General features: G+C 42.4%; 1 protein-coding gene across 7 annotated transcripts; it reads left to right on the top strand.

Moving 5' to 3' along the window:
- The first annotated feature begins 70605 nt into the window (after positions 1–70605).
- On the top strand, positions 70606–143608 carry MARCHF11 (membrane associated ring-CH-type finger 11). 7 transcript variants are annotated; one of them, XM_072152778.1, is made up of 5 exons: positions 70606–70742; positions 71186–71426; positions 126917–127072; positions 134788–134980; positions 142489–143602. In XM_072152778.1, the coding sequence occupies exons 2-5, from the start codon at positions 71268–71270 to the stop codon at positions 142812–142814; spliced, it is 834 nt and encodes a 277-aa protein (XP_072008879.1). In that variant the 5' UTR covers positions 70606–70742; positions 71186–71267; the 3' UTR covers positions 142815–143602. The 7 variants fall into 7 exon arrangements, with proteins under 7 accessions (XP_072008879.1, XP_072008881.1, XP_072008880.1 ...); XM_072152780.1 differs by having other exon boundaries at positions 70642–70742; positions 71189–71426; XM_072152779.1 differs by lacking the exon at positions 70606–70742 and adding an exon at positions 70893–70929 and having other exon boundaries at positions 71189–71426.
- Positions 143609–144179: the final 571 nt, after the last annotated feature.

The following is a 144179-nucleotide window of genomic DNA, read 5'->3' as shown; positions in this document are numbered from 1 at the left end:
CTTTCTGTACTTCCAATTTATGCTAAAAACCTATAACCCTGCCCTTCACCTCGCTAAACAGGTCTATTTTACTAATCTAAAATCCTCTCTTTCTAACAATCCCATAAGGCTCTTTGATATTCTTTACTCCTTACTAAAGGTGCAGCCACCTGTCACAGACCTTGGTGCTGAAGATCTGGCCATCTACTTTAAAGATAAAATTGATTGCATTTGCCATGAAATCATTTCTCATTCCACTCACCCCACTAATCCCTTTCCCTCTGGTACCTTATTCGCTCTCTTCCTTTGAGCCAACCTTTGAAGAAGTGTCCAGGCTCCTTTCCTCTGCGCAACCCACTACCTGTATCAGTGACCCCATCCCCTCACATTTCGTACAGTCCCTCTCCCCAGAAGTCACTTCTCACCTCACTAAAATCTTCAACCTCTCTCTCTTCTGGTGTTGTCCCCTCTTCTTTCAAGCATGCTGTTGTTACCCCATTTCTAAAGAATCCCTCCCTGGACCCACCCAGTGCTACTGACTACAGAGCAGTTTCTCTTTCATCTCCAAACTCCTGGAACGACTGGTCTATTCTTGACTAACCCGCTATCTCTCAGCTAACCCCCTCATTGATCCCCTACAATCTGGTTTTCATACTATGCACTCCACTGAAACTGCTCTTGCTAAAGTTTCCAATGATCTCCTCACTGCAAAATCCAAAGGTTACTTTTTGCTCCTTATTCTTCTGGATCTATCGACATCATTGGATACTGTGGACAGCCAGCTTTCCCTGTTCAGCATGTGGATAACAGGGAATGGCTGAAGCTCTCACATGAAGCAAAGGTAAAGGTACAGTATATATACATGCAGATACATGTCTAATGGAACAGATTTATTGAAAGGTGGCCAATCTCTTTAAGATCTGCCAAAAAAGTCACACAACTAATTTCCTAAGCCAAGAAGGGACTTGAGTGGTTCTGCACAAAAAGTATATCAAATTTGGTAGATGGGGCAATTTAGCAACATGAAAAAGTGTGAAAACTGGAGCAACTAGAAAGATACATTCTCCCAAATATCCTTGGAGAGGCGCAAAGCAAATGGCAAATAAGTAGAAGATATGTAGAAAAATAGATTTCTTTTTAAAGCCAAATAAAATTGCATCAAAAATGCTACTGTTTGGAGAGGATGGCTTGTTTTTAGCTGCTTTCCTTTTTTCCTTTATACTAAGTCAACCTTACTTCAATTTAAGAGGCAAATACATTCCATGGGCATATTTTTATGTTGTCATATGTTTGGTGGAATAAATGTTATAGATATAGTATGATGGGATTTAAAAAATGTTTTTCATGAACTAAAAAAAAACACTTATACACACACCATGTTTTGAAGGGTGTGTGGAGGGGGAATGATGGCAGAACATAACTTGAACCTCTCTTAGTTTGTGTTGGCAAGGAACAATCTAATACCATTTTATATGCTAATTTTAAGATGCTGGCGATATGAGCAATACAAGTAAAACAGCTCTTCACATTACATACCAAATTATTCTGTCAAGATTATGACTAAATCAGCTAAAACCTGACATAATACAAATAAGAACAGAATACCGTGGTCCAGTGTACAGTATATGAAACATATTACAGAAATCAGGATGAATGTCAAGTATTCATCTTAAGAAAGTCTCCTGTTCTGCATGGGGATATACTCGGAGTTACATTATCTTCACATTTCACTATTCAATTTACAGTAGGTAAATTCAAGCCAAGATACACACATGTGGACCTCTGCTTAGCTTAAAGACATCACTAGTATCTGGAATATATGAAACTCTAAAATGTTCCTGGGTGGCCGTGTAATGTCATGACCTACATGGGTCAGGAAAAACTTGACAAGATCTTGTCTGGCCCACAAAGTATTTTAATGGAGAGTGATATTTCCACCAGACACTATTACCGTATTCTCAACTCTGTGTGGCAGCAGGGGAACAAAATAAAGCCCTGATGAAGTTATGGAAATAGAAACATTTAATGTATACAACTAACAATAATGTGATTACAGCAAAAAAATATACATGATATCATTTCTAACACCAATGACTAATGCAGGAAGGCAGCTGTTGCTTCATCTGTATACACTTATTAAAACATAGCACTGACAGATTCAATCGCTGCAGCTTCCAATTAAAAATGCAAAGCTATTCCTGACAAATTTTGTGGATATTGAAAAGCATTGAAAGTTTGACAGGATAGTTTTTAAAAAAAAGTCCTTACGCGCAAAGAGCAGAGGAAAAAATAAATACATTTTTGTATTGAAGAACCAGATGCTTCCAGGATATACAGAGAGGAGACTAAGAGAGACATTTTTTTCTTTCTTGCCAGAGCAATTGAGAAATAATCAGCAGCTCTGCTTATGTTACGAGTTCTACCCAAAGCCCTGCTTTGCCGCATATCCATCACTCTGATACAAAGCGTCAGACTACAAAGCCATTGGTTTCAGTCATGGAGCAAAAGTGGCTTAGTAACATTCTATTTATAACCAAAACATGCTAGTATTATTTTGAAGCACTGATCTGAAATACTCCAGTGCATTGATTTACTTCTGATGCTATCAGTAACACTGCCAAGTAGAGATATACCAGATCCACAGTGGTAATGAAAGTTGCCAGAGGTCTCAGAATAGGGAGGACCTAGTCTTCTGAATGCCTTCAAATGAGAATCATGCCAAGACATCTGTTAAAGTTTAGCTGTGAAACAAAAGAAAGGATGGGGCCTTTTAAGAGTTACAAAACAATTGTTTTAGTGGAATTCACTTTGGAGATATAATAATAATAATTCTTTATTTATATAGCACAGACAGATACACAGCACTACACAAAGCATGCCAAATTGGTCCCTGTCCCCATGGGGCTCACAATCTAAACAACCTACCAGTATGTTTTGGAGTGTGGGAGGAAACTGGAGGAAACCCACGTAAACACGGAGAGAGCATACAAACTCTTTGCACATGTTGACCTGGGTGCTACCCACTCAGCCACCATGCTGCCCTACATATGAGGTGATGTAGACTTCTAACAACTTTACAGAATTAATAGTAGAGGGTTGCTCTTTTGTAATATAATACTAAAAGAAACATTTTTTAAAAAGATGTCACATAGCCTTAGGCTAACATAGAGCCAAAGTTTTAGGCTGGAGGAGCTGAGCAGACTGATACATAGTAGCCAGGGGTGAACCTAGCCTTTCTGCTGCCTGAGGCGAGCAATAAAAAGACGCCCCCCCCACTCCATATATGTAATATATCATGGAGTGTCAGGACCAGACCCAAATCATATTGGTTTAATTTGAAAATAAAGCAATGCAAAATACATAAGAGTGTGCCACCATGTACTATATAATGCACACAGCGAGCTACCATAAAGAACAAAATACATACAACAATCTCCCATATAATATAAAATCAATACATCTATGCATACATAGAACCTTAGCACAACAAAACTCTCTCAAATTTAGCCTGAAGAATGTCTCTCACCAGGCCCAGAAGACACACCCGAGGGATGCAGATATCAGGAAGACTCAGACACTCGTTAATGTAGGAATGAATGTCCATACAATAATCCTGAATGGATGGGCATTCCCAAATCATGTGAAAGAAAGTACCCATACCCTCCCTGCACCTAGAACACAAGTCTGCAGGGATTCTACGCATCCTACTCCGTTAACGGGTTAGAAAACCCTTCATTATTAATCCAGTAAGGGTCATTCTCTTTCTGGCAGCTCACTTTCTCTGGTATGACATCTAGCCAATAAAGGTTTAGTCTCCATGTCCACTCGTAGCTGCTAAGGGGCTGGGAAATTGACACTAGATAACCCTGGGAAGGTATCTCACTTCAGCAATTTGGGTCAGGAGATCCCAGCTTGCAAAAGCCAGGTCAATCCTGGATAGTGACAAGTCGCGGGGGAGTAACAAGAGAATTGGGAAACCTCCGTGTGTCGCCACCTCCAAACCTCAGTCAGATTAAGTGCCGGGGCCCAAAGCACTAGGGATCCCATGTCTGGGAGTATGGCGGAGGTGGTCCTGTAGCGGGTCTAGAGTAGCGTTAAAATCCCCTAGAACAGCGGTGGCGAACCTATGGCACGCGTGCCAGAGAGGGCACGCAGAGCCCTCAGTGCTGGCACGCGGGTCCTTTGAATTTAACTCCGGTTTAAGCAGTATCGGAGCCGCGCTCCGAGACTGTTAAAATCCATGACAGAGCAGGGCACTGACGCTGCCTGCTCTGTCACACTGATGACTGCAGCACACAGGACGGTAAGCATCCCAGCGCTGGCAGCGTAATGATGTCATTATGCTGCCAGCGCTGGGCACCTTACTGTGTGCAGAACAGAAGAAGCCGGAGGAACGCAGGTTTCCTGCCTGCTCCCGCCCCTCCCCTAAAACTTTGCCCGCAAGCCGCGGAAACTCCCAGAACACCCTGCCCACTACTGCAAATCCCACCGCCCGGCGGAATTCTGCCCGCTACCACAAACCCCACCTCGGCCCAAACCTCGCCCGCTACCTCAACGCTACCGACCGCTCCGAACGCTACCCCCGCCCGTACTTCGCCCGCTAGACCCTCTGCCCAGACTCTGTCTGCTCTCCGCCCACTACTGCAATTGAACTCCGGCCGCTCTCACTCCCCCCCCCCTCCCCAACTCCGGTCACTGCACCCCCCCATCACCCCCTCCCCTGGAACTCATGCCTCATAAACCCACTGCCCAGATCTCCAGATGCTGCATTACCCCCTCCCCCCCCCCGCAGCTCTAACTCTGGCCGCCCACCCTCTGCCCATCTACCCTACCAAAATCCCCCCCCCCCTCCCTGGAACACCAGACACCTGAACTTTTGCCCACCTTGGACAACCAACCAAAGAGCAAGTAATATATGTATTTTTATTTAAATATATTTTATTTATATACATATATATATTTATATGTGCATTTATATATATACCTGTGTGAGGGCTTATTTTTTGCGTAACTTTATTTATTATTCCATGTCGTGTACTGGGACGCTGTAGATTTTAATACTATCGCTGTGCGCTCTAAATCATTTGTCTCCTTTATTCTTTGGTTTGATGCAATCACAGTGATACCAGATTTGTAGGTTTTATTGTGTTTTAATACTTTTTCAATAATTAAAACAGTATACGAAAAAGAAAATAGTTTCGCCATCTTGTGACGCTAATAACTTTAGTGCACGGAGCTGGGGAGGTGTGATTTTTTTCTTAATGAGCCGTTGTTTTCATTGCTACTATTTTGAGGACTGTGTGACCTTTTGATAACTTTTATTATTTTATTACTCTTTTATATGATGTAAAATGGTGTAAAAGTGGCGTTTCAGTGTGTACAGGACTGCTGCCTCTTCCTCAATGTCACACGTATGAAACAAGTGTAGGAGTTTTGAAATGCGAATAAAACGCAATGGGAGGGAAGCTGCCTCTGATCGGGAATGTATCATTTTATTGATTCTAAACTAAACCGTCAATTTTCAGGTTAAATTGCCGTACTGGCACTTTGCGATAAGTAATTAGGTTTTGGGTTGCAGTTTGGGCACTCGGTCTCTAAAAGGTTCGCCATCACTGCCCTAGAATAATGTATGGAGTCTGGGGATATAATGCAATTTTGACCATCAGTTTCCTTAACACTGAAATTTCAAAGGGAGAGGGGGACATAAATTCCAGCCACCACATAAGGGATACCCCGTATTGAGGCATGGATAACCACTAAGTGCATGGAGAGTAGCTGAAAGGGAAGAGATTTACTCACTAGGACGATACCCCCCTTGCATAAGTCGAGTACACATAATGATACGCGTGACCGATCCACGGTCTCTTCGTGGCTAATATCTTCTGGCCCCTCAGGTATGTCTCCTGAAAAATAAGTACACTTCATCTATCTGAACACACATATCAGACACCAACCTCACACATACCTTATATACAACCTGAATCCATATTTTTTTAAAATAAGTTTTGTCACATGAACCTAACAGGAGGTGTACATATCTACAGACTTCAAAATCTTGCAAAGAGAATAGCCTCTAACTAGTAGCCCTGTCGCTAGATGTGTGTCTCTAGTGGCTATTACTCCCTACTAACAGGTTTGGGAGAAAAGGCTCCAACTGGGCATATCTATATTCCTGCTGTGGAAAAGGAACTGCTGTGGGAGAGGGTTCCTACGAACCCTCAAGTCATTTCATTGACAGATGGCGATGAAAATCAAAATGGGCTAAAAAGTGTTAAAAAAAATATAGGGATATCTCAACAAATACATCGGATCAAAAAACAACTCTGGAGGGAGAAGTGAGAGGGGGATCACATTTTTATGTAGAAGCTACATTCAGTGTAATCCAGAAAAATTGGATAGCTTTCCAAAAAATATTGCATATGTTTATTTCCAGATTTTGGATCTGATGTGTATTTATCGAAATATCCCCTTCGCAACGTTTTTTCACATATTTAGATTTTTAGTGATTACAGCACCGTCACCAAAATTTAAGAGGGTCAAATCGAAGTAATTTTCCTGGGGAATCCAAATCTGCAATAAATAATGAGGGTTCCCATTTTAGAATTTTAAGTTGCCCTTCCACGTAGTCTCAAAAAGGTGAAAGCTGGCCCAGACAGGTTAGGGAATGCCAGTGCAGAGGACATGTCAAGGTAAAAATAGGAATGATTCAAAAAAGTTTGTTGTGGCACATTCAGAGAAATTCACGATGCTTTATATTTCATCCATTAAAATACATGGCATTGTACAAAGTTGGTGTAGGTAGAAAAACCTACGCGTTTCAGCTATATTCTAAGCCTTAGTCATGGTATGCTAAAGTAAAACATACTGATATACCTACAAACAGCTGACTGTAATCATTCTAATAATTAATACTTGTAATTAAAAAAAGGTGATTCCAATGCTTCTGGGACAACTAAGCATTTTTATAGAAATTCATAATAAAGATCTTTCTCTATTACACGTCTTCGGTATTGAATGGGTTAACTGCCCGATTCATGTAGGCAATTGGGAAAATTGCTATTAAAAAGAAAAGATTTTTGGATTCTGGCTATAAATTCTAGATATCCCAATAGTATGAACTCTAAAAATGATCTATGGTATATTTATTTATTTGTACGCTGTCATATCATCATGTGTGATTTCTCTATCTCCTCCTAGTCTATTTCCTAGCATGGATGTGTTTTCCCATGTTTCACCCAACCGAATAGATGTGTTCAATCAGTCAGGTGTCTGTTGGTATATCAGTATGTTTTCTTCGAGTTTAGTATAACCCGAGTAAAGAATATAGCCGAAATGTGTAGGTTTTTCTACCTACACCAACTATGTACACTGCCGTGCATTTTAATGGATGCAAAATAAAGCATTGTGATTTTATCTGGATGTGCCACGACAAACTTTTATGAATCGTTCCTATGTGAAGCCAGCAATTGGCGCGCACTCCCCTCTACACTGCCTCCACCTCTTCGGGAAAGCCAGGGTATGTGAGACGTTTTCTTCTATATGTTTCTGTTTACAAGTGAAAATAGTCAGGATTCGGGGATGGCATAACTCAAGCAAAATCTAAGATAAAAGCTGTAGGTTTGGACAGGCAGCAAACAGACAGAATCTAAGGTACAGGACAGAAGTAGGGAAGATACAGAACAGCGTCAAGACAAAACAAGGTTGTCACCAGGACTTAGAAATAAATAAGAATTATATAAGTAGAAGGAATGATAACACATTCCTCCTACTGAGGGAAGGAGACTTTTGACTCCGGAGCCACTGTTGTGATATTAGCACAGACCTCCATGGATTGCTGTCTTGTATAACTGACTGTATACAGGCCAATTTCTAAGGAAATGTCATTGCAAAGTGTAGACCATTTTCCAGTGGCTTCTAAATTGTGTTAGAATCCAAAGCATTCAGCCAACTAATACACTTTGGAGAGGTGTTTGGAGAGAGATACAAGTGTTTTGTTGATTTTTGCTGATTCTCCTCTTAAAAAAGCGCTGAAGTTGTTTTATTCATAGTGGTCTGCTCCTTACAGGCTAAAGATACCATTACACATATTGCCATGTAAGAGTCATAAATAACTGTCAAAGTTTAGCTTTGACATGTTGGCTGATCTTTGACAATACTGAAATTTGTGTTCATACATTTATATTTAATTTGCATTCACAATCTTCTGTGGTTAGGATTAGTTGGTGGTAATTATGCTTAACATTGTTTTTTTATCATTTATTTTTATTTTGAACAGTATGAGGGTTAGATAAAGGTAGAGGGAGTAGGTAAACCTAAAACTTTGTCTCTTAAGGATAAAATGCCTATATAACCAAAGGATCAGAGGCAAATGTTTATTGAAACATGTTAAAAAAACATATGTTTTAAAAAGCGATCCATCTAGATTCCAAAATGCGCATGAAAAGGTGATGCATTTAGAGCAGTATCGCTCTGAACCGTGAATGCTAAACAATATGTTTCCAGTGCTCGGGCGCAGCATGTAGGATTATATAGACAGATTGCTGGGTGGGGCTTTAGAAGATGGGTCCTTCTAAGGCACATGGGTCCTTCTTTGTGCCTTAAGCTTAGGCTTGCTTTTGTTAGTAGGAGTGGTGGACTCCACAAATGTTTCTGTGGAGACATTTTATTAAGAATAAGCATCTGATTAATATTTCAGTTCATAACAATTGAGCAACTGGTTGCTCTATACCAAAAAGAAATACTAGTCACTTTACAGTTTTACTGATGGTAGAGTAGTCCTGTTAAGAAGTTCCTGAGGAATTATTTTTCTTGGGAGTTATTTTATTATAACTCTATACGCCTTAATTACTGCAATAAAGGGTTCTAAAAATTATGATAATCAATTATGCTAATCGCCTCAAAGTGTCTCATCTTATAATTTATTAACTCCTCATTTACAATACAAGTCCCACCTGGTCCATGACGTCAGCTGCTCTATGACTGTGGAAAGGCGGGACCACGTGGGACTTGTATTATAATGGGGGAGTGCATAAATTGTAACATAAATGGGTTGGTTTAAGGGCTTGTTTTTTTGTGGAACATGTTATACTTTCATTTGGTGTTTTTCATTTCATTTTTTATGAGGCTAGATGGACAGAAATCAAATTTAAAGGATTTTAAAAACTTCCACTGATTCTTCAAGTTGTGTACTATCAGCACTCAAGGGATATTCCAGACTCACAGCAATTAACTTAGTGTCCAGTTTTATTGATAAAATTGTGCCACGTTTTGGTCCAGTACCTGGACCTTCCTCAGGCTATACACATACATCTCATCATTCCATACATAATAAATACACATGAGTACCAGATAGTAGTTCTCGATAGTAGTTCCCAAGTGTTTTTATCATGTATTGTGAACCTCAATAAAATTTATACTTATTTCTGCAAATTACATCTGTCTTTTCTTCTTAAATTGCAGTTCCAGGTATCCATAATCATTTCCATTCACGTGATTACCGTGACTAAGTAGTATTTTAAATACATTAAAATTAGTACAAAAACATAGAAAAGGGTCTCTCTCAGGGTGAGCAAGTGCATATACATCTCTTCTTGCAATCCATGGACTATATAAATCAATAACGGTTATCTCTAATTCCCAGAGGCTGTGATCGCTTCCAGTCATGTGATAACTGAGATTAGTTGAAATATCTAAACAAAATGTTACACCAACTGAGTTGGGACCGATTATTAAACACTTCACAGATAAAGTAACGGAATCAGAGTAACCTTAGTAAGATATGAGGCACACTCATAACAGTTGGATAATCAGATTTATGCAAGAAAACAGGATGTGGGGGAAACTCAGGATGGGGGAAGATAGGGAAGGGAAATCAGATAGAATAAGGAAAAAATAAGGAAGGGGGAGGGGGGGTGTCCCAAACCCTGTATCTCCCCAGACAAGCAACCCTTTTAAGATCATATCTTCTCTATCTCCTTCGGGGCATCACGGATCACGGATAGGCCGATGATGATTTAAAGATAAACCAGTGTTGCCAAGTCTTCTGGAAACGTGCTGTACTCCTAGGATCTGAACTCAGCAGACTCTCCACTGGACTAGCCTCCTCCACTCTCCTCAACCATTGAAAACTGTGGGTGGTTCAGTAGAGAACCACCCACTGGTATACATGATTTAGTCACGTTCAATAAGTGGTGAACCAAAGATTGCCTGTATGTGGCAAGGGAAACATCGTTATGGTGTAAAAGGACCCAGGCAGGGTTGCTTTGTAGCGCTTTACTTGTCACCTCGTGAACTACCTTAAGAATGGGATCCCAAAAAGGGGTGAGCTTAGAACATTCCCAAAATTCCCTCGCCAACAACATGAGAGAGCCTCTGGAAACATTTTGTGTAATACATGTGGAACACTGTACTACCTAGTAAGAATCTTATAGTTAGTTTCTTGGTAGATCGTACTTATAGTTGTTTTGTGGCCATAAGGAAAATCTTTTCATGCTGCTTTTTCAGTGATGCTAATGTCCAAATCCCTCTCCCAGTTTAACATGTAGGGCGGGATATGATCCGGCGGAGGGGCCGTCAACATTTTATAAGAAGATGACAGTGCGTGGCACTTTCTCGTCCAGAGACCCTCAAACCCAGTCCGTTGTGTTGTGGACAAAGAGGGGGCTGGTAGGGAGGTCAGGTAATGAGTCAGTTGAATGCCCTGCCACAGGGATATCCGTGGCAGGTTGAGGGGAGAATCTCCTGGAGAGATATCCCGGTTTTGTCAGCATCTTTCAAACACCATTAGGGTAGCGTAGATTGTGGGGTGTCGAGTAAGTTCACTCCACCACTACCTCCATATCGACGGGAGGCACGACAGAGGAACTTGAGTAGCATATTGCTCCAGTGAAACTCATGCTTTTGAGTGTTGATGCTTCTGTCAGTGATTCTGCACAGGTGTGATGCTTAGTAATATAGTGTGATGTCTGGCAGGGTTAGTCCACCATCCTCCTTTGCTGTGTGTAATATAGACCTCTTTAACCTAGCTGGTTTATTGGCCCAAACAAAAGATGCAAACAGCCGTTGGGTCTCCATGAGGAAATTTGTCGGTATCTGAATAGGTAGAGCTTGGAAGAGGTAGAGTAGACAAGGAAGAGCATTCATCTTGCTTGCTCCAATCCTGCCAAAACCACAACAGGTAGCCTGCAGACCATCTTTTCAGATCTGACTTTATGGTCTGTAGCAATGGGGGAAAGTTAAGGCGAAATGTGTGTTCTATATCTGCGGGAAGGTGAATGCTCAGATATTTGATTGAGGACAATTCCCATCTAAAGGTAAACTGTTCCCTAAGATGGTCTCTCATGTCCCGGGAGGTGTTTAACACCATGGCCTCGGATTTTTGCATGTTTATCTTAAAAATGGAAAGCCTACTGAATTTCTCAAGTTCTTTAAGTAAATTTGGGATGGTAATAAGGGGCATAGTGAGAAAAAAATAGTAAGTCGTCAGCGTATGCCGCACCTTTGACCTCTTGTGAGCCTACTTTAAGACCAGAAATGTCGGGGTTGCTTCTGTTTCTATGAAGGGGGGGTTCCATTGTCAGATCAAAGATAAGTGGGGACACCGGACATTCTTTATGTCTAGCGAGTCTGAGTAGACTCCGTTGAGCCTCACCACAGCAGATAGTTTTGAATATAACACTTATATCCAGGCCATCATGTTAGAGCCCAAGCCCATATGTTTCAGTGTGCCAAAAAGAAAGGGCCATCCCACCCTATCAAACGCCTTTTTGGCATCCGCTGATAGGATAGCTGTCGGGGTAGAGTTTGTGTTTGCCAGGTGGATCATATTAAGAGCTTTCGTAGTGTTATCCCTCGCTTCTCTAGTAGGAATGAAACCTGTCTGGTCATAGTAAGTTAGGGCCAGGCGATTGGCTAGGATTTTAGAGAAGAGTTTGAGGTCTATGTTAAGAAGCGAGATTGGCTTATAGCTTGCACAGGAGGCCAGGTTCTTGCCCTCTTTGGGAATTACTGCTATATGAGCTCGAAGGGTGTCGTGTGGAATAGTGTGCCCATTGGAGAGAGCATTGAAGGCGTCTAGGAAGTTTTGTGTGAGGAAAGTTTTAAAGGTTTTAAAGTATTGAACAGAAAGGCCATCTGGGCCTGGGGATTTTACCACTTGAGTAATGTCAAGCGCTGACTTTACTTCTTCTGGAGTGATTGAGGCTTCTAAACTCGGTCTCTCCTCTGTGGTTAAAATCGGAAATTCTGCCAAGGCCAGGTAATCTCTTATGTCATTTGCAGTGTAGTTGCAGCTGGTAAAGGGAGGAATAGAAGTCCTTGAAAGCCTCCGCAATGCCCGCTGGGGAGGTAATCTTTGAGCCTGTGCAGTTATTGATGTGAGGGACACTCTTGCTAGTATTCACCGGGCTTATTGCCATGCTAGTAGAAGACCTTACGGTATTTTACTAGTGAGTCCTTGGCCTTCACTAGGTATAGGGCACTTGGGTGGTCTCTCAGGGATTGGGACTCTGAGCTCGTTTATGTCTATCCTTTGTCTCCTTTATCCAAGTCAGTAAGTCCGTTGCCCAAGCAAATTGCTCCCGTTTTATTCTCCCCCTATTCTCATTCTACGTCCCTGATATAACATTTGTGAGCTTCCCAGCATTCTAGGGGCTTGGTAACTGAGTCAGAGTTTGTGGAGAAGTAGTGTTCTAGTTCTCTATTTACTTCCTGGACATGGGCTGAATCTGTTAGTAGTGAGTTATTAAGAACACATCTGCCCATCGAGTGGCATGATCTGACAAAGGAGTAGTGGGAATGGTAGTTTCAGTTACCCTGTCTAGGTGGAAATGGTCTATGAGGAAGTAGCCTATTCTCGAGTATGTGTCATGTGTGGAGGAATAGTATGTGTAATCCTGGGAGCTTGGATACATAGTCCTCCAGATGTCCACCACCCTATGCAAGTGTAAGTGGTCTCTTACTCGGGTTAATAGTGATCGTGGTATAGCCCTCTTGAGGTGTCTAGATCAGGGGACATGGTGAAGTTTAAGTCACCCCCTATAATAAGGATCCCTTCCTGGAACAAGGAAAGCTGAGTTTGGTAGATATAGGTTTGCAAAGGTGACAGTCTGGATGTAGATGTTTCCTTTGACACAGGGAACACATAGCACCCCTCCGGATCCGAGCTTGACCGAGAGGACCCAGGGGGCTGTTTGTGAAATAATAATACTCAAACCCTTAGATCGTGTTTCTTCTGAGCATCCGTGAAGTAGATGTTTAGGGGTAGAGATTTTTGAGGTCAGAGCCGAAAGGGGTTAGGGCACAAGGGGTCGGCTCTCTAAACTCATTTTCTAGTGAACGTAGTCAAGTTACTACTCCAGGGTGTATCCGTCTATCAGAGACACACCTGGGATGGAGCCCTAGGCCGGTTGTGGTTGGGCAGTCAAGGGATCAGAGCTCTCCTTCCGTATACATAGGGGGTCTAAGGCAGCTGCCAGGTCAGATGTTAGGGAGCAAGGCTATGATCTCGCATTGATCTAGCTAAATATGCATGGGCTTTACAATCAACATACCAAAAATATATGGATAGTAATGAAACTATGGCTTACAGAGATGTGTATTGAATCCATGTCATGGACATAGCCGTGATCCCCTCCCCAGGGTTGGAGTGAGCAAGAGTAAGGGTGGGGTGCCCACATAGACCTCCAACAACATACTGAAGACAGGGGAGAGTAGCTGAGGACAGGAGAGAGAGAAAGAGAGGAAAGAAAAAAAAAAGGGTGAACAGTTAAATTGCATCTCTTCCCTTCTCCCTATGCCCTATGTATGCGGCCCAGTTCAATTGGAGATTCAGGAGGGTCACCTAGGGAGTTGGGGGTGACAATAGAGTTCAAGTCCTCTCCCCCTGACTGTTCTGGCAGGCCTGTCATCTGAACATTATTCCAGCGCCCTCTATTCACACGATCGTCATGTTCCAGGGCCAGATAGATACACATATGTTGTTGTGAGGATACTTGTTGTTCTAGTAGCTCAAGTCTGTTGTCATAAGAAGAGGATTGTATCTCTAGGACCCCCACTCTAGACCCAAATCGCTCCACCATTCGGTGGACTTCGTCCAGGCATTGACATTGCATTTTCTCCATCATGGAGATCATGGAGTCAAAGAGGCTTGACTGGTAGAGAGACACCTTAGGGCGTCAAAGAGGTCTGTTCTTGTTAGGGGGGGTTCTTCTGCCATAGCAGGCACTGATAGCACTGGAGACCATTCTAGACTGTGGGGTCCATCTTTCCAGGAAAGGATAGTGGCTGGTGAGGGTGGTCTAAACTCTCTAAAGACCATGCGAGTGTCGACCCCCACTGTGACCCTTCAGCCATTGGGAATAGGTGGGCCTCCCCATTTGAGCAAAATGAATGCGTGCCAGAGGGGGGCCAGGACTGGGTGTGCTGAGCGCAGGTGTCCTTCTGGGATGCCGATGACTCTTTATGTTGCCCATTATGGAGGAGCTTGTGCACCACAACCCCGGCCCCCAAATTTTTATCATGTTCCAGAAGTAGGTGTTTGGAGAGACTTTGTTTCAAGAATCCAATTTTTTCCTTGTGTCTGTGGCCTTTCATACTTATCCGGAGCGTTTGAATTGTATGCCCTAAGTATTGCAAGCCACAGGCACAATTCACCAAATAGATCACATAATCAGATGCACAGGACAAATTTTGTTTGATATTAAATATCTCTACTGTGGTATTTGACTTTTCTTATGCTGACATTTTTGAATACCAGGTGTACCTATGTTTTTGTTACGTAATTTGCTTGGAGCAATTATATTTTTTACAGTCGTAGCCTTCCTAAAGGTGATATTTGCTTGTTTAGGCACTATCTCTATCAAATAAGGATCTTTTAGCAATATACCCCAGTGTTAATTTAGGATTTTTATTATTTTATTATTACCTTTATCGAAGGTTAGTATATATATTTTTTGGATTGGCGCACTAGGTTAGAAACTTTGAATGAGTGAAGTTAATGTCGCTGGTATCTTTAGCAAGGTGGCCTGCACCCAAACTATCAAGTGGTTTTCACATCAGGAGAAAGCCACAAAAACATAAAAACAAAAGGATTTCAGATACCTGCGCCAAATATGGACATATATGCAAAATATCTATGAAGTGCTGGAGAAACGCAAAATAGATGTATACACTCTATCAATAGTGTAGTTGTTTTACCATATTTTGCTATTACATGAGATAACATAAATATGTTGCTCTACAGTAAGACTTAATATTGGTATGGTGGTTACCTGGTTCCTGCGGTTATTTATCAGTTTTGCGATGTTTCTTCAATAGAACAGTGTTCCGATGTTCTGAATATCCTTGCTAGGTTTCCAATCGTTCACTGGTGTCCGCGTTGTTTGGGACCTGTGGAGGAAAGCCCCGGCCGGTGGCTATACCTCTACACTAGGTTCCGGCAGTTCTTCGTGTGGTAACGTCACCAGAAGCTACGGCAAGTCCGGAAGGACACAATCTCCTACGCGTTTCGGAGGATACTTCCTCCTTCGTCAGGGAATCTTGTTGCTCCGGATTGGACGTAGTTTTATAGCTCGGAACCAGGTTCGTGAACTTTGTATGATTGAATGCCATAGTAATGATATGTAATACAATGGTGATGATATGTGATACAATGGTGATATTATACTATCGTAAAATGGTAACTAATTACTTAAAACTTGATTAAACTTTATTTTATGCCTTAAAATTAAATTTCATAGAAAAACGTAAAAAATTGAATAAAATCACTCAAAATTAAAATTAGGTGCATCCAAGTTATCGTTAGCTAATGTATTGTAAATATATTTATTTATACTTACATGAACCCAAAGAGTTCTATTTCCTGATTTAACCCCTTTGGGGCCAGTGTGTCCAGTAAAAATATCCATTTGCTCTCTGCACGCGACATTTGAGCAATGTAATTTCCACCTCTCCAATTTCGGTGGATTTTTTCTATTGCAAAAAACTGCGATCCGGAGAAACATTCATGGTGGAACATTTTATAGTGTTTGGACAACGGATGATCTTCTAGTCCTTTCTTAATGTTCCGTCTATGTTCACTAATTCGGTCTTTTAAGGCTCTTTTAGTGCGACCAACATAGAGTTTATTGCATGGACATGTTCTATTGAAGAAACATCGCAAAACTGATAAATAACCGCAGGAACCAGGTAACCACCATATCAATATTAAGTCTTACTGTAGAGCAACATATTTATGTTATCTCATGTAATAGCAAAATATGGTAAAACAACTACAGTATTGATAGAGTGTATACATCTATTTTGCGTTTCTCCAGCACTTCATAGATATTTTGCATATATGTCCATATTTGGCACAGGTATCTGAAATCCTTTTGTCTTTATCGAAGGTTGTCAGAAAATTTAAAGAAAAAGACTGTGTTGTTTTTTCTTATATTTTTGCTTTTAAGTTGTCTTTTTGTGAACGATTCTGAATCAGGGCATGGATTCAGGGTAATTTATCTCCCAGAATTTTTTCTTAAGCCCCTCTGCTTGTTCTTCATAATCAGAAATATTAGTACAATTTTGATGTATTCTGTGGAATTGGCTTAATGGGATAGTGACCACTCATGTAATCTAAAACGCTGTTGCTATCCACTTTCTTGAAATGGGTTCTAGTAATAATACGTCCTTTCTTATGGGTAACTTAGAGGTCTAAGAGGACTGTTAGGCTCGAAAGACTGTAGAAATTCTCAGTGAATTCTATACTCCAAGAATACATATTTAGTTGGCTGACCGATAAGTTGGCTTCTTCTTTTGTCCTGTTCCATATAAAGAACAGGTCATCTATATATAGTTTGTAATAGATGATATTCTAAACTCATTGAGGTGCCAGATAGATATATCAGTCCTTGAACCGCCCATGATCAAATCGTTGTAACTTGGGGAGGCCCGAGTGCCCATCGCAGTCCCACGTGCCCATCACCATCCCACATTTCTGTAGATATAACTGATCCTCAATTTGAAAAATGTTATGTTCAAAAAGGAAAAGAAGACCTTCTGTCAGAAAATTGATCGTGTTCTGTTGAAATTGTGCTGTGATTCTCAGGATACCAACGGGAAGCTTCAATTCCCAAGTTGTGTTGAATATTGTAATGTAAAGAGGATATATCCAATGTGAGAAAGCCGTAGCCGTCCCTCCATTGCAAGTCCTCTAAATCTATAATCAAACTAGTTGAATCTCTCAGATAGGAAGGAAGGTTCTTCACTAGTGGTTGTAAGTACAAATCAATATAGTGCAATAAATTACAGGTCAAAAAGTCAATCCCTGATGTAATTGGGCGTCCTGGGTTTTTTTTTCAAATTTTTATGCATCTTAAGCAGGCAAGGTTGATAGGACTGGATGACTAACATTCTTCAAGATATTTCTTTGTTGGATCTTCCGCTAGTGGGGTATAATATATTGGATCTTCCAAGATCCTGAGTGCTTCCTCAATGTATGTACCTCGATCCTGAATCACAACCCTTGTCAGCTGATCTAATGACTATGTCAGTATTATGTTTCAGATTTTTAAGTGATAGTTTGTGCCCTTTTCCTGGAGGCTTCGAATTTCTTTGAAGTCTTCTGATACAAGTGTGTAAAATGTTTCGTATAAAATGTCCCCGATGTTGAATGGGGTTAAAATTCGATTTTCTTTTTACATCTTCAGATTGATCAGCTTCTATTTCCATGTTTTTTTCTTTTCTTTGATTTTAAAGAACTTCTGTTGTGTTTATTTTACATAGAGGTTCAAATCTACAAAGTCATCTGTATTTTTATTTGGGCAAAAAATTAAGCCTTTCATCAGAAGTGGGTCTTCGTCTTTATTTAGAATATTTGATGATAGGTTGATTATTTTTATAGTGCCCGCTGTATCTTGTATTTCTGTTCAGTTTAGTTTCCTATCTGTTCTTGTCTCATTCTTTTTTCTTTTTGTTCCATTTTTTCCTTCCCTACTCTCTCCATGTGTTTTTTTTTTCTTTTCTCTGATCTTGGGGTGTTTTTGTTGTTTTGTCTCTGTCTATCTATTCGTTGGAGAGTATAGCAATACATGCACACCTAGTGTATCTACTCACAACTACAGATGGCTGTCTAGGGAAGCCAAGCAATTGTGTAGATGATGAACAAGCCTCCCAAAGGTAGTATTGGGGGCCAAGTGTGATGGCAAATTTTGCGTTTCTGTTTTTTACATCCAAATACCCATGTTTTTTTTTATTATTATGTTGACAGAGATGTATGAGGGTTGTTATCTGTAGCACAGTTTGTATTCATTTAGTGGCCCCATTTAATATTCCCTGCAATCTACTGGAAAGGTGGAATAAATTCACCTCCCCAGCGGCATAGGGGGCAGGTGGAGCAGTGCCATGGACTTTTAGGGGTCCGCTGAGGATCTGTTAACTCTGTCTGTGTCTCTAGGACACTGAGTTGTATGCAGTGATTAGCACAGCCCTGCTCTGCTCTCTATTATAATACATGTATCTTGGCTCCCGATACATGAGTGAGGTAAGTGGTAATGTATTTATTTTACCTGTCTGCGTGTGTCTGTCTATATCTGTGTAACTCATTCACTCTTTGGGCACAGATCGGCATACTACCACTATCCAGCATATATAGGCACTGTGAGCCCTCTCCATGCACCTGGACCTGGCATGTAGGGAAGGGGTTAACTTGGTTCATATGGTTGATATATTTAGCATCTATTTATGAAAAAAGTTGAATTTGGTACACATTTTTAAAAAATTATCTATTTTCAAAATTCTAAATGTTATGTTTTTCCAAAATTAGTCACTAACAATTACCATATCTCAGCTTTGTGTTTGCATCATTTTATAAGTGTCCTTTTGTTTTAGTACAATGCTGGAAAGATTACATATCAAACAACATTTTTTCAATTTTTTTTTTTGAACATTGATTTTTATTGGTTTTTCCAAGAATGTATATGCAGATATGAATAAAGAAATTTACAGAAAAACTAAAAAATGTTGTCCACTGTATCTGCACATATTGTTCACAGGGTATATATATCAATAGAAAAGGGAACAAACAGAAAAACAAATTAAAGGGAACCTGTTACCAGAAGGCAGAATTTCACTGGTGACAGGTCCCAATAGGTGCCAAGTCCCGGGTGATGCCTCTTTTCAAATTGTAACGCTTCCTTGCTCATTTACATAAGTCTAAGCTTTGCCCCATTGGTAATTATTCAATTATTTCCCCTCCCACATCCTCAATGTTCTCATCCCCTCCTACCTGACGTAGGCTCACCACACAGGAAACCTTGCGCCTGCACAGTGAGCCATACATCCTGGCATCAGCACACCTTCTCTGCGCTTTTCAACGAGGCACATTGAGCCTCCAAGCAGCAAACTGCACAGATGTCAGGGTATATGGCTCACCTCGCAGGCCCTAAGTTTCCTGTGCTGTGAGCCAACATCAAGGAGGATGGGATGAGAACATGGAGGATGTGGATAGGATAGTCCTGTCAGGTGCTCTATTCTTTGTCCAGTGGGGTTGCTTTTTTCTTAACTGGAGATGAGAGCTCGCCTTCTTCTTGATGGAGGATATTCCATTTTTGAAGGAGGGTGATGGCTTCTTTGGGGGAGTTAAGGACGTAGTTGATCCCATTTCTGAAAATTAATAGCTTCACTGGATACCCCCATTTGTAAGCGATGTTGTGTTCTCTCAGTGCTTTGGCGGCTGTGGTAAATTCTCTTCTTCTGCTTAGCGTTTAACCCTTTCAGGACCTGGCCCTTTTTTGTTTTTTCATTTTCATTTTTTACTCCCCATGATCAAAAATCCATAACTTTTTTATTTTTCCATGCACAGAGCTGTGTGATGGCTTATTTTCTGCGTAACAAATTGCACTTCATAGAGATGGTATTGAATATTCCATGCTGTGTACTAGGAAGCGGGAAAAAAATTCCAAATGCAGTGAAATTGTTAAAAAAACGCAATTGTGCCGCCTTCTTGTGGGCTTGGATCTTACGGATTTCACTGTGCGCCCCAAATGACATGTCTACTTTATTCTTTGGGTCGGTACGATTACGGGAATACCAAATTTGTATAGGTTTTATAATGTTTTCATACATTTAAAAAAATTAAAACCTCCTGTACAAAAATTTTTTTGGGGGATTTTGCCATCTTCTGGCGCTTATAACTTTTTTATACTTTGCTGTACTGAGCTGTGGGTGGTGTAGTTTTTTGTGGATTTTGATGTCGTTAACAATGTTATCAATTTTAGGACTGTTCGACCTTGTGATCACTTTTATAGAATTTTTTAATTTTTTTAAATGACAAAAAAGTGCCATTTTCGACTTTGGGCGCGATTTTCCGTTACGAGATTAAACGCAGTGAAAAACCGTTATCATATTTTGATAGATCGGGCATTTTCGGACGCGGCGATACCTAATGTGTTTATGATTTTTACTGTTTATTTATATTTATATCAGTTCTAGGGAAAGGGGGGTGATTTGAGTTTTTAGGGTTTTAGGGTGCTAGCACCGATCGCGGGTGTTACCGGTAAGCCTTTGCTGCAATATGCAGCAAAGACTTACCGGCTATGGAGAGGGCTCAGCGCGTGAGCCCTCTCCATGCACCCGCGGCCGACCCGTGACGTGCTATTACGTCACGGGTCGTGCAAAGGTTAAGCAGGGAGGTCAGATTAAACTGTGATGTTTTTAAGTGTTCTGGCAGGTCTTTCTAGTTGCTTGTGGCTTTGGCTATCGCCTCTTGAAAATAGAAAAACATTTATTCTAGTGACATCTCTTTTTTTTAGGCTTTGGGATTATATGAACCCTGTCTATCTCCAGGTTTTTTTTGTTTGTTCTGGGATGAGGGCGACAAAGTAATCAATAAGGTAGTCGTGAAGGTGGTCCGCATCTACGGTTTCAAGGATGCCTATAAATTTTAAGTTGTTTTTTCTAGACCTACCGTATTTTTTGGACTAGAAGACAAAAATCTTGCTAAAAAGTGCCTGCATCTTATAGACTGAAGGTCAGGAGGATCCAGCACTGCCAGACCCTCCTGACCGCTGTAATGGAGATCGGGTGATGCCCTGATATAGAGCTGCACCCTATCTCCCAGAGAGGAGTCTCTGTACTGCTCTCCCCTCTCCCCGATGTACTACAGGTACAGGGCCTGTGGTGATGTCAGCATCATGTGACTGATCACATGCTTCTTACATCACCCCAGGTCTGATACTGCCATGCTGCGCTGGGACAGGTTAAGAAGAAGGGGAATGGGGGAAGTGTGTGTGTGTAGCTGAGTTGTGTGTGCGGTTCTGTGTGTGTAGCTGAGCTGTGTGTGTGGTTCTGTGTGTGTGTAGCTGAGCTGTGTGTGGTTCTGTGTGTGTAGCTGAGCTGTGTGTGTGGTTCTATGTGTGTAGCTGAGCTGTGTGTGGTTCTGTGTGTGTAGCTCAGCTGTGTGTGTGGTTCTGTGTGTGTAGCTGAGCTGTGTGTGTGGTTCTGTGTGTGTAGCTCAGCTGTGTGTGTGGTTCTGTGTGTGTAGCTCAGCTGTGTGTGTGGTTCTGTGTATAGCTGAGCTGTGTGTGTGGTTCTGTGTGTGTAGTTGAGCTGTGTGTGGTTCTGTGTGTGTAGCTGAGCTGTGTGTGTGTGGTTCTGTGTGTGTAGCTGAGCTGTGTGTGTATCTGAAAGGATGATGCAGAGCTGAGTGAGTGTAACTATGGATGATGCAGAGTTGAGTGCGTGTAACTATGGATGATGTAGAGCTGTGTGTGTAAATGTATGTCTGTGTGTGCTGTGCTTTAATGCGACCAACAGGGATATTTTAATTGGTGTAAAATATATTTTTCCTTTCTTTGGAAGCCTAAATCTAGAAGCGAAAAATACGGTATCTTAAAGATCGGCTAGCTTTAGTTTTATTGTTGTTATTTCATCATTTGACTCATTATAAGCGTCCACTAGGGAATTATGGGCTTCAGTGAATTGTTCCATTTTATCCAGTTTCTGTATCCAATGTGTGTTATTTTATTTTTCAGAACATTTAATGGGTTGGAAATATCTTTTTGCAGTGACTGCCCCGGGGCCCTCAACATGTCTGCCAGCACATGTCTTATAGTGTGCTCTGACACTGGGATGGAGGAAGCTGGAGTAGCTGTGTTATGGCTGTGGCTGTGCTTTGCTGCATACTGCAGTGCTTTGTGGAGGAGTGCTTGTGAGCTCTTGTTGGGGGGTTTGTGCATTTTCTGAGGTCCATAGATATGGCATTGTGGGGCTGAACTGAAAGGCAGTGATACTGCCAGTGTCTTTCTCTTTTTATGGTCCGTAAAATTGGGGGAGAGTTGGCACCATCTTGGTCATGCGCCGGGAATAGTGAGCTAAATCTTTTCGGCGCTGCTCCTTTCTTTCTGGTTTCTTTCATGTTTTCTGGTTCCTCCAGGGTGTCCCAATAACTTGGGAAGTGGCCCCCTGTTATTTTACCGGTGTGTACTGACTGCTTGTAGCCACTTATGGTAGTGAGTCTGCGGAGCTCTTTTGCATTACGCCCGCTCAGTAGTGCATCCGGCCATGCCCCCCATTTTTTTTTTAATTTTGAAGAAAATTTTACAATCAATTATTTGAGGGACCATTTTATTTCTATAGGGGTTTTGGAAGTCCTGTTAATAGAAACCCTGCACACATTATCCCATTCTATTAACTTCACCCCTCAAACTATTCAAACCAGTACTAAGGAAGTTTGTTAACCCTTTAAGTATTTTACAGAACTTCAAACAAAATGAAGTACAGGCGGTCCCCTACTTAAGAACACTCGACTTACATACTACCCCTAGTTACAAACGGACCTCTGGATATTGTTAATTTATTGTACTTTAGACCTAGACTACAATAAACAGCTGTAACAGTTATCACATGTGTCTGTAATGAAGCTCTAGTGTTAATCCTGGTTCTTATGACAACCCAATAGTTTTAAAATCCAATTGTCACAGAGACCAAAAAAGTTCTGTCTGAGATTACAATGATAAAATATACAGTTCCGACTTACATACAAATTCAACTTAAGAACACACCTACAGACCCTATCTTGTATGTAACCCGGGGACTGCCTGTACAAAAATGTAAGAAAAGGAGTCTCACATACCCTGGCTTGTCTGCGAGGTGGAGCCTTCCACGTGAGTGCTTCCACGGCGTCTGGCATGTAGAGGAGTTCCAAGAAATAGTGAAAAATGGCCAGAGCACATCCAAGTACAATCCTACGATTCTTTATTACACATCCATTAAAAGAGACACACAATTTGTGTGCGTGGTCGGTGTTAGTACAGCACACCTATGCGTTTCAGCTTACTAAGTTGAAATGCGTAAGTGTGCTGTACCTACACCGACCATGCACACAGATTTGGATCTCTTTTAATGGATATGTAACAAAGAAACAAAATAAAGGTTTGATTTCAAATTTACCATATATACTATAGATATAAAAATGTGCTGAAAAACCTCACCATGGCTTATACACGAGTCTATAAAAAAATAAACTGACATACCTTCTGCGCTCCCAATGCTTGCTGTGAGCTCCCTTACCCGCGGCTCCTCTTTTGTCTTCTTTCTGCTGTAACAAGTGGCAGAGACACAGCCATGCGCTCTGCCGGCCGGTGAACACTATGATGCAGCGGTGTCGCCCTTGATGATGTCATAGTGTGCGCGGGCCAGCAGAGCGCATGGACGCATCTCTGCCAGCTGATACAGCAGAGAGAAGACAGAAGCGTAGCCGTGGAGACTGGAGCAACAGTTAGGCGTGACAAGCATCAGGAGCATGAGAGGTGAGTTTGTCAGTTCATTTTTTTATGTGCTGGGAAAACTGGGGGCTGGAAGGCTAGATACTAAAGGGGACTGGCTATGTACTAGAGGGGGCTGGCTAGCTGTATACTAAAGGGCACTGGCTGGCTATATACTAAAGGGGGATGGCTGTATACTAAAGGGGGCTGGCTGTATAGTAAAGTGGGCTGGCTGTATGCTAAAGCCAGTGTCATGCACGGAGGTGTGGGAGAGTCTCTTGAGGCTAAAGACAGTGGACTCCCTGGACCGCCGTGGGAGATGATGATACTAGCCGCAACCTGGGAGCGGAGTCTAAGGGGACCCCTGGTCTTCGCCAGAGCCCGCCGCAATGCAGGGTGGTCTTCCTGTGGCAGGGAGCCACTAGCTTGTTCCACAGATTGCAGGACCACGGGACAGCAGGACCACGGGACGGCAGGGCCACGGGAAGGCTGGACCTATGGAAGGCAAGACCTCAGGATGGCAGGACCTCAGGATGGCCACCGGGATACAGGACCACCACAGGAATACAGGACCGCCACAAAAGTACAGGACCACCACAGGAACACAGGACCTCCACAGAAGTAGAGGACCGCCACAGTAACACAGGACCACCACAGAAGTACAGGACCACCACAGTAACACAGGTCCGCCACAGGAACACAGGACCGCCACAGGAACACAGGACCACCACAGGAACACAGGACCACCACAGGACCACCACAGGAACACAGGACCGCCACAGGAACGCCACAGGAACACAGGAATACCACAGGAACACTGGAAACACGGAGGCATCTGGAAATGCACAGGAAACACGGAGGGCTTTCTCTTCAATGTTAGGACTTGAAGATCCAGCAGGGGATGCTGAGAGCCACCGGATTATGTAGCAGAGCTGAAAATGCCAGTAGCAATTAGGAGGATGCTGGCCCTTTAAGTGCAGGAGAGTCGTCGCATGCGTGCCCTAACAGCGGGACAGCGCGGGCCAGATGAGACATGCGTGCGGCCTGGCCAGAGACCACAGCGTGGAACCCGGAGAGGTGAGTACAGGCCGGGGGAGTGGGAACAGCGGCAGCAGGCCGGGTCCACAGGCGATAGTGCTTGGAAGGTCAGCCAGTAGCAGGAGCTGATCCTTAGCACAGTCCATGGCATTAGCAGGATACATGACCTTGTGGAGTCCATATCCGGATCTTACTGTCATGCACGGAGGTGTAAGGACTTGAAGATCTGACAGGGGATGCTGGGAGCCGCCGGATTATATAGCAGAGCCGAGAATGCCAGCGCTAATTAGGAGGACGCTGGTCCTTTAAGTGCAGGAGAGTCATTGTGTGCGCGCCCTAACAGCGGGAGCACGTGGCCCAGACAAGACGGGCGTACGGCCTGGCCGAAGACCACAGCCTGGAACCCGGAGAGGTGAGTACAGGACCGGGGGAGTGGGGGCATTGGCAGCAGGCATGGGTGCACCCGCGATCCATACCGACGATCGCTGTTGTAACCGTGACAGCCAGCTGGCTGTATACTAAAGGGGCTGGCTGGCTGTATACTAAAGGGGGCTGGCAGGCAATATACTACAGGGGGCTGGCTATATACTAAAGGGGGCTGGCTATATACTACAGGGGGCTGGCTGTATACTAAAGGGTGCTGGCTATATACTACAGGGCGCTGGCTGTATACTAAAGGGGGCGGGCTATATACTACATGGGGCTGGCTAGCTATATACTACTGGGAGCTGGCTATTTACTACTGAGGGCTTGCTGACTATATACTGGGAGGCTGTGATCAATGCATTTCCCACCCTCGGCTTATAATTGAGTCAATAGGTTTTCCCAGTTTTTGGTGGTAAAATTAGGGGCCCTAAATGAGCGTATATCCCATGATATGTAATGGAGAGAAAATGGGGTAAAATTGACAAGAAACCTTATTTATGCCATTTTATTTCACTGTGCTCTCCAAACAACATCTCTAATTTATTCAAATTTTTTAAAAATGAAAAGCTTTTATACAAGAAAAAATTATTTAAAAACTTTTTCATACTTAGGTAAGAAGGCTGTGTAAGATGTCATTCTTTCAATATGAGGTGATGTTTTGATTGCTACCATTTGAGGGTCTGTGTGACCTTTTGTTCATTTGCAGTTGCAAACTGGCAAAGAAGTGGTGATTTGGCCATTTGGGTGCATTTTTCTGTTAATTTTTAATTAGAATTAATTAATTAAATGAATAATTTTTCCCTCACCAGGTACCTAGATGCTGCGGTGACAGCAATGACTGTGGGATCTAAGGGGTTAAACAGTCCGAATTGGAACTCATTCTTAAACGGATTGTCAGAGCAGGGGCACGTCCATTCTTTCCTGTATGAGGGACCCATGCAGAACTTAGGCAAGGCCAACTGAGAAACCCGTCAGCCTAGCCTAGCCTAGTAGTAACTCGTCTTGGTGGAACTAAGGGGTTAAGAATTCAAATTGGATTAACAACGGATTACAAGTGTCACACATATATATTTAACAAACTTTTTTCTTTATGCTGAAATGGTAATTAAATCTCCGGTTTTCCTTTTCCTCCCTCAGTGGCCATCTTTCATCAGTTGCAGATGCAAAGTTTCAGAGTGTCCCTGTCTGACAGAAGGAGACAGTCCATGAGATGTACAAAACCGATGTGTTTGCAATGATGATGCACATCTTTCCATGATTTTTTATGCTAAATGTTTCTTTTGTCTGCCTCTTTTTTTTTGTTTGGAGCTATTTCAGTCCAAGAAAATCATGCCAAGTTTAAGTATACTTCAGGTTCTGGCAATGCGATTTACTTGGATCTGATTACAGGCACAAAAGAATATGAATAATGAGAAGTTTAATTACAGGCTCTGGAACCCACTTTAAATAGAAGCACCAAAACAATATTATTTTCACTCAAATAAATCTCTGCGCTTCAACATTCTTGTGCCAGTGTGACCCTTACTGACCGCACCATGCAATCACTCCCAATGTAAACAGCTTCCTGAGGCTAATTAGAGCTTTCTGATGACATTTATTCTGATGTTATTCTAAACTACCTCCAATTAAGATTAAATTGCTGTGCTTGGCTATAAATTAATGTAATAAGTTGGTGACAAACCCCCAATCTCGGGCCATGTCATGGGACACACTTACACCAGGGAGCCTCACAAAAAAAATCACATATTTTTCCATGTAAATTGTTGCATGAGCGCTTGTTTTCTGCATAACAAATTGCACTTCATAGTGATGGTATTTAATATTTAATGCCATGTACTGGGAAGCAGGAAAAAATCCAAATGCAGTGAAAATGGTGAAAAAAGCATTTGTGTAGTATTCTTGCGGCCTTGGATTTTACCTCTTTCTCTGTGCGCCCCATATGACATGTCTACGTCATTCTTTGGGTAGTTGCGATAGTGTGGATACCAAATTTGTATAGGTTTTTTAATGTTTTCATACATTTACAAAAATTAAAACCTATAAAAAAAAAAATCTTCATTTTGCCATCTTATGACGCTAATATCTTCATATATCGGTGTACGGAGTTGTGGGTGGTGTCATTTTTTGTGACTTTTGATGACATTTTCAATGCTACCATTTTAGCACTTTTTATTGAATTTGTTATATTTTTCAAAATAGCAAAAAAACGCTATTTAAACACAGCAAAAAAACGTTATATTTTGGGACGCCATTTTGGGACGCGGTGATACCTAACATGTTTATGATTTTTACAGTTTATTTATATTTCTATGACTTCTAGGGAAAGGGGGGTGATTTGAATATATATATACAGGCAGTCCCCGGGTTACATACAAGATAGGGTCCGGAGGTTTGTTCTTAAGTTGAATTTGTATTTGTCGAAACTTTATATATTATATATGAAATTCTAGACACATTTTTTTCTTTTGCCCCAGTGACAATTGGAGTTTCAAAATTTTTGGTGTAATTGGACCAAAAATCATCAATAAAGCTTCATTACAGACACATTACAGCTTATCATTGCAGTCTGGGACTATAGTAAAGCATCCAGAGAGCTTCACCAGAGGTCACAGTGAGCAGAGGGGTCCGTCTGTAACTATGGGTTGTCTGTAAGTCGGGTGTCCTTAAGTAGGGACCGCCTGTATATATATATATTCATTGACCCGATATTCGTGACCTGATGACGTCACGTTTTGGAGGCAATCTAATCCAAGATGGCGGCCACCACGCACCACCAGGATTTAAATGCCTCGGGGACCCTCAGAGGACCCCTGGGCTACCTGTGACATCAACAGCACCCAAGGCCAGAGATACCACAGGGCAAAATAGGCAATTGCCCAGGGCCCCCTAAATCTGGCCCATGGTCTGACTGACCGCCAGAACGCCCCTAATTTGTGTTGCATAATGCCTGGTGCAGCTGAGCCACAAAATGGTCGCATGTGACACAATTGTGGTGCAGACACTTATTAAATACCTATGCAAGAATGTACAAAGTCAGATAGAAAACTGGCACAAAGGCCTTAGTAAACGTGGGCCAATGTGTACAAAAAAAATTCATTTCGCTTCTGGCTCTACTTTTTCATACTTCGGTGTACAGAGCTTTGTAAGACGTCATTTTTTGTGCCAACTTTTCATCACATTTTATTCAATTTTTATGTGATGATGTAAAAGTGCCGTTTCAGTCATTTTCCATTATGGGGTTCACCACCTGGAATAACCATTTCTATTATGAAACAGCGGGCATTTTGGGACTTTACTGTTAGTTTTATATCAGTTCTAGAGAAAGAGGGTGATTATACCTTTTAGGTTTATATATATATATTTTTAAATTTTTACATTTTGTATCTATTTTTTTTAGACCCTCTAGAACACTTTAACCCTAGATGGTTTGATTGTTCCCACCATATGCTTCAATACTACTTTATTGCAGTGTATGGCGTTTTTACACAACTGCACCCTCAAACTATTTAAACAGCCTTTGGTAAGCTTGTTAACCCTTTAAGCATCTCACAAGAATTAAAATAATAAATAAATCATTTGATTAAAATTAATACACTGCCATATACAGCCTATGCAGATGCATAGGCTGAAAGTTGACGATATTAGATTAAATCCAGGGACAACCTTTCAAATTTTATGCTTTCTAAATGTTATGCTCATCACACAGTTAGTCTAACCACCCAAATTGGTTGCAAAGTGACCATATGTTTGCTTTATGTTGACATCATTTTTATATGTTATTTCAGATTCAATTATTTTAGAGGACAATTCATCTTTAAAGGTGTTTTCAAGGTGTTATTAGAAAACCACCACAAATCACCCCATTTTTAAAACGGTACCCCTCAAACTATTCAAAACAGCCTTTGGTAAGCTTGCATCTCACAAGAATTTAAGCAACATTAAGGTACTATTTTGAATGTTTATATTTTGACAATAAAATTATTATTTAGCCCTAAAATGTACACATTCATGCAGAACAAAATTAGGAAACACGTCACATTTTGTTGTGTAGTCAGGGTTAACCACTTTGGGGTCTCACAGCAGGGCACAGAACAGAAGGAGGGCCATTGAGCTTTTGAAGGACAGATTTTGATGACGTTGCTTTTAGGTGACATTACGCATTTGAAAAGTTCCTGCGGTCATATTGAAATGTTTACCACCACAGATGATTTATAGAAAGTATAAACACTTGGTTTTCCAAAAAAAACTTGCTTTGAGCCCTAAATTTTAATTTTTAGAAGTTGTTAAACAAGGCTCCCCATAGTGGATCACAAACTACTGTAGGAAAGCACAGTGGTGCTTGGAAATGGAGCTGCGTCTAATGGCTTTTGAGGGCAAATTTCACTGGAACAGATTTACGGTAATCTGTCACTTTTGCACAGTGTGTAATGTTATACTGTATCTTTTTGAGACTGAAAGATGCCTAGTTTTACAGTAAAAAACAAAATGGGATAAGTCTCTGAATGTAACCAAGTAGTGGTATTTGTGGACAACCACTTTCTGTAAGCTGTTTCTGTAACTCTTATATGCTTATATGGCTCACCTGTCATACGTAATGTAATTTGCAATGGTCCTAGCAAATGAAGCTGATATGCTGTCCCTGCAAGTCAACTAGCTATCCCCTAGCACACACATTCACCATGCTCAAATTTTATAGACAACATCTTTGTCTCGGACAACACCTACAACAGAGGAGATTTGCCTAATTTAATTGCAATCACTCACAATTATTTTCCTCTTTCCGCCACCTCTAAGCCAGGGGGGCATGAAGCATTATAGGGGCCACGGCAGCACAGGCAGAAAGGGAGTGGGCCACCGTAAGGTGTTTCTGTTCCTATGCCGGTGTAATCGCTGCAGCCAGTGACTTTTAATACGCGTGAAGTCGCTGGCTGCACTTATTTCTACACCAGTTTGGCATTGCCATAGAAATAAACGCTACACTGCAACACACTGGATGCATCAAGAGCACAGAGCCCGAGCGTCACCATAAGGCACAAGCACCAGCATATGAAAAATATCTCCCAATAAATCTATATTTTTAGCCTTAAAGAACTTAATCTCCTGAAGGGATAATGCAATTGGTATTAAAGTTAAGTAATTTTATAGCTAATTGGGTTATCTGTATTTTTGGCTTATAAATTGTTGAGAAAAGGTGCCTATTTACCTCATTAATAAAAGTTACCGTATATTCCGGCGTATAAGACGACCTGGTGTATAAGACGACCCCCCTACTTTCCTGTTTAAAATATAGAGTTTAAGATATATATTCGCCGTATAAGACTTCCCCTTTTCCAACGCATACAAAACACCGGTAAAAATTAAAAAAAAAACAGATTTGAATTTAACATGGTCCTTTTTTTTAATTTAAATTCTTATGACATGCAGGTACATAGCAGGAAAACTGTCGCTCATAAACATAAGGCATACAACAACATTACCATTACAGCACAGCCCCCAGTAGTATACAGCACAGCCCCCAGTAGTATACAGCACAGCCCCCAGTAGTATACAGCACAGCCCCCAGTAGTATACAGCACTGCCCCCAGTAGTATACAGCACTGCCCCCAGTAGTATACAGCACTGCCCCCAGTAGTATACAGCACTGCCCCCAGTAGTATACAGCCTGCCCCCAGTAGTATACAGCACTGCCCCCAGTAGTATACAGCACTGCCCCCAGTAGTATACAGCACTGCCCCCAGTAGTACACAGCACAGCCCCCAGTAGTATACAGCAAAGCCCCCAGTAGTATACAGCACTGCCCCCAGTAGTATACAGCACAGCCCCCAGTAGTATACAGCACAGCCCCCAGTAGTATACAGCACTGCCCCCAGTAGTATACAGCACAGCCCCCAGTAGTATACAGCACAGCCCCCAGTAGTATAAAGCACAGCCCCCAGTAGTATACAGCACTGCCCCCAGTAGTATACAGCCCAGCATTAAAAAAAAAATAAACATATACTCACCCCGATGCTCCCCCGATGTCCGCGCCGTCTTCTTTCTTCTGCCGGGCGCCGCCATTGATCTTCCCCGGCAGGCGCCTAGTATTACGCGCCGCTGCTGACGTCATACTAGGCGCCGACCCGGGGAAAGACATGGCGGCGCCCAGCAGAAGAAAGAAGACGGCGCGGAAGACTGAGGACAGCACAGCGCGGACATCGGGGCCAACGGAGGGTGAGTATTTTCCCCCCGATGTCTTTTTGAGGCTGCCGGCAGCCATCGCTGTGCAAACACCCGCGATCGGTGCTAGCACCGATCGCGGGTGTTACCGGTAAGCCTTTGCTGCAATATGCAGCAAAGACTTACCGGCTATGGAGAGGGCTCAGCCCGTGAGCCCTCTCCATGCCGCCGTATAAGACGATTACCGGCGTATAAGACGACCCCAGAGAAGACAGAAGATTTTTCTGTCTTCAAAAGTCGTCTTATACGCCGGTATATACGGTAATAATTAAAGTATAGGTGATGGCAGCAAAGGTTTAAGTGGGTGCTAGGAGAGTAGACTTTGTGTACTAAATTGTGTGGCTCTTTAGTGCAAGTGCACCCTGAGTGTAGGAGTATGTCACAATTGCGTTAACAAAAGGGTTTGCCCATGAAAGAAAGTTCTCAAATGTAGTCATGTTTAACCCCTTAAGGACCAGGCCCTTTTTCGTTTTTGCGTTTTTATTTTTCACTCCCCACCTTCAAAAATCTATAACTTTTTTATTTTTCCGTGTACAGAGCTATGTGATGGCTTATTTTCTGCGTAACAAATTGCACTTCGTAGTGATGGTATTAAATATTCCATGCCGTGTACTGGGAAGCGGGAAAAAAATTCTAAATGCAGTGAAAATGATGAAAAAACAAATTTGCGCCATTTCTTGTGGGCTTGGTTTTTACAGCTTTCACTGTGCGCCCCAAATGACAGGTCTATTTCATTCATTGGGTCAATACGATCACGAGGATACCAAATTTGGATAGGTTTTATAATGTTTTCATACATTTACAAAAATTAAAACCTCCTGTACAGAAAAAAAATTCTTCATTTTGCCGTGTTCTTGCGCTAATAACTTTTTCATACTTTGGTGTATGGAGCTGTGAGTGGTGTCATTTTTTGCGACTTCTGATGAAGTTTTCAATGCTTCTATTTTTAGGACTGTGCGACCTTTTGATCACTTTTTATAGAATTTTTTCTATTTTTCAAAATGGCAAAAAAATGCCATTTGCGACTTCGGGCGCTATTTTCCGCTACGGGGTTAAACGCAGTGAAAAACGGTTATTATATTTTGATAGATCGGGCATTTTCGGACGCGGCGATACCTAATTTGTTTATGATTTTTACGGTTTATTTATATTTATATCAGTTCTAGGGAAAGGGGGGTGATTTGAATTTTTATGTTTTTTTAATATAATTTTTTTTTTTTTTTACTTTTAAAAATTTTTTTTTTTACTATTTTTCAGACTCCCTAGCGTACTTTAACCCTAGGTTGTCTGATTGATCCTACCATATACTGCCATACTACAGTATGGCAGTATATGGGGATTTTGCATACCATCTATTACAATGTGCAGATCGCACATTGTAATAGATTGTCTCGATCATGACAGCCTTGGATCTTTGTGTGATCCCAGGCTGTCATGGCAACGGATCGCCGCTCCCCGGTGACGTCACGGGGAGTGACGATCGGAGCCAAGATGGCGGCGCCCACGCGCCGCCGGCTCTTTCATGCCGCCGGCAGCTTTGTCGGCGGCGATCAAAGGGTTAACACCCGCGATCGGTGCTTGCGACGGGCGTTTGCTTCATTATGAAGCAAATGCCCGGTGAGTATGAAGAGGGCTCAGCCCGTGAGCCCTCTTCATACTCCCCCATGCGCAGTAAGACGTAAGGGTACGTCTTATTGCGCTATGGGGTTAAACAATAAAGATAATTTTTAACCTCTTACTTTACAATTTTAGTCAGTTTTATTGATCTTTTTAGTCCAATCACAAAGTGATGGTCAGTGTAAAATTCTGCAGTGTGGGTATGCACTAGCTGAGCAAACACTTCATGTTTCCTCTGTGCTATGACATGTGACATATGACATGCTATGTGCTGAGAATGTGCTTAGATTATCAGGGTACAGGGTTTATCTAAATTTTCATTTAGCTTCTGAACACTGTAGTATTTGACACATAGAAAAAGGGATGAGACACCTAAGTCACCACTGCTATGCCCCCTCCCTGTGGATCCAGAGCTTATCTTGTTTGTAGTTTCTGGTGTCAGTGTAAAATTATGTTGCTTATTAAACTTGACATGCCTCTGTAGTGCTCTCTGTCTCATGCCCCTCCACCCTTCTCCTGCAATACAAGAGACGCTAAAGGAATCTGCCAACCATAGTCAGATTATTTACCGCTGGATTCAGGGACAACCAAATTGTAAACACCAGGACTGATGGAGACAGGTTGGAATTGCGTCTGTGAAACTTTGTATTTTTGTTGATACCATTGATTTAGAGAATGGGTTACTTTGTTATCCTGTTAAAAATCTTGGCATTGTGGGAATACCCCTTTAATGCATATGTTAAGCAAATCTCCTCTCCTCAGCTGTGGTATGTAAATGCCACTTCTGAACGCAGCCTGAGGCTACTGTGACCTGCAGTGTAATTGAGTTTGACAAGCTTGATCTATGAGAGTAGGACAGCCACAATTTCCTGTTTCTGTGTTTTTGAAGGGCCTCTTATTCTTATCTCTTACTTGTTTGGGTGAGTTGTGAATACCCTTTATAGCTCATTAACATTGGAATTATCTAAACTCAGATACCTAGAGAAATTATTTGTTGCACCTGTCATATCCATATGATTATATGTCTAACATAACCATATGATTGGGCTGTCCATTGTTCCAATATGTATAAATTATCATAACTAACTATTTGCTATGGAAAAACCTCAACAAACAGAAATAGACAGGGTTATTATTATTATTCTATTTTTATTATACAGAAGGCTGCTTCTGTCAGTGATTATTTTACCAACCCACGTGTCCTGCACTGATGTCAGCAGCTTTCCGTGCACAACGGAGAATAATGACGGCTTTAGCACTAAACATATTAGTCACTGCAACTTTACAGAATGCAACGTACATGTAATTGCATTAGTGGATAGAGATAGCACGTTACAGCTACAAGACACTGGCCATTTTCCGAAAAGAAAAAATAAAAAGATTATTTCTATTAATGGAAATCTACCATCAAAATCAAGCATGATAAACGAGGGATACTTAAATCCAGGCACCGAGATTACAGCAGGCAGAGGGAGGGGGTTGTGCCCTCCCTGGGGGTGTGGGTGAGACCTTCTCCTACACAGTTTAACAGCCTGTGAAGCTACAGCATGGAAGGGTTCTTGTAACGTCCCCAAATCCCTTCTGGCTTACAAACAGGGGGTGTAACAATCGTGACTGCAAGGAGTGCAACCATGACTTGGGGGGTCAGAGTGAGAGAGAGCACCAACAGAGATACTTCTGCTTGCGGCCTCCCCATGACCCTGGTGTGCATGATGACACAGTGATGTGCACAGTGTACCGTGTGGTTTGCATAGTGCAGCAATACACAATACAAGCGCAAACAGTACATAAATAAATGTGCCACCAGTTTGTATATGTAGTAATGTGCAGTCTACGCCAGAATTCTGGTGTAAACTTCATGGTAAATCTGGGCAGGTTTCTTATATTAATTTTGGCTCTTAAAGAGACACTAGGTATTATTTTCAGGGGCTGTCTTATTTTTCCATGAACAAGAATTCACAGTTATTGTTGAGCAAAAAATCTCCGCTTATTAATATACTGTAGTCATTACTTCACATACATCAAAATAATCGTCTTATCCATAACCATCATGAACAAAAAGCTAAATTTCTTAATTCAACCCCTTGGCGTTTCGCACCGTACTTTTTATTGTGGAGTCCTGCTAATAGCAATCCATGGCATAATAGTAAATTGTGATGCCGGTACATTGTGATGTCGGTTCAGCTCTGCATTACAGCTGAACCGGTGTCGGGAAACATGGAGGTGTCATTGGTAATTTACCACTTGGCAGAGGGCACTATACTGTGAGTAACTGTAATATTTTTAGGGGCACCTTGCCGACATGAGTGGCAAGAAGCTGAAGACACCAGGCTGTAAAATTTTGTGGTGAAATTGGCAAAAAAGCGCATTTGCGTCACTTTCTTGTTTTTACGGCTTTCACTGTATGCTCCAAATAACACCTCTGCTTTATTCTTAGGTTAGGAATGAAAAAATTTTCGCCATCTTCTGACACTTATAACTTTTTCTTACTTTGATGTAAAATGATGTAAAAGTAGCGTTCCAGACATTTGGGTGCTATTTTCTGTTATGGGGTTCACCACTGCCAATAACCGTTTTTATATTTTGATAGATTGGGTATTTTGAGACTCAGCAAAATCTAACTTGTTCGTGATTTTTGCTGTTTATTATGTTTTATATCAGTTAAGGTTTTTTAATTTTTTTTTTATTTTTAAACTTTTTGTAAACTTTTTTTTACTATTTCTTAGACCTTCTAGGCTACATTAACTCTAGATGATCTGATTATTCCTACGTTATACTGCAATACTACTGTATTGCAGTATATGGCATTTTTGAAGAGGTTAACCCCTTCCCGACATTTGACGTAATAGTACTGCATGGCGGAAGGTGCATTCCCGCAAAATGCAGTACTATTACGTCAAGCTTCTGGCCCCGGCTCCTGAAGCTGCGGGTGTCGGCTATATACTATAGCTGACACCCGCCTCTAACACCCACTTACCGGATGGGGTCCGTGGTTCTGATCGCAGCCCCGGGGCTGCCAGTGCCCAGGGCTGTGCGATCCTCCTCCGTGAGCCGGGTCCTGCCTTCTGGCAGGACCTGGCTGTGACACATACAGCATGCGCATGTTACATTACACAGTGTAACACATCTGTATTACACTGTGTAAGGTGAAGAATAGCTTGAACAAGAGATCAGTGGATCGCTTAGTCAAGCTTATCTGAAAAAGTGATAAAAAACAGTTAATAAAAACATTTTTTAATAAAATAATTAATTAAATAAAGTTAAAGTCTCCTCTCCCGCGGCATATCTCGGTGCTCGAACGCCATCTCTGGAGAGCTGGCGTCCGAAGATGGCTCGCCCGGGTAGCGGTGAGGCCCTTTGACTTGCTGCGGTCGGCACTTTCAGCGGTGGGCATAGTAGGAGGCCAGAGGCGCGTGGAGGCAGCCGCTTGGATGCCGTGCTGCTCTTGTCGGTAGCGCTGGAGACAGGCAGAGATCGGAGCTGCCCACGTGGAAGGGAGACGCCGGGTGGCAGGCGGCGGACCCCGCTGCACTGACAGCCCAGGATAAACGAGCGACAAAGCGGTGTGGAATCGAGTCTGGAACACCAGCAGCTATACATGGATTGGGTGAGAAGCAGTCAATCGGCATACTGTGTGACAGCCAGTTGCTTCATTCCCATAATTTTCTCCATGTTGCTGCATATTGTTGCTACGCTGCTACTGCTATCCTGCCTTATATGATTATAACTGACTAACACAAGAACTGTGCTTTGGCTACCTCTGCTACCGCTGGCAACCCCTTTTACTGCTGGCTGCTTACCTATTTATGGGTTAATAGTTGGTACATGTGGAACATTGATCTTCCTATTGCCCACCGTTACTGATGATGCCATTTTCAGCTGTCCAGTGCTCTTTACTTAACCTACACCGATAATCTATCGTTTGTTTACGGCACTGAAGGCAGGCAGAGAATCAAGCCATCCATGTGGGGAGGAGACGCCGAGTGGCAGTCGGTGAACCCCGCTACAGTGCCAGCCTAAGTAGAGTGGCAAAAGTGGTGTGGATCTGAAACTTGAACACTGGTGGATAGCTATGAAGTGGGTGAGAAGCAGTTAACCTACATACTATGGGACAGCCAGCTGTTTTATTTCCATTTTTTTTCTTTTTTCCCTTTTTTTTTTTTTGCTGCTTAATGCCGTTATGCTGCTATATTTCACCGCTACTTTATACGACTACAGCTGACTAATACAAGTACAGTGTTTTAATATAACTGACTAACACAAGAACTGTGCTTTGGCTACCTCTGCTACCGCTGGCAACCCCTTTTACTGCTGGCTCCTTACCTATTTATGGGTTAATAGTTGGCACATGTGGAATATTGATCTTCCTATTGCCCACCGTTACTGATGATGCCATTTTCAGCTGTCCAGTGCACCTTACTTAACCTACACCTATAATCTACCGTTTGTTTACCGCCCTGAAGGCAGGCAGAGATTTGAGCCGTCCATGTGGAGAGGAGACGCCAAGTGGCAGTCGGTAAACCCCGCTACAGTGCCAGCCTAAGTAGAGTGGCAAAAGTGGTGTGGATCTGAAACTTGAACACTGGTGGACATATATGAAGTGGGAGAGAAGCAGTTAACCCACAAACTATGGGACAGCCAGCTGCTTTATTTCCAATTTATTCTCTTTTTTACTTACTGCTTAATGACGTTATGCTGCTATATTTCACCGCTACTCTACATGACTACAGCTGACTAATACAAGTACTGTGTTTTGTTTATCCTTGCTGTTGCTTGCAACTTTTTGCTATTGTTGGTTCCTCACCATTTTTTGGACAATAGTTGGCCTATGTGGAATATTGATTTACCCACTGCTCATCGCCATCATGGATGCTGTTTTCAATAGTTTATTGCTGTCTATTTAATTTATACTAAATTAGTGGGCCCCCAAATTTCCGACTGATTACGCTGCTGCTTACTTTATATATACCAACTTTGCCTACCTCAACTTAAAGAATTTCAGTATATTAACAACTAACCATTCAGCGCTTGGCCTGGATAGGGAACTCCAAATCCCGGCTGAGTTTTTCCTTACATGTTAGTAGTGTATGATGTTGACTTACTTTATATGATACCAGTGGAAGGAAATTCGGCCAACGATTTACGCTACTTCATATTGGTCTATTGCTAGCCGTTGTCCCTGCTAAATTGCGTATTCATGTATTTCTTGTGATATTATTTTTTGGTATCTGATTATTATTTTTGCATCTTTTTGGTACTGTTTTTGCTAACTCATTTAACACCTATTTGTATTTGATTATTATTCCTGTTTATTGGTGTGTTATCGCCTTTGTAGGACACCCTAGCCTTTGACGCTACTTTTGGGAAACTAAGGGTATGGAGATATAGACCTGTATGTTAAGCCAAAGCAAGAATTGGTAAATTTAAAACTGAGAGTTTTTCCTATTGTATTCTTGCTTGGTATTAAGAAAGTGAGGGTGATACTGTTAAGGTCCTAAACAGGTAACAAGTTTACATCTCGGTACGGAGATAGGTCTCCACTTACTAGGTATGCCTCCTAAAAATTCCTCCCGCAAATCCACTGGCTTGGATAAAATGTGGAAGGCCTTGCCAGTTAAATCACGGAGTACAGGTAAAGATCCCCCCGTGGAATTTTGGGAAGAAGAAACAGCTCAAACGGAATCTGGGTCTAGATATGCTGCCTTACAGGTAGACGATATAACGCAGGAACAGCGTACAATGCTGGCGGAAATACTAGCGACAGTGCAGGACACTAAGTCTACAGTGGACTCACTGAACACTCAAATGGAGGGGGTCCGCTCACATATAGCGTCAATTAGAGAAGAAGTGGGTAAATTAAAGGATAGATATAAAGACGCAGAAAAAAAATACAAGATACTGGAGAAAGAAGTAAAACAGATCAAAAGTTAGCTAAGGGAAATTAAAAAAGATAATACCCAACTGAAGGATAAGCTAAATGACTTGGAGAACCGCTCAAGAAGAGCAAATATCAGGATTATAGGCTTTCCTGCAGGAGACGAGGCGGGGGACATCTCCAGTAAAGTTCAGGATTGGTTGATAGAGGTATGCGGTAAGGAGAAGCTTTCCCCTTTTTACAAGATAGAAAGGGCACATAGGGTACCTTTCAAAAAAACCCCTCCAGGCGCACCTCCAAGAGCCATACTGGCAAAGCTGCTTTGCACACAGGATAGAGATGTAATTTTTGCGTAGTTGTAGAGAAAAAGCCCCTATTATGCATAATGGGTCTCGAATATCTGTATTCCCTGATTTCTCCAGAGAGACGCAAAAAATAAGAGCAAGTTTTAAGGAAGTAAAGAATCGATTAAGAGAAGCGGACCTCCCATATTCTACGCTCTTTCCATCCAGGCTTAGGATTATTTACAAGGAGAAAACTTATTTTTTCGATAATTCAGAAGAAGCCTCGGCCTGGCTGGAAGGGAAGGGAATTAAATAGGGGGGCTTATGAACGACCTACAGGGCGAAACATATAATGTAATGTATAATATAATTGAGCTGGAGAGGAGAAAAGGCCAAGGGGGAAGGCGTTGAGAGAATAAGAGGCCGACGCATGGAAAGAAGGGTGGGCCAGATTCAAGGGGGGGGGGGGCAACCTGCACTGGGGATTCAGAAAAATCTTTTTTTTTTTTTTTTTGTGTGTGTGTGTCTTTTGCCCCTGCTAGAGAATGACATCAAGAATTGTTACCTGGAACATCCGGGGCTTAAGTTAAAGTTACAAGATGTGCTATCTTTAACTTGATAAATAGACATCTTCCAGCTATTATCTGCTTGTTAGAAACCCATTTAATAAAAGAAACCCTGGGTAGAGTTAAGAGATGATGGGTCGGAGAAGAGTATCACTCTTGTGGGAGTTTATACTCCAGAGGAGTTTCAGTTTTGATACACAGAGCGATAAACTACATCATAATTAGCCATAAAGTAGATCAGGAAGGCCGATTTGTGTTCCTGTTTGGCAAACTAGACGGGGAATTGGTAGTGTTAGCATTTATATATAATCCACCACCCTTTTCTTCAGCTATTATTGGGCAATTACTGTCCTTTCTAAAAAACAAAGATCACTGTCCTATTCTAGTAATGGGAGATTTTAACAGTACTATGGAGCCAGGGATGGACAGAATGAGTCTGGAAGGCAAGAAGTATGAGAACACTAGCAGGACAAAATTGGCTGAACTTAGTAAGGAACTGGAGTGGTTAGATGTATGGAGAGTGAAATACGGAAAAAGAAGGGTTTATTCTTGCATGAGTCGAACATATAAATCCCTGTCTAGGATAGACTTATGTTTTTCTAACTTGGCTATGCTACCCAGAGTCCCAAAAATGACCTACGAACCGATAGTTCTGTCTGATCATGCACCGGTGGTAGTCACTATAGGAGTCAGAGAAAAGATTAAAAGACCATTTAGGCTTAATCCACACTGGCTGTCTATCCTTGAACCAACATTGAATATGAAAAAAGAAATTGATTCTTATTGGCTAGTGAATAAGAACACAGCTAGTCCTCTGGTAGTTTGGGATTCTCTGAAGGGTCATATTAGAGGAGTATTGTACAAATCTATACAAAATGCCAAATTTAAGTATTTTCAATGCGAAGATTATCTTAAGGAGAAATTAGCAGAGGCGGAACGTTGCCTAATTAGTAATCCGACTGAGGAAAAAAGGATGTTAGCAGTAGAGGCACAAAAAGAGTATAGAGAGTTCTTGGATACAAAAAACCAACATAATACTTTTTTTCAGGGGTACCGTTCTTTTGTGGAAGGCGGTAGGATGGGGAAAAATTTCGCCAATAAGATTCAGAACCCACAAAAGAATATTTATATTACAGCAATTAGAGGTAAGGATGGACAGGTTAAAAAGGAACAAGTGCAGATGGAACAACAATTTGCAACCTTCTATGAGGAACTCTATAAATCTTCAATGAAGGGGTCGGATCCAGATCTGGGGGAATATCTTTCAAAGATCCACTTCCCTAAAATTAAAATAGACCAGATAGAGTATCTTGAAAGTCCCATCCTGATAGAAGAATTAAAAGAGACGATAGTCGCCTGCAATAAAGATACTTCCCCAGGCCCGGATGGCCTACCATTTGCCTTTTATAGGGAGAATCTAGAGGCAATCCTATCTTATATGTATGAAACAATCAATGAAATATTTATGTTAGGCAAAGTATCTGACTCTATGGCAGAGGCCAATATTAGCCTTATCCTTAAAAAGGACAAGGACCCAATGGATATGGGTTCATATAGGCCCATCTCTCTTTTAAATACTGATATTAAAATTTTGGCAAAATTATTAGTTAATCGCTTGCAAAGAGTAATACTAGATATAATACATACGGACCAAAATGGTTTTTTACCAGGAAGGAAATCAAGTGATTGTATGCAACGTTTGTACGCAGCAATAGAGATGGGTGAAGGAGGGCTCCGCTCCATCCTGTCATTGGATGCTGTTAAGGCGTTCGACAGGGTGGAGTGGAGGTTCCTCTGGGGAACATTGAGGAAATTTGGCTTTGGTCCTCGGTTTATACATTGGGTACAATGCCTATACAGCGCCCCCTAAGGCAAGGGTCATAGTCAATAACAGGGCATCTACCCAGTTCAATCTTTTTAGAGGGACTAGGCAGGGTTGTCCACTGTCTCCATTGCTCTTCGCACTATTTATCGAGCCTCTGGCGATTCTAATACGAGAAGACCCAAGAATTGAGGGATGTGGGTGTGGAGGTATAGGAGACAAGCTTTGCTTATACGCAGATGCTTTGATCCTTTATTTACGGGAAACACCGAGGTCAGTGCGTGGGGTGATGGAGACGGTGGAGAAATTTGGCCATTGGTCAGGATTAAGCATTAATTGGAGTAAATCTCAGCTTTTGCCTCTAGAAACGGTAACGGATTGGGACTTGGGGGGGTTAATATAGACATTTGTAAAACTCAATTTAAATACTTAGGGATCTTAGTATCGGCCAGAACTGAACAATATATTAATTTTTGTATATTAATATATTAAGTATTGTCGCGTCCATAACAATCCATACAATAACTCAGAAACATTATTGGGCCCGTTCGGTGAACGCCGTAAAAACAAAACCCGAAAAACTCGCCAAAAATGTACATTTTTCATAAAATCTTCACAAAAATGTTCTAAAAAGTGATCAAAAAAGTTATGTGGTATCAATTGAAAGCACAACTCAACACGTAACAAATAAGCCCTAAACTAGCTCTGTCAACAAAAAAATATTAAAGTTATATCTCCGAAAAGATGGCGATGCAAAAACAAATGAGATTTCCTCTATATTAGTTTTTTTCCAGTAAAATTGTAAAAATAAATGAAAAACTATATAAATGAGGTATCACCGTAATCGTAGTGACCTATAGAATAAAGACAATATAGTATTTTTAGTGTACGGTGTACGACCCCCAAAAAATACAAGAAAGGAAACCAAAATTGACAATTTTCTTTTTACCCATACATTCAAGAGTTAATAAAATCTCATCAATAAGCTAATGGCCCACTAAAATGAAGTATTTTTAAAGTGCATCTCATGGCGCAAAAAATATGCCCTTATATGCCCAAATTGCCAAAAAAATAAAGATTGTATAGCCAATAAAAAGTGACAATGCATAATCTGCTCTGAATGGTGCAGCTTCCCCTCAATGCCCTGGCGTGTGCCCATACAGCAGGTTACCACCACGTATGGGGTATTGTTATACGCGGGAGGGATTGGGTATCAAATTTTGTGGAGCGTTTTGGTATTTTATCCACTGAGAATTTGTACATTTTTTGAAAAACACATTAATTTAGCCAAAAAAAATGTACTTTCAAAATTGTATCTGATATTGTTTTACCCCCTGTAAAACAATTAAAGGGTTAACAAACTTCATAAAAGTTGTTTTACATACATTGAGGGGTGTAGTTTCTATAATGGGGTAATTTATGGGGTTTTACTTTTATTTAGGCCTCTCAAAGTGACTTGAAACCTGAGCAGGTCCCTCAATAGCAGTATTTTGCGGTTTTTATGAAAATGTGAAAAATCGCACCTAACGTTCAAAGCCCCATAACATCCTACAACAATAAGGGTATGCATAAAAAACCATGTCCACATAAAGTAGACATTCGGTTAATGTTAGTTATTAAGTTTTTTTGCTGTTATGACTATTTGTGGAAAAAGTAGAACATTTTGAATTTCTAAAATCGAGAATTTTTCCAAATTTTCACCAAATATCTGATTTTCTCATAAATAAATGCAAAACATACCACCAAAATTTTTCAACTAACATGAAGTACAATGTGTCACGAGAAAACAATTTAAAAATCACTTGGCTATGTTACAGTGTTTCAAAGTTATAACCATTTATAGTGACACAGGGCAGATTTCAAAAAATGGGCCGTGTCAGTAAGGTGAAAAGTGGCTTCGGCGTTAATGGGTTAAATGACATCTACTAAGTGGATGAAAGATTGTAAACCAAGGACACTGACATACTTGTGTGTCCCCCTCTGGCAGGATCTGCAATTCTTTCAGCTTCCTATGTCCAAATTTTTAAGGGAAAAAAATCGGTAAAATTATGAAAATGAGTCCGAGAGCCCTCAGTCTTATTTACATAATTTTAATAACCAGGACATAAGAAGCTAAAAGAAGAGCAAATTCTGCCAGAGGGGGCACAAAGCAGTATGTCCGTGTGTTGGTGTTTACAATCCTTCATCCTGATGATAGATGTCCTTTAACAAACAAAAACATCCAAATTATCCCTCTTTTTGCCACATTGCCTGCCTTAAAAAACTATAGAAATTTGGCATCTCCCAGATTAAACTGACAGAAAGAATAATGTGGTTGTCCCATCAGGCCCACTCTGTGAAAGCCGTACAAATAAAGTGTGATGAAATACTAACTTATACTCCCAGATTGGTTAGCTATGGGCAATTAGCTTCCTTGTAGCTGTTAGTTAGCAGTGATACAGCTGGATAATAACCTCTAACCTCAGCCTGTTCTCTGCAAACTATAAAAGGACATATGAACATCTCCACCTACCCCCCCCCCCTTCCTCCCCCTTTACAAGGACTCTGGAGACTAAGAACTGATTAATATTCCAGACCCTTAATTGACACTTTCTCCAATCATGGTTCTAAAATCTAAACCAAATCAGTATTAAATAATGTGATATAAAGTAAAAGAGAAATGCATCATACGAAAGCGCATGTGCCATGTCCCGTCGGATACTTCAAGAGACTTAGATCTCTTGATGTATCCATCAGACGGCCGCATCGCTGGGCAAAACTACATCAGGCCGAACCAGGTGTAGTTTTGTGTAAAAAAGTTGTTTGCAAGCTTTTAGAAAGTGCGCAGGCACGAGGCAGGAATGTCTTGTGTCAGCCCACTCTGCCGCCGCTATACTCCTCCATATTCACATGGCATAGAGCTGGTGTAATCAGAAAATAATTGCAATTTCTTACAGTGCTCAAGAAAATTTGACTTCATGTTTTCTACACCAGAAAACTGGCATAGAAGACTTGATAATTGCCCCCCCCCCAATGTTCCCATGGTGGAGGCAGCATAGTATGAAAGTGATCCATGTTTCTCCAAGAACACCAGAATTTACCACCTTGTAAGTTTTTGTTATTTTCTCCCTTTTTATTTTGTAAAGGTTTTTTTTTACTTGTTGGTAATGTTGGTCTCTGCACGGTCTGCAAATCCCCAGCCTAGTAAAGTGTAGTTAGCTGTGTGACTGCTGTAAAGCATGAGAGTTGAATCAGAGCCAAGAATGGATATCACGTGGGGAACCTATTGGCCCGGAATGCCATGAGTGATGGCAACCTGAGTGAGCGCAAGATTGCTACATAAATAAACCCCATGGAGCCACACTCCAAGTTACGTGTTACGTTAAAAAAACGGTATGACTGTTATTTTTCCAATTCCGCAACATAAGGAATATTTTTCCAACTTCCCAGTATATGTTATATAATATTAAGCCCGAGGTCCTTTTTCGCTTTTGCGTTTTTATTTTTCACTCCCCACCTTCAAAAAACTATAACTTTTTTAATTTTTTATGTAAAGGGCTGTGCGATGGCTTGTTTTCTGCGTAACAAATTGCACTTCATAGTGATTGTATTTAATATCCCATGCTATGTACTGGGTAGCAGAAAAAAATTTCCAAATGCATTGAAATTGGTGAAAAAACACATTTGCGCCATTTTATTGTGGGTTTGGATTTTACAGGTTTCCCTTTGCCCCCAAAATGACATGTCTACTTGATTCTTTGGGTTGGTGCGATCACGGGAACATTAAATTTGTATAGGTTTTATAGTTGTTTCTTATATTTACAAGAATTAAAACCTCCTGTACAAATATATATTTTTTTTTTTTGCCATCTTGTGGCGCCAATAACTTTTACATACTTCATACAGAGCTAAAGAAGGTGTTATTATTTGCAACTTTTGATGACATTTTTATTGCTACCATTTTTAGGACTGTACAACCTTTTGATCACGTTATTTTTTTTAAATTTTTCAAAATGGACAAAAAGTGTCATTTTTTACTTTGGGCACTTTGGGTAAAATGCGGTGAAAACCCCTTATTATATTTGGATAGATTGGCGATACCTAATGTGTTTATAATTTTTACTGTTTATTCATATTTATATCAGTTCTAGGGAAATGGAGGTAATTTGAATTTTTATGTTTTTTTAATATCATTTTTTTAAACTTTTTATTTTTACAATTTTTCAGACCCCTTAGGGTACTTTAACCCTTGGTTGTCTGATTGATCCTACAATATACTGCCATACTACAGTATGGCAGTATATGGGGAAGTTCCTCCTAATTCATTACAATTTGCAAATCGCACATTGTAACGAATGGGTTAAAATGAGACATCATGACATTTGTGTTCTTGACTTTAATCAAACATTGATCTGCAAGCAGTACTTTATGCTGCAATATATTGATTTCACACAAATGTGACTTTACATTGTGTCCTGGTGCTGCATTAGAGAAGGATCAGTGAATTGATTGGTCTTTCTGAATTTCTACTTTATTTATAAAAGAAAATATCAGCAAAATATGGAGGACAATCATACATTTTTCTAACTAGCTACAATACACTAGATTTGATGCTTACATCAAATTATTGGAAAGAGTGAGTTTACAGGCGGTCCCCTACTTAAGAACACAGACAACTCCTAGTTACAATCGGTCCTCTGGATGTTGGTAATTTACTGTACTTTAGCCCTAGGCTACAATAAACAGATGTAACAGTTATCAGAGGTGTCTGTAATTATGATTTATTGTTAATCCTGGTTCTTATGACAACCCAACATTTTTAAAATCCATTTGTCATACAGACCCAAAAAATTTAGCCTGGAGCTACAATTATAAAGTATACAGTTCCGTCCTACATACAAATTCAACTTAAGAACAAACTTGCAAAATCTTGTGCATAACCCAGGGACCGCCTGTATGAGTCAACACATCTTAACATCTTATCAATTTTAAGACAGCAAGCTCCTATGTACATGCTCCTAATTGGGTGTTATAGACTCCTATCTCTATTCCGGTATGGCACCTGTATTAGTTGAGCTATACAATCAAATTTTTAACTGCACTACATAACAAGAGATTAGCAGAATAAATCCTATTTACTCTTCAAGTTACAAATATCCATGTGTAACCCTTAACCAATATTACATACTGTTGTTCTCAGGTCTTATGGTTCTCTTATAAAATTGGCTCCTTTCATAAAGTTAAATATTTTAGACATTTGTATTAAAAAAAAAAGTTTAGTGATCAACAAATATAGCAAGCATGGCGGATCATGATTGGTGCTCATTGAGCACCAGCAACAGGCCCTGAGTCTGAGTTTTTTAACCCCTTAATGCCAAAGCCACCGAATGTCTACTTTATGCCTCCGTCGTTTTTTATACTCAGTGTGTTACAGCCAGGTCTTACTAGAAGGCAGGACCCGGCTCAGGAAGAGGATTGTGCAGCTCTGGGACACTAGCAGATCTTGGGGCTGCAATCGGAGCCACGGACCCTCCCGGTAAGCACCGCGGGGGGTCCGATTCTCGTTAAATGCCCCTGACACGCTGCGGTCAGTGCGACCGTGGCGTGTTAGGTGTTAACACCCGCGATCTGAGAAATCTCCAATCGCGGGTGTTAGAGGCAGGTGTCAGCTATAAAATACTGCCGACACCCGCAGCTTCTGGCGCCGGCTCCGTTAAGGAGCTGGTGCCAGTAGCATGACGTAGTATTACTGCATAATGCAGGAACGCACCTCCCGCCATGCTGTAATACTACGTCAAATGTTGGGAAGGGCTTAAGGCTGCGTTCACACATGGCATTTGCCTTGCTTTTAAACAATGCAAAACAGTGGGTGCTCGTTACCGAACAAATATGTTACTATGGAAACACATATATAATATGATCTATGAGACGCATAAGCAAGTGATTCAGCAGTGGGCACAGGCAGTGGGGTATACATACTTCTGCCTCTCTAATATTACATGTATATTATATGCATTGCAAAACGGTTGCTATATATTACATGTAGTATTGATGGAGTATTGATAAGTAACAGCTGTACAATGTATTATTTCTCAAGGGGTGTGCTAGGACTGTACAGTAATTTAGAGATGTCAGTACTGTATACAAATGATTGGGTGTTGTATATAAAAATGGGACTAATGTATATAATTCTATGGAATAGGTATATAATATAATAAGAGGTGTACTTTATGAAATTAAAGGGGGCTATATGTACCAGAATTGGGGGAATAATAATAAAATAATGGAGGACTGTGCAATAGTTATATTTATTGAGGGAACATACTATACACCTGGCACAGTGTGGTCAGTCATGGTGTGAGGTGTATATATGACATACATGTATATGTGTGACACAATGTGCTTAGTTGTTGTGTTATGTATGATATTTGTATTGAGCTATGTATGATATATGCTGGGGGCACAATGTAGTCAGTTGTGGTGTGAGGGGTATATATGAAATCTATGGCGTACTGTACCACAGTTGTGGTATGAGGGGTATATATGATATATGCTTTGGAAAAGAAGTTAATATCAAAAACTGAGTATGACTTCCTATGTCCAAAGAGTCCTAAAATAGCCATGTTCTATGCCATACCTAAAATCCACAAGGAGTTTCCCTCCTTGAGGGGGTAACCTATTGTGTTGGGCTTAGACAATCTGACGCAGGGCTGTAGTGAGTATTTGGATCAGATTTTGAGACCATTTGTAGTGTTGCTCTCTACTTACGTGAGGGACACTATGGAGGCGCTATCAAAACTTGATGGCCTACACATGGAACCCAAGCATTATTTAGCGTTTCTGGACACAGAGGCACTCTGCTCCATGACAAGGGTGTGGAGGCGGTTGGATATTTTATCTCAGCTAGGGGGACACAATACCATACACATAAAGAATTTGTGCTTGAGTTACTCAAGTTTATCCTGAATCATAATAATTTTTTCCTGTTTGGAGACACCCTTTTCCTCCAGAGCCGAGTTTCTGGGAGGGTAGGATTGTCTTCGGTGAAGCAATGATGGAGTACTCTCAATATGCACCGTTATGGTGACGATGTCCTATTGATCTGGATTTCGTCCATTGAAGCCTTTGATTCAGTTATCAGGGCCCTGAATGTGAATGATTTGGGGCTGACATTCACATCAGTAATCAAAGACAGAAAAATTACGTTTTTAGATCTACAGGTCAATAAGGGCCAAAATGGTGGCATATAGACCTCAGTACATCACAACAAAACTGTGACTAATAATTTAGGGATGTGGCCAAGCTGCCATCCCACTCCCCTCAAAAAAGGAACCCCTAAAGGACAATTCCTTAGGATGCAAAGAAATTGTAGCACCATATCTGAGATATCTGAGAAAGCCAAGGATCTGACAAATAAATTTAGGGATCAGGGATTTCCCCCTTATATTCTGAAAGAGGCTTATCAACAAGCGGCGACCACTGATAGAACCTTGCTGCTTGTACAAAGGCAGAAAGAACCTGAAAACACAGAATAATGTATCCACATGACGACTGCCACTGGGAAATGAGAGAGATCATTAATAACTACTGGGGAATTCTTATATTTCAAGAGAACAGGCCAGTGTGTATACACTAGAATCAAACTGCAATACTAAGGTCCATATAGAGCCACACATAGTTTTATATACATCTATGTATATATATATATCTTTCTGTGTATATAAAGTCCAGTTTGCTATTACTGTAGGGCTATTACTATAGGGCTTTTACTCTAACTACGTGTGGCACAATATGGACCTTGGTATTGCAGTTTGGGTCCAATTTTGTGTATGTCATTCTCGGATTTGGAATAAAATTATTGTTGTTTTACCTATACACACTGCCCTGTTCTCTTGAAATATAAACTGATTGATTTCAGTGTGAGGGCTTAGTATTTTTTGGTACAAAATATATCTCCACTATTTGTCTTAAGTCCGCCAACATCACAGCCTCTTTAATCTCTAACTTTCCATCTACAGTATAACGTACCGTAGGGGGATGAACCTAAGGGATCACTTGGATCATAGTCACTTTATGGACGTCAGGCAAGAGGGGACATGGTTGGACAGGGTTAAGACTTGTGGCACATTTCGCTTTGGGCATTGCACTGCCTGTGCTGATACACAAACTGGCGATGTATTTAGTAGTGTGAGTAATAATAGACAATTCAGAATCAGCGATTTCATTAACTGTAGCTCTGTGGAGGTTGTCTATTTGGTCACATGCCCCTGCCCTGCAAACTATGTAGGGAAAACATTCAGGCCCTTTCGGAAAAGGTTTCAGGACCATTTAGGGGACATTAGAAACAACAAAGATGCTCCCCTAGCTAATCAGTTTGCACAGAAACACAAGGGCATAGCGAGAGGACTCTGGTTCCAATGGATAGAGCTAATAAAATGTCCTGCACATGGTGGGGATTGAGATTATCTCATCATGCGTAAGGAATCCCAATGGACCTATGTTTTTGGGCACTGTCAAGCCCAAGGGATTGAATGGCTTTATATCATATGCAGTGCTCTAGTAACTGAGCCATCCTAGCCTGTATACTTAGTCTATCAATAATGAAGTTCGGACATGTTTTCTGTATTTTAGAATATTTTATCTTTCCAAGAATACTTACAAAATTTATCCGAACAAATTTTTAACTACTGTTTATGATGGATCAACCAACTAGTCATATGGTGTGAGGTGACTGAACACACATGCAGTTTCCTACTATAATGATAGCCCCTTCTGTAAAAGGTTAATGAGGTGAGCCAATTGGACCAATAGAAGGGGGTGGGTGGTGCTCATACTCAATGACATAACATAACACTCCCTGCATGCCATGTAAATTGTAAAGATGCTTTGTGATGACAATAGTTAGCCAGTTTAGCCTAATAATCTAATAGTCAGATAGTAAGGGAGATGTGACTGATTAGGTGGTATTGCTGTTGGTGTCAGCGTAGGCAGATGTCTTGTCACTTAAATGATAAATTAGCGAAAGTGAAGTATATCCATCATAGACAGTGAAATGATCATTTGTGGCTCACTGTCCTTATGTTGAGCTGGATATGCTGAGAGTCTGACAGGGCTATATGTTCCCTTGAGTCCGTAATATCCCTGGCTCTGGTAGAGCTGCAGCATTTTGGAATGGATAAATAATGACCTAATGCTCAGAAACTACAGTGGCTGTAAGGAGTAATGTGTGACTATGAAGCCAAAAATTTGGGATTACATTTCCACACGCATAAGATAATGGCCTAAGGATAACTGGTGTTAATTTATTACACATTGGACTATTATATATGGACACTTGCATAATAGTTTGCATACATGCACTGAGCTCCCGACAAGAATATATACAAATGAATCAATAGCTAAAACAGGCTGTGCTCTAATGGTCATAGTGCAAACTCCTAAAAGATTATAGGGAATCTCACTGGAGGCCACTACAGGGAAAGGCTGAGTGCCATTAATCTCTTTATTTATATACTGACTGTTTAGTTTAGTCTGACCGGAATTTTTTAGAGAATAAAGAATTTATGATTGAAATTGAGACGCCTGAGGAGGTGACACTCTCTGAAATGCGTAGGGTCAAGATCAGGGTTAAAGACCAGAATAGTCTCTTTTTATAAACTGATCTGTATATATTTGGGGGTACAGTGCAGTCGGTTGTGGTGTGATGGATATCTATGATATTTGTGGGGGGGGGGTACAGTGTGGTCAGTTGTAATGTAAGGGGTATATATGATATATGAGGGGCACAGTGTGGTCAGTTGTGGTGTGAGAGGTATATATGATATATGTGATGGGCACAGTGTTGTCAGTTGTGGTGTGAGGGGTATATATGATATTTATGAGGGGCACGGTGTGGTCAGTGGAGGTGTGAGGGATATATATGATATATGTGAGGGGCACAGTGTGGTCAGTTAGTATGAGGTATATATCTGATATATGTCAGTTTTTTGAAACACCTTCCCCCACCCGTGCCGCTTACTCAGAGGGTCCGGGTCTCAGTTGGCACCAGAGCTGGGGCTGCGTCGACTGCTTCCGGGAGCTGGGTCCTGCCTTCATGCGCAGTATGCTCAGTGTGTTGCATCTATATTACACTGTGTTAAGTGAAGAAGAGCTTGAACAAACAATCAGAGCATCGCTTGTTCAAGCCAACCTGTAAAAATTAAAAAAATTGTTTTCAAACACTTAATAAAGTCTTTATACTTCAGGTTCCGGAGTTGATGGAGGCAGCAGCGTAGTTCGGAGCTTCTGAGTACCTCCGCCGCTCACGCACGCACAAATAAGCCTGCTGATCACCTCAAACAGAGGTACGTAGTCGGCAACAATACACCCAGCAGTGTATGGAGGGTTACCTGCTCCAAAGTGGCTAGCAGCCCTCGCAATCTTTTGGCAGCAGAGACGTAACAGCCAAGATGGCGCCAACTGAGGCGAGACACGCTCCAACAGAACAGGCGTGAGACCTGCAGCAGCCATCTTTGTCAGAGGAGAGGAATGAGAGGTGTACAGATGGCCTAAGAGACATAGACTACTGGCCAGTGAAGTTAGTAAATGTCTAGCACCCGATCTGGGGAATACCCTCACTGCTGCCATACAAACCACTCCAACAGAAGTGAAAGACCAAGTGTGGAAACAAGAGACATGCTTAGGAGCGGTGGAAGAACAGCTCACTGGTCTCCTACAGAAGACATCACAGGTAACGGAGGGCCAGCAGAAAGCGGACCAATATCCACACATCCTACACGACCGCATTATGGACCTGCGCATTATGGGCCTCCCGGAAGCTATCTCAGCGGCCATATTGTATGAGGTCTATGCGGAAGACCTCCCACGTGCCCTAAAACTGGGGGGCATACTTACAGAGGAACGGGCTCACCGGGTTGGACCACTGCAAATGTCCCAGAATGAGGAACAGACAGAAGGAAGACCGAGAAACGTGATTGCTAAATACCTCAATCCTGTGGATAAGGAGGATATACTGAGGGCCTTTTCAGCTGAGGTCACCAGAAGGTGCAAACAATTTAGCCCGTCTGCTCAATCCTGGTGATACACAATAGGCGCTTCCAAATGGCTGAAATGGCTAGAACAAAAGATGGGACCCAACATGAATTTGCTGATCGCAGATGGCAGCGGCCTTTGTGGAACAACTGCCTGAGGAAGAATTCTCCAATTATGAGAGGCCGGTGCGAGCGGGACAGCACAGCAGGCCAGGTGGAGAGATTGGAGAAGTCCCTCCGCAAGATTCAAGATGAAACAGGGGATCCTCCTTGGAAGTGGGAGGAGAGCGGGACAAGAGCAAAGGAGGCCTACAAGGGGCCGTGCCAGAAGGCACTACTGAGAACCAGCAACAGGTACCAGAGGAAAATGGCATGTGGGTCTAATTTGTTAAGGACTTTCAATGTTGACAGTGGAAGCGCTGCATCTGTGGGGGAAGGGAGAGGGAGAGAGGGAGGAGAAGGGGAGATAGAGGGGGAAGGGGGAGATAAAGGGGGGAAAAAAGGGGGAAACACACAAAAAATAAAATAAATAAATAAATAAAAATAAGGGGAAGGCTCAGCGAGACAGGGAACAGTGGGGCTGCTGACTAGGAAGAAGTTAGGAGGAGGGTGCAGCAAATCCAGAAAAATTGGTCAGAGAGGGGGAACCACGCATGACGTCAGAAAAAAGGAAGTCTTAGGCTAGAAAGCATAGTTGAAGAGGTTACTCTAGGGTAGAGACCTAGTTTGTGTTTATGGTAAGACAAATTTTGGAATTGCACGTTATACAGGTAGGAAGTACACTTCCTTCATCATAAAGGGCACACTACACTGTTCGCATAGGCCCTAGGCTACAGGTGACATATAATAACAGGCCCCTTTCCAAATGAGAGTGGTGTCGTGGAACGTGAAGGGGCTCCACCATCTTAAGAGGTTGAAAACGGACATTGCACTGCTGCAAGAGACCCATCTGGGGACAGATGACTTCTCTAAAATGTGCAAATTATTGGTGAGGAAGCTCTATGGATCCCCAGCAGTAGACAGGAAAGCAGGAGTCTTGATTTTGATTAACAAATCCATGGCACAAAAGGTAATGACAGCGACAAGTGACAAGGAAAGAAGACAGGTGACGATAACGCTACAGCTAGCCACGGAGGTCCTTAGTGTTTCAAGTGTCTATGCTCCAAACACAGAACAGAACACTTTCTTTCATTCCCTTAGAGACAAATGAAACAGTGACTCCACCCCTTGGAAACTTTTTGGCGTAATGACGTAATGAATGTACTGGAAGATCGCGACAGGTTAGGTAGGCCTAGGAGGAGGAACACAGAAAGGGCGACTCCACTTTCAGAGTTCCAACAAGCAGTAGCCCTGGAGGACATCTGGCGACTACACCTGGTCTAGATTGGACTATATTTTTCTTTTCGATTGCATACTATGGCGGGTACAACTGACTCAACTGGAGGACATGGTAATTTCCAATCACTCCCCAGTTCTAGTGGCGTTAGCAGAGGTCTGCCCCAAAGGTACGGATTATCTGTGGCGGTTTCCCGCATTTGTTACGGGGCAATGAGAGTTTTGTAATCTTAATAAAGGGGTGGTTGCTGGAATTTATATAGGGCAATGGGGTCCATGCAACAGACTCCTTACTATACTGGGAGGCGGGCAAAATGTATCTAATGGGCCGTATAATGAACCATGTCAAGGTACTTAAAAAGAAGACTGCAGAACAGTTTTAAAAAGCAAGCACAGCGTTCCATACAGCATACACTGCCTTTCTAGGAGATCCAGAACCAGCCAATAAGGAGGCCTGGCTCCAGTCACAAAGACATTACATGTTATGGGCAGACAGAAAAGAGAGCTTTGTTAGATCCAAGCTGCACCCCTTTCAGCTCATCTCAACCTCTGAAAGAGGCCAATAATTTAGAAGACCCAGCTTCATACCAACCAATATCGTTATAAATGTGGATTTAAAGCTCATATTCAAAATATACGCCAATAGGTTGGCCACGATACTACCCTCAGTGATAACACCGAGCCAGGTAGGATTCCCCTTGGGACGCTCGGTGGTTACTAATGTCCGCAGGGTCCTCGTGGCCCTGGATGTGTCTTCCCGATTGCTCCCTGGGGCGCTGGCGTCTGCCCTGGTCACTCTTGACGCTGAAAAAGTGTTTGATAACGTGTGCTGGGAGTGGCTAGGGCAGGTTCTGGATGTCATGGGCATCGAGGGGACTTTCAGAACATACCTGGGGGTACTTAACCCCAAGGGCTGCCCCCTCTCGCCGCTTCTTTTTAACATAGCCCTGGAACCAATGGCAAGGTTACAGACAGGAACCCAACTTTTTGAGGGAATTAAGGTAGGCCGCTCCTCACTACGGGAAGCTCTATTTGCTATTTGATGACATTGTCCTGTGTATGGCGAGCACAGTTTCCAACACTCCCACAGCTATTCTCTGATTTCTGAACAGGGCAAAGTGCGATATCCTCTTCTTTGAGGGATCAAACCAGCAAGGCCCACAAGTCTCCAATATTGGTGGCATCCCAGTCGCCCCCTCCTGGATCACAAACCTAGGGTTAAAAATAGCTACCGTCTCAACTATCCCCCCTTTTCAACTGGATATCACAGGAATTACAACAATGGCAGACGTTGCCCTTGTCACTTTTGGGAAGAAATCATCTTGTAAGGTTGATGAGCATCTTCAAGCTGCTATACCCCAAGCAAACTATTCCACTTTTATTAAAGCACAAAGACATCATAAGTCTCAATAAGAAAATGTCACCATATAGGGCACGTATAGGGCTCTTGAAACTGACAATGACAAAGGACAAGGGGGGAATGAACCTACCTGACATCAGGTGCTAAAACCTGAACAGCCTCACACGACATATACTGGAATGGTTGAAAGATAGCAGCTGCTACTCGGACACAAGGTACGTATCAGACTATTGTTCCCCATGGGATTTTCGCATCCTGTTACATGTCCAAATAGGTTCCCTACCACCTGAGATCAAAACTTCAGTTATTCTCAGGGACACAATAGCGACCTGGAAGGCAGTCAGGAAAGCTTACCATCTTCCGTGGAACCATCCAGGGTTCACACAGGGACATCAGTGGAGAGAGAAAGAAGTCCACACTGTCACACAGGATCTATGGCACATGCAGGAACAAAGATGTATGACGAAGCCGGAACTAATACAGAAGTATGAGCTGAGGGGTGACCAAACGATCCAGTTTGTACAGCTGTCTAAGTTTTAGACAAAACCTGAGTCATGTAACTGGAAGGGTCAGACAATGAATTTGATTGACCTCTGAGATTTCCCTCCGGAAAGAGATGGATCGCAAGGAACTCTCCTTTTCTAATGTGCTAAACGAGAGATGGAGGGACACTCAGTTTCATATCATGCACAGGGTGATATTTGCCTTTAACCTACCGCCATCCCCAGCATTCCCAAGAGGAAAGTAACAAGTCCTAAATGTCAGGAGCCAGGCACGGACTTGTTCCATGGACTTTGGGAATGCCCTCAGTCCAGAACATTCTGAACAGAGGTGCAAGGTCTAGGCACCTCATTGTGGGGAAGAGAGATCCGTAAGGATCCAATCACTTATCTATTCCATTATGATATCGGGCAGGAGGACGAAGCTCAACCTACCTTGGATGTGCTTCCAAAGCTGTTTCACGTAGTCAGCTTGGTGGCGAAGCGGTGCTTACTACAATATTGGCAAGACCCAGGGATCACCCCAGTATCCAAAGTACTGGAACAAATGACACAGCTCTTCCACCTGGAGAAATTTGAAGTGGAGCGGGCTAAGTCCAAGTTAACCGGGAAATTGTTTAGGAGATGGAAGGGTTTCCTGGCACACCATGTCTCTCCCAGGGATCGGGATACCACCTTTCAGCCATTCTTTCTAACGCAATGATACCTGATGGAACAACTCAGGGACACACTAAGAAATTAGGGGCAGTACTGCTCACACTGAGAAGAGGGGAGGCTCTTAGTGGCCTAGGCCTAGGGGACAACATTAGTTATATCCGACTGGAAGAATTTTCAACAGTTATTTCTCTACCTGTGTACAGATTCCCTATCTATGTATAGAACGTTTAACCGCTACTTCTATGACCTCCGAGTCATGAAACTGGTTTATATGACCATTGTGGTTAATTTAACAACCTGCCTGTGTGCCGTATATGTGTTTCAGTAACTGTTTGTGCAAAATACAAAATAAAATAAAATAAAAAAATTTAAAAATATAGTCTTTTTAATAAAATTCATTAATTAAATAAAAGTGAAGTCCCCTAAACACCAAAATTCCCTATACACATTTAATAAAGTTAAAAAGAAACACAAAATCCCCCCCCCCCACCACCACATATTTGGTATTGTTGCATCTGTAACTATCTGTACAATGACAACATTTGTGAATGCCATAAAAAGAAAACCCAAAAAACTTGCCAAAAATGTAAATTTTTCATAAAATGCCTTTACAAAAATGTTCCTAAAAGTGATTTAAAAAGTTTTGTGCGCCAAAATGGTACCACTAAAAAGGACAACTCAACACGTACCAAGGGCGAGTCCAGGGTATAATTCTCCGGCTTCACTTGCTGAAACATGCAGACACTGAGGAAAGAGGGAAGAGCCAAGTATTTTCCGAATGCATAAGACTCAATTCGGGCAATTTGGGACACCAAACCATCAGTCCATAAGGACCTGTGGGTGGTTTAGTGTCCCAAGTAGCTCTGACAGATTACCTTTAAGTAACAGCATGAAAATACCAAAATTATGATTGTTTCTAAACTGTATATATGAAACAGATTTTAATAAGTTGTAGATTTTAGATATTTTGTGGTGAGAGGGTTCCCCACACTGGCAAATTATGTTCCATACTGTTGGGGCCCTTAAAGAGGTATTCTCGCTTCAGCAAATTAATGTTAATGTTTCTATTATGAAAAATAATACAATTTACCAATATACTTTCAGTATCAATTCCTCATGGTTTTCTGGATCTCTGCTTGCTGTCATTCTATAGAAAGCCTCATTGTTTATTTCCAGTGGACAGAGATCTGACCATGGTCACACAGGTGCACGGCTTGATAGTATCATACAGAATAAGCAGAACTGTGAGATATGAGCCGTGCAATGAACAATGAAACTTTCTATAGAAAGACAGCAAGCAGAGATCTAAAAAACCATGAGGAATTCATGCAGAAAGTATAATGGAAATTTGTAGAACTTTTCATTATTCAAATAATATCCATTACTGAAATGGGAACACCCCTTTAATGTGGCCATGATAGAAAGTACCAGCTCTGGTTGGTGCCCATTGAAGTTACATCACACCAGGTTCTGCGTGTCACTATAGTATGGCCCCTTTAACAAGAACTGATATTTGGCCCTTACAGTAAAGGTAGCACAGCCACATTTATTTCAATGGGAAATGTGTCCATCCTTATGAATGTAGGTAGTGTTAACCGTACCATACGGTAGATGCGAAAAAGATAGAGCATGCTCTATCTTTCCCTGTACATAGGGCCAGGCTGGACTCCTCTCTATTCTCCAGATAAAAATATGCCACACCCAGGTCCATGGCCCTGGTGTAGCATACATCAAGTAAAAGGTTTGAGTGACACATGTTCAGAGTCTAGCCTGACATAGTGACGGAAACTGGTCTCTTCAACTAGAATTACCTACTGTCCAGAAGGCCAAATATTTGAGAATATTAAGTAGTAAAGGTTGTTTACCAGTACCAGTTTGGAATTATTGCATTACCACATTTTAGAAGCCAGAAACAAAACTTTTATAGCAAATTTTCTTTATTGAAGAAATGAATAGTGCAGGTACAGTACGTACGGAAAGTATTCAGACCCCTTTACATTTTTCACTCTTTATTAATTGCAGCCAATCAAAAATGCTTGTTTTTCTCATTAATGTTAACTCCCCAGACAGAAAAAAAAAACTGAAATGCAGATATTTTTGCTATTTTATTAAACAAGAAAAACTGAAATATCAGATGGTCATAAGTATTCAGACCCTTTGCTGTGACACTCATATTTAACTCACATGCTGTTCATTTCCTTGTGAACCTCCTTGATATTGTTCTACTCCTTCATTGGAGTCTAGTTGTGTTTAATTAAACTGATTGAACTTGATGAAAAAAGGCACAAACCTGTCTATATAAGACCTCACAGATCACAGTGCCTGTAAGAGCATATAAGAATCATATCATAACATAACAGATACCCTGGATGAAGACCTCTTCCAGAGTGCTCTGGACCTGAGGCTGGGCCGAAGGTTTACCTTTCAACAAGACAATGACCCTAATCACACAGATAAAATACCAAAGCAGTGGCTTCAGAACAACTCTGTGGCCATTCCTGACTGGCCCAGCAAGAGCCCTGACCTAAACCCAATTGAACATCTCTGGAGAGACTTGAAAATGGCTGTCCACCAACGTTTACCACTCAAGGGAACTGGAGAGGATCTCCAAGGAGGAATGGCAGAGGATCCCCAAATCCAGATGTGAGAAATGTGTTGCATCATTCCCAAGAAGACTGTACTAGGTTCTACTAGCTCAAAAGTTGCTTCTAGTCAATATTGAGCAAAGGGGCTGAATACTTAAAGAGGTATTCCAGGAATTCCTCAAAATAGAAGCTAATATGTAATTAGTTGTTATTTAAAATTTTGCTCCCCTTAGCAGAAAATGCTGTGAACATAGAATGTGATGGAGAATTAAAATGCTACTGGCCCTTTAATCAGTCCGTTAATTTCCGCCGCGCGGAGAAGACACAGAACAGAAGATGGTCACATGTCCACATCACATGTCCTGCACATGTCCTGAACCTGCTTGGACAGGTCATGTGATCACCACTACGTTTGACTGTAGTGGGTTGGTTGCAGTGCATCCAGTATGGCCAGCGTTGTGGTGATGGGAAGGGGTGGCAGTTACACATCATTACTATGGTAACTGAGCAAGAAAGTCTGTTAGATCATCACTGGGAACCGAGCATAAGAGGGAGGAGGAGTTACTGAGAACTAAAGAATCATGGAACTTCCAGTGGCGGCCATCTTGGTGATAACTCCTCATACTTTAGAGAGGTCATAAATTTTGTGAATCATAAAATCAAACTATTTAAGCTCCATTTTGTGACCAATGACATTGATTTTTGTTATATTCATTTATTTATAGCATTATGGTATTTGTATCAGACATTCATATTCCTAGAATACCCCTTTAGGACCATGTTACATTGCAGTTTTTCTTGATTAATAAATTAGCAAAAATATCTACATTTCTGTTTTTTCTGTCAAGTGTACATTAATGAGCAAAAAAAAGAACATTTTAGATCTTCCTAATTGGCTGCAATGAAACAAAGAGTGAAAAATCTAAAAGGGTCTGTATACTTACCCACCTACCCACTGTAATAGTAAACTCTTTAATATACTTTATTTGTTTTGTGCATTTGAAAACCCCCCTTAAGGACCTGGCCCTTTTTTGTTATTTTCATTTCTATTTTTCACTTTCCACAATCAAAAATCTATACATTTTTTTTCCCCTTGATTTCCCTTGATTCATCTCTATAAGATTAGACTAACCTGTTAAGTCATTACAGCTTTTATCAGGTTCCTTTATCTGTGAGCTGTCTGTGGAGTCTGGGGCTCCTTGGGGGCCCATGACTATTCAACAAGACTATCAAATTCGATATCTCCTTTACAGTATAGGGAGAATGGTCCTGAGCCCTGTGCCATACATGTACACTGATGAATACAATGGTAACAATGGTTTGAACTTTTGAAATTTAGGCTCCATTTTTTATCATTTACTGCAGCTTAAGGATGCAGCCATTTTACAGCTTAAGGCTCAGCCCCATTTTTTGGATTCTGACTTGCGTCACTTTATATGGTTATAACTTTTCAACACGGTTATAACTTTTCAACACTGTTACCTATCAAAGCGATTTGATAAGTTTTTTCCCCGCATGTTGTACTTCATTTCAGTGGTAAATTTTGGCTGATAAGTTTGGCGTGTATTTACAAAAGAAAAAATGATAATTTTTTAAAAAAAATGTGCCATTTTCAAAATTCTAAATTAGTGCATTTTCAAGCAGATAGATTTACCACCTAAATAAGTTGCTGAATAATATTTCCCATATGTCTACTTTACATTTTCAGCATTTTTGTCTGGGTAACTTATTTTGATGTCGTGCGTCTTTTCCGTATATTTAAGAATTTACTATTTTGGGGATAATTACTGTTTTGAATGAAATTTTAAATATTTACCATTAAAACCACCCAACATAATCAACCCATTTTCAAATCTGCACCCTCAAACTATCAGAAACAACTTTTAGGAAGATTGTTAACCCCTTGAGATCTTCATAGTAATTGAATCAAAATGGAGGTAAAATTTAGAATGGTCAAATTTTGTCGGTTATACATTAATTTAGCCCTAAAATTTACACAGTTCCAAAAGATAAAAAGAGAAAACTCATCTAACAATTTGTTCTGCAATTACTCCAGAGTACACAGACCCCCCATATGTGGCTGTGACTTGTTTTATGGGCACACAGCGAGGCACAAAAGGCAAGGAGCCCACTGCAGCTGCCAGGATTTTACTTTCCTAAATGGCCCCTTTTGTAGGCAATAAAATTTTAGCTTTTTCCTTATTGGGGCCATGTGACGGCATTTTTTTGCGGGATGAGATGCTTTTTCCAGTTTTACCATTTTGGGGTTGGTATCCCCAGTTGTTGAAAATTTAGGAACTTTTTTTCGAGGTCATGAGTAGAAAAGCATCAATTCTGTACTGGATTTTTTACTTTTTTATTTGGTGTTCACCGTTTAGCCTAATAATCATGTTATCTTTATTTTACGGGTCGATACGATTATGGGGATACCAGACTTGAATATTTTTTTTTATGTTTTACTAAATTTGTCAAATATAAGCCTAATGTGTGGAAAAATCCATCTTTTTTGCATCACCGTCTTCCAAGTAGCATAATATTTTTACTTTTTTGGCTACGTAGCTGGTTGATGGGTTGTTTTTGTGGGACATGTTGTACTTTGCAACAGTATCATTCTGGAGTACATATGTTTTGTTGATCACTTTTAATTGCATTTTTTGTGGGATTAAATAGGTAAAAATCATAATTTTTGGTGGCATTTTTAAGTTTTTTTTAATGGCGTTCATCGTACTGGTTCAATAATGATTTACTTTTATTCTACGGGTTATTACGGACGCGGTGATACTATATATATATATGTGGGGTTTTTGTTATGATTTAAACTTTTTTTAGCATTATATGTCTCTTTAGATGTTATGGGGCTTATGGACATTTTTATTGATTTATTACTTTATTTTTCATTGAAAAACTTTTTTTTTTACTTTTTTACTATTTCTATCATGGGACATGAACAAGCAATCATCTGATTGCTTGTACATGATAATAGGGTATTAGCAGTGTCAGCCTATGCATATTCATAGGCTGACATTGTGCCTTTAAGATGATGCCATCGTGGGAGAAAGACCCCCCAAAGGTAATTTAAATGCTGCGGTCGCGCTGACTGCGGCATTTAACGGGATAAACACCCGCGACAGGAGCCCACTTAGCGCTGATACAGAGCCAAACCAGCATCGGCTCAGCGCCGTACTGGTACAGCGCTGAGTGCTGATCGTGGGGGCCCACGCAGTACAATTACGGCGCAGAGCGCTAAGGGTTAAACGTCAGACCATCGTTTTGTAGACAATCATCTTGATTATCTCATACATAAATTTGACTTGCAACTATTCTGCATTTACATAGTCCAAAAGAAATAGCAGGAGAGCAGCACTCCGTGGGTAGTATTTATTCAAGCACCAGTGGCAAAAACATGCAACGTTTCGGCTAGCTCAATGTAGCCATTTTCAAGCAATGTGAAAAGTGATACAAGGCGGGTTTATATCCACCGCAGGATATGACATCATCAACAAGTTGTAAACAAACAATCAGTATAGTGATACATTTTAGCATTGTTCAAAAGCATATAGTGATAGCGTTTCCGTGTCTAATAGTGATATATAACAATATATGTGACACCAATGATAAATGTTTAGAGGAGAACTACCATAATACGCCCTTAGTAGGTAACAAGTATATGAGCACATGTCACTGGGTTGCTTAGCAACCAAGCCAAACGCATAAAAGCATGTATCACGGCAAAATATATTCGGGTCCCCTTCAGGTCAAGGCGGCCTTGTCTGTCCGCAGTAACGGCATTTACCCAGTCCAGTGCCATAAATATGTAGCGATCCGATCGCTATCCGGGCTCCAAACTGCGGTGCTATGTGAGACTGGTAGCGGCACTCGGAAGGTCATGTGCCACAGCGGATCTCGCGGGATTATCTCCCTTGACGGCGCGGCCATCTTTGTTTGGGGAAACCCGAACATTAGCCAGTGAAAGTGTTGGGTACACTGAGGTAGGTGTCGGAAACGTGTCTGAGCAGAATTACAAGGTGGTCACTTAGGGGTGAGCTGTATTTCCAAGGTCACTGGATCAGTGGCCTTGGTGCCATGACTTTTTGGCACTCGTTAGTCCGAGCGCGTTGTCATGGACACCAGATGGAGTCACGTCACCCTCCTCGGACTGCCTATACTGCCTTTGCACACAGCACCACCTATTTAGTGTGTCCCATAAAGGTTGTTATGTACACGCCAGCGTGAGGCAGAAAAAATTTTTTGAAGTCTTGGCATGGCTCTATAAAAATGCAAGAAATAATAAGAGGCGTTTCAATGGTGGTTGACTCTCCGTAAACAGTGAAGATCGTGATCTAAAAGATAAGGATAACATCAATTAGTAACATATAGAAAACAAATATCAATCAACCTAACAGTGATAAGTATGCAATACACATAATAGGCGGAGGAATTAGGGCAAACTCAATTCAAAATGTTCACATTAAAATCTATGTTTAAGCCATGTGGATGTAAGGAGTTGAGTTTGTGAATCCATGCGATCTCACGACGTTTTAATAATTTTTGTCGGTCACCTCCTCTCCTAAGAGGGGGGACATGATCAATGATACTAAACTTAAGGTGGTGTATTTTGTGACCCAGTTCGGAGAAGTGTCGTGGGACTGGAAGATCCAGTTTGGCAGTGTTGATGGATGAACGATGGTTATGTAATCGTGTACGGCATTCGGTGGTAGTCTCGCCTACATAAATTTTTGGCCAAGGGCAAGTCAGTACGTATATAACATGGTCAGATCTACAGGTAAGATGGTGTTTAATGGGATATGATTCTCTTGTTACAGGGTGTATAAATCTTTCACCCTTCATCATGTAGCTGCAATTTTCACAGTTCATGCATGGATGACATCCTGCTTTTAGCGACATAGCTAAATTGGTTTTACGAGTTAGTGGGCCAATATCACTTTTTACCAATTGGTCCCTTAGGTTTTTGGACCGATTGTATGAGAATAACGGAGGAGATTTAAATTCCTCAATTGTATTGTGATGATGGGAAAGAATTGACCAATGTTTTCGGATAACCGAAGCAATTGTGTTGCTATGTGTCCCAAATGTGGATACGAATGGTATCCGCTTACAGGCAGTTTGTCCCTTATCTTTCGGGTGAAGTAATAACTGTTTATCCAGACCCTTCACTGTCTCTCTGTGTTTCGAGACCAGGCGTTTAGGGTACCCTCTGGAAACAAATCTCTCAGACATCTCATTGAGTCTTCTCTCTGTGTGTGAGGGGTCATCGACAATTCTGCGAACCCTGATCATTTGACTCAGGGGTAAAGAGTCCAGGGTTCTCTTAGGGTGTGCACTGTCGTAGCGGAGAAGGTTGTTGCGATCAGTTGCCTTAACATATAGATCAGTTTTCAATTTATTGCCATCAACATATACAGTGGTGTCTAAAAATTGGATACTCGTGTGGGACAATGTTTTAGTGAATTTGATGTCAGGATCCATGAGATTTAATGTGTCACAAAAGAGATTAAATCTGTCAACACTGTCGGTCCACACCAGGAAGATGTCGTCGATATAACGCCACCATCTGAGAACGTGTTCAAAGAATGGTGACGAATATATCGACGATTCCTCCATGTCTGACATGAATATGTTAGCATAAGTGGGGGCCATGTTCGCCCCCATTGCTGTCCCACGTAATTGCAAATAATATTCATCGCCAAACAGAAAGTAATTGCATGTCAAAATAATCTCAAGTAAGCCTAGAATGAATTCCTGGCCGTCGTTGGAAATGGAAGTAGAATCTAGGGCCCTTCTTATACACAGGAGACCTCTATCATGATTAATGCTCGTGTAGAGGCTAGTAACATCTAATGATGCTAAAATAGCATTCGGAGGGATCTCTATATCATGGATTTTGTTAAGAAAGTCAGATGTATCTCTGATATATGACTTGGCAGATGTAGCAAACCCACGTAGAGTTTTGTCTACATACATAGCCGCAGGAGACAGGCCCAAAGAGCTTGCACCCACCTGGATTTGAATCCATCTCACTGTGCCGCCCTCATCTCTCTTTTGTGCTGCATTTACATAGTTATATAGATTTTTGTAAATACATTGTTACTGTTTTACTCCTAAATATCTACCATATGTTTTGGAATATAAGATGCTCCTTTCTATAAGATGCACCCCAGATTTAGAAAGCCAAAAACGAAAAACTACCGTATTAAAATGTCCCTGTTGGTCACACACAACCATGGCACACACAACTCTGCTACCTCCATACATTTACACACATAGCAGCTCTGCTACATCCATACATTTACACACACAACCTTGGTACATTTACGCATAGAGTTCTGCTACACCCACACACAATAAATAGGAACACACTCTGTAATGCTTTACACACACACATAGGAACACACAAGTCACTGCTATTAACACTGGTCACAGCTATAAACATTGACCACTGCTATACACACTGAGCACTGCTATACACACTGGGCAGTGCTACACAAGCTGGGCAGCGCTATACACACTGATCACTGCTATACAAACTGGGCAGTGCTATACACACTAATCACTGCTATACAGACTGGACACTACTATATACATTGATATGACAGAAAAAGAAAAGCAGATGCAATAACAGAACAATTTACAATAATCAATTGTATTGGTTACAAATAATGAATATAAAAACACTCACCCCCCCCCCCCCCCAAAAAAAAGGGGATAAGAACAACTGGTCTCCCACCACACAATTACGGTGAATTTGTGTGTAAGTCAGAGCTGTATATTTTATAATTGTATTAGTCAAAAAAGGTGTATGGTTTCTGAAGATCAGTTGCAATGTGCCAGTAAAATATCAGGTATAAAATCCCCATATACTGCCATACTGTAGTATGGCAGTATCTGTTAGGATCAATCAGACAACCTAGGGTTAAAGTAGTAGGATACCAGGACTGCCACAGGATAACAGGACCGCCACAGGATACCAGGACCATGGGAACAGCACAGAACACCACAGAACACAGGAATCACCACAGAACACGGGAATCACCACGGAACACGGGAATCACAGAATCCACGGAGGCGTCTGGAAACGCTCGGGAACACGGAGGGCTATCACTTCAGAAACAGGACATGAAGATCTGGCAGGGAATGCTGGGAATCGCCAGGCTATATAGCAGACCCTTGATGCCAGCACCAATAAGAAGGACGCTGGCCCCTTAAATTCCTGAAGACTCTCACGCGCATGCCCTAGCAGCGGGAGCGCACGGCCGGGAAGGAAGGAAGCGCGCAGACCACATGCCGGGACCCGAGTGGAGCCAGGAGCCTGGAGAGGTGAGTGAAGGCGAGGGGGAGCAGGGCTGGACAGCGGAGCATGGGTGCACCCGCGATCCGCAACATCCGAGACATTGATCGCGGGGTCACTCGTGACACCCCATAACGGAAAATACCCTTGTGAATTCTTATACAGCCTAGGCACCCTATCTTATTCAACTGCTGATTGCGAGTGATTGTTAACTGGAGAGAGGTAGCTGGATTGAATTGTATGAGACTGACTGAGATTTAGAACTTGAGCTTTAAGAGAAGGAAGGAGTTTACTTTTAATTTTTATCTTAGTGTACAGAGGGAAGCTCTGCTGTGTATAGACATATGTGCAAACTGGCACTGGCACAAATGTGCATAACTGGTATACCCCTGTGAGAGATGCCTACCTAAGTAGCGCAGCACGGCGTACTTACACATGAACGCGAATTCAAGGGCGCGCAGCGCGCTCTGCTAGCGTTGTAGTCACTAATACAGTGAAATGCACCAGCGGAAGGTGCCGGGCCAGTCAACACAAGGCCTCGGGGCCGGATTCAGCCTGCGGGCCTCGTGTTTGACACCTGTGTTTTAGAGGGTGAGTGCCCAAACTGCAGCAAAGAACCCACATACTTTTCACAAAGTGTTGACAAAAGCAATTTGATCAGCAACTTATTGCTCCCTACTCAGCCACAGCTTTCATCTTTATTGGTGTATTGAGGACACCAATACTGTTGAAAGAAGAAGGGGAAATTCGGGTCATCATTGTAGCTTCCCTACAGGGTCCGACTGAACAGGAAAAATTGTGGGGCAGTAGCTCAAATGATAATCCAGCGCTGTCCACACCTCCGTGCTCCCCTTGCAGCTCCAGGAAGCGTTGCTTTAAAATAGTGCTGAGAGCGTAACATCATGAGCTACAGATAAGATAAGGTAGGTATAGACTCATGTCGCTGTGTTCTCACTCTGACTAATACATACAGACATACACACATATACATTAGGCCAGTGATGGCTAACCTTTTAGAGCCTGAGTGCCCAAACTTCAACCAAAAGCCACTTATTTATTGCAAAGTGCCAGCACAGCAATTTAAGCAGTAATTTATTTCTCCTTGTTCTTTGACAACTTTCAATCGTTCAGCCTCCTAAGGACAGAAACGTGTTTGAAAGGAGGAACGCAAATTCCCCTATCATTGTAGCAAGATTATGTAGGAAGACTTTTTGCGTGCTGTCTGGTGAAGTTCATGCTGGGGTGATGGCCTGGGTGCCCACAGAGAGGGCTCCGAGTGCCGCCTCTGGCACCAGTGCCATAGGTTCTCCACCACTGCATTAGGCTCTCTAAAGGACATGTAAGCCTCCCTCTAGTCATGTCTCTGAAAGAGAGATAATTACAGAAGGCAGGAAACAGTTTATTGCTTCCTGTCCTATGCTTTAATGTTTAGAGCAGCCAGAACCTTTAGGACCATAAGTAAAGAGTCTCTAGCAGGTCAGTGAAAGCTTAGACAGGGCACTACGCTGATTATACATACTACTGGACTCTCTCGGCTTTACTTTCAGTGATGAGCGGACCCATTGAGCAGAGAAAAAATTCGGGAGTTCAGTCTGAGGACCAAACACCTGCTCAATAACACTTGAGATCATGCTGCCACCAATTGCAGATGTTAACTCCTTAAGTGGTTTGGGTCTGCTCATCACTGTTTACTAAGTGTAGCGGACGAGTTGCTGAATTGAATGGTGTCCTGTCTCCACTTAAGGTCTATTCAATAGGAGTTTAACCCCTTATCACCAACTCTTGTTTTCAGCTTAATGATCAGACTCTATATTTAGAATCTGATGTGTTATAATCTGACATTGTAATCTGACATACGTTATAACTTCCGAATGCATTAATATATCCAAGTAATTTTGAGAATGTTTTCTCGTGACACATTGTACTTCATGCTAATTTTAAAGTTTAACTGATAAGTTTTGCATATTGTTCTGAAAAAAATGAAAATTTGTAAAAAGTTCAGAAAAATTCTTCAAAGTTTGAAATGTTCTGCTTTCCAGGCAGATTTTTAGACTACCCAAATATTTTGATAACTAACATTTCTGGGATGTCTGCTTCATGATGACATGTTTTTTTTAAGTGCCCTCTCATTTTTCTAGAATGTTATGAGGCTTACAACTTTAGGTGTCATTTTTCCAATTTTCGTGAAAATCTCCAAAACTCACATTTTGAGGGACAGCTCAGCTTTCAAGCGACTATGAGAGGCCTAAATAATGGTGAAACCCTATAAATAAACCACTACACTGCTCTTTGTATGTATAACAACTTCTTTTAAAGGGGTTGTCCGAGTTTTGAAAAAAAAATATATGTGGCCGGGAGCGGGCTGCCTAAAACAATAAAGCTGTACTTACCTTCCGGTGTCCTCCCGTATCCAGCGCTGCTGTCGCTCCGGTCCGGGCGCCATGTAAACAAACATGGCCGCCGGAGCAGCGCTGCATTCAGCTTCCGGCCGGAACCGACAACACAATGCTGTGTATAGGGACGGATAGGCGTACCCGCCACGGCCGTCCGGAAGCTGAATGCAGCGCTGCTCCGGCGGCCATGTTTGTTTACATGGCGCCCGGACCGGAGCGACAGCAGCGCTGGATACGGGAGGGCACTGGAAGGTAAGTACATCTTTATTATTTTAGGCAGCCCGCCTATTTTTTTTTTTTAAACTCGGACAACCCCTTTAAGTCTATTAACCCTTTAATTGTTTCACAGGGGTCCACATCCTCTGATCTAGTAATCTATATTACTTTACCAAATTGCATTCACAGACACGCAATAAATATTCCTCTAAGGATCCATTTCTCCACAGGGGGAAATCAGGTAGAGAGAGACTTCAAAAGATGCTGCTAGGTACCAACATTCAAACCTCAGGACACATGCTTATCCTGCTCACCTCTGTGCTTTCTATGCCCCAAAATAGGCAATGTTATTGAATGTAAACACTGTGGCGGCTCCCCATGTGTGACTTGCTATGTCCCTTAAATGGCTTCTTAAAGATAATGAAAAAACTATACTTCAAAGCCAGCCTTGTCATAATTCATATATTTCAATTCCTTGTTGAAACTATGATCAGAGTCCTTAGATGCCTTTGGGTTGTTGAGAAGCAATGTCTGTTCCCCATCTACAATGTGGTTTCACTTTATGTTTATCTTTAAAATCTCTTGTTTGTAATGAATATGTTGCATAAATAAAGAATTAAAAAAAGGAATATGTCTCCAAGCTCATACCTTTGTACATATGTAGTCACACGCCTCTCACATCACAAAGAATGCAAGATTCAGTAGAGATTTCAAAAGCGCATGCAAACATCAACACTTGATCAGTCTTGGGAAGTCCACTGGAAGGTTAACCAAACCATCTTTGCTGAGATACCCAGCCGAATAAGTCAAACTATTCATCTTTTAATCATGTTTTATGTTCTTGTGTCTATTTGTTGTATGTTTATTGTTTTATAACCTTTTTACCTGATACTATACTATAGTGTATACTAAACTATACTCTTTGTATATTACATTTTAAAACTTAATAAGTCTCTGCTTGTAGCCTTAGGGTACATTCACACGGGGTATGCCCGCCGTGCGGAGGTGCTGGAGGTGAGGAGGAGGTGACCCCTCCTCCCTCCATAGGAAATAGCGGCACACGCGCCGTGCCGCTATTGCCGTCTATGGGGACGTACATGCGGACGCAAATTTGCGGCCACATGTACGGCCCCGCAGACGGCAGTGTGAATGAGCCCTTAGAGAATTTAAGTTTCTGAAGAAATTTTATGTTACCAAGTTTAGTTTAGTTATTTTATGTCCTGTGTGATTTAACAATGTGAGTGCTGAGAGCGCTAGGGGGTATATAATATTAGCAATCAGACCCTGCAGGGTTAAGGTTCCCAGGAGTGTCTGCAAAAATGGTTAAAAAATGTAAAAAAAAAAAAAATGAAATTTAAAAAAAAAAGTAAAAGTCATTTTTTGTGGGATGAGATGACAGATTTTATATTTCGATAGATAAGGCATTTTGGGAGGTGACAATCACGTTTATGATTTTATTTGCTTATTTATTTTTATGTATGCATTGTAAGGGGGGAAAGGGGATGATTTCAGCGTTTAATGGTTTTATTAATATTTTATTTTTTTGTGTTTACTGTGTTTTTACACCCCCTGGGGTATTTGAACCTGACATATACTACAATATCACTGTATTGCAGCATATGGGATTTTTCCAACAGATCTATGACAGATCTATGCCATCAGAGGGGCAACGATCCAGCCTTGTTCGGTCAGCCCTGAGCCCTCTTCCTTCACCAGCTGATGCCACAGGATGTACTGGTACACCTTGCTGATACAAGGGGTTTAAGAGAAGATCCACTATCATGGTGTCCTGAAGAAACTGCCACTCGAGATTCCAGGTGGTAGGTTTCCTTAAAGCTATCTGTGAAAAAAGCTGGTAACACATTATAATAATGAAACTTGGGGACAGAATAAATCCCATTTACATCCACAATCTTCATAGCTCTGGTCTAACAACAGGCTCAAGTAAACAGTTGATGACGTCTACTGCACGGTTGGTAAAAACCACGCCCCCGCGCTAGACGCCAGGTATGGAGTAGAGGTGGTGTTGGGGGAGGGGCGGGGTTGTATTCTTTTACTAGGAAGGCAGCGTATGGCCTGCCTGTCCTTCCATGTATTGCCTATGGGAGGACGGAGACTGGCTGTACACTAGGAGGATAGAACTTGTCCACCCTTATAGTTGTGTCATTGGGAGCAGAGTGTCACGCAGACATGAGCACAGCGGCGGGCGGTGAGTGTGGGCTCCTACTGCCGAGAGTCAGTCTCCTCCTCCTCATGTCTCCAGTAGATGAGGTGATGGAGCCGGACAAACAGTGACCCCGCACCGCTCCATCTGCGCACACCCTCAGCAGCCCTGTGCCGCCGGAATGCAGGAGGAGCGGCCGGAGGACGAGCCGGGGGATGGTAAACAAGAGCCGGAGGAGGCAGCTGCGGACCCGGGCACCAGGACCGACTCGGACAGTGTGGAGAGCAGTAACACCCCCACTCCGCCGACCTGCAAAATCTGCTTCCAGGGGCCTGAACAGGTAATGGAGCCTTGTGACCATAGTGATACTGCTGCCAGTGCGACTGACAGAGCCGCTGCATCATGCCCGACACACCTGTAATAGTGGACCGGACCAGTAGTCCTGTCACTGAGTGATGGATGGACCTGCATCTGCATGTAACACACAGTACATAGTATAGTAATATACCAGAGTCCCCTCCAGAGCTGACACTCTACATAGTAATATACCACAGTCACCCCCAGAGCTGACACTCTACATAGTAATATACCACAGTCGCCTCCAGAGCTGACACTCTACATAGTAATATACCACATTCGCCTCCAGAGCTGACACTCTACATAGTAATATATCAGAGTCACCTCCAGAGCTGACACTCTACATAGTAATATACCACAGTCACCTCCAGAGCTGACACTCTACATAGTAATATACCACAGTCACCTCCAGAGCTGACACTCTACCTAGTAATATACCACAGTCACCTCCAGAGCTGACACTCTACATAGTAATATACCACAGTCACCTCCAGAGCTGACACTCTACATAGTTAGTAATATATCACAGTCACCTCCAGAGCTGACACTCTACATAGTAATATACCACAGTCACCTTCAGAGCTGACACTCTACATAGTAATATACCACAGTCACCTCCAGAGCTGACACTCTACATAGTAATATATCACAGTCACCTCCAGAGCTGACACTCTACATAGTAATATACCACAGTCACCTCCAGAGCTGACACTCTACATAGTAATATACCACAGTCACCTACAGAGCTGACACTCTACATAGTAATATACCACAGTCACCTCCAGAGCTGACACTCTACCTAGTAATATACCACAGTCACCTCCAGAGCTGATACTCTACATAGTAATCTACCTCTACACCTGATTGTATACACCAGGACTTATATACCACACATGCACCCCTACAACGGATTGAACACACAAGGGGTTATACACCACACATGCACCTCCACTCCGGACTGTACATACAAGGTCTTATATACCACACATGCACCCCCACACCTGATTGTATACACTTGGTGTTATATACCACACATGTGCCCCACACCTGATTGTTTACACCAGGGGTTATATACCACACTTGTACCCCCACACCTGACTTTACACACACGGGTTATATACCACACATGCACCCCACAACTGATTGTATACACCAGGGGTTATATACCTCACAATCACCCCCACAGCTGACTATACACAAGGACTTATATACCACACATGTTCCCCCACACTTGACTCTACACACAAGGGGTTATATATCACACATGCACCCCCAAACCTGACTGCACACACAAGGGGTTATATACCACAAATGCACCCCCACTCCTGACTGTATACACCAGAGGTTATATACCATACATGCACTCCCGCACCTGATTGTATACACCAGGGGTGATATACCACACATGACCCTCTACAAAGTAGCGACACATCCTGATCTGCAAATGTACATAGTATGCACCACAAATTTGCGGACACTGTATACAGCAGTATACCTCAAATACACATCCAGAACTGACGCTGTAAACAGGCTGTACTAGTTATTTGAAGTACACTTTCTAAGCTGACTGTATAGTAGTAATAATGTACCACCAATTCATACATGAGCTGAAGCTATAGAGGCCACAATACAGCTGATAATCTCCTTAAACCATAATATACCACAAATGCACATCCAGTGCCAATTCTGTACACAGATATGGCAGATACATAAACCATATAGAACCAAACATCTGGCCATGAACTGTAAACTGCACAAGGGTCAGATGTACCTTTTGGTAAATAACAGTAAAAATTTTCTGCTGGTTATGAGGGGTTCGGAGCACCTTGGGCGCATAGAGGGCAAGAGCTTATATTTTTCCTTAATCTTCTTCCATTGTACATGACCATGTTTTTTTGTAAATGGTGTTGGTCGTGTAGGTACCTACCATTCATTTCTCCTGCAGCATATATTACAACAAATGGTCAGACTTATATTACATTTGTGTCCCTTTGGTGCCACTCTCTTATGTCATACAATCCAATAACCTCATGACATACCCACCTTAAGATAACTTACAAAATGTAGAGTCCAAGGTACAAAGCCAACTTTAATATTATAAAAGACAACCTACTGCATACTCTTTAGTGTTAATAAAGGAAATATTGAACTGTTCAATTCATATTCCGCTCCTCTATGTTGTTTATTGATGATTAAGGTTTCTGTTTTATTTCTTGAATATACTAATCCTCAAAATGTATCAAAACAATGGTTGCAGGGAGTAACATCAGCTCAGATTTCTAATATAGTATCATACATTGATCTGCATTTAGCGACACTTCCATGCCCTAATATATCTCATTCTTGATAGGTTTAGATGAATAGTTTTGCTTTGGACTATCTGTGTAGTTCACATGCCCATATTATTTGTACATATGAGGTGTTGGTGTATATCCCTGTGTGCCTAGGCCTACCCTGTAATGTATACATACTGCATATTTTTATCACTGATTCTATCCAGAGAGGACATTTTCACAATGAGTTTCCAATGCTCTTTAGACCATGACTCTCTATCGTCATCTCTTTAATACTTATGGATATAAACCTTTCTAGAAGGATTTGCTGTTGTGTTTCTACATCGGTAGTTGTGTAGACACAGGAATTGAGGTTATGTATTTCCTTCATGGATGGGGAGGATATTCAGCACCAGGTACAGTTCACTGAGTGCTTGGCTTTCCACCTGTCTTTCTACATGTTAGATGGAGAAGGAAAGTAATGTGTCATTTTCATTTAGTACTGCCAGTTTTATAAAAGTCTGTAAACCCGCCCCATGTGATTAATTTATGGTGCACCCACATGATCTGGTGCTTGCATCTGCAGATTGCTTAACTGTTGTAATGTGTTATTATATTGTGTTTCATTTGCTACAGCCCTCTGTTGGGTTTCTTTCTTTCACTGATATCTGCTATTACGTATGTGTTGTGCCCGGGTTGACTGGGCCACTATTTTTATGGGTCTTAATCTGTAATTTTATGTAATCTCCTTTTGGCAAAGAGCATTGTAGTTGAGCAGGTGCACAATATGTGGTGTAGTTTTGCCCGGCGCAATAGCTGTTTTTCGGTAACATCAAGTAGTATCTTCTGGGACAGGAGGGCGTGGCCTTTATCATACAAGCGCAGGCGTATGATAAATTACCCCCTATGTACTTGAGTAGTGAACAAATCCTTGTCTTTTTATACTTAGACTAGTCTTCACAATAATACATTACATTACTCTGATGGTTGGTTGCTTCGATTAATCTGGATTCCCCGAGCTTTGCAGGAAATGGAAATGCTATAAACATATTTATGTAACATAAAACTCAATTACTTATTACTTCTAAGGACATTATTGGGAATGAAAGCTGCATAAAAATACAGTTCGCGTTCATATCACCCTTATTATCTCCTCAGAGACTTCACACTAGCCATAGTAGGAATAATTTATATACCACCATCTGCAGACACCATCAAAGTCTGTGATAGTATTCTTGTTAGTATCAACAAGCTACAAAGCAGACATCCTCACTGCCTGACCATTCTATTGAGTGACTTCAATCAGGTGTCATCCCAGAACATCCTTCCTATAGAGCAGTGGTGGCGAACCTATGGCACGGGTACCAGAGGTGGCACGCGGAGCCCTTTCTGTGGGCACCCAGGCATTCACCCTAGCACAGAATTTGCTAGACGTGAATCAAGGCTTCCTCCTGCGGTTCAAGACAGCCATGGACATGCTATGCTCAGCACTATTTTAATGCAATATCTCCTTGGCTCTCATAACTACATGAGGAGCAAGAAGGTGTGGACAGAGATGGATTATCATTAGAGCTCCTGCTCTGGGTCCCCTGATTCTTCCTCTTCAGGAAACACTGGAGGGAAGTTACAATACAAATTTCTCCATCTTCTTTCTGTTTTATTGTTGTCCTTTAAACCTGTGATACAGCAGGGATAGGTTACTGCTTAAATTGTTGACACTTTGCGACATGAAAGTAGGTTTTGGTTGTAGGTTGGGCACTCTGTCTCTAAAAGGTTCGCCATCACTGCTATAGAGGATAAGATTCTAGATTTAGTATTTGCTAATACTGAGAAATCTTACAAGGTTGAGATCCGTACGCTATTAGGTAGGTCAGATCACAACACAACAATAGGCAAACCTCTGCAATAATGATCCAATGACAAAATTGAGGAACCAATGGCATGTCTCAAATGAATCGATTGGAGAGTGTTCAAAGCCTAGGATAAATGGGTAGACAATGTTAAAGGGTACCTCAGTTTTTGCTTTCTGGAAGAGGAAGTTCAGTGAGTGCTACTATAACAACAAACCCTTGTTAACTGAGGATTTAAAAAAGGTATTAAAAAGAAGGCGGCCTTCAGGAACCGAGATGGAGTAGTCATCAAAAAAATCCAATCTGAACTAAAAATCAACAATGCAATATGTGTATGGGGAAAAAGCTGGAGGCCAAACAAGGGATGAAGGACACAATGGAGGTGGGGAGGTGGAATCCTTGGCATTGGGGAACAATTGAGGCATAGTGAGTATTGTGAAAATATCATTGTCATATCTGAAGGGGGCGGTAAGAGGGAGACTAGACCCACTGCAATTTGCATGCGATGAGAAAATAGGAGTCGACAACGCCGTTCTATTCCAGCTGAACCAGGCCTGCTCTTACCTGGACCAGAAGGGGACCAATGTCAGGTCAAGCGCACACTAGTGACCCAGCACTAACTGGAGATAAAATTCCAAAACGAAACATTGACCCGACAGAAAAAAAAGGAGATTCTGACTTCAGACTTAACACGGATCTCTGACATCTACAGAAGTTCTCTTACAAGGAGGCCATTGACAACTTTGTAGAATGGAGTGAGGGGAACAACTAATACAGTATACTGTAATAACATTTTATTGCAGATCTGCAAGCCTGGTTTGATTTGAAAGATGAGATACTTAGCTGTAATATGATGTGAATATAGTTCTAGTTACTTTTGATCCCAATATTGCAGTATCTAAAGTGATGCATCTCTTCCAGGCTTTAACAGTGACTCATTTTCAGCAAAAAGCAACTCTTCTCAACTTATTTCAACATGTCTTTGTAGGCAATTTTTACTGGCAAACTGGTGAGCTTTCATATGATGAGGAGATGCTGGAAAGGATATTTTATACCCTACCTGAGGGTGCTGGTAGTTTAGTGGTTTAAATGCTGGTGACCGTGTCACTTCAACCCCTAAAGGGATTGTCCATATTTCCGTAAATCTGTTCCATTAGATATGCCTCTGCATGTATATGTGCCTGTGTCTTTGCCTCCTTTGAAATCTTCATGTTGTCTGACACTTTTAAAAAAACTGTGTACCTGCAACGTGCTCCAGGAATAACTGGTCTGAATCTGAAAACAGACTAGATTAACAAATCATGTGACACAAAGCAAGTGCAAAGTAAACTAATGCACAGTGCATCAGTTTTAATATATCGGGGCCATTTGACAGGAACAGGGGAGGAGCATCTTGAGTCATAATCTCCTGCTATAGCTCATTCTATTCATTAGTGCTCATGTAAACAAAGATCCACAGAGAGTTGGCACTAAAGCAAGCAACAGGACTGGTGAATCCATTGATGGACATCCAGGGATCATTATTTTTAAGGCAGTAAAGGCACATGGACAACGTTTGTAAAAAAGCGGCCAACCCCTTTAATGTAGTGCAAACTTAAAGGGTATGTGGAGGGAGCCCACAGGCTCAGCCCTATTGATTCAGGATAGGGGACTGCTGTTTTATACAGCAGACCCTGCCACTAACTCTATTTGCAGTTGTTAAGCTTAACCAATTAGGGTGATGCCACACATGGCGTTTTGAACCCGTTTTTGATCTGTTTTTAAGCAGTCCGTGCAAAACCGAAAATGAATCAGTTTTTGACTGGTTTTAATTAAGATAATTGGTAAAACCTGTCAAAAACGCATGCGTATTTTAATGGACTGCTTAAAACGAACCAAAAACGGGTTCAAAACGCCATGTGTGGCATCACCCTTAAATGGTGCTGTAAGTGATCAGGAAGTGGTCTTTGCCTACTTTGCTGCTGCTGAAGACGTCTGGAAAGTAGCTTCAGAAATGCCACGACCCTGGAAAGAAAAGGGGGATCAACACCATATGGAAAAAGTTTCCAATTTTGTTCTGAACGGTGGCATTACATATAAAAATTTTGTAGATATCATCATAAAGTTGAACTTAAACTATAATAATAAATGAATTGTAATTATTTTTTTTATTTTGTGTAGTTCTTGGCTTTAGGTTCAATATATTCTTTGTAGTTTTTTGGTCTCATTTTTTGGTGGAATTGATTTTCAGTTGTGGTATAGACATACACAACTGCAGGTGAGAGTATTGGAGTTTCTTCCTTTTATAATTGAGTTTTATAACTCTCCCCTGGTGAGTTTTCTGACTTATCACATCAATTTGTTACATCATTGGGATCTTTACTGGTAAAGTTTGTTTTAGGAGGACAGGCCAAATAGATTCTTGGCTCTCTAATAAGGTAGAATTCAGCCTAAGACTCAAACACTGGTAATGATTAGCTTAATGCACTGTGCAGTCTGCTAAGATTTATTCTGTGGAAATTCGATTTGTACTCTGGAGTCATTCCCAATGTCTTTGGTGAAGTCGATCAGAATGACTGGGCATATTCTGATGCTTGTTTTAGGCTGATGAGGATAGATACACAAAGTATATTTTCTTTGGACATTGTATTTAGGCTTTCAACTCAGAACACAGATGCAGCGACATAATATAGACTACCAGCAATTCTTTGATTGGGATAATTTACTTGTTCATTATTTATTTGTCCTTGGTGAAATATTTTCTGTCCTAATCATAACTGGCTTGGAACTCACCTTCAGGGGCCATAACAAAAAGCTGCTCTCTAAGGCTGGTGCCACACGCACTGCTTTGTCTGCGTTTGAAAATGCAAACAAAGCCGCACCCACTGGGGCAGGCCGCGGCCCCATCGCATTGGCGTTTCTATGGTAACGTTTGCGATCGGGAACAAGCCGCCGATGTTTTGCATTAAATTAACACAAAACACCGACGGCTCGTTCCCGATCACAGGCGTTTTCTGGTGCGTGCGTCTTGGTCTGCGTTTGCATTTGCAAACGCAGCCAAGACGGCATGTCTGCCATCACCCTAATAACAGATGTAAGCATGAGAGATCCATGTTTTACCTCTGTTCATCATAAAATGCTGCATTTAGACCTTCAGAGGGTGCTGCAGGGAAAATACCTGCTTAAAAAAATTAGATTTTCCCTAATGTCAAGGTCATTGTTTAGTCCTATGTGAATATACCCTAACATGTGTAAAATAGCAGTACTTTAAGCTTATTTAATAATTGTTTAAGAGGTCCCACTAACATTTTTCCGGAAGGGTAATAATACTCACCATTTTTCAGGAATTAATTTCAGCCGAGGAGGAGTATGAAATTTTCATGATTACAGGTGGTTTGCAGCCAGATCTTGTTGCAGTGAACACAGCGGATTATTGTGGTAAATAACCTCTTTAAGAGCAATCAGAAAAGCCAGTGTGCAAGCTTTCAGGCATGTGTGCATTGATCCTAAGTGTGTGCAGTGTCCAAAGTGGGATTTAGGATTAAGGGAAGGTGTACATTTATGGTTCCAGCAACAAATAGATAAGTGCATTTACATTTTTTCTTCTGATATTCCTTTGGGTGGGTTTAACTGCAACCAAGTAGATCTGAAGGTATTTTACTTGCATAATCTGTATATTAAGTCTGAGGGTGCGTTCACATGTTGCAGTTAAAACTGCATCGCAATCAGCTTTGAGGTGGTTTTAGGTGCAGTTTTGTCAATTGAACAGGTGAAAGACATGAAGTGAATGACATTTGTGGAGCAGGTTTCCCCTTTAAAATCAAATTCACCCTTTCAGTTCATGTCTCACCTGTTCAATTGACAAAACTGCACCTAAAACCACCTCAAAGCTGATTGCGATACAGTTTTAACTGCAACGTGTGAACGTACCCTGAGGCATTCACCTTGCCCATCTAGACAGTATAGCAAAGGTGCTGCCTAATTAATAGTGGGGTGTGGCTATCTAATTAGCAGCCTTTATATACTTCTGTGGTCAGTTTGTTTGGTGGTTTGCAACCAGATCTTGTTGCAGTGAACACAGCAGATTATTGTGGCAAATAACCTTTTTAAGAGCATTCAGAAAAGCCAGTGTGCAAGCTTTGTGGTGAGTGTGCATTGATCCTAAGTGTGTGCAGTGTCCAAAGTGGGATTTAGGATTAAGGGACTTAAGTTTGAGGGACTTTAGCAGGTAACTGCTGTATTTTTGTGTTACTTTACTTTGAAATCTTCTTTTCTTCCATATTTCTTTTGTATTTCCCATTAGCACGATGGACTCCATAAGTGGCAATGCTACCTGCAAGGTTTTTTGTCGACAACAAAAGACAATTACCTGTCAAAATGACAGGTTGTGGGGAACCTGGGTAATGGTGATCATAATATAATTGATTTTGTATTACACGTTACTATGAGCGTTAGTGGAGGGGCAACCAACGCTCTAAACTTCAGGAGGGCAAATTTTCAGCAACTAAGGGACCTTGTACGCATAAACTGGGACTATGTTCTCAAACACAAAAGCCCCCCCCCCCAAAAAAATGGGACTTTTTCTTACATATTCTAAAAAAGTCCTGTGAGAAACACATACCATATGGGAAAAAGCATAAGAAGAACAAGAAAAAGCCAATGTAGCTAACTAGTCCTGTAAGGAAAGCAATAAGCGAGAAAGATAAGGTGTTTAAAGTGCTAAAACGCAAGGTAGCTATGAGGCATTACAGGATTATAGAGAGAAAAATAAATGCTGTAAAAAGCAGATGATGGCTACAAAAATAGAGACTGAGAGAAATATTGCCAGAGAGATCAAAAATAATCCCAAATTATTTTTCAAGCATATAAATGATAAAAAACTAAGAAAATTGAGAGTGTGGGCCCTCTTATGGGTCATGGTGGAAGGAGATGAGAAAAGGGCCAATCTACTGAATGTTGCCTTCTCGACTGTCTTTACTCAGGAAAATCCCCTGGAGGAAGACACAATGTAAATTCTCTTTGGAATGTCAACAGTTTAACCCTGCCTCGCAACCACTAAGATAAATCAACGAGGCCAGATGAACTACACTCACCGGCCACTTTATTAGGTACACCTGTCCAACTGCTCGTTAACACTTAATTTCTAATCAGCCAATCACATGGCGGCAACTCTGTGCATTTAGGCATGTAGACATGGTCAAGACAATCTCCTGCAGTTCAAACCGAGCATCAGTATGGGGAAGAAAGGTGATTTGAGTGCCTTTGAACGTGGCTTGGTTGTTGGTTCCAGAAGGGCTGGTCTGAGTATTTCAGAAACTGCTGATCTACTGGTATTTTCACGCACAACCATCTCTAGGGTTTACAGAGGTAGGTGCGAAAAAGAAAAAACATCCAGTGAGCGGCAGTTCTGTGGGCGGAAATGCCTTGTTGATGCCAGAGGTCAGAGGAGAGTGGGCAGACTGGTTCGAGCTGGTTCGTACTGAACGCACAGTACGTCGACTTTGAGGCTGATGGGCTACAGCAGCATAAGACCACACCGGGTGCCACTCCTTTCAGCTAAGAACAGGAAACTGAGGCTACAATTTGCACAAGTTCATCGAAATTGGACATTAGAAGATTGGAAAAACGTTGCCTGGTCTGATGAGTCTCGATTTCTGCTGCGACATTCGGATGGTAGGGTCAGGATTTGGCGTCATCAACATGAAAGCATGGATCCATCCTGCCTTGTATCAACGGTTCAGGCTGGAGGTGGTGGTGTCATGGTGTGTGGAATATTTTCTTGGGCCCCTTGGTACCAATTGAGCATCGTTGCAACGCCACAGCCTACCTGAGTATTGTTGCTGACCATGTCCATCCCTTTATGACAAACAATGTACCCAACATCTGATGGCTACTTTCAGCAGGGTAATGCGCCATGTCATAAAGCTGGAATCATCTCAGACTGGTTTCTTGAACATGACAATGAGTTCACTGTACTCAAATGGCCTCCACAGTCACCAGATCTCAATCCAATAGAGCATCTTTGGGATGTGGTGGAACAGGAGATTCGCATCATGGATGTGCAGCCGACAAATCTGCGGCAACTGTGTGATGCCATCATGTCAATATGGACCAAAATCTCTGAGGAATGCTTCCAGCACCTTGTTGAATCTATGCCACGAAGAATTGAGGCAGTTCTGAAGGCAAAAGTGGGTCCAACCCGTTACTAGCATGGTGTACCTAATAAAGTGGCCGGTGAGTGTATATACCGTTATAGACAGACCGTTATTTTTAATATTTGAAGATTCACTGAGGACTGGTTGTGTTTCACAGGACTGGCGCATAGCAAATGTGGTACCAATTTACAAAAAGGGATCAAAAAGCGATCCTGGAATATTTGAGGGGTGTGTTAGAGATGCTATCCTGGAGTATTCCACTGTACATAACCTTATAACCCAGCGTCAGCATGGGTTTTTCAGAGATCGTCCTGTCAGACTAATCTGATTGGCTTCGATGGGGAAGTAAGTTCCAGACTGGATCTGGGAGATGCTGTGGATGTTGTATATCTGGACTTTTCAAAGGCATTTGACACTGTGCCGCATAAAAGGTTGGTACATAAAATGAGACTGCTGGGACTAGGGGAAAATCTGTGTATTTGGGCAAGTAATTGGCATAGTGATAGAAAACAGAGGGTCGTCATTAATGGCACATTCTCGGATTGGGTTGACGTTACCAGTGGAGTGCCATAGGGGTCAGTATTGGGGCCACTTCTTTTTAATATTTTTATTAATGATCTTGTAGTGGGTTTACACAATCAAGTTTCATTATTTGCAGATGATACTAAGCTGTGTAAAGTAAAAAAATACTGAGGTTGATAGTTTAGCATTAGAGAGGGATTTGTGGAAGCTTGAGGAGTGGGCAGAGAAATGGTTGATGAGGTTTAATGTAGATACATGTAAAGTTAGGAACTTGGGCCATGGAAACAAAAATTCCATAGTAGAACTGTAATGGGTGCAGTGGAGAGCAACCAAGATTATTAGGGGAATGGGGGGAATAAACTACAAGGACAAATTACAGAATTTGGGATTATTCAGTTTAGAAAAAGACTACTTAGGGGAGACCTCATTACAATGTACAAATATCTGAACGGACAGTACAAGGATCTCTCCAAAGATATTTTTATAGCTAGGCCTGTGACCAGGACAAGGGGGCATCCTCTATGCCTAGTGGAGAGGCGATTCTACCATCAACATAGACAAAGGTTCTTTACTTTAAGAGCAGTGAGACTGTGGAACTCTCTGCTGCAAGAGGTTGTTGGCGGACTCTATGCACATGTTCAAGAGAGGCCTGGATGACTTTCTGGAGAGAAAAAATATCAGGGGTTATGGGGGTAAAACATTTAGTTCTTAAAGGTTGGACTTGTGTCTTTTTCCAGCCTTATATACTATGATACAAATATATAACTCCTAGTCATGTATATTGTGTTAATAGACTATTGTTCCATATGTTTCTACTCTGTAATGTCTTATTTTATTTGCATATGTCCCCTATGATTTGTAAAGTGCTATGGAATATGATGGCGCTATACAAATAAAGATTATTACCATATATACCCGAGTATAAGTTGAGGCCCCTAATTTTACCACCAAAAACGTGGACAACCTATTGACTCAAGTATAAGCCGAGGGTGGGAAATGCATTAGTCACAGCCCCCCCAGTATATAGCCAGTTTGCCACCAGTAGTATACAGCCAGCCTGCCCCCATGTAGTATACAGCCAGCCTGCCCCCATGTAGTATACAGCCAGCCCGCCCCCATGTAGTATACAGCCAGCCCGCCCCCATGTAGTATACAGCCAGCCCGCCCCCATGTAGTATACAGCCAGCCCGCCCCCATGTAGTATACAGCCAGCCCGCCACCATGTAGTATACAGCCAGCCCGCCACCATGTAGTATACAGCCAGCCCGCCCCCATGTAGTATACAGCCAGCCCGCCCCCATGTAGTATACAGCCAGCCCGCCCCCATGTAGTATACAGCCAGCCCGCCCCCATGTAGTATACTGCCAGCCCGCCCCCATGTAGTATACTGCCAGCCCGCCCCCATGTAGTATACTGCCAGCCCGCCCCCATGTAGTATACTGCCAGCCCGCCCCCATGTAGTATACAGCCAGCCCGCCCCCATGTAGTATACAGGCAGCCCACCCAGCACTTAAAAAAAAACTGGCACCCCCGATGCTCAGTGTGGCTCCCCGATGTAGGCACGGGTCCTCTTCTTTCTTTGGTCTTCTGTAATTTGTAATTTTTTTTAACTACATTTTTTTTTAGAGGGGCACATGTTTTCCCTGCTAATTTTACAAAAAAGATCACAGATAATAGTGATCTAATGGTAACAGCCCATTGGATGACTGTTATCAGTGATCTTTATAGAGACACATGCAGAGAGGATGCATATAGCATCTTCCCTGCATGCCTCGTATTGTATACAGGGACAGTGGTAAATACAAGGGGCTGATAATATCAGCCCCCATCACAGTACATGATTGGGCTGTCACATAGACAGCTCAATCTCATTCATGGCACTGCGTGCATCGCCATGGGGATGAGCAGCGCTACTCACTGCTTGAGCCTGCGGCCGATGTAGAACATCATGTGACCTGAGCTCCGGTCACATGACTTTCTTTTGCAACCGTGAGATGGCTCAGCAGGGGAGGCACTGCTGAGAGGTGCGGGTGCGAGCTGTGATCTTGCAAAGGATATTTTTCTCCTGTGCAGGATCGCAGCAAGCGATGGCAGCCCTTGCTTAAACAAGAAAACCACCAAGCGTATTTATATGCATTGTAGTTTTTAGGGAAGTAAATCAGCATGTATAAGCATCATTGAGGCTTGTAGAGGCATTATCGCGATCTCTGAATTGTATAAATGCATATTCTAAAGCACTGAATAAAAATATAAATATAAAAATTGTAAAAAAAAACTGATCAAAATTAGAGAGCCCTTTCAGATACTTGCAAGTTTTCTGTCTTATTCCGGCGCCTGTTGCAAATTTGCTTAATTATCTGACAAATCCTATTTAACTTACGCCTAACTTTCCAGTTTTCACTGTCATTTCAAAGGGACTGTGATTTCTAAAATATTGCATCTTTACAACAACACAATATCATTCAAGTCCCCCATTAATGCTGGCCACCCTTGAAAACCAAATACAAGAGAGGACAGGATAATGCAGAGAATCTCCATAGGTGATCATTTTAACACTGCAGCTGAAGTTGCTTGTCATTTCAGTTCGTCATACAGTGTCAACGTTTAGGAGCATTTGGACTGAAAGCCCACTCTGCAGTGACAAAACCTCTCATTAGCAGAAAGGCTAGACCTTTGCCGAGGATCGTGCTTTGTGGACACAGGAAAAGTGGTCCACAGTTCATTTTAGGGATGAAAGTTTAGTTTGTTTGGATCTGATGAGAAATATTATATTTGTTGACAGGGGAAAGACTAGTCCCAAAGTGTATAAAGAAATCAGTGAAAGGTGGTGGAGAAAGTGTCATGGTTTGGGAACGTTTTCTGCAGCAGGGGCTGGACTGGTCATACAGCTAAATGGCACAGTGAATGCAAGCAGTGTCGGACTGGAGTACCTGGGGCCCACCAGAGGAAATTATTTTTAGGGCCCACCCTATCTTTTTGCTAGTAAGACTACCAGACTACTAATGGAAGTATAAAAAACAGCAGATAAAGGTGTACAGTTTTAGGCTACATTCACACGACGATATGATCTCCGTACTGTAGCATGGCGGGCGAACGGCAGCGCCCAGGAGAGGAGGAGGGGGTGAGCGCTTCACAACCCTGCCCCTCTCCATAGCACCCATTGCTGTCTATGGGGGACGTTTATACGGCATATAAACATCAGACGTATATACGTCCCCCATACGGCTGTGTGAATGTAGCCTTAAACACAATGGGGTAGTTTTATCTGAGAGCAGAACTGTTCTAGTTGTCAAGGCAACCAATCAGAGTTCAGCATTCATTTTCCCATAGCAGTTTATGAAACGAAATCTGAGCTCTGATTGGCTGCCATGAGTCACATTAAAAGACAAAGCAATTTCAGTGCAGTGTTCCTAAATGCAATGTGTGAACACAACCATCAGGAACCTAAATGTGGCCACTAACCCTAAGCCAACTATACCCAGCCCGACTAATTGTGCCCCCCATTACCAGCGGGTTGTATGTATACAGAGGCGCAGCAGTGACATCACAACCAGGAGCCGCGGCAGGTCCTGGCTGTGGTCAGTGTAACACTTACAGGCTGCAGGCAGAGGCTGCACAGGGGGCGCTGTGGTGGTGATGTCACTGCTGTATCTTTGCATACATACAGACCGGGGCGGTTGGGGGGTACAATCAGATGGGGGAGATACTGTGTAACACCAGCAATTACTGTAAATCCAACAACTCACACACATGACGTCTATAGTTGAAGGAATTCTCTTTAATTTCTCTATCCTTCTATCTGGAGGATACATCAGCTTCTAGCAGCCAGATCTCTGCTCTAAAGGTTAAGAAACACAAAAAGTTAAGTTCCTCCTTTTCTCATCATCTCCCCCACCTTCTTATGACAAATGTAATAGTGTTCTGTTCTTCCCCTAGAGATCACAATTATTCTCCTATAGTGGATATAGTCTTGACCCCACATACCCACAATTCTTGCAGAGCAATGCCCCCCCCCCCAAGTAGTGAAGGTGCATGTCACCCTGCACCCCCACATTACATCCATGTCACCCTGCACCCCCACACTACACCCATGTCACCCTGCACCCCCACATTACATCCATGTCACCCTGCACCCCCACATTACATCCATGTCAGCCTGCAACCCCACATTACATCCATGTCACCCTGCACCCCCACATTACATCCATGTCACCCTGCACCCCCACATTACACCCATGTCACTCTGCACCCCCACATTACACCCATGTCACTCTGCACCCCCACATTACACCCATGTCACCCTGCACTCCCACATTACATCCATGTCACCCTGCACCCCCACATTACATCCATGTCACCCTGCACCCCCACATTACATCCATGTCACCCTGCACCCCTCATTACATCCATGTCACTCTGAACCCCACATTACATCCATGTCACCCTGAACCCCACATTACATCCATGTCAGCCTGCGCCCCCACATTACATCCATGTCACCCTGCGTCCCCACATTACATCCATGTCACCCTGCACCCCCACATTACATACATGTCACACTGCACCCCCACATTACATCCATGTCACCCTGCACCCCCACATTACATACATGTCACACTGCACCCCCACATTACATCCATGTCACCCTGAACCCCACATTACATCCATGTTACCCTGAACCCCACATTACATCCATGTTACCCTGCACCCCACATTACATCCATGTCACCCTGAACCCCACATTACATCCATGTCACCCTGCACCCCCACATTACATCCATGTCACCCTGCACCCCACATTACAGCCATGTCACCCTGCACCCCCACATTACAGCCATGTCACCCTGCACCCCCACATTACATCCATGTCACCCTGCACCCCCACATTACATCCATGTCACACTGTACTCCTACATTACATACATCCACATTTCCCCCTTGAACCCCTCCATTACACGCAGATTACACTGCACCCCCACATTCCCTCTTGCACCCCTACATTACATGCAGATGTCACCCTGCACCCCCACATTCCCCCTTTCACCCCTACATTACATGCAGGTTACAATGCACCCCCACATTTCCCCCTTTCACTCCTACATTACATGCAGATTACACTGCACCCCACATTCCCCCTTTCACCCCTACATTACATGCAGGTTACACTGCACCCCCACATTACATGCAGATTACACTGCACCCCCACATCCCCCTTGCACCCCTTCATTACATGCATATTACACTGCACCCCCACATCCCCCCTTGCATGTAATGTAGGGGGGCAAGGGCGGATGTGGGGGTGCAGTGTAATATGCATGTAATGTAGGGGTGCATTACACTGCCCCCTTTCACCCCTACATTACATGCAGATTACACTGCACCCCCACATCCCCCCTTGCACCCCTACATTACATGTATATTACACTGCACCCCCACATCCCCCCTTGCACCCCTACATTACATGTATATTACACTGCACCCCCACATTCTCACTTGCACCCCTATATTACATACAGGTGCAGCATAACTTCACATACCCCAGGGCAGCTCTATCCGAGGACATGCTGAGTAGCTCCTCCCCGTCACATGGTAATGACCTCATCAAAGGTCCTTTACCATTGTACATTGTACAGTGTGCAGGAGCCTGCGGGGAAAGTGAAGATGCGCCCTGTGCCTTGTCCCCGCAGCCCACCCCTATCACCCGACCACCCCCCGGAACCCCGCCCCCCCCCATCCCGCGGGGGGGGGGGGGCCTTCGGTGCAGATTTTTTTTTTTTAACTTTTAATGAAAAAAAGTTTCTCTCCCAAGGGGGCCCACACCAGTATCAGGGCCCACCGGAGGATTCTCCGGTCCTCCGCTGGGCCAGTCCGACACTGAATGCAAGTGTGTATCAGAACCTTCTTCAACAACATGTGGTTCCTTCCTTGTGTTCTTCACTCCATCAACCAGCAATTTTCATGTCACACTGCAAAGCTTTTAATGCAGTTCCTTGAAACAGAAAACATTCAAACAATGAGCCCAGAGTCCTGATCTAAATCCAATAGAAAACACTCTGAATCCACATGAAAGGGTGATTTATAAAAACAGAAAATACCCTAACACAGTGATGGCGAACCTTTTAGAGGCCGAGTGCCCAAAATGCAACTTAAACCCAACTTATAGCAAAGTGCCAACACAAAAATTAAAAAAAAAAAAAAAACATATGTGTTTAATATAGGGACTTCGGTAATAAACGTTAGAAAATCCTGGCAGTGTACTGTGGCTGTCCTCTGCTTGCCTAAAACTGTTGTATACTGTTCAGGGGAAGGATTGGGAGCAGAGCTCAAGTACACCTGCAGCTGATAACCAACATTATAGATAGAATTGCCCCATTTTAATATTGATGTATTTTATTTATAGCGATGTCATATGTCACATATAGGGGTCTGCTGACCTTTATACGTGACCCCAATCCCAGTGGCGTAACAAGACACCAGTGGGCCCTGATAGATAGATATGTGATAGATATGAGATAGATAGATAGATGATAGATAGATATGCAACATCCCCCACCGGGGCCTAGCCCTTGAGGTGCGGCCTGGAGTCAGCCGGGGCCCGCGGTACCGGAGTGGCTGGCGGTTGCGGCCTAAGCACGCTATTGTCACGGTGCTTGATACGGGGGAACCGGAGGGCTGTCCTACAGCCTGGCAGGTCTCCAGCAGGGTGTTGTTGGCAAGAAAAGATGAGGGAGAGGCTGCTATAGCGGATCTCCCTGGGGCAACCCCTTAGTGTCCTGAGTGTGAGTCTCTGGGTGATGGACAGGGTGCCGGTGATGAAGGCAGCCGTATTAGCAGGGACCAGACGGAGGCAGAAGTTGAAGCAAACAACTTACAGTTTATTGCAACCGTCAGGAACTGCAGAAAACGTGCCTTTAACAGGTAGATGGAGTGCCGAGATGTGAGTTGGAGGGAGCCTCAGGAGATAGTTCACCAGCCTGGATGGTAGAGGGCAGGCTGGGTGGCAGCTGTGTCCTTATAGGAAGCTTCAGCTTGTCCTGTAGAGCTTCAGGTATCACCTTCAAAGGTAAGATGATACCCCTTTCCTCACTACACTACTCTAGTCTAATAGCTCCACTCGTCAGAGGCAGGGGCTAGGCTCTTCCTGCTCTGGTATGGGCCAGACTGAGATACGCACACACTCACTCACTAAGTCTACAAGATCTCTCTCAACTAGAATCCTTGCTGAAAGAACTCCAGAACATTCTGGGCCAGAGGTTTTATTACCTCCCTTTGGTCAGGTGGTGGCTGCTCCTCCAATCACATCTCAGCTACAGAGCACAGGATGTAACACAGACATTGGTTGACATAATTACATCATACATTAACATCTGCCTTGCCAGGCAGGATTAACCACTGCAATTTCCCCTTGATCCTATCAGGACCATGTAGTGTAATATGATGTTACCTACAGGTGGGACGTATTCGCAAGCACTACCTCGCCATTGCATCGGCGAGGGTGTTGCAGATACATATATAGATGTGAGGGTGCTGGAAAGATATGAAATAGCTGCATGATGTAGTTTATTGATCTGTCTTGTTTACAGGCAGCTTTGTCAGGGGGATATTTACAGGATAGCAGGGGAGAATGAGCTGATGCTATACTTTATGTATGTCATTTATTACCTTTCTATACTGCAGCTGCTACATGCAGCCCAGGCTCTGGCGATTCCTCTTCCCTCCTCTCCTCTCCTATTGGCTGGTCCGGTCAGGTGACCAGCCCTCTGTGTGAGTCCCGGCTTTAGCAGGGGGAAAGGCAGAGCAATGACTGCCTTCCTGCCGACATTACTGTGCTCAGGGGTCCCAAAAGAGCACATTGAACAGTGACAGCCGCTGGACCCCTGTATCTAAGGGCCAGATCCTTATGCCCCTGCCCAATTCTATTATGTGGGAGCAGCTGTATCATGCTGCTCTCTTCTCCCCGCAGTGGTTTCTATGGGAACCACAATAACACTCAGCGCTCCCGACAGGTTCAATGGTGACATTGTGCGTGCCCACAGACACGCGTGCCATAGGTTTGCCATCCCTGCCCTAACAAATTTAACAAGATACGGGCCCAATGGTTTGATTCACCCCTCACAGCACATAGACCACAGGACTTGAAAACCACTATAAGATATTTACTCTGATGTGTACATTATTATGTTGTTGTATATCTTTCCTACCCTCTTCTACTCCCACTATTGTCATCTCTGTAGTATCACATGTACAGCAATTTTGAATATACCTCTGATCGTTTGTATATACATATGTAATGACTCCTAAAGCAGCAATTTGTTTTGGTTTACTTTAACTGTTTAATGTGTCCTTTGTTACTTCTTTTACTTGAGAATTTTTACATGATTTCTTATTATACCTATGTCATACATTGTTGTTTTATAATTACCATGATGTAAAGAGCACTAATCAATATATATTCTTTGTAAGGCACAAAAAATTATTTTTTTTTTTAAAAAGAAAACCTCTGCAAAATCCCTGGTGGCAAAGTTGTGGCCAAGAAACCCACATCAGTCACAGAACCGTGGAAGAGATTGGAAGAATAGTGGAGCCCAATCCCACCAGAGCAGTGTGAGAGACTAGTGATGTCCTGTTGTCCTAGATGTGCTGAAGTCATTCAAAGTAGAGGCCTGTACACCTTTTGCTCATTGGTGACTGTAACCTTCAGAAAATGTACAATGTACAATCTTTCTCTGTGCTACAGTCATTACAGTTTTCTGTAATGGAGACATTACAGATACATTATTTCTGAAAAGAATCAATTGATCTTAAATGGTTCTTTAATTTTTATCATTGTAGATGATGAGATGATGTGAAAAAAAATTCACTAGGAATTCTAAAAATAAGAGCTTCTGATATTATTACAGCAGGATGTTGCTTTCTGATGACACATCCCCTTTAAGCAGTGTATGCCTATAAAACAGTCCATAAAAATGATTCATCTATAAGTCATGCCATTCTCTATTTCAGGCTGTGCTATTAAATAGAATATTTAACAATATATTTCAATAAATATCCCAGTTAAGGAGAACTTGTACATTAAATGGGAATTGCCCCAAAATAAGACTGGTATTAGGAGTATGGGCCTTAATTTAGCACACACATTGGGGCACATTTCCTTACCCGACCGACGGAGGTCACCCAAAGTGCATTGTCCGATGACAATGCACTGTGCCGCGATTCACAAAGATCGTGCGCCCAATTTCCTGCGTCTGTCGCTTACCTGCTCAGGTCCGCCGGAGTTCAACATCTTATTCCCAAGGGCAGTGGTTGTGACACAATTTGAATATTAAATCCTGTTCTCAGTCCGATTCAGTTGGATCGTCCGACTGCCCGCCACCCAATTTCTGTCGCATGAAAGCTGATGCTGCGCCAAAATCTGATCGCGTGCGACACAATCCCCTTCTATATAGCTCACAGCTGCGTAAATCCCGCGAAAGTGCGTTCCGCGGACCCTTAGTAGATAAGCCCCATTGTTTTTAATATAAAACTGATGCTATAGTATAATAAAGGAATTAGAGAAGAGCAAGAGAGTTTGTGGATGTGAACTAACACGTAGATATAGCATATGCAGAGTGGATTCAGTCTCCACAAATCACAGTTCTATCTCTTTTGCCATTTTTGATCAAATAATAAGACAGGATCTCTTCTACAGTTCTTCCAAATCCATCATATCAATCAATTTTACAATATACATATTGAATTCTTCGTCCAAAAAACTTCATCCAGTTCTTAAATCGAGCCTTTCCAATGATTATATGTATAACTGTTCCTTTCATATCTATTCTCAATATGTGTGCAGTTTCACAGAGTGATGTGACATAATCGCGGCTAGTCACAAGACACTGCCTACAACTCCACACCATTGACTGTTCCACACAAAAGTGTCTACAGACAGGACAGTTCCTCACTATTGCTATGTGCGAAACATATGTAATATTTTCATAATCAAACAACTAAATATCCCAATTGGGCCTGGGAGATTTGTCTTAAAATGTAATGTAATTTTTTATACAAAAATATCCATTTGACTTTCTTATTATTTTGGCTAAACATATTTCAATACTATCTAAATCTTAAAGGGGTATTCCGGGAATATGAACGTCTGATACAAAAACCCATAATGCTTTAAATAAATGAATGTAACAAAACTTAATGTCATTAGTCAGAAAATGGAGTGGTGATCACATGACCTGCCCAGGCAGGTGCAGGACAGGTGATGTGGACATGTGACCAGCGGCCATCTTCTGTCCTGTGTCTATTCCGTGGAGGAAATTAACAGACTGATTAAAGGGCCAGTAGCATTTTAATTCTCGATTACAGTCTATGTTACAACATTTTTCTGCTAAGGGGAGCAAAATTTTAAATAACAACTAATTACATATTAGCTTATATTTTAAGGACCCATTTGTATATGATTTATGCTGATTCCTGGAATACCCCTTTAACCCCTTCCCGACGCGCGCCGTACTAGTACGGCGCGCACCGGGTCCCGGTGCATGGAGAGGGCTCGCGGGCCGAGCCCTCTCCATAGCCGGTAAGTCTTTGCTGCATATTGCAGCAAAGGCTTACCGGTAACACCCGCGATCGGTGCTAGCACCGATCGCGGGTGTTTTCTCCGCGATCGCCGCCGGCAATGCCGCATGGGCGCCGCCATCTTGTTGTGGATCGCTGCTCCCCGATGACGTCACGGGGAGCGGCGATCCGTCGCCATGGTAACCTCGGGTGTTCCGAACACCCGAGGCTACTTCGTTTTAACCCATGTATTACAATGTGCTAATTGCACATTGTAATGCATGGGGAGTAAAATCCACATATACTGCCATACTGTAGTATGGCAGTATATGATAGGATCGATCAGACTACCTAGGGTTAGAGTACCCTAGGGAGTCTGAAAAATAGTAAAAGTAAAAATAAAAAAAGTTTAAAAAAAAAAAATTATAATAAAAAAACCTAAAAATTCAAATCACCCCCCTTTCCCTAGAACTGATATAAAAATAAATAAACAGTAAAAATCATAAACACATTAGGTATCGCCGCGTCCGAAAATGCCCGATCTATCAAAATATGATAATGTTTTTTCACTATGTTTAACCCCGTAACGGAAAATAGCATCCAAAGTCGAAAAATATAAAAAAAATTAATAAAAAGTGATCAAAAGGTCGCACAGTCCCAAGAATTATAGTAATGAAAACGGCATCAAAATTCGCAAAAAATGACACTATCCACAGCTCCGTACACCAAAGTATGAAAAAGTTATTGGCCCCAGAAGATGGCAAAATTAAAAAAAAATATTTTGTACAGGAGGTTTTAATTTTTTTAAATGTATGAAAATATTATAAAACCTATACAAATTTGGTATCCACGTGATCGTACCGACCCAAATAATAAAGTAGACATGTCATTTGGGACGCAGAGTGAAAGCTGTAAAATCCAAGCCCACAAGAAAACGTCACAAATGTGGTTTTTCACCATTTTCACTGCATTTGGAATTTTTTTCCCGCTTCCCAGTACACGCCATAGAATATTAAATACCATCACTATGAAGTGCAATTTGTTACGCAGAAAATAAGCCATAACACAGCTCTTTATGTGGAAAAATAAAAAAGTTCTACATTTTTGAGGTTGGTGAGTGAAAAATGGAATTGAAAAAACTAAAAAAGGCCAAGTCGTTAAGGGGTTAAGAACAGACTTTTCCTATCCTTATGGCTTCAGGCTGATTTTTTTTTTTTTTCAGCAGTAAGGGAAGATAATCAGGAGGGATGAGCTCCAGGCTTCAGTGTTAACCCTGCCTCATATATGCCCCAAGCTAACATCAATTTTAAGATTCTGAGGTAATCGGAATCCTGCTCAACTGAATGAGGGGTATTTTGGGAATATGAACGTCTGATACAAAAAGCCATAATGCTATAAATGAATAAATACAACAAAAACCCAATGGCATTAATAACAAAACAGAGCTCAAATCAGTTCAATAAAAATTGATTAAAAGATGGAACACTTCCCAAAATGGTAGCAATAAAAACCTCAATGGTTTACCTTGCTCCATACCCTATGGCAAACCTTTTAGACACCAAGTGCCCAAATTACAACCAAAACCCGCATATTTTTCGCAATGTGCCAATGCGACAATTTAAGCAGTAACTTATTACTCCCTGCTCTGTCACAGGTTTAAATTGTATAGGCACCTATAGTATAGGCAGTTGTTTGGATTATCATTGTAGTTTCCTTCTCGGGTCCTGGGCTGCCTGGGACTGCAAGAGGCCTTGAGTCCTGTCTGGCGAACTCTGCACTGGGGTGATGGTGCGGGTGCCCATAGAGAGGGCTCTGAGTGCCACCTCTGGCACCCGTGCCATAGGTTCGCCACCACTGCCCTATGGTATGAAGAAGTTATTGATGTCAGAGTATGGGGAAAATAAGGGAAATCTACTATCAAAATCAAAGCATGATGAACCAGGGACAGGCACCATGACTGGCAATCTTATATTTGTTATCCAAGGCCTGTTTCCTGCTAAAATCAACTTTCAATTATGCTAATGAGCCAAAAGCCATCTGGAGCTTTTAACTGAGCATTGCAGCTTCACAGGCTGTTATGATGTCTTCCCTCTGCTCACTCAGCACTTTCCCTCTTGTTCTCACTGATAAAATCTCACTGCAGCCGAGCAGGCGGCAGTAGCACACGACATCCCGGCTATGCGCTGAGCATTGTGCCTTGGCCCCCTTTTGCTTGTTCAGCCAGGCTTTCTGACCCCACCTCTTTGTCTGAAGTATAACTGCCTTCCACCCATATTGGGTCTAGGACTTAATCATCAACTCTCGCTTCTTCCACCACCAAGCACTCATCGCTACCCTCTTTCTTAATCTGCACATTGCAGAAAGCTCCAGCAATTAGCATTTGTGTTTCATTGTCATTATAGATCTTTTCTGATGGTCCACCATCCACACCCTCATCCGGCAATAAAATTGCTTGGAAATCTTGGAACTCTGCTCCTGGGGCAGGGACGAGTGGATGGGCCACAGAATCCCAGCTTGGAGGGTCATTGTATAGATTGAGTGGCTGCTCCATCACTTGTGTCTGAATCAGCTTTTCTACTTTGAAGGGAAGAGAGGTGAAGGGCTCTGCAGTTCCAGCTGAGTATGGGTGTGAGGAAGATAATCCCATGGAAGTTGCCATGTAATTGACCAATGCCTCAACTTTGTGTGACCTATTGGGGCCTACTAGTGCATGCTGCACACCCTAGCACCAACTTGGAGCAAGCAGAGAGGGAACATGTCCTCTCCCTGCAGCATCAACTCCATCACCACCAGTATCAGCAGTCGAAGCACGGTGGCCACATCCCAGTCCCGGTTTTCCTCATTTTACAAGACCTGTAATACCAAACTATACAGTGCCAATGGCTTTATGATATAGGTAGTACTACAAAGTATTCACAGCAGCAACTTTATTATTCTTATCCTGCAGTGATTCTGAAAGCTTTATCCAGTCCTACACAGCAGATATTTAAGGGCAGGAGACTAAAGCTTAACTGTTTCCATATCTTGAGAATATTTTACTTATAAATTCAACTCCGTAAGGAGACATGGCTATACAGTGAGTATAGGAGGTTAGAGGACATCTACCATCAGTTTACTGATGGAAGATGTGTCCTAATAAGTTCCTGAGGAACAATGTTCCCCAGGACTTATTTTATTATAACTATATGCTGCCATTATGGTAATATAGAGTTGCAACAGTTATGCTAATTACCCTGGGGCACTCATCTACATCACCCGAGCGCCTCAGGGAGTGGGACAACTAACACTATGGGAGGAGTGGATAAATTAAAATTCAAGGCTCTCTGGGTAATGAGCATAACTTTAACTCTATATTTTGGTAATATAATAGGGCATATAGAGTTATAATAAAACATGTCATCATTTCCTCAGGAACTTCTTATTAGGGCATATCTACCATCAGTAATTTCTGATGTCCTTTAAGTCATAGGAAACTATCCGTTCCCTTATCTGTAAGTCTGAGTACAGTGAGGGCTGATTTATATACATTGATAAAAGCAGAATGAAAGAGAGAAAAAAGCAGGACAAATTGAAACATTTGTCTTTAAGTATATTAAAAAGTTTACTTTTATCATCTGCACTATTCATTTGGTTAAAAGTCTGTAATGTTCTGCAACCCCTAGGGCAGTGATGGCAAACCTATAAGACACCTAGTGCTCAAACTACAACCAAAACCTGCATATTTTTCGCAAAGTGCCAATGCGACAATTTAAACAGTAACTTATTACTCCCTGTTCTCTCACAGGTTTAAATTGTATAGGCACCTGAGGACACCAATACAGTAGAAAGAAGGAGAAGTTTGGATTATCATTGTAGCTTCCTTCTAGGGTCCTGGGCTGCCTGGGATTGCAAGAGGCCTTGAGTCCTGTTTGGCAGACTCTACCCTTGGGTGATGGCACAGGTGCCCATATAGAGGGCTCTGAGTGCCACCTCTGGCACCCGTGCCATAGGTTCGCCACCACTGCCCTAGGGATACACAAGGTCAATTACCGTATATACATATAAGCCGACCTGAGTATAAGCAGAGATGCCAAAATAATTGGAAAATCTGTTGACTCAAGTACAAGCCTAGGGTGGGAAATGGTATTGGTCACAGCCTACACCCCGTATATAGCTGGCAGCCCCCCATTATTTAGCCAGCCCATGTCCTCTGCCCCCAAATATATGTAGCCAGAAGCCACCGGCCCTTAGTCTATAGCCAAAAGCCCCCTAGTATACAGCTAGCCTCCTGTTCCCTCATATAGAGCAAGTGCCTTTCCTCTTTGTATATAGCCAGCAGCCCCATATTACTAGCCTATTAAACAGCAAACTCTGTACTCACCTTTCCGACACTTGCCACATCTGTCTTCTGAAGCTCCTCCTCAGTTTCCAGGTCCCTGCATGCTGCTGATGCAGCCGCTTGCTGACATCATAGTGTGTTCTGATGGTGGCGCACACACTATGATTTTGGCAAGCAACTGATGTCATGGTGTGTGCGACGCAGAAGGGACCTGAAGACAGAGATGGAGCTCTAGAAGAAAAAAGGAGTACATGGGTACAGGTTTTTCAGCACATTTTTTGTTCTGAAAAACACGGCTTATACTGAAGTATTTACACAGGTTCAAGGAGGCACAAATAGGAAGTAAGAGTGGCACACATGACCTCTAGCACCACACTGGCCAAGAACCTTTAAGGAAATCTACCATTACCAAAAAGTAACAAAACCCTACAGATATTCACATGCGCTCCTCTTCATCTTGATCCCGGCGCTTGTCTTCTCTAATCTTGACACGCCGGGATCACCTAGTAAAAAGACATATAATTAGCAGGCCGGAACACGGGGACACCTCTTGCGTAATAGATGCCTACTCCTCCGGGCGTGGGAGAGGGAGGTGCATGGGCGTGCATAAATAGTAGCCCGGAGCGCTGGACATCTTGTCCCCTCACGCTTTGTATTTTTTAAAACTTTTTGGTAATGGTAGATTTCTTTTAAAAGGCTGAGAAAGGCTTTTCAATCACATCAGTGTAACAGAACTCCACAAGCTGGTAGAACTGCCACCAGCCTCTTAATCTCTTTAGCCCCTTAAGGATGCAGGGTTTTTTCGCTCATTTCTCTCTCTCCACATTCAAAAATCCATAACTTTTTCATTTATTTTGCGCGTAACAAATTTTACTTTAACGTAATGTTATTTATTTTAACATGCCGTGTACTGCGAAGCTGGGAAAAAATTTCCAAATGTGGAAACATTGGAAAAAAACACATGAGCGTCACGTTCCTGTGGGCTCAGTTTTTACAACTTTGACTGTGCGCTCCAAATAACACCTCTACTTTATTCTTTGGTTCAGTACGATCGCGGTGATACCAAATCTATATAGGTTTTATTACGTTTTAATACATTTTCAAAAATTAAACGAATGTGTACAAAAAAGCAAAAACAATTTTTTGCCATCCTCTGACGCTAACAACTTTTTCATACTTTGGGGTACGGAGCTGTGTGAGCTGTCATTTTTTTGCGAAATGAGCCGATAATATGCAACAACCCCCACCCTTGTATGAATAGGACCGTGAGCCCTCTTCATACACTCCCTGCACCTCTGCGCCGTAGAGCTACGGCGCAGAGCGTTAAGGGGTTAAGCCTGGTCCAGGTAAAATAGATGCCCTTGTTATCAGAGAAAGAAAATAGTTTCATCAACGAAAAACAAAAGTATGTTTCACTAAGAAAATTAGGTTATACGTTCCATATAAGGAATGCACTCCAATTGAATTGGGTAAAGTAATACAACAGCTTGGTATCTATTGGGTTCACGTGCCATACAGTAAACTTGACTCCCAATTCAGGTAAAAATTCCAAAAGCTTTTTATTGAAGTCGTCTTGACAAACTTACATAATAAAAAAGGATGGACATGGATGGCAAAAAAGTCCTTTAGATTGCCTACGCGTTTCGGATAAACACTATATCCTTACTCATGGCTACAGAAAGCACAATGAATTACTTTTATCACACCCGTTAATGGTCACTCCCACGGAGCCAACCACTCTGGTATATGCAGTGACCAATAAGACATAGGATAAAATATATTGTATTGCAAACAGCTTCACATAAAAAACTGAGACATTGTAATAGCATATAGAAACTCTAAAAAGTACTATTTTACCTGATCAAAAAACAGACAGTTTATAATTGGCAGATAACATCAGGTCTCTTATTTAACCCCTTCGAGATCCGTGTCTCCAAACAAAAAATCCAATAAGTTACACGATTGTACATCTTCCTCTTACGGTCACCTCCACGAGGAGGGTTAAATATTCTCTCTATACCCATGCAAGAAAAAGATTTACAATTGCCCCCATGTACAGAAAGAAAGTGTCTTGAGGCCATAGGTACATTGACAGAACCCATATTCTTTGAATCTGACAGGTGTCTTCTGATGCATGTTTTTAATGCACCACTAGTGCAGCCGACATACTGAACATTACAGCTGGTACAAGTAATTAGGTACACCACATATGTGGTATTGCAATAAATATATCCTTGAATGGCATATTGTTGCTCAGTGTATGAGGACTGGAAATAACGCGACGGTATCGCATAATTGCAACACATACATTTTTTGTTGCCACATGTAAAAAATCCTTTTGTGGACAACAATGTCGGTTCCTTAACATTACATGAAGACAAAAATAAACTAGGTGATAGTAAGTTACCTAAAGTTGGTGCTTTTCTGGAAACAAATCGGATATTGCTATCAAGAGACTTTGAAATGGAATCATCTGTGTAAAGCAATGGTAAGTATTTCTTAATAATACGTACGCTATCACAGTACTGATTGCTGTAAGATGTAGAAAATGTGACAGGAACACCTGAATCACATTTTTTATTATTTTTAGTTTTGTAACAAAACCGCTCTAGGGATATTGTCCACTATATTGGAAGCTGAAACTCTGGGGGACTGGTACGGTTACGTTTTAATCTGATGAGCTCACCGACTGGAATATTTTTAATCACATGAGAGGGATGACACGATGTGGCATCTAAAATGGAATTGGTAGATGTTGGTTTAACAAACTGTTTAATTTGAACCAGATCACCTCCCCAGAGAGAGATGTCCAGAAAATGCATGGTTTGAGGATCTGAGCAGGAGGTAAATTTTAGATTCATACTGTTATTATTGATATACCTGACAAAATTGTCGGCCTCAACCTCCGTCCCCTCCCATATCAAGAGCAGGTCATCAAAATAACGACCATACCACTTGATATGGGAGAAGAACGGGTTGTTGGGAGAGAACAAGAACCTTTCCTCCCAGACAGCCATGTAAATATTGGCCATGGAGGGTGAACATTTACCCCCCATGGCTGCACCACACTGCTGCAGAAAAAACATGCCATCAAAAGAAAAAAAATTTTTCGAAAGTAGAAATTTCATAGATATATGAATAAATTCCTTTATGACATCATCATAAGAACTGTAAGATGCTAGAAAATGTGAAAGGCACTGCAGGGCAATGTCATGTAACAATACAACCCCCTTATCAGCTTGGCGTATAATAAGATCTCTATTATTTTTCAACTCCATCTACAGTATAGCAATTTGTTTGGGGGGCGTAAGATTATTTCTCTGCTGCCTGTTGTTATTAAGTAAAGTTTTGTTAAGTACAATTAATTCCTGTTCTATTTTGTCCTAAAATGTGTCCAAGATAGTTGGGCGTGACTGGACAGGATAGAAAGAGGAATTTGACACATTCAATGTTTTATTCATATCCACCGCTGTATTGTTTTTGCCCTCAGATGCTAGTTGTCTAAACATGGCTAAATTCAATTGATCCTGAAAAGAATTAGTTTCATTATTCATACATAACACATTATTGTTGGAACATTCCAAACCCCTTGTACTTTGATGACTGGATATCTGAACGTCCCTAATATCAAAAAAATGTTTTATCAGGGTAATGTTTCTTGCTAGCTTGTTAACATCCAACAAGGTTTGAAAAAGATTGAAAGATTTTGCCGGAGAAAAACCTAAACCCTTAGAGAGAACAGACACTTGGTCCTCAGAGACAATATAGCTAGATAAATTGATAACCGGACAGTCATTTATTTCCCTTTTCTCAAGGTGTAGCAGTTTTTTGTGTTTGCGTCCGGCTCTTCGTCGTTTTTTGCTGGTGAGTGTTGTTTTTTCTTTTTGTTTTTTGATTTCCCCGGTGTTGTGCTCACAGACGAATCAGACGTGTCATCTGAAGTGATCGCAACTCCGGGTCCGAAAAACTCACTTTTTGTTCCATCTTTGATTTCTTATCATTTTTATTTCTTAAAATAGATTTGGTCTTTACAATATTCCTAGGGGTACAGTAAAGTTGTTACATCAAAGTTTAACTTGTTTGTGTTAATTTTGCATTCTTATTTTAATATTCACTACTTTGCTGTGTCTAAGATTCAAGCATGGAGAAGCGGGAGCTGTTCTGTTCATCTGGGTTTAGTTCTGAGTCAGCACTTGAAAATGTATTGAATAATTTATTAAGGAAACTTGAAAAGTAAGAATGGAAACTTTCAATGTGTTCATGACTGTAGTGTACAGCATAAGAGATGATCTCGTCTGATCAGGTATCCGGAATGAGACTTGTGGTTCTAATCCCCCTATTCATTGTGATATTATCTATTGATAATTAAAAACAAAATATACTAATGGAGATCACATCCAAAAATGTAGGCTTATGTCCCTTAGTATTAGATTAATCAAGATAGAAAATTACTGCCTGTAAATAGGAACATTTAAAATCAAACAGCTTTATTAAATATACCGTATTTTTCGGCCTATAAGGCGCACCAAAAATCCTTTAATTTTCTCAGAAATCAAAGGTGCGCTTTATAGGCCGGTGCGCCTTATATATGAACTTATACAGAAATGTGCTAAAGACAAGATGTACTGTACATTTACCATTGTTTAATAGTTCCATCCCCAGAAATTTCCTGCACCTTCCCACACAGTATACAGGGTCCCTAGCTCCTGAAGTGCCCTGGCACCAGGACCACCATTGTGCCCATCCTGCCCTCCCCTAGCAGGGAGAGAGCGGAGCTGCCATAGTGCTGACCACGAGGCAATTTGTAAGTGTTTATACATATGGATTGTGTTGTACAGCATATGTGTATATATATTTTGAAAATGTTTAAAATAAAGAATTTGAAGAAAAAAAGTAAATAACCCTGCACTAGATATGTGCAATAACAGTCTTGGGTCTCTCTTCTTAGACCTCCGGATGTGGGATGTTTTACAACAACCAGCCACTTAAATATATCGGTGTGAATCCAGGTAAAGGTCACTCTGGACAATGTTAATCTGTCCCCTCATAATATACCCTAATCACACTCAAGTAATGCTAGTTGGAGAAGAATGTATTTCCCACTACGTAGGCCATGGGGGAGACCCACTAAAGTGCACAAGTATAGACAATCGTGGGATGTCCCTACATAAATTTCATATCAAGGCTCAAATATAAAAAGATACTCAGATACGTTCCAGAGTTAACACCTAACGCGTTTCCCTGCTAATGGTCGGCATAGCAGTTCATCAGAGGTGTATATTAAATGGAACCAAAAGCAGAGCGCATCGTAGCCAGGTACTATGCGCCGTCTCGCACCACTCACTCTGTCACTTTCATTTTTGTAATGCGCTCCGCGGTGGCTAGACTCGCGGTTGTCAATATTATATGCTTAGATTTCAGAGCCTGGATGCATAGTGTAATTTCACACCCTAACAAACTGGCTCATTGTCATTACATATAACACTCACTAGCTGTCTAGACACCACGCCGGCACTATTATCTATTGATAATTGTGTATGTTTTTGCATCATATGTATTTTTAGAGCATTTTTGTACGTTGTGTATCTATCTTCAACTACACCTGCTTTCTGCACTAAACAAAGGTCATTTGTAATTCTGAATCTAAAACTTCTGTCTATAAATTGAGAAATTCTTATAACATAATAAACTATTCTTTAGACTACTGTAGCCTAATAGGGCCAGCTTTCCTATATTTTATATTTATCACACAAATTGGCACAGCTTTAAGGCCGGTTCCACACTTAGAGTGTGATGCGATAAACTCGCATCACACTCGCATTGCATGCTGCCCGGGGCCTCCTGGCCCGAACGCTGCAAACAGGATCTGAACTGACATGGTGAGTTTAGTTCCTGTTTGCAGCGTTCAGGCCGGGAGACCCGGGCAGCATGCATTTCGAGTGTGATGCGAGTTCACCGTTTTGCCTTTTATTGAGTTTATTAACAACTGGCCTTTAAGGAAACCTAGGAGTCCTAGCACCAATCAGCAGTGCGCTGGCCCTTTAAATCTTTGAGTGCTGGCGCACGCATGCCCTGGGGAGCGGGGATGGGCGCAGGGCCTAGACGGGGGCAGAGCAGAATTAGAGTGGAGAGGTAAGAGCAGGCCGTGTCCGGGGCAGCAACGCAATGGAGAGGGTCAAAGCAGAGGTAAAGAGGGAATTCCCAATGGGAGCTTTCTGTGAGAAAGGATACATTGAGGAATGGGGTAGAAAATAGAGAAGGGGTTCATGTGGGAGCAGGAGGTGCAGGAACACATATAGAGAGAATTCGTGCATACGGTCCCTGCTGTCTTTACAGAAGTACTCAACTACTTCTATCCATATGGACAATCTGTACATTCTGCTCCGCCAGTTATTTGTGGACGTAAGGCACAGACTGCACTGGAGCATCTGATTGACCTATCAATCAAAATAGGCCAGGCGGTGAGAAGCCGGAAGGAAGCTGCCTTGCAGACTCTAATCCACATGTCCCACAGATTGTACTCGGCAAGCTCTGAGTTATAGTGAGATATAATGAAGAGGCAATCAGTAGTTCATTATCCCCAAGGTTAGAGACCCAGTATTTGCTAACAGGTTCCCCCTAATCTCTTCTCTTCCAAAGACACTATCATAAAAAATTTTATGGTGTTTGTGGGCAGGGGTGCAGTTTTAAATGTCTGCCTAGGGCACCAAAACTCCTTGTCCTATCCCAAGTTCCCTGTGACATTTCAACTATAAAACAACTGTCACCTATATTTTTATAATGATGATTTATCCTTAGATATATACTGTATACTGTTTACATGCCTGTTTCTTTACTTCTCCTATCTTTCACAGCATTTCCTATTCATGTTAAGGAGCAGATGGCCAGAGAATGTACCTTATCAAGCAGTTAATGGATTTTAGAGTACTGTGGACGTATATCTAATTTCCCAGGGGCCATGGCGAGCTAGAAAACACACTTCTGTATAGAACATAGCCAGTGTTTCTGTTATTTGTTTTAATTAGTGGTTATAAACAGTTTCCGTATGTGCTGAGTTAACGTCAAGACCTTAAGTGCACAAAATCTCTATATTTGATTGAAAAATGAAGAACACATTAACCTGTGGCTATTTTATACATTGTTTGTATCTTGTAGGAACATTTAAACGGGTGTTACAGACTAAAACTTTGTGTATTGCACTCATTCCCCCTTTCTCCACCAATTGATGGGCACAGTGAACACACTGGGGCTCATTTACTATGGGTGCGCGGACCACGACTCCGTCGGGTTTCCCGAATATTTCCATTTTGCTCTGAATTTTTGGCGCACGCGAACGGATTGTTGCGCATCGTTGCCAGCTTGCATGCAACCAGAATTGTGTCGCAAGATAAAGCACTCACATGCACCAGGAAGAAGAAGGTGAACTCCGGCGGATCTCAGCCTGGAAGTGACACATGCAGGAAATTGGACACACGACCTTAGTGAATCGAGGCAGACCCGAATCCTCGTCGGACAACTCACCGCGGCATCGCAACAGGACCGGGTAAGTAAATCTGCCCCACTGAGTAGATAGGGACAGCTTTTAGGGGCAGCACTTTACTGCTATAATGATCTTTGGGCTGAAGAGTTTGGGTTCTAACTGCTGTTCTAGTCAAAGTCCAGAACTCGGCCCAATTGAAATTATGTGGCAGGTCCTGAGCTCTTTTTTTTATTTTGCTTTTTATATTTTACTCCAATTGTTCCAAAAGCCTTTTTTTTTACAGAGATATAGTTTATATTTCATTTAGTTATGTTTTAATAATTTTCTGCCACAGAAATAGCACCCACCAGAGAGAGCAGGGCCCGCCCATGGGACAGGTAACCCATCCTCCTCAGTTCGGTTTCTTGTCCCGGTAGGAGACCCCGAAGTACCTCAGTGAACAAGCTATCGGGCCCGACTGGGTAAGTGGGCGCCAGATGTCGATGGTCGTCAGCGAGGTCTGTGGGGCAGCTGCTTTCTCCTCATTCGGTCGTCATGCGGCTGCGATCCTGATACGTGGCGCTAGGCTTCTTCTGCTATGCGGCCGTGCCATGTCCCTGAGAAGGATAAGAGTGGCAGGCCTCTGTTCCCAGTAGAGGATACTGAGCACCTGGTAAAACTTGTCAAAGCAACTATGGAGCCAGTGGATGAGAAGGAAAAACGCTCCGTTCAAGGTGTCATGTTTCAGGGACTAGGGGAGAAAAGGAAGAGGGTGTTCCCTATTCATGGAAATATCACGTCCCTTATTAATACAGAATGGAAAAAGTGTTGTTCCTAATGCCCAGAGAACAACTGCTGTTGGATGTCACTTCTGCACAGAAGGCCTCAGCTTTTCTAGCGGTGCTTCAGTGGATGCATTAAAGCTATCAGCTAGATCCTCAGCTTTGTCAAATTGCGCTAAAAGGGCTCTCTGACTTAAAGCCTGGACAGAGGATGTGTCTTCCAAAAATCATGCGGTCTTATGAGGTATTCCCTGTGAAGGTGATATTCTCATCGATACTTGACTAGGCAGGATTCTGGAAAAGGCATCGAAACGGAAGAGGGGGTTCCCACTCCCAGTAGCCAAGGAAAATAATTTTGTCCCTCCAGGAAGTTTAATTCCAGTCACAGGCTGAAAGAAAGAAGGAGGTTGGAAGACCTCTAAGAAATCAGGAGGTTTCTTATTCAACCAGCCATTCAACTCGAGGAGGAAGTCCAATCAGCAATGACGCCAAAAGGCCGGTTGTGGGCAGGCTCTCTGCCTTTTTTCAGGGATGGAGGCTAATCTCAGGGAGCAAGTGGACCCTAGATATAATTCGGGAGGGTCTAAAATTAATCTTCAGAGTCTCTGGTGCTGCCGCACAGGAGTCTATGGAAGTGGAGATAAAGACCCTGTTGCAGAAAAATGTCCTGAGGCCAAAAACCTGATGGGTCATTGCGCAACATCATAAAAGTGAAGCCTCTGAACAAGTTCCTATGGGTGGAAAAGTTCAAGATGGAATCCCTAAGGATAACCATAAATCTGTTATACGGAGGTTGTTTTATGGCATCGGTAGACCTGGCCGATGCCTACTACCATGTTCCCGTTCACAAGAGATTCCTAAGAGTAGCGGTGATGTTGAAAGGAAAGATCGTATTGCAATACCAGGCAGGCTCTCCCATTTGGCATAGCACAAGTCTTCACAAAGCTGCTTTTAGAGATGGCCTCCTTCATCAGAAAAGAACAGGGGACTTTCGTCCCCTATCTGGACAATTTTTTTGTTGATAGGAAGGAAAGAAGAGATGGTGAAGATACAATTATCCCAGTTAAAAACAAACCTAAGTCGATTGGGTTGGATGGTAAATCTAAAAAAGTCCTCTTTGATCCCCTCCCAGTCAAAGATGTTATTAGGGATTCTTATGGACACTGCTTGCCAGAAATCTTTCCTTTCAGTAGAGAAAGTAGAAAAGATCCAATCAGTGGTCCAGTCCTTTCTGAAAGACCGATTTTCCACTATAAGGAAGGTTATGTCTATTCACAGCAGCGATTCCTGCAGTCTCATGGGCTCAGTTCCATTCACGACCCCTGCAGTTACACATGATGAAGGTTTGGGACGGCTCAGTCTCCAGCCTCGACCAGACAGTTTGCCTTCCTTAGTAGATCTGGGGCTCCCTCGGTTGGTGGCTAGTAGAGGAAAATCTTCAGAAAGGAGTGTCCTGGAGGCATTTAAGTTTGATGGATTAAGATGGATTAAGTTTGCGATTTCCGCAGCTTTTAGTCAGGCAGATCTCCCAGTTCCAGTGGGGTTAAGGGCCTACTCTAATAGGGCAGTCTCTTCATCTTGGGCCTGGGTTTAGAGAGGTCTCTGTCACTCAGATCTGTCACGCTACATGGTCATCCCCGCACACTTTTATCAGGCTCTACAACTTGGATGTGGCAGATGCTCATAAACTATCTTTTCATTGTATCTTTCCTTTTCTCTGTTGTCCCACCCTGATATTTTTTGTATTATATTCTCTGTTGGCTGCTGTCGTGGTGAAGGGGGAAAACCATAATCACTTAATAATGTTGTTTCCTGGAACCACAGCAGCACCATATATTACCCTCCCTCGTAATTTAAGAAATTAATTTTTCAACTTCCCCTCACGTGGTGCAGCACGATAAGTTTGGGTTATACATTTTTTCCTGATGATGGTTCACCAAATCTAACCGTATGAGTCTCATGCAGTCTCTGAAACGGAGGAATGGAGTAGGAGTCGAAGGAGGCGGCTCTTTAACCCCTTAACGACCTGGCCTTTTTTTGTATTTTCATTTCTATTTTTCACTCACCACCTTCAAAAATCTATAACTTTTTTTATTTTTCCATGTACAGAGCTGTATGACTGTACAGCTGTATAACAGATTGCACTTCATAGTTACGGTATTTAATATTCCATGCCGTGTACTGGGAAGCGGGAAAAAATTACAGTGAAAATGGTGCACAAAAATGGTGGTAAATGGTGAAAAACCGGATTTGCGCCATTTTCTTGTGGGCTTGGATTTTACAGCTTATGGGGATACCAAATTTCTATAGGTTTTATAATGTTTTCATACATTTACAAAAATTAAAACCTCCTGTACAAAAATATATTTTTTTAATTTTGCCATCTTCTGGCGCCAATAACTTTTTCATATTTGCTATATCAGCTGTGGGTGGTGTAATTTTTTTGCGACTTTTGATGACGTTTTCATTGCTATCAATTTTAGGACTGTGCGACCTTTTGATCACTTTTTAAAGATTTTTTTATATTTTTCAGAATGGCAAAAAAGTACCATTTTCGACTTTGGGAGCTATTTTCCACTAAATGCAGTGAACCATTATTATATTTTGATAGATCGGCCTTTTCGGACGCGGCAATACCTAATGTGTTCATGATTTTTACTGTTTATTAATATTTATATCAGTTCTAGGGAAAGAATTTTTATTTTTTTTTTTATTATTTTTTTTATAAAACTTTTTAAAAATTTTTACTTTCACTATTTTTCAGACTCCCTAGGGTACTTTAACCCTAGGTTGCCTGATTTATCCTATCATAAACTGCCATAAAGTATGGCAGTATACGGGGATTTTCCTTCTCATTCATTACAGTGTGCTGATAGCACATTGTAATGAAGGGGTTAAAACGAGACAGCCTCGGGTCTTCGGAAGACCCGAGGCTGTCATGGCAACGGATCGCCGGTCCCTGATGATGTCATCGGCCTATGCGCTGCCATCTTTTTGAAGCCGCTGGCAGCATTGCGATCAGCGGGGAAACACCTGCGATCGGTGCTAGCAGCGATCGCAGGTGTCACCGGTATGTCTTTTCTGCAATTTGCAGCAAAGACTTACTGGCTATGGAGAGGGGTCAGCCCGACTTACAAGTACGGTGCGCATCGGTAAGGGGTTAAATATTTGGGGCTCCTTTCCCAAGTTTTTTGTCAAAAGCTTTCAGAACAGAAATTGCCATGACTTTGGAAAGAAAAGGGAGAGCAGCCCAATATGGACATTGTTCTGTTTGTTTTTCAAGGGAAAAGTGGAAATGAGATATACCAATTTGATAAAATCTTTATAACTTTAAATATTGTACCCCGACCAGTGTAGGATTCTAATATGGGATTGTTTATACCCACTATCTCACAATGCCCACTGTCTTTTGATATTGGCGTTTTTAAGGCTATACTATTCATATACAGGTAAACTATACGATTCACTTTTTACAAGTGAATTTAACATGACCTTCTCTAAATGTTTAAATGCATGTGTAAACTGCTCAGTGTTTCATTACTTTTTGCACAACTTGCTGTGTACAGGAGTTTGAGCTATGATTTATTTTTTGGATCAATTAGAATTGGTATATAAACAGTCCTCCTCATCACAATGTTCACATTTTATGATACCGATCACCTAATAATTGATCGACAGTGTTGTCATTGTTAGGATTTAAATTATACGGTGTCCTGCAGAACTGGATAATGAATGCACAAAACTGTATGCACATTTATGGTAGAGACACCCAACTGTCACGTCAGACCATTCAAAACCATTTACACCAGCATGATCTGGTTGCTACATGACCCGCCAAGGTACCTTACTACACCACCCAGCATATGGACCAGGAAGCATCTATGCTGAACAAGGACAAGTGTTGTTCACTGATGAAAATCGATAAATTGTGGGCAGAAATGATGACCACCAATAATGTTGGAGACGTCAAGGAGAACACTGTGTATCAGCCACTGTTGTCCTCAGCTAAGCCTTGGTGTGGCAGGTTAATACATTAACATACCAATACTTTCTTAATGATACAATGACAAGCCCATGGTGCTTGTATAACATTATTAATCCCGAGAAGCAGCCTGCACTTCCCCCTGAATGCTATTGAAAACCTATGCTCAGCTAAGTTGCCATGTAGATACTCAGATCTCAGTAACCCAAAAACTAAATGACCAGAAGGCCATTTAACAGTGAGATGTCATGTCAAAAAGGTATATCTTTCATTTTCTTTCCCCCCTTTATTATCTGTTATGTTACTGTAGGTGCAGCCCATACAGAGTTACACGTAGTTCCAGTTTCCCCCAGTGGACAACCCACCCCTCCTGACTTCTTAGGGCATTTCTGACTTTGTTTCGCCCCCATGGGATGCAGTTAGTTGTTAGATCTTAGGTGTATGTCTGTTTTCCATGCTTGCATGGATTACCGTAGATCTAATTGATATTTTCAGTGTTGTTCGGTGTATGTTTGGTTTGTGTATCTCCCCTTTTCCTTCTTTTTGTTTCCTGTTTCTTACATCTAGATGGTGCCCTCTTTCTGCTTCTTGAGGTGAACTGTCGTTGGCCACCCGATTGTTTTATGTAGTCTCTATTCCCCGAATATGTTGCGGATACCTCTGCCGTATTCTTAAAAAACTTCAAGAACTTCTTCTGGCTGCCTTATTTGTAGGATGAGATTTTAATGTTTTTCTCTTCCATGGATAGACTATTCCTATATGGTGTTCCTTCATCCAACTTTTAAACTTGGATTTCTACTGAATGCCATAAACTAATAAGAGCCCATTTTCTGTTTGACCTGCACATAAGTGCCATGCTGGTATTGATTACTTCTTCAGTAATGTTTTGTATCTTCTTATGCTTCATTAAGCTGCCTTTGGCAGCATCACATGGTCTGACCATGCTCCTGTAACCATATATTCATCTTGGATAGACCAGCATTCTAGGTAATGCCACTGGCGGCTGAATGAGCACTTTGTTAAGGATTGGCAGATTTATTTGAAGAATTGGAAAAATGTGTCAAATCCCTCACAGTTGGTAAATCCCAAAATACTAGAGATTTTCGTATCTTTTAAAAAAAACCTTTCTCACTGATCCGTCATCTTCTCTCCTTATGCAACTACTTCTTGGATGGTTCTCCCATCTCCTCTACTATGCTCCATTCTCAGATTTCTCTTGTCCCCAAACCAGATAGGTACCCTAAGAATTATGGCCGTTATCGACCTATTGCTTTATTGAATTCTGTTTTGAAGATCTTTACCTGCATCTTGGCTTATCCATTAAATTGATTTGCTACCTACCTTCATTCATAACAGTGGGGCAGATTTACTTACACTGCGCGATCCCCGACTCCAATGCACCACAATCCATGAAAATATGTAGGGGACCTAGCACAACCAAAACTGTATACAATGTCTATCGGCACATATATAGCAATATATGAACTAGAAAGAAAGAAGAGGAATGTGCCGTATGACAATACTAGAGTAAACCTTTATTCAAATACAAAGCAAATCTCCCGGCATAGGGATGATAGAAAACATAAAAACATTTAAAAATGTACCAAGTACATATCAAACCATATAGTTGGTACTGCCAGGTAAGGCAGTCCAACAAACCATTTCCTCCACCGACAAAAAGGAGGTATAGGAACCACTCTTGATGGTATATAAGTCAAACAAATAATATCTAAGTAGGCACACAATGCAAGCTCTAATATAGATAATACAGTAGTAGAAATATAACAATGGTCTAAAAAGCAGTGTGCTATCCCTATTGTATCTAGAGGTAAGTCAGAGAGAGCGTATGTATGAAGTGTCCATACATTACAAGTCAGTAAAACAGGTCAGGAGGCTGTGTGGGACAAAGTCCCATGCTGTCCACAGTCAGGGTGGTTTGGTCGGTGGATTGGAAAGGGAGGTCTCCCAATCCCTGGCGGAAAGTCGGAAAACCCATTGAAAATGCAGCCGTGGGACCCTTAGTAAATAAGCCCCAATATTTCAAAATGCACTTTTGCTTAGCATACATACCATCACCCCCATACTACCCTTCCCTCTTTACACTTCATTCTCAACAAGTATGGCCGCTATGCGTTAGATAAAGTAAAAATTGAGGCCTTTACTCTGAGTATCCCCAACCCTTAATTGAGCAATATGCAACAGAATCATACATTTAAATGGCAGATTGATTCCCTTAATTTCCATTTTTTTTTAAATATTTTTCAGACCCCCTAGGGTACTGATGTTTTCTGATCTATTTTACCATACTGTAGATTGCCATCCTACAGTATGTAAACATATGTGGATTTTTTTACATTGTAACAGTTCTTCAGAAATAACACAGCCTCAGGTGTTATAGGGACCCGAGGCTGTCATGGCTACAGATCGTAGCTTCCCATTTACATCACGGGATTGACAATCTCAGCCAATATGGTGGTGCATATGCACTGATTGCGAGTGTTACCAGCAGGTGTTTGTTGCATAATCCAAACATTTCAATATAACAGCAGGTTTAGGCAATCTCCGACTTAAGAGACATCTAACACCAGGATGAAGGATTGTAAACCAGGTTACATGTTGTGTGCTCCCTCTGGCAGGATCTGCTCTTATTCCTTTACTCTTATGTAAAAAAAAAAAAAAAAGATTTAAAATCATGCAAATGAGGCTCCAGGATCCATAGGTTTTAATGGAGCCTGGAGGCCCACAGGCTTATTATTTTATTTAAAGCCTTTTATTCTAAAAAACAAGGGTATAAAAAGTTTTTTAAAAAAAGGATCCTGCTAAAGGGAGAACACACCAGTATGTCAGTGTGCTTGGTTTACAATCCTTCACCCTGGTGGTAGATGTCCTTTAAGGTAACCCGACTTACAGATGATTTCTAGTTACAGAGGTACCTCTGGATGCTGATCTTTTAATAAGAACCACAGTACAGCACAAAATGCAAACCCAGAAATCATAAATGCCACAGCACAGCAATAAATACCATCCCAGAAATCAAATACTGCATTCCGACCAGACAATAATAGTGAAGATCATAGAGCAGAAAATAATAATACTGGAGACCATATTGCAAGCTTAAAATACAGGAGATCCCCAGAACAGACAAATACTGGAGACCCCCACAGCATTAAACCAATAATATTGGAGACCAGGGCCCAGATTAAGGCTGGTTGGGGCCTCTGGGCGCAAAATCTGGTTGGGGCCCCCAATGAATGTAGTCTAGACAGGGTAGAGCAAACGCTGTATACAGCCTCCCCAGTAATAACTATATACAGCCCCCAGTAATCACTATATATACCCCCCAGCAATCAAATGTATACAACCCCAAGTAATCACTATATACAGCCCCCTATTAATCGCTATATGCAACCCCACAGCAATCACTATATACAGCTCCCCAGTATTCATTATATACAGCCAGGGGCGGACTGGCCATAGTACCCACCGGGAATTTTCCCGGTGGGCCGGTCGGTCCTGGGCCGGTGTGGGGCCGGTGCGGAGCTCGTCCGGGGCCGGTCCGCACTCCCTCCCTCCCTTCAACTTTTCATCTAATCTATAGTACCTGCATCATAAGATGCAGGTACTATAGATTAGTACACAGACGCAGCGCAGCGCTGCTGCTTCTGCGTCTGTGTATACACTCAGTGGAGGAGCGCTGACACCTACCAGATGTCAGCCTGCCTCCATGTAGCTCCGCGGCTTGATGTGAGAGGCGCGGAGCAGTGACGTCACTATCCCGCGCCTCTACACCAAGCTGCTGAAGACCGGGGACGAGACGAACCTGCGCCATAGAGGTGAGTATTATGGGGTTTTTTTTGTTAAATTATAGAATTGGGACATTAAATCTTTATCTGGGGCGGGGGGGGGGGTGTGTGACATTATTCTTTATGTGGGGCTGGCAGGGGGCATACATTATATGTCTGGGGCGGGGGGGGGACATTATTCTTTATCTGGGGCTGGCAGGGGGCATAAATTATATGTCTGGGGCGGGGGGGGGGGACATTATTATTATCTGGGGCGGGGGGGGACATAAATTATATGTCTGGGGCGGGGGGGACATTATTATTTATCTGGGGCGGGGGGGGGGGCATTATTCTTTATCTGGGGCTGGCAGGGGGCATAAATTATATGTCTGGGGCGGGGGGGGGACATTATTATTTATCTGGGGTGGGGGGGGACATTATTATTTATCTGGGGGGGGGGATTATTATTTATCTGGGGCGGGGGGGGGGCATTATTCTTTATCTGGGGCTGGCAGGGGGCATAAATTATATGTCTGGGGCGGGGGCGGGGACATTATTATTTATCTGGGGCGGGGGGGGGACATTATTATTTATCTGGGGCGGGGGGGGGGGACATTATTATTTATCTGGGGCGGGGGGGGACATTATTATTTATCTGGGGCGGGGGGGGGCATTATTCTTTATCTGGGGCTGGCAGGGGGCATAAATTATATGTCTGGGGCGGGGGGGGCGTTATTCTATATCTGGGGCATTGATTATATGTCTGGGGCGTGCGAGGAGGGGCCTTATTCTATTTCTGGGGCTGGCAGGGGGCATTGATTATATGTCTGAGGGGGGGGGCATTATTCTATATCTGGGGCTAGCAAGGGGCATTGATTATTTGTCTGGCGGGGGGGGGCATTATTCTATATTTGGGGCGGGCAGGGGGCATTAATTATATGTCTGGGGCGTGCGGGGGGGGGCATTATTCAATATCTGGGGCTGTCAGGAGGCATTAATTCTATGTCTGGGGCAGGCTGGGTCCATTAATTCTTTTTCTGGGGCAGGCTGGGGCCATTAATTCTATGTCTGGGGTAGGCTGGGGCCATTAATTCTATGTCTGGGGTAGGCTGGGGCCATTAATTCTATGTCTGGGGTAGGCTGGGGCCATTAATTCTATGTCTGGGGCAGGCTGGGGACATTAATTCTATGTCTGGGGTAGGCTGGGGCCATTAATTCTATGTCTGGGGTAGGCTGGGGCCATTAATTCTATGTCTGGGGTAGGCTGGGGCCATTAATTCTATGTCTGGGGTAGGCTGGGGCCATTAATTCTATGTCTGGGGTAGGCTGGGGCCATTAATTCTATGATTGGGGTAGGCTTGGGCCATTAATTCTATGTCTGGGGTAGGCTGAGGCCATTAATTCTATGTCTGGGGTAGGCTGGGGCCATTAATTCTATGTCTGGGGCAGGCTGGGGCCATTAATTCTATGTCTGGGGTAGGCTGGGGCCATTAATTCTATGTCTGGGGTAGGCTGAGGCCATTAATTCTATGTCTGGGGTAGGCTGGGGCCATTAATTCTATGTCTGGGGCAGGCTGGGGCCATTAATTCTATGTCTGGGGTAGGCTGGGGCCATTAATTCTATGTCTGGGGTAGGCTGGGGCCATTAATTCTATGTCTGGGGCAGGCTGGGGACATTAATTCTATGTCTGGGGTAGGCTGGGGCCATTAATTCTATGTCTGGGGTAGGCTGGGGCCATTAATTCTATGTCTGGGGTAGGCTGGGGCCATTAATTCTATGTCTGGGGTAGGCTGGGGCCATTAATTCTATGTCTGGGGTAGGCTGGGGCCATTAATTCTATGATTGGGGTAGGCTTGGGCCATTAATTCTATGTCTGGGGTAGGCTGAGGCCATTAATTCTATGTCTGGGGTAGGCTGGGGCCATTAATTCTATGTCTGGGGCAGGCTGGGGCCATTAATTCTATGTCTGGGGTAGGCTGGGGCCATTAATTCTATGTCTGGGGTAGGCTGGGGCCATTAATTCTATGTCTGGGGTAGGCTGGGGCCATTAATTCTATGTCTGGGGTAGGCTGGGGCCATTAATTCTATGTCTGGGGTAGGCTGGGGCCATTAATTCTATGATTGGGGTAGGCTTGGGCCATTAATTCTATGTCTGGGGTAGGCTGAGGCCATTAATTCTATGTCTGGGGTAGGCTGGGGCCATTAATTCTATGTCTGGGGCAGGCTGGGGCCATTAATTCTATGTCTGGGGTAGGCTGGGGCCATTAATTCTATGTCTGGGGTAGGCTGAGGCCATTAATTCTATGTCTGGGGTAGGCTGGGGCCATTAATTCTATGTCTGGGGCAGGCTGGGGCCATTAATTCTATGTCTGGGGTAGGCTGGGGCCATTAATTCTATGTCTGGGGTAGGCTGGGGCCATTAATTCTATGTCTGGGGCAGGCTGGGGACATTAATTCTATGTCTGGGGTAGGCTGGGGCCATTAATTCTATGTCTGGGGTAGGCTGGGGCCATTAATTCTATGTCTGGGGTAGGCTGGGGCCATTAATTCTATGTCTGGGGTAGGCTGGGGCCATTAATTCTATGTCTGGGGTAGGCTGGGGCCATTAATTCTATGATTGGGGTAGGCTTGGGCCATTAATTCTATGTCTGGGGTAGGCTGAGGCCATTAATTCTATGTCTGGGGTAGGCTGGGGCCATTAATTCTATGTCTGGGGCAGGCTGGGGCCATTAATTCTATGTCTGGGGTAGGCTGGGGCCATTAATTCTATGTCTGGGGTAGGCTGAGGCCATTAATTCTATGTCTGGGGTAGGCTGGGGCCATTAATTCTATGTCTGGGGCAGGCTGGGGCCATTAATTCTATGTCTGGGGTAGGCTGGGGCCATTAATTCTATGTCTGGGGCAGGCTGGGGACATTAATTCTATGTCTGGGGTAGGCTGGGGCCATTAATTCTATGTCTGGGGTAGGCTGGGGCCATTAATTCTATGTCTGGGGTAGGCTGGGGCCATTAATTCTATGTCTGGGGTAGGCTGGGGCCATTAATTCTATGTTTGGGGTAGGCTTGGGCCATTAATTCTATGTTTGGGGTAGGCTGAGGCCATTAATTCTATGTCTGGGGTAGGCTGGGGCCATTAATTCTATGTCTGGGGTAGGCTGGGGCCATTAATTCTATGTCTGGGGCAGGCTGGGGCCATTAATTCTATGTCTGGGGTAGGCTGGGGCCATTAATTCTATGTCTGGGGCAGGCTGGGGACATTAATTCTATGTCTGGGGTAGGCTGGGGCCATTAATTCTATGTCTGGGGTAGGCTGGGGCCATTAATTCTATGTCTGGGGTAGGCTGGGGCCATTAATTCTATGTCTGGGGTAGGCTGGGGCCATTAATTCTATGTCTGGGGCAGACTGGGGCCATTATTATTACGCCTGGGTCATAGTCGGAGCTCTATCAATACTGGGGTGGGGGGTTGGGGGACTTAAGGGGGTTAAAGGATAGAAAGAAGAAATAAAATATCCTATACTATTACAGTATGTTACATTATGGGGCACTATTTGTGTGGTACTAATATTGTAGGGGGCTCTATTACAGTATTTGGGGCACAGTATTGGTGGCAGCAGAAGAAGGGACAATGGGAAAGTGCAGAACATAAGACGTCTGTGTGGTAAACTCTGCAGGAAAGCTGTGTACCTGGAGGAAGAGACAAGGTGATGGTGGAACTAAAGGAGAAGATGAGGAACGAGAACAATCCGGGGAGACGTCACCTGATGTCACTGGATGCAAAAGGTGAGGATCTCATGTGTTTTTTGTAGCTGTATATGATAAATACTGATTTTTTTCATGTTCGCTTCTGTTTATATATGTAGTATTATAGTAGTTATATTCCTGTACATATGGAGCAGTATTATAGTAGTTATATTCCTGTACATAGGGGGCAGTATTATAGTCGTTATATTCCTGTACATAGGGGGCAGTATTATAGTAGTTATATTCTTGTACATAGGGTGCAGTATTATAGTAGTTATATTCTTGTACGTAGGGGGCAGTATTATAGTAGTTATATTCTTGTACATAGGGGGCAGTATTATAGTAGTTATAGTCTTGTACATAGGGGGCAGTATTATAGTAGTTATATTCCTGTACATAGGGGCAGTATTATAGTAGTTATATTCCTGTACATAGGGGCAGTATTATAGTAGTTATATTCTTGTACATAGGGGGTAGTATTATAGTAGTTATATTCTTGTACATAGGGGGCAGTATTATAGTAGTTATATTCTTGTACATAGGGGGCAGTATTATAGTAGTTATATTCCTGTACATAGGGGCAGTATTATAGTAGTTATATTCTTGTACATAGGGGCAGTATTATAGTAGTTATATTCTTGTACATAGGGGACAGTATTACAGTAGTTATATTCTTGTACATAGGGGGCAGTATTACAGTAGTTATACTCTTGTACTTAGGGGACAGTATTATAGTAGTTATATTCTTGTACATAGGGGGCAGTATTATAGTAGTTATATTCTTGTACATAGGGGGCAGTATTATAGTAGTTATATTCTTGTACATAGGGGCAGTATTATAGTAGTTATATTCTTGTACATAGGGGACAGTATTACAGTAGTTATATTCTTGTACATAGGGGGCAGTATTACAGTAGTTATACTCTTGTACTTAGGGGGCAGTATTATAGTAGTTATATTCCTGTACATAGGGGAAGTATTATAGTAGTTATATTCTTGTACATACGGGGCAGTATTATAGTAGTTATATTCTTGTACATAGGGGGCAGTATTATAGTAGTTATATTCTTGTACATAGGGGGCAGTATTATAGTAGTTATATTCCTGTACATAGGGGGCAGTATTAAAGTAGTTATATTCTTGTACATAGGGGGCAGTATTATAGTAGTTATATTCTTGTACATAGGAGGCAGTATTATAGTAGTTATATTCTTGTACATAGTGGGCAGTATTATAGTAGTTATATTCTTGTACATAGGGGGCAGTATTATAGTAGTTATATTCTTGTACATAGGGGGCAGTATTATAGTAGTTATATTCCTGTACATAGGGGGCAGTATTATAGTAGTTATATTCCTGTACATAGGGGGCAGTATTATAGTAGTTATATCCTTATACATAGAGGGCAGTATTATAGTAGTTATATTCTTGTACATAGGGGGCAGTATTATAGTAGTTGGCTTGTATATGGGAGAAGGTATGGTAGTAGTTTTATTTTGTATATAGAAGGCAGGATTGAATGTGTTATTGTAGCATTATTCCTGTACATAGGAGGCAGTATCAATATATTCTTTCTCTGAATTGTACATGTATGGCACAGGGGAAAGGTATTTAAGGCTTATCGGGTCGTGTGTTTGCATCATTTACTGAACGACAGGTCACATTCTTTGCACATTAAATTCACTTAATGCAAAACAAGAACATCTTTTCCAGTAATGCCATGTACCAACAATTTGTCTGTTATAACCCCATCCACATTATCTGACCACACCCACTTGTTTTGACTCCGCCCATAAAATGGGGCCACTTTTATAGTTTTTTCCAGGGCCATTTTAAATTCCCAGTCCGCCCCTGTATACAGCCCCCCAACAATAACTAATATACAGCCCCCAGTAGTCACTATATATACCCCCAGCAATCAATGTATACAACCCCAAGTAATCACTATATACAGCCCCCCAGTAATCGCTATATACAACCCCCCCAGCAATCACTATATACAACCCCCCAGCAATCACTATATACAGCCCCCCAGTAATGACTATATACCGCCCCCCAGTAATGACTATATACAGCCCCTCAGAAATCACTATATCAGCTCCCCAGTAATCACTATATACAGACCCCCAGCAATCACTATATAAAGCCCCCAGCAATCACTATATACAGCCTGCAGCAATCACTGTATAAAGTCCCCAGTAATCACTCTATACAGCCCCCAGCAATAACTATATACAGCCCCCTGCAATAACTGTATACAGCCCCCTGCAATAACTTTATACAGCCCCCTGCAATAACTTTATACAGCCCCCTGCAATAACTGTATACAGCCCCCTGCAATAACTGTATACAGCCCCCTGCAATAACTGTATACAGCCCCCTGCAATAACTGTATACAGACCCCTGCAATCACTATATACAGCCCCCAGCAATTACTTTATACAGCCTCTTAACAATAACTATATACTGCCCCAGTAATCACTATATACAGCCCCCCAGTATTCACTGTATATGCCCCCCCCAGTATTCACTGTATGTGGCCCCCCAGTAAACAGCATTAACTATGTACAGTTCCCATATAACAACTATATACAACCCTCTATAATAACTATATACAGACACCCATAACTATATACACCACCTATAATAACTATATAAAGACACCCTTAATAACTATATACAACCCCCTATAATAACTATATACAGACACCCATAATAACTATATACACCCCCTATAATAACTATATACAGCCCCCTTTAACAACTATATACAACCCCCTATAGCTATATACATCTCCTATAATAACTAACTATATACAGCCCCCCTATTATAATGATATACCCCCCATAATAACTATATACACCCCCTCTAATAACTAGCTAGATACTATCCCCCTATTATAAGTATATACACATCCTATAATAGCTAACTATATACAATTGCCCTATAAAACCTATATACAGTCCAAGGTAAATAATAAAATTATTCAACTTCCTCCGTTCCCGCGATACGTGCCAAGCTCATTGTCTTTCCTTGCGGTGTTGCTCGGAGGTGTACCAAGATGGCGGTGTCCTGCTGCCAGGAAGGGCAGTGACGTCACCCTATGTCCCCGGCGCAGTGACGTCAAGCGTTGCACCGGCGCCAGCAGCAGGGCGCCACCATCTTGATTTACCTTGGATCATCTAATGGCAGAGCAGGGAACATATTGTTCCCTGGGTCTACCATAGGCTGAATTCAGGGGATGCCCCATTTCTGCCTACTGCCCAGTATGGCAAATATAGAGCCCGGTCCCAAATACACAGTGGGCGATTCAGGCAGTCATGCGACCACCCGAATCGCCCACGTTTGGTGGGGTCCCCTTTAAGGGCAAAGTGGTGGGGGCCCCGGGCGCGTGCCCCAGGAGTCCCCCCCCCCCCAATAACCCAGCCCTGCTGGAGAACACAGAGGAGACATAAAAATAAATAAATCCTCTTTCCCGTATTTTCTTCTCCCCCATGCACCACAGTGCAGCTTCTTCTCTATTCCATGTGCTGCTCTTCTCTGTGTCCCAGAATTGCACCAGGAGCAGGAGAGGACCCGGGAGCAATACAGTATAGCTGATAAGTCCTCTCCTTTTTCTAGGATGTTATCAGGTGCGATTTTTCTAATTTTCATGAAAATCAGCAAAACCCACATTTTGAGGAACAACTCAGCTTTCAAGTGACTTTGAAAGGCCTAAATAATAGTAAAACCCATAAATTGCCCACTATAGAAACTACACCCCTTAATGTATGTAAAAAAACCCCTTCTATTAAGTCTATTAACCCTTTAAGTGTTTCACATGGGCTAAAACAAAATGGAAGTGCGATTTATAAACTTTTACATTTTTTTGGAAAATACATTCATTTGGGCCAAAAATGACACTTTCATAATGAATAAAATGATGAATTGCTCTGCAGCATTTGATGCCCAATTTCTCATAAGTGTACCAATACCCCATAAGTAATGGTAAACTGCTGTATGGGCACACGGCCCAGGATAGAATGAAAGCAGCGCAATTCACAGCAGATTTGTACTGTCACAATGTACAGGCTATAAAATTTAAAACTTTTTTGAAAATTTGAACATATGAGGGCTTATTATTTGCGGATTGAGATACAATGTAAAGATAATTAATTTGGGGGTCTATAGCTCATTCATGAAATTTTATTAACTATTTCAAGGGGGATACAAACAAAATTATCAATTTTTATTTGGGATTATTAGCCTTTTTTCCCGCTCACCATAACATAAAAGTAATATTTTATCTTTATTCTCTGGTTCACTAAGATTATAGTGGTACTATATATATATATATATATATATATATATATATATATATATATATATATATATATATATATATATATAATATAATGTAATTTTTTTTATCTTTGCTTTGAAAGCAATATATTTATTGCTTAGTATTTATTTTTTAGTATCGACAACTTTTCACCGCCACAGCCCTGTTTATTGATCCTTGCTCCTATGACAATACAACACTTTGAGAATCCAGTGGTCACAAGGATAAAAAAAAATGTCTGGAGTTACACTTACAAAATATACTGGTTCTGACTTGCATACAAATCTTCTACGTAACCTAGGGGCCGCCTGTATATCCTCCAGTTAATGGACTGATAAATCCCAGAATATAAAAGAAAGATACTGGGCCACATTTACTTACCCGGTCCTGTCACGATCCCTGAGGTGCATTGTCCTGCATGTGTCCCGATATCCTGCATGTGTCGCTTCCGCGCTGAGGACCACCGGAGTTCACCATCTTCTTCCCGGTGTATGTGAGTGCATGTGAGACATAATGTGAGACATAATTTGAATTTTAAATCCCGCACTTAGTTCGAATCAGTCGGGTTGTCCGATTGCCACGCCCCCTAATTGTTGTGTCGCATGAAAGTCGGCTTGCTTGCGCCAAAATGCAGCACTAATAGGAAATAGTTGGGAAACCAGACGGAAATGCAGTTTACGGACCCTTAGTTAATGTGCCCCACTAGCTGCTAAATGGAAAACAGCTAGGCTGTCCTTTTTATATAGAATTAATCTCATACTGCTTTTTGAAAGAATAGAGGTGACCATATCAGATACTTAAAGGGGTATTCTCATCTGGGCATTCACTTTCAGTTTCATTTATCTGCCATATATAAAAATTTCTTCAATTAGATGTTATTAAAAAAAATGTTCCTGTGTGAAGATAATTTCTCATAAATGTAGTCATGTTGTCCCTTAGAAACAAGACTGTGTCCTTGGTTACGGCCACGTCTGCTGGAGAGATTGCACAAAGAAACAAAAAGTTTCTGAATATTAAATGTCTGGGAGTTATTGCATGTCCTACAGCCTCCCTGTGGTAATGATCGCATTAGCGCATATCTGGCCACCGCTGCCAGAGTGTGACGTGGTCGTATCCGGGGAAGCCATCTCGTTTCTAAGGGACTACATGACTACATTTATGAGAAATTATCTTCACACAGGAACATTTTTTTAATAACATCCAATTGAAGAAATGTTTGCATATGGCAAATGAATTTAATTAAATGTGAATGCCCAGATGAGAATACCCCTTTAACCTTTATTCAGGGGTATATGGACTTCCTGGATTGCATTGCAGGATTCACCAGTACTTAAAAGAGCTTTAGTGTTGTCCCCTGAGACCCTTAAAGGGGTTTGCCCACAAAGGAAGTTAGGCCTTATTAGGCAATATTTACTTTTAAAACAATAACATTCTAGTTAATGCTAAAATGTAATGTTTTTGTAAATAATTCTACTGATGAAACTCTAGTTTCTGATATGGTTTGGCTTTTTCATAGACCGCTACTGATAAGATGTAATATTTTGAAATCTATACAGGCGGTCCCCTACTTAAGAACATGGGTCACAGGAGCACCCGTGACAGTACCCCCACCCACGCTTCAGCCTCCTCCTCTTCTTGGTCTGAAGAAACCTCTGCAGAAGGGCATGGTCCAGGATGTTGTCCTCGTATCCCACGATCTCTCCTCCGGCCCAAACCCCTTCCATTCAACAAGAAAGTACCGTTTCCCTCTAACCGACTTCATGTCCAGGACCTCTTTGACTTCATAGACATTGATGGAGTCAGCCACAGGAGCAGGAGGAGCTATTTGCTAGGAGAAACGATTCAAGATGACCGGTTTCAGGAGGGAGACATGGAAGGAGTTTGGGATGCGCATGGTGGGAGGAAGAGGAAGTTTGTATGCCACAGGATTGATGTGCCTTAGTGCCTTGAATGGGCCCAGTGAACGAGGACAGAGTTTGTAGCTGGGGTTCTTCAGCTGGACATATCTGTAGGACAGCAAGACTTTATCTCCAGGAGAGAAGACTGGAGGAGGCCTACGCTTCGTGTCGGCCTGAGTTTTGCCTGAAGTAGAGAATGGCAAGTTTACTCCCAGATGGACTTAAGATCTTGTACCAGTTCTTCTACACCAGGAACATCCGAAGGAACGGCAAGAGGGAGAGATGGACATGGATGTCATCTGTAGACAATGAAGAAGGAAGCAGCATCGGCAGATTCAGAGTCTAGAGAATTATAAGAAAATTCTGCCCAAAGTAAGAGGGAGGACCAATCGTCCTGTCGAGCAGAGACAATGTGTCATAGATAGAAGCTCAGAGTCTGGTTGACTCTCTCCACCTGCCCATTAGACTGTGGATAGTATGCAGAGTAGAAGTCCAGTTTGACCTGCAGTTGATTTCAGAGGGAATGCCAGAACCTGCAAACAAACTGGTCCCCAGGGAAGAAAGAACAGGCTGGCAAGACGAGGAGATGACGGGAGACCTGGCAGAGGCACAAAGTGGGACATCTTGGAGAACCGATCTGTTAGACACAGATGACAGTATTACCGGAAGAAGATGGGAGATCCGTAACAAAGTCCATGGCAATGTGAGTCCAGGGGCAACTGGGTATCGGCAACGGCAGGAGCAGCCCTGCTGGTATGAAGTGTGATGACTTGTTATGGGCACAGGAAGTGCAGGAACTCACAAAATCTTGAACGTCCTTGACCAGATCTGGCCACCATTAGTGATGAGATATGAGATCAGTGTCCTCTTGGTATCCTCTTCCGAAGAGCAGGTCGGACATAAGTCTTGCCAGGAGGAAGCTGCCGTAGGTCCACAGGTTCGGCAACAACCAGTCGTTCAGGAGGAACAAAATGCAGGGAGTCGGTTCCTCCTCAATCACATCAGAGGCACGAGAGAGAGCATCGGCCTTAACATTATTCTCTGCTGGATGGAAATGTATCATAAAATTGAAGCGGGAGAAGAAGCGTGACCAACGAGCCTGACGAGGATTGAGACACTGGGCGGTCTGAAGGTATAGGAGATTCTTGTGATCTGTGTAGACACATACCGGATGATGAGCTCGTTCCAGCAGATAACGCCACTCTTCCAATGCAAGTTTTATGTCCAGAAGGGCCGATCACCTATGGAGTAGTTCCTCTCTGCAGCGGAAAAAGTCTTTGAGAAGAAACCACAGGTGTGTTTTCGGCCATTGGGCCCTTTCTGGGTGAGGATGGCTCCAGCTCCTACAGAGGAAGCGTTAAGCTCAAGCTGGAATGGTTTCTCTGTATCAGGCAGAGAACACGGGTCAGCGTGTATCAGCGTGAGAACATGGGTCAGAGGTTTTCTTTGTTAACGCCACAATAGGCGACAAGAGGAAGGAGAAATGTGGTGTGAACTGCCGGTAGTAGTTAGCGAAGCCCAGGAATCTTTGTATAGCTCGAAGTCCTACTGGGCGAGGCCATTGGAGAACCGCAGACAACTCAGTGTGATCCATCTGCAGACCCTTGTCAGAAAAGATATACCCGAGGAACAGAAGACTGGTGGAACTGGCACTTCTCGTTTGGCATTTAGGCGATTGTATATAACAAGTCTCTGAAAATGTTGTTGACAGATTTTTGAAAAATAGCAGGCGCATTGCAGAGTCCAGATGGTCGAAGTGCCCATCTCGAGTGTTGAAGGCAGTGTTCCATTCATCCCCTTTACTGATGCGGATGACGTTATATACCCCCCCGAAGGTCCAACTTCGTAGTGTGTAGTGGGTAGCGCTTCTTCACAGTAACTTTATTAAGCCCATGAAAGTCTATGCAGGGGCCACAAAAAAGAATCCAGCATCGGCAGGAGACGAAGACTTGCGGATAAACCCTTTCTGTAGATTCTACTTGATACAGGCTGACATAGCCATGGTCTCAGGTAATGACAATGGGTATACCCGACCCCGTGGTGGAGACGTGCCTGGCAGCAGCTCTATAGGACAGTCATATGGACAGTGTGGTGGCAGACTCTCCACTTGTTTCATCGAGAAGACGTTGGCAAAATCTGTATAAGCAGCGGGAAGACCCACTAAAGGCTTGAAGGATACCGAAGCAGACAAGCAAACACCGGGTGAAGTACCAAGAGACAGCGAGACTGGCACTCTGGACCCCAGCGAAGAATCTCCCCAGTCTGCCAGTCCCGCTCCGGAGCATGTTGCTGCAACCACGCGAGACCCAACAGAAAGGAAGACGTAGATCGGGGTAGTACATAAAATGACAGTCTCTCCAACTAGCCTCAACTTGCAGAGACAGAGGTTCTAGCAGGAGCGTACTTTTGTCACATTGTTTATGTAGATCGTATGTATACTAAGGATTTTGGGAGGCGCAGTGTTGGATTTGAGTCAAGGACCGAGGAAAATGTAACTTCTTTATTATTTTACCAGTTGTCCCACTTGAGGCCAATTGTAAAAATTAATGAACCAAGGCAAAATCTTGAAGTTAAGGTATTTGTTTTTGTATTCAAGGATTCCATTTGTTCTGTGTGTGAAAAACCAGTAAATCTCGCCTCTTTAAAATATGTTTAGAAGTTGGATTTGCATCTTTCTTTGTACAGTTTTTTTTTTTACCAAAGTTGCTGATTTATAGACCATGTTTGCCTTTGTTTAAAGCAGTCAATCATGGCAGAAATCAGGGCAAAGTGGTGGACTGCCATGTCAGATCTGCTAAGAGGCAGGGGAGGCTGGTGAGGGGGACAATGTTTTAAACTGCTAGTCTAAGTAAATCCCCCCTTCACTGAGTCCTTTTAAAGGAAACCTACCACTTGTAGTGGCAGGTTTCCGATGGCAATACCGAGCACCAGCTCAGGGTGAGCAGGTGCCGGAGCTTATTTTAGTTAGTGTTTTAAACCGCGGTATCGCGGTTTAAAACACTTTTTAAACTTTATAGCCGGCGCAGGCAGGTACGCGCTCGGCGCTTACCGTGCGCGCGGCTACATAGGAAGTGAATGAGAGCCGCGCGCATGGTAAGCGCCGAGCGCGTACCTCCATGCGCCGGCTATAAAGTTTAAAAAGTGTTTTAAACCGCGATACCGCGGTTTAAAACACTAACTAAAATAAGCTCCGGCACCAGCTCACCCTGAGCTGGTGCTCGGTATTGCCATCGGAAACCTGCCACTACAAGTGGTAGGTTTCCTTTAAGATATGGAAGTAATGCCTGCAGGTGACTTGACATTTTTTCTCCAGCCAACCTGCAGCATTGAGCAGGCTGCCCTGGGAGACAGTGGCCTGGGACAGAGTAGGGTTAGGGTTGTTGTTATGTTAACTGTGACCATTCTCCTGAGATTGGTCAAGAATTGTGAGGAGAAACTGTTTGTTGCAGTACAGCCAGGTGGTGTGCATTACTGCCACATTAATAGACACCTCTGGCTGCAGATATGGGGTACCGTCTGTTTGTAATTGTGAACATTAGCTTGTTGGGATACAAGGGCTGGAAACAGCCCCATGGATACAATTCTACAACTGTGACTATGTTTTGTGCCAAGATTGTGATCTGTTCCCATAAGTTGTGTGCATCTGTGAAGATGTTTAACTTAATTGGCCTATGCCTTCAACATTTTTAACTCGCTGTCAAGCTGTTTGCCAGTTGTCTCTAGTTAGATAATTTGTAACCATAACCCTTGCTTAGTTCAAATGCTGTTTTCTTTGTCTTGTGTTATATTGTTACCCTTTTCATATATGCTGCCATATTAAACTCACAGCCATATTGAATTTTCGATGATTTACATTACAGGGTGAGTTACTCAATCCTTGTCGTTGTGATGGATCTGTGAGATATACACATCAACTCTGCCTATTGAAATGGATTAGTGAAAGAGGATCGTGGACCTGTGAACTGTGCTGCTATAGATATCACGTCATAGCAATTAAAATGAAAAAACCTTGTCAGGTAGGAAATTTTCTCAATGTGTATTGTGGTACTGATATGAATTATTTTCTTATTTATGGACTGCTTATAAGTCACAAAGAATACCTTTATTTCCTAGTGTTTTCTAACAAACCAAGAATTTGTCACCCCTGATCTTTTATTCATTGGGAGATGGATGGCTTTTTTCAGTGTCTCTAAATAATTGAAATAACAGATCCTTACACAAAAGTATAGGACAAGATTGTCGGTATATGATAAATTCCACCCATAGTCTTACTTTTCCTGATGCAGGCTAAAAACTGCTTCATATTGTAAATGACCATTGGGTTAAGAGCTGGCTTTAGGTTAAAGGGGTTTTCCAGTTTTCCATTGTCCAAGGGCTGGCCTTAGGTTAAAGGGGTTTTCCAGCATTCCAAGGGTTGGCCGTAGGTTAAAAGGGATTTTCCAGCATTCTTGCAAAACTACCTGGAAAACAAGACTTACCCAGTTCTACCCTCTACTCCGTTCTTGTGCTCTCCACGGAACACAGGTTATAACTTCCTCCCACGTTATAGGTGATGTTGGATGGACTCAGGAGTACACTTTTTTACCACCTCTGCTGTGTCCTCAAGGGGTTATCCCAGAATCCTAGGAATTGCCTTTAAAGCATAAATGTAGAGCTATAGTTTTACCAAATTATTACACGTGATTCCCCCTTTGAAAACAAACAGAGCGGTGCCTTATTTGTGCTGCTCACCCTTTTCTTTCCAGAGTTATAGCATTTTCTGTTCTGAAAGTGAAAAAAATCTTTCTCACTAGAGGTGAAGTGGTTGGAGACTAATATCTGTCAGTCTATGCCCTCAGGCTGAGGCCAGCTAGCCTGCTCACAGTTCCCATGATGCCTTGTGTTCTCTCTCAAAGTAATTTAGCATTAAATCCAATTAGTTTTCCAGAAGTAAATCCACTGCACAGTGCACATACAGGATGTATATGGTGACTAACCTGGCAGCATCCATCACATGGAGGTGCAGGGAACATGTAATAAGTGGGAAAAATCATTAGTACATGAATTCTATAGCCTGTGCTGTGTGAGCACTAAGGGATAAAGGGGTTTTCCCATGAAAGAAAATTCTCACATCTCAATCCCCTGGTGATGTTAGTGAAGATTAGCGCTTATTGCTAACGTCTATTACAGTGTTGAATATACACTACTGATTATTATTTACCCTAGTGATGTTTATACAATAAAGATCACTACTTTACATTTTTACTTGGTTTTATTGCTGTTTTAGCTTCTATCACTCCCTAGGCTGCTCAGTGCAAAATTCCAGAGTGTGGGCGGAGACACTCTAAGCAGACACATTATGATTCATCTAGTTTTGTGGGGTGACAATGTAGTCACAGGTGTATATACACTTTCATCTGGATTCTGAAATTGTACTAACACACAGATATATAAAAAGAGGCATGACAGACAGAGGCTTACAGACTTTTACTATGTCAGCCCTGCTACATCTCTGTTCTCACAGATATGTTCCTGCCTCCCCTTTCCTGGATCACTTATCTGCTTGTAGTTTGCAGCTTCTTTCCTCATGATGTGGTGCTGGCAAGAAGTGAATTAGTGTGTGTCAGTGTGAGATCCGTTCTGGACTGCAGGGGTACGTGGCTACAGTCACAGAGCAGAGAGACAGAAACTCAGCAGCACTGAGTCACACAGGAATCCAAGATGGCAGCCACCCAACCCTATGTTAAAAGTTACAGGGTCTTGTCTAGAGAAAGGTTGGACTTGTATATGTGAAGTACTGTATTTTTGTTAGTAACAGTGAATTAGAGAATGTGTTATTTTGTTATCATGAGTACATATAACTAACTTGTCTTCGTGGGAATACCCCTTTAATAGCTTATCTGCTGATACTGCCAATGAGGAGGTGGAGGAGGGAAGCAGACAGAGAAAGTTCTGTAGAATCACAGGATGGAGGGACTGATAGGAAACAGGGAGATCTTGAACCTCACTATTCTGTGCAGGAGACATCTGCATTCACTATCTTGGACACATCTAGCTCTGCTTCATATCACATGACCTCCTCCTCTGTGAGCAGGGAGCAGCAGCTCCTCCCCTCACAAACAAAGTGTATCTTTTTCTCCAGGATTGGAGTGGGTTCTTTTCTTGAACGCTGAAAGAATGGCGCTGGCTGGTCCCGTAAAAATGATTTATTTCATTGAACGTAAAATAAAGTAAAATAAAATAGAACAACGCGTTTACCGCTTGGGCTAAGCACTTCCTCTGGCTCATAAGCAGATCTGCTTATGAACCTGAGGAAGCGCTTAGCCCAAGCATGATCTGCATATGAACCTGAGGAAGCGTTTAGCCCAAGCATGATCTGCTTATGAACCTGAGGAAGCGCTTAGCCCAAGCACGAAACGCGTTGTTCTATTTTAATTATTTTACTTTAATTTACTTTCAATGAAATAAATCAATTTTACGGGACCAGCCAGCGCCATTCTTTCAGCGTTCAAGAAAAGAACCCATTCCAATCCTGGAGAAAGAGATATCCCTTTGGAACTGCCTATCCACGTCAAGGGGGAGTAAGCAGGACCACGAACGCGGCAGCAGAGATAAAGGTCCATCTAAGGAAGCATCATTTGTGAGTTGTGCCCTGGATGCACAACCCCACAAGGTTAGTAGCCTGAAGTATCAAATTTTGACCATTTATCACAAAGGTAATACACCACAGGAGCGCCCAACTGTCTCTTCTATCCCCCATTTCTTCTAGACAAACAAAGTGTAAACAATGTACAGATTCATATGGCTATTAGCACATGCAGCCATTGCAGCTCTGAAGTAATCTAAAGGGTATATCAAGGAAACTACTGGATATAGGTAACAAAGATAATTGACAAAGTTGTTTTACATCCCAAGAGCTATTGATTTGTAGGGAAAAAATTACTATTACTCTTTAAGTTGTGCCCTGTGCAGGCTATTTTTTTGCACAATAATCTTAAAGAAAATATAAATATCAGTATGAGTGCAGAAAATGTCTGATATTGTAATCATTGGTTAATTACTATATTATAGACCCATGCTGAATTTACTGTAGGTATACCTACTAAACTATGCCAGCTCTACCATAATACATTTGATCAAAACCACTTCCATATTTAATATTTTTTTCAAAATAGAAATGATCATTTTACCAAATTAGTATATGTGATTCTCCTTTGAAAACAAACAGAATGATGCCTACTTAGTGCTGCTTGTCCTTTTCTTTCCAAAGTTCTGGCATTTTCTGTTCTGAAAATGTTTGACAAAAATCTTTCTCACCAGAGGTGAAGTAGGTGGAGACCAATGTCTGTCTGTCTATGCCCTCAGGCTGAGGACAGCTGGCTTGCCCACAGATCCTGAGCCTGGTGTTCTCTCTCAAAGTAATTTAGCATTAAATCCATTTAGTTTACCACATGTAAATCCACTGAACACTGCACAGTGCACATACAGGATGTATATGGTGACTAGCCTGGCATATTCCATTACATGGCAGAGCAGGGAACATGTAATAATAAGTGAAAGAAATCATAAGTAACCCAGTTTCACGCAGTCTATAGTCTGTGCTGTGTGAGCACTAAGGGCTTATGGCTTATCTGCACAGAGCTGATACTACCGATGACAAGGTGGGGGAAGTGAGCAGCATGAAGAGCAGAGACAGACAGATACAATTCTGTAGAATCACAGACCGGGATGGGGGGACTGATAGGGAGCAGGAGATCTTGTACCTCACTATTCTGGGCAGGAGACCTCTGCATTCAATGTTCAGCACACTTCCAGCCTTGCTACATTCACTGTCACATGGCCTCCTTCCTTGTGAGCAGGAAGCAGCAGCTCCACCCCTCCCATGAAACCATAGTTTGTTTACACTTTGTTTCTCTGACGGACTCCAGGACTAATCAGCACATGTAGAGGAGGCAGCCATTGCAGCACTGTGGTAATCTGAGGGGGATAGCAAGGAAACTGCTGCATATAGGTAATAAAGATAATAGGCAAAGTTGTTTTACACCCCAAGAGCTATTGATTTGTGGGAAACAAAAAACCTTTAAAGTTACTCTTTAAAAAAAAGGTTTTGTTTATTTGTACTTACAATCCAACACCTGCACCAATGGGTATATAATCCATCTACAAAGATAGGGTAGATGCTATCATTAATACAAATAGAGGAAATCTACTTTGTCCTTTCACCTTTTGTCAACGGTCACCACTGCCTTGTAGAGCTCCCCATTGATATTTCAGACATATCTTCATCTAGCGGTTTATAGCGCTTCTTATATTTCTGTACTGGATAATTCACACACCCTGCAGCACTTCCATCACACCTTCTGCTCCATTGGATATTAAATAATGTAACAATATACATTTATAAATAGTTCAGCAGTGCTTTCTTGATATGTAAAGTAAAGCCTCCTGTCTTTCAATTCATCAGTCAGACATTACTGACCATAAAATGGCTTCAGATGGATGAACATGTGATTTCTGTCCATGTCAGGTGTGGCCTTGTCCTGTTAGGAGCAAGAATTACAGGTGATTCAGATTTTTGGACAACCCCCAGTCTCAACACTTCTTCTTCTGCTCTCCCTATTTCAGTCCGCACATCCACCAAGGCCTGACACGTAATGGGCTTAACGTATGGGTGATCCCCTGTGTCTACGTGTGGTGTAACTAGTAGGGTCCCTCCTGATCTCCCTGTAGTACATGCAAGGAGAATTCTCAATTCCCAACGACTGGGTACTAACGGTGGCCTCCTCTGTGCCCCCTCCCTCCTTTGCTGACACCACTACTACCTTCTCTTTCCCTGACCATGTGATCCGACCACTCCTGCAGATCTGCTGGTGTGTGTGTGTGTGTCATGTCTCCTGGGACTATGACCCTCAGGTTTTCCCCAGAGTGCAGGACATCCTGGGACAGGTGATGCCCTTACTCTACAGTGGTTAATGACAATACATTGGGACTGACCTTAGCCGCAGGAGACCGGCTGTCAGTCCCCTCCATTTCATCTGTAACCACAACAGCAGAAGGGTCCAGCCTGGGACAGTCTGGCTGCTTGTTACAGAGGAGATGGACACCCCACATTCTCCACCTGAGGGCAGAGCTGTGGGTGTGCACGTACCACAATCCATATGTACATTGATCACACTTTACGATGCTAGACAGTCACTGGCTTCCACACTACTGCTAGACTGGCAAACATTATCTACACCAGGTGTATGTACATTCACATTAACCACAGGATCTAATGCTATGTCATGTCTAGCTTCCTCATTACTGTTAGACATGAAACACCTCCAGTGCTTTGCCTGCAAGTCCAGGGATAAGGTATTGGGCCCATTCGGCAGTTGAAATTGCCTGCAGGCCCTCTCAAATCCTTGCAAAAAGACATCCAGGTCCCCATCATTCTCCAGGACAGGAAAAAGATCAAGGCGAGCCTAAAGAAACACTGTCCATGGACTCACTCTGTGCTGATGGTGAAGCTCTTTGCTGTTGTTCAAGCTGTATCTGGGCCATCTGCAGCTCATGCTTCTGCTCCGCTTTGCGTTGTTGTTCAGCAAACTCACGCTCTGATTGGCGTGCGACAGCTGCCTGCTCTGCTTGGTCAGCCTCCAACTCTGCCTGGCACTCTTGCATGTACAGCTGCATTAGAGAATTAGAGAAATAGAAGTCTCCATACTGCTGGTGCCGCCAAGCCCAGCCGGTTGCTGCAAGACATCTCCTATCGGTTCCTCTGAGGCTGGAGGTCCCTGGTCCAGTTCCGCAGTTGACAAAAGATAGAAAAGAAAAGAGGGGGAGGGGATCTGTTTTTAATGTATGTATATTGACAGACAAGTTTTGAGTGAACTGAGTCTTTTCTTTGTGGACTGTAGTATTAGGAATACTCCAGCCCTTAGGTGAAAGGGTTAATTGCTTAATCCAAACACTTAAAGCCTTAACAGTGTAATAAAAAATTATACACTATCCCACCGTTATGCCAATCTGTCACGAACCCCACTCACCGGAGTCCAAACACGGGGTGTACCTACTTTATAGAGTCCCAGAATTTAGCCCTTAAGCTCTGCCCTCTTCCACAAAATGGTGTCCTAACGTCCTAATTTGCCACCACCCATGAGTTACTTAACCACACAAACAGTGCACACTGATGATTCACACATGCAATTGCTACATATACTATATTAAAATGATGAATTCTCACAGAACATGCGATCACTTACTACATAGACTATGCTAAAAATGACCCCTGGTAACGTAATCCCTTTGGAAACTTAGATCATTTAAGGCTACAAGCAGAGGCCATGTCCCCGCTTCACTAATTTAAAGCCACCTAATCAGCCAGATATCCGAGGTTGTGTATCCAACATCCAAACTGGTGTGAATGGTACTTGGGTCTCAATCAAGGGGAAATCCTGTGCCACTCTAGGCACAATGTTATGAAGAGATGTTGAATGGATCCAGCGTAGTAAGTGATTTAAAACTTCATATTCTTTATTTTAATCCGTAGCAATACAAAAAAGAAAAAAATGTTGTCCTTAATCATGGTTTAATGGCCATATTAAGGATAACATGTCAGTTTATGTCCAAAACACGTAGGTCTGCCACGTTATTTTTAACAGTGAGCATCATTGCTCAGTATATGTGATGCACTTGGTTTCTTCTTTTTTTTGTATTGCTATGGATCAAAATAAAGAATATGAAGTTTTAAATCACTTGCTACGAGTGCTGGATCCATTCAACATCTCTTCGTATCAGAGAGGTACTCTCTGGGTCTGGGTTTTTATTAAAACCCCATAACTGTTGATTGGAAGATGGCACAACCGTGCCATTGCTTCCAATAAAATGGGTACCTCATTACCACTTACCCCACACCAACCCGGGGTGTCTAAGCCTAATATTAGGGGTATTCTGCAATTGGCCGACTTCCCCTGCTGCTAGGCTTTTGATACTGGCTCCTATAACTGTCCCGTGTAACTGGAGAACCATAATTCTGAATTATTTGTCTGTTGGTTTTTTGGCGGCAAAACCACACACATGTCCCCTATTCCTTTGATCTCTTTGTCTGCAGAGCTGAGCTAGCAGAAGTGTGACTTGTTTGGCAGATTTTATGATGGCAACCAGAAACTGAACTTTTATAAAGAGGCATTTCTATTTCAGCGAATGGATATTATTGTTTGTAAAATGAAACTTTACACATATTTCCGATATACTTTCTTTATAAATTACGCAAGGTTTTCTAGATCTCTGCTTGCTGTCTTTCTATATAAAACAGAAATCTGACCATGGTCACACAGGTGCACGGCTCGTTATATCATCGAGAGTAATCAGAACTCCGTGCTATAACAAGCCGTGCACCTGTGTGACCAGGGACAAATTTCTGTCCACTGGAAATAAACAATGAGACTTTCTATAGAATGACAGAATTGATTCACAAACTTACTCAAAAGTTGTTACCCAAGTTAAGATGAACACATTCTGCCTTTTTAACTGATTTTGTCTGCCTCTAAACTGTGTTTGAGAGTCAGCATAGGTCATGTAACAAAAACTACAAAGGCATATGGTGGTCAGATATAATGATGCAAAACATAGGTAGACATAAGTACTTTTGTCTTGCTTGCTCATAATTCATGTGTTATTTGTGGGGAACAGTAGATCATCCCATTCTAGGTCTATTTTGTATAGAACCAGTACTGTACTATGTAACTGTAATATTGAATTTTTATTTCAGTGGCAGCGAATTACAGTGACATTGGTGGAAAAAGTCCAAATGATTGCAGTCATTCTCGGATCACTGTTCCTAGTATCAAGCGTAACGTGGCTACTCTGGTCTGCCTTTAGCCCTTATGCATTATGGCAAAGAAGGGACATTCTTTTTCAGATATGCTATGGCATGTATGGTTTTATGGACCTAGTATGTATAGGTAAGTAAAGTGACTAAATTTATGTCGTTACCTTTTTAAACCTATATGATAATTTTTCATTTTATTTGGTATGCTTGCATCAATGATAAATTGTATTAGGTATATCCATCCTTGCAACTTTTTTATTATGTCATTGCATCTGAAATAAAAAGGACAGGAACACGGGTATGGAGTTAGTTAGCCAAACAACTCCCATTTCCCATACTGCATTCTAACTGCTTCTTATGTGACGCACGTGTCATAAGTAATAAAACTGTTGTAAAATTGTAATATGCTGCATCTGATGGCATGCTGCATCCTCCTAATACACATGTGTGGGAGACAGACATCAGCTACACAAGTACCTGACATGTTCTGCTATAACATGGCTGCACCCTGGAGCTGTTGTATCTCTCCTATACACACACAGGCTGCAGGGGGCGTGGCCACCAGCAAGCACATGGAGCAGCCATCACATCATTATACAGCCATCACATCATTATACAGCCATCACATCATTATACAGCCTCACATCATTACACAGGCTGTCAGTCATGCACTGGGGGTGTTGCTTTGCCTCCCACTCGTGAATAAGCCAGACAGCTTGAATATGCTAATGACTCATTGGACATCTCACAGGTCATTTGCATACAGCTTTAGGACCTCATTGCTTAAGTTTACAGGCATGTAGAGGGACAATGAAGGAATAGAGGTAATGCTCTCTAATGACAGTTTATGAAAATATATTTAGATTAGTGGGGTTATTTTGCATGACGGGTTCTCTTTAAACCCTGGTCAGGTGGTGGCTCACTCCCTAATCACACTCCAGTGTACATAAAGGAATACAATTGGACAATAACTCTCAGATACTTAACCCTTGCCTGTCCAGGCAGTATCTACGTCTGCAAATTACCAAAGTCCTATGGAATTTCCTCTTTATGAGTTGATTCAGCAGGCTGAGGGCCTTTTTCGCAACTACTCCTCTGCCCATGTACTGGCAGGGGTGTTGCACAGGCATTTCCTAGGTTAGGTAGGAGATAGATTCTACAGGGGAGATTGATCATAAGTCTCTTAGAGCACACCTTTAGTTTTCCCATAGCTGTTTATAAAATTAAAGCTGAGCTCTGATTGGTTTCCATGGGCAACTAGAACAATTTTACCTCAGAAACTTGATGATAAATCTCCCCTATTAAGTTCTTAAGTTGAATTTGTATGCAATTCGGAACAGGAATATTTTGTAGGTATAACTCCAGAGAACATTTTTTTGGATTCAACATTTTGTCCTAGGAAAGGGATTAACAATAAAGTTTGTTAGACACCTTTGGGCTAAAGCTCAATAAATTACCAGCATCTGGAGAGAATCAGAAGGGGTCTCAGGTCCTTTTTAGGGGTTGTATGTAAGTCGGGTGTTCTTAAGTTAGGGACTGCCTATATAGCAAGAAGTAGGTGTTGGGTAGTAGACAGTAAGACAGCAGGATTAGGCTTAGAATTGAAAGGTATTGGATCTGTAGACTCTTAAGTCTAGGAAATTTTTTATCTAGAATTTGTAAAGCTGCTTAACCCCTTAAGGACGCAGGTTTTTTTTCGCTCATTTCTCTTTTGCCACCTTCAAAAATCCATAACTTTTTTTCATTTTTCTGTGTACAGAGTTGTGTGAGGGCTTATTTTGTGTGCAACAAATTTAACTCTTCTGTAGTTATGCATGGTCCAAACTGATGCTAGAAAATCAAATAAAGAATTCTGAAAAAGATTAAAAAGAAATGTCTAACATAACATAAAATATTTAAAAAGACTGAAAAAAATCTGTGCCACATGCACCACTGCAAATGCATATAATTAATTAGAACAAAGACTGGAAAGACAATGTGTGACATTTATTGACATTTCCAGGCAGTGAATACATCATTAAATTATTTTTGTTAGTAATTACAAGGCAAGCTCACCAAAATGCTTCATGAGAAGGGCATGAATTACTGCAGGGCCATTCAAGCAATGCTTCACATTTAATACAGCAAGTCAATAACCGGTCATGGAAAAAGGGTATGATGAGAAAATGCTACCAGTAGTCTAATGCCCATTAAAACTATGCAAAGGTTTTAGGAATGTATGGAAAGAATGCTTTCAAAAATAGAAGTGTCAGTAGTTTATCATATCAAATTCTAATTAAAAAAAACTACCGTATATACCCGTGTATAAGCCGGGTATAACTAACCTTGGCTTATACACGAGTCAATTAAAAAAAAACTTATATACTCACCCTGTGGCGGCCCCAATTCTCAGTGCGGCTCCCTGATGTTGGCGCGGCTCCTCTTCTGTCTTACCCGCAGCTCCTCTTCTGTCTTCTGTAAAAGTCAGCAGAGACGCAGCCATGTTATCTGCTGGCCGTGGCGCATACTATGACGTCATCATCGGCCGTGTCATAGTATGCGCCTGCCGGCAGAGCGCAAGTCCGCGTCTCTGCCAGCTGTTACAGAAGACTGAAGAGGAGCCACGACGACATTGGGGAGCCGCGCTGAGCATTTGGCTGTATACTACAGGGGCCTGGCTGGCGGTATACTACATGGGGCTGGCTGGCTGTATACTACATGGGGGCAGACTGGTTGTATACTACAGCAGGCAGGCTGGCTATATACAACTGGGAGCTGGCTGGCTATATACTACTGGGGGCTTGTTGGCGATATACTGGGAGGCCGTGACCAATACATTTTCCACCCTCGGCTTATACTCGAGTCAACAGGTTTTCCCAGTTTTTGGTGGTAAAATTAGGGGTTATATTAGGGGGCTTATACTTGGCTTAGCTTATACTCAAGTATATGCAGCAAATCTTAAAAGCTTAAAAAAAGCTTAAAAACTGCACTATTGTAGGCAAACAGCTTAGATGAATATGCACACAGTTTTAAGGAAATCAACAGCAAAAAGTTCTTCAGTGGGTGTAGTCTTGTTCATATCCTTCTGCCTCTAAGTAAGATGGCCAAGTACCGTATATATTATCGAGTATAAGCCGACCCAAGTATAAGCCGAGACCCCTAATTTTACAACCAAAAACTGGGAAAACTATTGACTCGAGTGTAAGCCGAGGGTGGGAAATGCATTGGTCACAGCCCCATCCCCCCCAGTATATAGCCAGCAAGCCCCCAGTAGTATATAGTCATCCAGCCCCCAGTAGTATACAGCCTGCCAGCCCCCAGTAGTATACAGCCAGCCCCCTGTAGTATACAGCTAGCCACCCCTAGTAGCATACAGCCAGCCCCCAGCAGTATACAGCCTGCCTGCCCCCAGCAGTACACAGCCTGCCTGCCCCCAGCAGTATACAGCCTGCCAGCCCACAGTAGTATACAGCCTGCCAGCCCCCATATAGTATACAGCCTGCCAGCCCCCATATAGTATACAGCCTGCCAGCCCCCATATAGTATACAGCCTGCCAGCCCCCATATAGTATACAGCCTGCCAGCCCCCGTATAGTATACAGCCTGCCAGCCCCCGTATAGTATACAGCCTGCCAGCCCCCGTATAGTATACAGCCTGCCAGCCCCCAGTAGTATACAGCCTGCCAGCCCCCAGTAGTATACAGCCTGCCAGTCCCCAGTAGTATACAGCCTGCCAGTCCCCAGTAGTATACAGCTAGCCAGCCCCTAGTAGCATACAGCCAGCCCCCAGCAGTATACAGCCTGCCAGCCCACAGTAGTATACAGCCTGCCAGCCCCCATATAGTATACAGCCTGCCAGCCCCCATATAGTATACAGCCTGCCAGCCCCCATATAGTATACAGCCTGCCAGCCCCCATATAGTATACAGCCTGCCAGCCCCCGTATAGTATACAGCCTGCCAGCCCCCGTATAGTATACAGCCTGCCAGCCCCCGTATAGTATACAGCCTGCCAGCCCCCGTATAGTATACAGCCTGCCAGCCCCCATATAGTATACAGCCTGCCAGCCCCCAGCAGTATACAGCCTGCCAGCCCCCAGCAGTATACAGCCTGCCAGCCCCCAGCAGTATACAGCCTGCCAGCCCCCAGCAGTATACAGCCTGCCAGCCCCCAGTAGTATTCAGCCTGCCAGCTCCCAGTAGTATACAGCCTGCCAGCCCCCATATAGTATACAGCCTGCCAGCCCCCAGTAGTATACAGCCTGCCAGCCCCCAGTAGTATACAGCCTGCCAGTCCCCAGTAGTATACAGCCTGCCAGTCCCCAGTAGTATACAGCCTGCCAGTCCCCAGTAGTATACAGCCTGCCAGCCCCCAGTAGTATACAGCCTGCCAGCCCCCAGTAGTATACAGCCTGCCAGCTCCCAGTAGTATACAGCCTGCCAGCCCCCATATAGTACTGCCAGCCCCTAGTAGTATACAGCCAGCCTGCCTCTAGTAGTATACAGCCTTCCAGCCCCCATATAGTATACAGCCTGCCAGCCCCCAGTAGTATACAGCCAGCCAGCCCCAGTAGTATACAGCCAGCCCCTAGTAGTATACAGCCACCAGCCCCCTGTAGTATACAGCTAGCCAGCCCCTAGTAGCATACAGCCAGCCCCCAGCAGTATACAGCCTGCCTGCCCCCAGTAGTATACAGCTTGCCAGCCCCCAGCAGTATACAGCCTGCCAGCCCCCAGCAGTATACAGCCTGCCAGCCCCTAGTAGCATACAGCCAGCCCCCAGCAGTATACAGCCAGCCAGCCCCAGTAGTATACTGCCAGCCCCTAGTAGTATACAGCCAGCCTGCCTCCAGTAGTATACAGCCTGCCAGCCCCCATGTAGTATACAGCCTGCCAGCCCTCAGTAGTATACAGCCAGCCAGCCCCAGTAGTATACAGCCAGACCCTAGTAGTATACAGCCAGCCCCCAGCAGTATACAGCCTGCCTGCCCCCAGTAGTATACAGCCTGCCAGCCCCCAGTAGTATACAGCCTGCCAGCCCCCAGCAGTATACAGCCTGCCAGCCCCTAGTAGCATACAGCCAGCCCCCAGCAGTATACAGCCTGCCAGCCCCCAGTAGTATACAGCCTGCCAGCCCACAGTAGTATACAGCCTGCCAGCCCCCAGTAGTATACAGCCTGCCAGCCCCCATATAGTATACAGCCTGCCAGCCCCCATATAGTATACAGCCTGCCAGCCCCCATATAGTATACAGCCTGCCAGCCCCCATATAGTATACAGCCTGCCAGCCCCCATATAGTATACAGCCTGCCAGCCCCCATATAGTATACAGCCTGCCAGCCCCCATATAGTATACAGCCTGCCAGCCCCCATATAGTATACAGCCTGCCAGCCCCCATATAGTATACAGCCTGCCAGCCCCCATATAGTATACAGCCTGCCAGCCCCCATATAGTATACAGCCTGCCAGCCCCCATATAGTATACAGCCTGCCAGCCCCCATATAGTATACAGCCTGCCAGCCCCCATATAGTATACAGCCTGCCAGCCCCATATAGTATACAGCCTGCCAGCCCCCATATAGTATACAGCCTGCCAGCCCCCATATAGTATACAGCCTGCCAGCCCCCAGCAGTATACAGCCTGCCAGCCCCCAGCAGTATACAGCCTGCCAGCCCCCAGCAGTATACAGCCTGCCAGCCCCCAGCAGTATACAGCCTGCCAGCCCCCATATAGAACTGCCAGCCCCTAGTAGTATACAGCCAGCCTGCCTCCAGTAGTATACAGCCTGCCAGCCCCCAGTAGTATACAGCCTGCCAGCCCCCAGTAGTATACAGCTTGCCAGCCCCCAGTAGTATACAGCTTGCCAGCCCCCAGCAGTATACAGCCCCCCTCCCCCAGCACCCTCCGATGTCGGCGCAGCTCCCCGATGTCAACGCGGCTCCCCGATGTCGGCGCCCCGTGGCTCTTCTTCTTTCTTCTGTTATGGACGTGGCCATGTTTTATTCCAGCAGGCACATACTGTCCATGACAGAAGAAAGTAGAACAGCCGCGGGGAAGAAGGAAGATGAGACGCGCCGACATCGGGGACATTGGGGAGCCACACCGTCATCGGAGGGTGAGTATATAATTTTTTATTTTTTTTTTTAAGTGGGTTATTTTTTATTTTTTAAGTGTTTTTTTTTTTTTTTTTTTAAAGACTCGTGTATAAGCCATGGGGACATTTTTCAGCACAATTTTTGTGCTGAAAGACTCGGCTTATACACAAGTATATACAATAAATGGTCATGCACTCTGCTTAAACAATACTGAAGTTTTTTCTTTTTGCTTAAATATAACACCAGGCTCTGCTCAACAGCTTCTCCTTAGAAAAGACTACTCTGAACTTCACATCAGAAGCATCCATTTGTACAATTAACTCTTTTTGAAGTCATGTGTGACCAAGACTGGCTAGTTTCTCAGAGCCACCTTCAACTCTCAGCTTTAGGGTTCTTCAGATCAGAATTGCTACCTTTGATAAGATTCCTCTATACTTGCAAAATTGGGAATAAACCTTTTGGTAATACACCTTGTTGCCTAAAAAAAACCCTTCTTATTTGATAATGGCTGGGGCCAATTTGAATGGCCTCGTTTTTTTTGAAGCTTAATCACTCTCTTCTTATTTTGTAGCCTTGATAGCATGGTTTCTCTAGGCCTTGCTGACCTGAGAGAATACAGCACCGCTTTTACTTATGGGAAATGTTAGTATCTAATTTGACTGGCAAACTATTTTTTCGAAAAGGAGATAATTTAGAATTTTGAAAATGGCTAATTTTTTCAAGCAAAATTTAACACTAACATGAATTACAATGTATAATGGAAAAAACATTCTCAAAATCAGTTTGGTTAGTTTGTGTTTAAAAGTTATAACAAAGTGATCTGCCATATTACAAAAAATGGTGGTTAACCTTAAAGGGGACCTCTCGGGTCAATTTTAGACTCTAAACCAACTATAGGTCCTTATAGACCTGTAATTTAGGGTCCCAAATCAACCTGTTTGATGGCTGTATATGAAGAAAAATGTAAAAAAATTATACTTGCCTAGATGGGACTCTGATGAGGCACATCAGACTCACATCAGAAAATCCTGTGCTGGTGCATCCTCTTGAGATTCGGTAAGTGAAGCCGAGATAATGCCCTTGCTTCATTGTGCATGAGCTGGCACTTGTGCAGCGAAGCTGGGGTGTCACCTGCTGCAGTGCACGGCCACTGAAGGGGACCAGGGACAAGGTGAGTATGTTTTTTTTTTTTTTTTTTTTTATGTAAGTTTTTTTTTCATTATGCAATCTGTGGACCTGTGGGGGATTTAGTGTCCCAAATCGCCACAACAAGTTCCCTTTAGTTCTATACCTATGCTAGGATATTCTACTCCTTTAAGCAGGTAGATCCTTGTAAGTCATAAAATCATTGAAAAAAAAATATAACAGTAGTTTTCGGCATTGTTTTTTGTTATTGGTGAAAACAGCCCTGAATGTCTTGTATGGGTCTATTGCTTATGTTGCAACTCTGATTTTTGGATTTTTTTTATCATTTATAAGACATCTAGGAAATGTAATTGCTCATTTACTGGTTATTTAAATGAATCTTCAGAAGTTATTAATATGTAAATGTTATGTGCTTCTAGGTTTAATTATCCACGAAGGAGCAGCTGTTTACAAGGTCTTCAGAAGATGGAGAGCTGTAAACCTTCATTGGGATGTGTTAAATTATGACAAAGCAACAGACATAGAAGAAAGCAGTCGTGCTGTGCCTTCAACCAGTAGGACAATGTGGCTACCATTATCTGCATTTCGACCCAGGACAATGGTTCATCCTACACGTTTAAGCTCTCCCAGGCTGCAGTGTGGATATGTATTGCTACATTTATTCAACAGAATGAGAACTCCTCCTGAAGAATCCATAGAGGATAGTACGTCTGGTGAGGTTGTCATGAGAGTGACCTCCGTATAAGGAGTCAAGATGACCACAAACATTCATTTAGCTGTGGACAGTGTTTTTGAATGTTAGTGCAATGAGCCTAAAGCACTTTTAAAATATTTAAAGAATATATATATAATATATATATATTATATATTAAACATTTTCTAACTTAATTCTTTTTATAGAAGCTGTTGTATTAAAAATACAGTTTTAAGAAACAACTTATTTTGTGCAGTATTTGACTAATTGTTTTTATAATATTGATTTAAGAATGATCAATTAGACTAATTTCAGTACCTTTTAGGTTTTAAATGAGGCAAAACAGTTCAATACCAGGATTTCTTGTGGTTCGATGCTGAGCATGTGATCACTACTCCACCAATCAGAGAAAAATGGAAACGCAAAAAATGAAAAAGGGCCTTGGCAGGAAGGTGTTAACCCACTCAGCGCCAGACTTACAGTGGTCCTGTACTGCTAGTGAGCGAGTCTCAAAGGGTTAAACTGATCCCGCAGCAAAGGGGTTGCAGCTGTGTGTCTTGGTGATGCAGCCTACTCTTTGAGTTGATAGAAAATAAAACATTTACTGAAATCCATTCATATTTGGTATCATTCGTACTGCCACAATCTATAAATATAATCCATTGTTTAACCCATTTTTGGAATGTTGTAAAATATATCCCCAACAAATTTCTGAAAAATGTGTTTTTGTCACCATGTTTTTTTAAAAAAAGTTACAAAAAGTAATCAAAAAGTCACGCAAACCCCTGAATGCTACCAAGAAAAATTACAGCTCTCGACATCAAAATAAAGGTCAACTAGCTTGTCCGTGGAAAAATAAAAAAGCTACAACTTTAGGAATATATAAACTAATGTTTTAATAAACAATTTGGATTCGGCTCTTTTTTCTTTTCAGATATCCTATCGCACTTAAAATGGTGCTCCCCGACTTACAGACTACCTCTGGTTACAAACGGACCTCCCTGCCCACTGTGACCTGTGGTGAAGGTCTCTGGATGCTGTAAATTATCCTGATCTTTACCACCAGGCTGCAATGAAGCTTTATTTTTCCCATATGAACCCTTAATTTTTGGGTTCACAGGGCCGAAATAAATTTGGCTAGAGTTACACTTATTAAATATACCTGTGCCAACTTGCATACAAATTCAACTTAAGAGCAACACCTATAGAACATATCTTGTAAGTACCTCGGGGACTGTCTGTATATGTATTCATAAAGTGTGAGGAACAGCTGAAATTGTCTGTCCAGCAGGGAATTCTCAGGATTAGGGTTCATTTAGATGGCCGGGTGCTCGCCAGGACCAGATACTGAGAGAGAGGAGGTGGGAGAGACTAGTGCTCTTCACCCGCCTCTCTCCATAGGCAGACAAGTCGCAT

Source organism: Engystomops pustulosus, chromosome 5, assembly GCF_040894005.1.
Source record: "Engystomops pustulosus chromosome 5, aEngPut4.maternal, whole genome shotgun sequence".
Taxonomy (NCBI): domain Eukaryota; kingdom Metazoa; phylum Chordata; class Amphibia; order Anura; family Leptodactylidae; genus Engystomops; species Engystomops pustulosus.
The sequence above is the reverse complement of the archived record's forward strand: the minus strand, read 5'-3'. Positions and strand labels throughout refer to the sequence as shown.

What these genes read in the sequence shown, in the direction of transcription:
- MARCHF11 (XM_072152778.1), top strand. Translation starts at nt 71,268, where the DNA reads ATGCAGGAGGAGCGGCCGGAGGACGAGCCGGGGGATGGTAAACAAGAG. An exon ending in AAATGAAAAAACCTTGTCAG is followed by an intron (nt 127,073 to 134,787) that starts GTAGGAAATTTT and finishes TTTTTATTTCAG; the next exon opens with TGGCAGCGAATTACAGTGAC. An exon ending in TATGGACCTAGTATGTATAG is followed by an intron (nt 134,981 to 142,488) that starts GTAAGTAAAGTG and finishes ATGTGCTTCTAG; the next exon opens with GTTTAATTATCCACGAAGGA.